At 36.0% G+C, this 123,273-nt stretch overlaps 11 protein-coding genes, 1 long non-coding RNA gene and 1 pseudogene across 24 annotated transcripts; 7 read left to right on the top strand and 6 right to left on the bottom strand.

Annotated features, from left to right (window-relative positions):
* Window positions 1-14,513: 14,513 nt before the first annotated feature.
* On the bottom strand, window positions 14,514-15,280 carry LOC137733542 (basic leucine zipper 19-like). The gene has a single exon (XM_068472684.1). It carries the CDS (start codon window positions 15,278-15,280, stop codon window positions 14,540-14,542), a length of 741 nt encoding a protein of 246 aa, XP_068328785.1. The 3' UTR covers window positions 14,514-14,539.
* Window positions 15,281-22,941: 7,661 nt separating this feature from the next.
* Window positions 22,942-29,028, bottom strand: LOC137733197 (putative disease resistance RPP13-like protein 1). Of its 3 annotated transcripts, none has more exons than XM_068472354.1 (4): window positions 28,782-29,028; window positions 28,626-28,694; window positions 23,375-27,761; window positions 22,942-23,238 (listed from the first exon to the last, which is right to left on the bottom strand). In XM_068472354.1, exon 3 carries the CDS (start codon window positions 27,742-27,744, stop codon window positions 23,413-23,415), a length of 4,332 nt encoding a protein of 1,443 aa, XP_068328455.1. In that variant the 5' UTR covers window positions 27,745-27,761; window positions 28,626-28,694; window positions 28,782-29,028; the 3' UTR covers window positions 22,942-23,238; window positions 23,375-23,412. The 3 variants fall into 3 exon arrangements, with proteins under 3 accessions (XP_068328455.1, XP_068328457.1, XP_068328456.1); XM_068472356.1 differs by having other exon boundaries at window positions 22,942-23,235; XM_068472355.1 differs by lacking the exon at window positions 28,626-28,694.
* A 3,559-nt stretch (window positions 29,029-32,587) lies between these two features.
* Window positions 32,588-35,421, top strand: LOC137735355 (pheophytinase, chloroplastic-like). 2 transcript variants are annotated; one of them, XM_068474775.1, is made up of 6 exons: window positions 32,588-32,740; window positions 32,877-33,645; window positions 33,913-34,139; window positions 34,236-34,427; window positions 34,530-34,686; window positions 35,113-35,421. In XM_068474775.1, exons 2-6 carry the CDS (start codon window positions 32,893-32,895, stop codon window positions 35,341-35,343), a joined length of 1,560 nt encoding a protein of 519 aa, XP_068330876.1. In that variant the 5' UTR covers window positions 32,588-32,740; window positions 32,877-32,892; the 3' UTR covers window positions 35,344-35,421. The 2 variants fall into 2 exon arrangements, with proteins under 2 accessions (XP_068330876.1, XP_068330877.1); XM_068474776.1 differs by having other exon boundaries at window positions 32,858-33,645.
* Window positions 35,422-36,842: 1,421 nt separating this feature from the next.
* Window positions 36,843-38,652, top strand: LOC137735118 (serine/threonine-protein kinase-like protein At3g51990). The gene has a single exon (XM_068474494.1). The coding sequence runs from the start codon at window positions 37,008-37,010 to the stop codon at window positions 38,502-38,504; it is 1,497 nt and encodes a 498-aa protein (XP_068330595.1). The 5' UTR covers window positions 36,843-37,007; the 3' UTR covers window positions 38,505-38,652.
* A 3,487-nt stretch (window positions 38,653-42,139) lies between these two features.
* Window positions 42,140-52,961, bottom strand: LOC137733650 (protein transport protein SEC31 homolog B-like). Its single transcript, XM_068472789.1, has 22 exons — window positions 52,355-52,961; window positions 51,552-51,606; window positions 51,304-51,426; window positions 50,610-50,706; window positions 50,490-50,526; window positions 50,282-50,387; window positions 50,157-50,214; window positions 49,112-49,209; window positions 48,806-48,925; window positions 48,620-48,662; window positions 47,635-47,735; window positions 47,431-47,558; window positions 46,767-47,325; window positions 46,518-46,610; window positions 46,090-46,275; window positions 45,766-45,979; window positions 45,424-45,530; window positions 45,139-45,312; window positions 44,549-44,674; window positions 44,179-44,446; window positions 42,860-43,098; window positions 42,140-42,736 (listed from the first exon to the last, which is right to left on the bottom strand). The coding sequence occupies exons 1-22, from the start codon at window positions 52,672-52,674 to the stop codon at window positions 42,644-42,646; spliced, it is 3,345 nt and encodes a 1,114-aa protein (XP_068328890.1). The 5' UTR covers window positions 52,675-52,961; the 3' UTR covers window positions 42,140-42,643.
* A 1,145-nt stretch (window positions 52,962-54,106) lies between these two features.
* LOC137733522 (glyoxylase I 4) lies at window positions 54,107-55,107 on the bottom strand. Its single transcript, XM_068472667.1, has 2 exons — window positions 54,748-55,107; window positions 54,107-54,416 (listed from the first exon to the last, which is right to left on the bottom strand). The coding sequence occupies exons 1-2, from the start codon at window positions 55,105-55,107 to the stop codon at window positions 54,141-54,143; spliced, it is 636 nt and encodes a 211-aa protein (XP_068328768.1). The 3' UTR covers window positions 54,107-54,140.
* Window positions 55,108-62,309: 7,202 nt separating this feature from the next.
* Window positions 62,310-64,443, top strand: LOC137735057 (uncharacterized). The gene is made up of 2 exons (XR_011068610.1): window positions 62,310-62,449; window positions 64,064-64,443. It is a non-coding gene; the product is annotated as an uncharacterized lncRNA (long non-coding RNA).
* Window positions 64,444-70,264: 5,821 nt separating this feature from the next.
* Window positions 70,265-74,024, top strand: LOC137735157 (protein PNS1-like). 2 transcript variants are annotated; one of them, XM_068474551.1, is made up of 5 exons: window positions 70,265-70,545; window positions 70,695-71,126; window positions 71,795-72,709; window positions 72,969-73,206; window positions 73,353-73,526. In XM_068474551.1, exons 1-5 carry the CDS (start codon window positions 70,528-70,530, stop codon window positions 73,391-73,393), a joined length of 1,644 nt encoding a protein of 547 aa, XP_068330652.1. In that variant the 5' UTR covers window positions 70,265-70,527; the 3' UTR covers window positions 73,394-73,526. The 2 variants fall into 2 exon arrangements, with proteins under 2 accessions (XP_068330652.1, XP_068330651.1); XM_068474550.1 differs by having other exon boundaries at window positions 70,267-70,545; window positions 72,969-73,202; window positions 73,353-74,024.
* Window positions 74,025-79,368: 5,344 nt separating this feature from the next.
* LOC137733583 (disease resistance protein RGA2-like) lies at window positions 79,369-83,190 on the top strand. Its single transcript, XM_068472720.1, has 3 exons — window positions 79,369-79,540; window positions 80,293-82,844; window positions 83,075-83,190. The coding sequence occupies exons 1-2, from the start codon at window positions 79,434-79,436 to the stop codon at window positions 82,841-82,843; spliced, it is 2,658 nt and encodes an 885-aa protein (XP_068328821.1). The 5' UTR covers window positions 79,369-79,433; the 3' UTR covers window position 82,844; window positions 83,075-83,190.
* A 59-nt stretch (window positions 83,191-83,249) lies between these two features.
* LOC137733580 (protein SET DOMAIN GROUP 40-like) lies at window positions 83,250-85,376 on the bottom strand. 9 transcript variants are annotated; one of them, XM_068472716.1, is made up of 6 exons: window positions 85,221-85,376; window positions 84,566-84,675; window positions 84,206-84,404; window positions 84,060-84,119; window positions 83,649-83,674; window positions 83,250-83,610 (listed from the first exon to the last, which is right to left on the bottom strand). In XM_068472716.1, the coding sequence occupies exons 3-6, from the start codon at window positions 84,311-84,313 to the stop codon at window positions 83,463-83,465; spliced, it is 342 nt and encodes a 113-aa protein (XP_068328817.1). In that variant the 5' UTR covers window positions 84,314-84,404; window positions 84,566-84,675; window positions 85,221-85,376; the 3' UTR covers window positions 83,250-83,462. The 9 variants fall into 9 exon arrangements, 4 of the variants coding, with proteins under 4 accessions (XP_068328817.1, XP_068328819.1, XP_068328816.1 ...); XR_011068500.1 differs by lacking the exon at window positions 85,221-85,376 and adding an exon at window positions 83,764-83,860 and having other exon boundaries at window positions 83,250-83,674; window positions 84,026-84,119; window positions 84,566-85,212; XR_011068503.1 differs by lacking the exon at window positions 85,221-85,376 and adding an exon at window positions 83,764-83,843 and having other exon boundaries at window positions 83,250-83,674; window positions 84,026-84,119; window positions 84,566-85,212.
* A 6,729-nt stretch (window positions 85,377-92,105) lies between these two features.
* On the bottom strand, window positions 92,106-92,756 carry LOC137733520 (uncharacterized). The gene has a single exon (XM_068472666.1). The coding sequence runs from the start codon at window positions 92,754-92,756 to the stop codon at window positions 92,106-92,108; it is 651 nt and encodes a 216-aa protein (XP_068328767.1).
* A 1,683-nt stretch (window positions 92,757-94,439) lies between these two features.
* LOC137733519 (uncharacterized) lies at window positions 94,440-98,082 on the top strand. Its single transcript, XM_068472665.1, has 3 exons — window positions 94,440-95,160; window positions 95,682-96,728; window positions 98,021-98,082. The coding sequence occupies exons 1-3, from the start codon at window positions 94,440-94,442 to the stop codon at window positions 98,080-98,082; spliced, it is 1,830 nt and encodes a 609-aa protein (XP_068328766.1).
* Window positions 98,083-111,564: 13,482 nt separating this feature from the next.
* Window positions 111,565-115,242, top strand: LOC137733518 (disease resistance protein RGA2-like; annotated as a pseudogene).
* The last annotated feature ends 8,031 nt before the right edge of the window (window positions 115,243-123,273 follow it).

Here is a 123,273-nt window from a genome sequence, read left to right as displayed (position 1 = left end):
ATCAGATTAAAGAGAGGAACTTTAATATATGTATTGAGACTATATATATATATATATATATATATTTTATATATTTATATAAGGATATGCGAATGTGATGCACATGTGCTACTTGATGAGGAAAAAAAAAAGGACAAGGTTTACATGGGCGGAACCATGAAGATATCAAAATGGTCCCGAGACTATTGTACTATTTTTTTTCACACAGAAAAAATTAGAGTTATTCCTCTAATTTCCAAAGACTTATCAAGGATTTAGAGTCTCAACCAGAATCTTGTCCTTATTTTCATCATTGAGTTCCATTTGAGACTAGTGGCCCTTATGCAGTTAATCAGTGACGAATTTTGAGAGACTGTTAAGTGATCAGAAGAGGAAAAGACAGGATTTGGGCGAGGGCCGTGAGAGAGTTGGTTTTTATTTTTTATTTTTGCTTGATTTTTTTATTTTTTTCTTTGAAGTCTCTTGATACAATTACTTTTACTTTTCTTTTCTTTTTTCTTATTTTATTTTGAATCTGAGTTATGATACTGGGTATGGGGTTGAGTTGAGAAAGAGTGACATTATACTAAACTCAAATGTTGGTGGTCGGTAATTAGAACACGACATATATTTATTTTTCTTAAATCAGAATAACGTTTTAAGGTGAGACTTTTGATCTCTCCTAAGCCAAAATCCTGGCTCCGCATAACAGTTGGACAATAACTAAGAAACGAAATGTGATCGAATTTGCTGCAAACTAGTTAGGGATATATTCAACGTTTATACGTATATCCTAATGTTATAAACATTCAAAAGCTGCAGGAGCAGTTCTCTTAGGCTATATATACGTCAATTTTGTAAGCAGAAGCTACATGCCTTAAACAAGGCCTTAAGTTTATGGGCATTGACACTCATGTTCAGGTAGAAGGAGATTCACGGGTTCTCGTCGAAAAGAGATTTTTCAATGTGTTCAGAATACAGAGAGGTATGCCATAAGTTATTATATAAGCAGAGGGAAAGTTTATTTATTTATTTATTTATTTTTCATTTTTAAGTGTCCCTCTACTTGTATAATAACATATGCGTATGTACCCGTGCTTTGTACACATTGAAAAGTCTCTTCTCATCAACATCATCCAAAATTCTAAAAGATGTTAAGCGCTAGGTGGGCGAGAGGCTAGGGCCTAGCACCTATGCGGCTAGGCGGATTTAAGTAAATTTATTATATGTCATGTAAATAAGTGTCTGCTTATATTTAAAAAATACATAATTTCACTAGGATACATAAATTGCAAAATAGAATGATATATGAATTATAAAGTATTAAAACATAATGAAAACATGGGAAAAAAGCATATAATGCGTGATCATCTAAATATTCAACAAGTCTCATGAAATTTATTGAAAAATAAATAAAGTGTGAAATGAAAGTTATTTATTTTCAATCTAAGTAAAAGTCGCAACTAGACGGGTGTTTAGGCGGGTCTGGATGGTCTAGGCGGACGCATAGGCGATCGAGGCAGGCACCTAAGCAGGTTTAAGCGTCCTTTCTTATTTTCAAATGCCTAAGGGTTAATCGGTGTAGTGGCCAACCGTCTAGTGCCTAGAAAAAACCTAGGTGGCGCTACATGAGATTTTTAGAACAGCGACATCATCGGTGACAAGGCGCAACTTCCTTAGAGAATAAAGTCAACTATTGAAGACATCATTCAACTCAGAGAACTAATTTTCAAAAACATAATTCATGCATATTTTCCGCAAAGCAAACATGACAATCAGTTGGTCACTGAATTTGGACATCAGTATAATCATAAGTGTATATTTGGTTTTCATAATTTTTTCATTCCATTACAAGGTATATGTATTGTGATTGTATGTCTGTAAAGATTCGTAAAGGATCATCGCTGTAATTCAAGCTTTGTTCAGAAAAGGAAATAAAAAATAGATTGATTGAATTTTTGTTAGAATGATATTTGGCTGAAGATTTAGAAGTAAAAAGCATGATTCGAAGTTTTAAACTGCAATGCAAAGGAGGCTTTCACAAGCTATCTCAATTTCTTCCACCCCTTGAAATCCGAGTTTACTCATTTGTTTACTACGCTTAAAAATTAGAACGGTGGATGCACTATTGGATTTTTATGCGCTTCAAATTGTTAAATTTATTAAGTTTTTTTTTTCTTTTTTTTCTCACTCAAAAGGGAACTAGTTGGTGGCTTCGCCACGATAGTCTACTTTTTTTGAGGGGTTGGAAGATTCATAGAAGCATTTTAATATTTTCTGACCACCATCGAACTCTGGACGTGCTGTATGGAATACATACTTGTAATTCATTCCCAACTACTGAGCCACCCGTGATGATTGTTTATTAGGTTAAAAATATTCGCCTTTGTAAAACCATAAAAAGTAAGAAATATTTTATGTGTGTTGTTTCAACTAAAATTGCTCATTTTCATCACAAGACTATTAGATTTATCGAATAAAAGACACTTTTTAACTCTAAATTACTTTAAAAAGAAGGGACATGTTTGAACTAGAAACATGGTGAATTGAAAAAGAAAACCTAATCATCATGGCAACACATGCGCAAGACTATTGGATTTGAAAACTGTACTGTGAAAAAAGAAGAAAAAGATATAACTTTGCATATAAATGTGCTTAATCCAGAAAAAAATTGGGTGCATTTTTCTTACTACTATCAAGTTTGGTAATGTATACCATCTTATTTATCATCGTTAGTTGAAATTTTCAAGATTTGAATGCCGAATATTTGTTAAGCCCAAACCAAACAAAATTGTACGAACAAAACCGAACCAAAACCAAATTGTTTGGTTTCATTTCGGTTCACACTATAAAATCGAAGACAAGTAAATTTCGGTTTTGATTTTAGCCCAAAACCATACCTACCCTTGTTTTTGTGGTGCTAAATTGGTGGTGGCGGTTGTTGGTCGCCTTTGCTTTCCGGGCAGCTGTAAACCTGCGACAGGTCATCCATCCCCTAGTCTTTTATGTTTTCTCTACTAGCCACTATTGGGCCTCTATTTGTTGGGCCTATGAGGAGTATTTTTCTTTTTGGGTTGAAACCCTTTTATGTTTTTATCACAAATGGTTCATGAAATTGGCTTATACTATCAAAATGGTCTTTAAAATTGAAAATAAATCAATGATATCTTTAAAAATGAGTGTTGCAAATCAATGTGTTCATTCTGTGACAATACCATTAAAATTTTTGTTACGTGCTAATGTGGCACATAACTGGGTCCCATAAACTAATTAAATATTGTCTATGTGGATTTAAAATATTTAAAAATTAAAAACATATTTGTTATAATTAAAAACTTAAAAAAAGAAAAAAGAAAAAAGAAAAATAACTTAAAAACTATGTACTTTATCTGCTAAGCTTCTTCCCCTCCCACCGTAGCCAAACACACTAGCCGCTTTGCAAACCCTCCATCTCCGTTTTTCTCAACAACGAGTTTCCGGTCATCACCTTCATCAACATCGTCACCGTGATTTCAGCGTCGTTGTATAACCAAAATTTTCATTTCTCGAAAAAAAAGATAAAATTTGACATCTGAACCCAGAAAAATTCAAAGATTAAAACGATCCAAAAACACAAAGGGTAAATTCTAAAATCCAAAGTTGTTATGACGACTCCAGACCAGAGAGGCAAAGCCCCATTACTCAAAATCTTAATGCAAAAGCACTCCCAATCACCTCCTGCATATCCGCCCCAATCAGCACCGCTAGCTCCACCATCACCCACAATACATCCTCACCCTCGGGTACTCTTCCCTACACAGCTCTGCCAAGTGTTGCCCAGTCCCCACCCCCGGTTGAGCCGACAGTAGTTGCACCAACAGCCATATCACCGTCACCCACATCAGTAGCCACAACAAGTTCCAAGTCGTCGCCCACTTTATCATTTTTTTTTTTTCTGAGTTTTTATTTTACAATATAAAAATCATTTTTTATTATTTAAATATTTTAAATTCACATGGACAATATTTAATTAGATTGTTGGACCTAGTTATATGTTACATAAGCACATAACATAATTTTTTACAAAATTGAGATGGAATGATCACATTAATTTGAGACACCCATTTTCAGGGATTATATTAATCAATTTTCAATTTCAGGGACCATCTTGATGGTATAGTCGATTTTAAGGATCATTTGTGATAAAAAAAATCCTTTCTTTTATGTTTTGTTTTGATGTAGGATGAAATAATTATTTATGCTTTGTTTGATAAGTGGCGCTCTTTTTGTTGCCAATTCTTTCTAGCGATATGTAAGTTGTACATGGGAGTCTTCGTAGACTTCCCGTCATCTCATGTTTTTAGCATAATATTTTTGTAATATTGGTACGAGAATTAACATTAAACTGTAAGGTGACAAATAATGTATGGTGTTGATAGATTTGTCAGTGTACCGAGGAACACCAAGTGTTATAATACAAGTGGTTGGATACTTAGAAGAAAAAAATTCAACCACTTATATTATGACACTTGATATGGTATACAAGATTGTGTTTCCAATACATTGAAAAATTCTTTACAAAGGATCCCACTTCGAAGGAGTTTCTTAGCATTTCTCCAAAAAAAAAAAAAAAAAATTGTCATTTCGGGTTGGATTGAATGATTATTCATTGAGCATTGAGCATTGATCGAGCAACACTAGCTTAATCAAATATCTTAATGCATTTTGTGCCATAAATTTTAACAATATTAAAGAATAAAATAGTAATTTTAACAAGGAAAATAAAATCAATCAAAGTAGGACTATTTGTAACATTTATAATATTATGCATATATGGATAATGGTCCCCTTGTTGTGTTACCACAAGCTTTTTTTTTTTTGGTTTTGGTCTGTTTGGAGTGGTAAAAGTTTAAAAATAAATGAACAAATAATAGGAAACTTGGGTTTGGACTAAATTTATTTTAACCAAAAATCATGTTATAACTTTATTTAATTGAAAAGACTTAAATTTTAATGAAAAACCCTTAAACTTTCATAAAAATGACAAATTTTTTTTTTAATGAAAAAGACATAATTTTCATATTAAAAAAAAAAAAAAAAAAACTGATGCGTGAGGCCTGCGCATCATTACACATACTGTTTATGAAACTTAACGGTACTACACTGTTTATGAAACTTACTACATTGTTTATCAAATTAACAGTACTACATTGTTTATGAAACTTAACAGTACTACACTGTTTATGAAATTTACTACACTATTTATGAAACTTACTACATTGTTTATGAAACTTAACGGTACTACATTATTTATGAAACTCAACGGTACTACACTATTTATGAAACTTAATGACACACCCCGATCAAGATCAGGGCATACTGGCCGTCACGTGGAAGTGACGTAACTATGTGCACAGTGCGGAAGCTAATAAAATAATAATAAAATAATAGTGCAAACGTAAGTGTGAACACAAGGTTCAGAGCACGAAAACCTAATGCAGTCCGGAAGAAAACGACACTACAAAAGTACACCCGAAGGTGGTCCCACACTGGTATCAGTATGTCAGGTATGCTAGGGAATTCATCAGGGAAGCCACCAAACGTGCTAGCCAACTAGAACCTGGAGGGGTGCAAAACAAAAGTGTGAGTGGGTAAAAACAAAGCTTTTCAAAAACCATTTCATAAACAAGTTCTAACCCCTCGCTGTAAAACCTGTATACTTCCCAGAAAATATAATATACATATATAAATCATGCTCGGAAAATATGATATGCCAAACCTCAAAGTAAAATGCAAGTGCTCAGGTAATATCACATCAATGTCATATAATCTGTCAGCCGGAGTCACCTAACGTGACCTGTACGGCTGAATCTAGAGCTCAAATCTCCATCTCACTAACTAGACCTGCACACGAGTCGGAACCACCTAAAGTGGTCTGTACGACAAGCCTGGGTGTAATATAAGTACGCTCAAGTGCTACGGTCACGTGAAGGCTGGGCGAATAATCGCGGGTCACCTACGAGTCGGAACCACCTAAAGTAGTCTGTACGACAGGACTGTGCACCTAACTTGGATCTAAGATGAGCGTGTGGTGCGGGAGGTGAACATCACGTGAAGGACTGTGCCCAACTCTGGGCGGGAGCACTAGCACCAGGGGTGCAGGTTATGATCTCTCTATAAGCATCTCAAACACTACTGAACATAACATAAATCATACTCACCTGGCACTTACCTGTGTGTCCGCAGCACCAACATACATACATACATATATATATATATATGCAACTAACAATGTATAAACAAACGGCAATATAATGCATGGCCATATAAACGAATAAACGTTTCAAATCAATTTCTGGGAAAAGTATAATTATATAGGTATATACGGAAAACCAAAAGCCCACTCACTGGTAAGTAGAAGGGTCGTAACCCCCTTGCCTCGAGTGACCACGCTCGTCCTCGGGATAGGTCTCACCTATATGCGAAGCAACTATAAAAACGTTAATTTTAAAGCACATAACCAACATTAAGAAATAACTTCTCATACAATGCTCAAATGGGGTGTATGAATACACCAACGTGATCTACTCAACCTCAGGAACATCCTCATATTTTTAGAAAAAATTTTCACCGTCGCACGCGCCCCCACGCGCCGGCCACGCACAGGCACGTGCCTGGCACGCTGATGACGTCAGTTGACGCCGTCAGGAATATTCTGTTAACTTTAACGGTTTCCGTCAACGGCGTTAGGAATATTCCGTCCAAACTAATTGAATATTCCGTCGTCTTCTCCGGCGAGGCTCTGGCGCCGGAAAATCGTGAAATTTTCAAATCGTCCTATCTTCTTCGTTTTTCAACCAAATTTCACAAAATTGGTATCAAAATGAAGCTTACAACGAGAGGAACAAGTTCATACCACTTTCAAGTGCTAAAATCCACGAAATCTCGCTGGGAAAACACCACCAACTCCGGCCAACCTCGAAACTCACGATCCCGACGTCCAAAACCTTCAAACGAACCACCCCGACCCTCCTAAGGACCTCACCAAGCTTCCTACAAGCTTGAAATTCCCAAAAACATAAGAATTTACGTGTTTATGAACAGTGACAAAATCGGGGTATCCCGAGTTCGACGTGAAAATGAAGGTATCCTTACCTGAAATGGGTATGGTTGAACTTCTACGGACCTCACGAGCATGAATATGTACTTTGTTTCTTCGATCTGTGAAGATTTGGGTGGTTTCTAGGTAGGTCCGTACAAATGGAGGGGAAAATGGGAAGGGAAATGGCACGGGACAGGTGCAGGGACAGGGAAAGGGTGAGGGAAAATATGGGAGAGTGTGTGTGTGGTCCACAATCAGCCACACCAAGCTCAAAAACAACCACACAACGAAATTTCACACTAGGGGCAAAATCGTCTTTTCACATATACGTTTTAAAAATTTTCGGAACGGGCTGTCACACTTAACGCGCACTGGGCACACATGTTTATATTTTTTGTTTTTTTCTTTTCTTTTTATCCTTATCATTAAATAAATTTATTCGATGATTTTTTTATTAAAATGTAAAGTTTTGAATCCGTATTTTCCTTAAATAATATATTGAAAGGATGAAAATAAAAAGGTAAATTAACCTTTTTAACCCCGAATTCATAATCTATAATTAACTTGTTTATAAGTGAGATGTCTTAGAATTGAATCTCATAGATTATGAGTTTGAAATTAATTTATTTCATCCACCTCTTAGTATATCGTGATATTAGAACATCTAAGAAATGGTAATTGAAATGTTAATGGAAAAAAATAAGATGAAAAGGAAAGGTCGGAAGATGAAGTTAAATTACAGAAAGGGGACAAAGTTAGAAAGCAAGAGAAATGGGACAATGTTAATGTCCCCTTCCGTTGTCCATGAAATGTCTCACTCGAGGTTTATGAGGCAAATAGTTGTTATCGCTAAGCTACAATATTATGTATGATATTATGGAGCAAATAGTTGCATGAATGATTCATATGGGTCCTTCGCATATCAACGAGATCTAGGAAGATAGTGAGATGTAGCACTTTCGTGGATGTACCTGAGTGACTAGGTGGTACTTTACTTTATACTAATTTTTATATAAATTGTTTGATAATCCTTTAGTTTATATTTTTTATTGAAAATTAAGTGCAATTATTAAATAAGATTTTAATTATCAAAAAAGTGAAAAGTGAAAACCAAGTAAAACAAGAAAAGCACCTTTGCGGCTTTGCCTCTTAACCAAGTAATGAGAATGAAAGGCTCCTCTTTTTTTTTCTTTTTTTTTGGTCAAAAACATGAAAACTCATTGAATAAGAAATGCTCAATACAAGAAATGCCCAATACAATTACATCAAACCAATTCAATAAAGTGGCGATGGCCAAAGCCTATTCAGCAAAAAGACAGAAAATAAAAAAGGAATCCTAATCCTTAACCCGCAAAAGCCGACATGTGCTGCCGCTATCATCTCGCCATCGGTCACAATGGTAGCCGTCCTAAGAAAACCAACTTTACGTTGAAGAAAGTATCGCGGTGCAAAGCAATTCAACCCGCAATAAAGAAAAATTCCAAACCAAATTTTACCACAAAAACTGCTACACGGAAAAGAGTCAACAAATCGAAAACGCCGGGAAACGGCAAAGATCGCTAAAAAAAATTACAAAAAAAAAAGCTGAGAAATAAAGATGTGACTTCTCAAACGGATAACTAGGGACGTCGGAAGAGCAATACAAAGACATAACTAGAAAGAACAGGAAAAAGGAGAGAAATCATTAAAAAAGGAAGTTGCCGCGATCTCAACCAAAGGAACGAGTCCTGCGACGCTGAAATGGGGCTTCAGATTTGGTGCTGTAAATGAAAGGCTCCTCCTAAGACCATCTCCAATAGTTGGGCTAAAAGTCAAATTTTTTAGCCCGAAAAATTTAGCTTTTAGCCCAAAAACAGTTTTTCTACTCCAACCGTTCTATCCTAAAATTTTAGCCCGGGATTATTAAAGAATGAACTTAGCCTATTTTTTTTGTTAAATTAATTTTTTTTAAAAAAATAAATATGTAGATTATCGTAAATTAATTTTATGAACATTTTAATCTAAAAAAATTTAAATTCCGATAAATATTGGGTAGAGTCCACCCCGATTTCTGGGCTAAATTTCGGAGGGAATTTGGCATTGGTTTAGCATTTAGCATTTAGCTTAAAATTTCCCCTTGGGTTGGAGTGGGTTTGGGGGGAAATTTTAGGAGGTAATTTGGCTTTTAGCCCACCATTGGAGTTGGTCTAAGAGTGGGCCACAATGATGGGGGCAACCCTACAATATTGAGTAAGATCATTTTTAGCAAGATTTATTTTTAAGAATCATCTCTTTAAAAAAAAAAAAGCAAAAAGGAAAATGATTAGATCATTTTAGGTTTATCGTCTCAATATGATCACATAATGTTCACCGGAATATTATTTTTTATTTTATTTTAAATTTAGTACTATTATTGTCACTTAGTATTACGGTCTGGTGGTTGAAAGTGAGATGTTTTAGGTTCGAATATCATGGATGGCAAATTTGATATCAAATTAGGCTGCCCATTATGTGGCTTAGCCGAACTCCCTCTCATTTTCGTGAAAAAATGTCGATGTACTAAAAAAAACTACTATTATTAGGGGAGAGAGTTCGAAATTATAATAATTTAGAAAAAAAATTGAGTTTTGAATCCGTGATGTATGGGTAAAAACTCAACTCACTACGATATTAGACTACATGCAAAATACCAGAAACATTATGTTCATCAACTTTTTTGTTTAAAATTATATGATAAAATGTTTTCCTATTTGGTGGTTGTTTTCAAAAGATATACGTTCTTTTCATCAAATTGCATTGATGATTGAGGTTACACGAATACTTTTGAGTTTAGTTTAAATATCAAATCTAAATTAAAGGCTATATTTTTTAGTTTAATACTAGTTGAACTAATTTGTTTGTTAAGACAGAAATATCCAACTCAACCATCAAAACCATATTAAGTCATTACATTCCGAATGGTAACATGCATACGTAACACAATACTTGTTCACCGAAAAAACAAAACATAATACATTAAAAAAACAAAAGAAATCACTACGTTTATCTAGGGCACATGCTTTAGTTCACGAATTTTAGGCTCTGCCCAAAACTCGAGATCTCCGTCCAAAGCTCTTCCAGGACAATTCCTAAACTCTAAAATAATAAACCTCAGACCTTGACACGCTTACTAAACTATAAAGGTGCGTTTGTTATATCGGACTCTTGAACTAAACTAATTTTAGAGACTAAATTAGATTGACTTGAACTAGATTAAGTTGAACTAACTTAGTAACGTTTGGTGGATTGTAGGACTAACAAACTGAATAATAAATTTTTTTTTTCCATTTTCATTTTCAACAAAGGTTAGTGTTTCAGAACTCTCTCTCTCTCTAGGATTTGCAATTAGCAATTCGAATATGGATTTCATGATTCGAAGATTGGTTTTGCACTTCCACCGAATATGGATTTTTTTTATTCCAACGAATTTGTGCAGATGTGCAGAAGACTAAGATGAAGCTGTGGTTGCAGATGGAAGTGGGCATCGGCCATGGTTGTCCACCTGCCAAGTTCTTTATCTTTGTCTATTGGCGAGGACCCAGGCGAGCTCGAAGGTGAACAGACGACGGCGAGAGTAGAGAGAGCAGAGAGCAGAGAGCAGAGAGAGCGCGACTTGATCCTGGGTTCTTTGAGATTCAAAACGAGAAGACGAAGAGTTGGAGATTCTGGGTTCTCTACAATTCGAAATCAACGGACGAATAGTTGGTGATTCTGGATTCTGGGTTCTGGGTTTTGGGTTCTTCGCGATTCGAAACGAGCAGATGAAGAGTTGGCAATTCCTGGTTCTCCACGATTCGAAACGAGTTGACTTATGGATTCTAGGTTCTCCGCGGTTCTGGGTTGGCGGGTGTAGGCGATGTTGGCGAAGCGAGCAGACAAGGTCTTAGCAATCATGGTATTCGGGGGTCTCGCTAAGACCTCCTAGTGAAGGAGATAGTCCACTCAAGTCCCGATTTATCCCATTAAATTTAGTCCCTGTAAGTAACAAACACGGGATTATGTTAATGTATAATCTAGTCCAGTCCAGTAAGGATTAATGAACTCAAACAAACGCATCTTAAAAGTCAACCCATGAACCCAACAAATTTTTTAAAATCTTAAAAGAATTAAGCTTGCGTTCGAGAAAATATTCTCATTTAGTAATAGCTTGTCATGCAATAAAGCTTCTATCTACCCTAAATATTTTGTTGAACTTACTATACTTTTCCTTAAACTATGTGTTTATTCTTGAAAAATACAATTAAGTTGGTATTGATCTGAATTCTCTAAAGAAAAAGTCCCTCCTTTTAAGTTTTCATGTAGTTAATAATTAATCAATACATAATGTAGAAAGCATTCACAATGTACTATTCAATCAGATAAAATGTTGAACCCTAATTTTGTGTGTTAAAGGTAAGTGGGATCGACACTCTGATAAAGAGTGGAGTCCTTGCATCTTTCCCTCTCCAATCAAAGTGGAAATCTGACAAAAATGGGCCCTTGTTAAAGATGTCCCTTTCTCTCCATCATTATTTGACAAGAAAAATTTGAATACCTGTTGTATGCAAGTGATCGAACAGTCGATGCACGTCCATAAACACAACTGTTAATTTTCTGCACTACTGTTGAGCAGTTGCAGAGCTGATTTGGCTTCACGGGAAGAGAGGCCAGGTCCCATGCACAAAGGGGTAATTACACACTCAGGTTTGTGGTCACTTTCAAAAGGATTGTGTGGTTGAAAATTTTTGTCCAAGCGAATTGACCAGAAAATATATATAAAAAAAAAAGAGAACACCAAAAATCAACTAATTAACACCGGTGCTATGTTTGCTAAAGAGTCTTCGATGCTTAAGACGACAAGAGGTTTAGGCAAAACTGAAAAGTTCATAGAGTTCTCAATTACCAGATTTAGTGAGTGACTATTTATATAGCAGAAGTTCAACAATGTATGCTATGCTCGCCGACGTGTGGATGCGGTGTCCTCTGCCCGTGGAGAAATATTTTCTTTGGTGGATGCCTAGGAGACATCCAAAGGTCTTTTACTTTATCCTGAACTATACATGTAGTAGGTAGTCTTTAAGATGGAGTTGTGTAGGGAAGAGAGACCATATGGACACTATAAGGAGCCTTGCACTGGTTGTTTGGGTGCCCTACGGGTTGAACTGAGATATGTAGTTGCCCACTCCCCTCGGGAGAGGAGTGGTGTCTTGCTTGTGAGCCATGTGTTGATGGAGTTCTTGGCAAGTGATGTCTTGGGGCCTGTTTATTGTTGTGGGCTTTCGACGTCTTCATTGCGCTGATCTGCTTAGCCCATTAAGGTTGATATTGTGGTATGCTCATGTTGTAGAGGGTCACTCTGTAATCTGAGACTTTTATGCAAGGAGACACATTTTGAGTAGATGTCGTTAATTTATGTTAATTTTCATATACCCAACCTTTAATGTTTTTATCGAATAAAAAAACCTTCAATATTTTTCATTTAGTACCTTAAGTTTTATATTGTTAACAATTGAAGCCACACTGGTTTTGATAGTTTGGGCATTTCACTAACTGCCTATAAAGTAGTGTAAAATGATCTTATTTATTAACTAAGGAATTGTCATTAGCACTCTAAAAATCTTATTTGGCACTCCAAATTTTCTATAATTAGAAAGAAACATAAACTTGTAAGAAGTGTAGAATGAAATTTTTCGAGTGTTAATAACAATTCTCATTAACCATAATATACTTAAGATAATGTCCTCGAATTAGAACCCCTAGACAACTACTTGGAAACAATTAGCCAAATTAGAAACTATTGAAAGTCTGAAAGTCTCGGGACTGACTAGGGTACATTAAGTTAAGTATTTAATAAGATCACGTATCGATGGCCATATATAATTGTTTTTTTAGTACAAAGATATATTTTACACTAAAGGAATGTGAAGTTTGGCTAAGTCACATAATAGACAACCTAATTTGGTATCGAATTCGTTATATACGAGATTCGAACCTAAGATCTCTCACTTACAAATGAAAATGAATACAACCAGATTGTAGTACTGAGTGGCTTATTGATGGCCAGATATAATTGTTAGATGTCATTATTTTATATTTGGGTAATTGTACTCAGTACTCAGTTATATTATAACCAAGTCCCAAAGACAGAGTGAACTTCACAATTTAGCCTTTTTGATCCCCCCCCCCCCCCCCCCCGGTTCTTTGAAATTCCTCAAACCTTCTCCTCACATATATTTGAAGTTCATTAAAAAAATTGAAAACAGGAACAAAATAATAAACAGAGGAAGAATCATGTGCAAAGGTTGACTAACAAAAATATCAACTCAACAAATGGTAGATAGCCTTGGTGGTTATGGTCTTTTTGTTCAATCCACTGTATTTCAGATTCAAACTTCACATTTTTCCTTACTGTAGATTAGTGTGAAATATCATTTATGCTAAAAAAAAGAATATTAACTGAGCAAATCAATACTATATATAACAGGGTTGTGATTAACCTTAACAAAAAAGAGAGTCTCTCATGTAACCAAAGATATCATGCAACAAATATCTATTTGACTGATACTGTACTTTTTAAATACATGGTAAACATTTATTAAATGATTGATTTCATTAAACTATGTCTTAATTGCAAGAAAATATTTATACGGAATGGGCACTATAAGATCAATTTTGATAACATCTTTCTTTTTTGGATTAAATCAATGAAAATGGGCTTTATACGCTACACACTGTAATAGTGTGCACCCTCAACGCCCTTTATTTGTGAAAACCTGGCTTTCCAAGATGAGGTCTGCTCATAGCTCAAAGGTTTAACAAAATCCAGGGAAGCAAAATGAAATATTCAGACGACCAGAGACCGAAACGATGAAAACGCAGTCGGGAAAAGTTGACAGAGAAAGGAAGCTAGGAAAAGAAAACTTAGTATCTTCATCTTGTTGTCGAACATCATATAGATTGGTGGCAGAACAACAATCAAGTCCCAATATACGGTCTGAGAAAGGACTTCTCATTTCTAATTAAACTCCATCCACAAAATTTTTTATAAGGATGCATCAAGAAACAAAGAGAAGTCATGATTTGAGTTTTTCAGAGATACCAAAGCAACAAATATTATGAACATATACTTACACATCTTCTACACAATGTATTACATCCTAAAATATGATAGGACACGTTTACTTACATTTTCGGGAAATTGTTCTAGCATAGGAAAAAACCCTTGTTACGAGTCCCTTGCTAATGATATCTTGTTGAAATTGGGAATCAAACACATATTTACAACATGACACCCACTATATTTTCATTCCTAATCTTTTAGATAACGAAGGATGGTATGTTAGGAATGAGAATGACATCTATACGGGCCATCCTTGTATTCTATACCTAATAAGCAAACATGCTTTTATCGTCATATGTAGTTTACGGATATTTACTCTGGTATACAAGGATGAACTTACATGCTATAGTTGCTTCAGTAAATTACTCAGCTTGTGTTGACTCCTTATTTGTATTTGCTCGGCAATCAATTACTGCAGGCTGACGATTTCCTCCTGATGGCACCATCGTTTTTTCCCTTGCACCGATACTAACCTGGACGGATGACCCAACAGGTGGACAGGAGCATGGTAAATCGGTTTGACAATGAAGTCCCATTGCCCCAGCACTAGACTGCAGATTACACTGACTTTCCTTGAAATAAGTATTACTGTTACATTGTTTTTGGAAGGGGAAACCACCCAACTCATTATCAATCTTTCCTCCAAGTTCCAGCACAAGGCCTTTCAGCCTTAAAAACTCAGCTTCAAGAGTTGCCTGTGCCTGTATTTTCCCAACAAGTTGCTGGTTCAACACCTGCAATTTCCTGATTTCCTCTTCTAAATAAGCTGTGTGCGCCTTCTTTTTGTCCCTGTACTTTCGAACGGCTTCTCTATTGCCCAGAGGCCTTCTTCTTTGTGGTTTCGGGATGGAACGCTCTTTATTCTTGCTATCATCATCATCATCATCTTCGGACGAAAGAACTTGGGTGTGTGTGTGGTAGCAAGTATGTGTATGTGCAGCATCAGGGCCAGGAGGGTTGCAAGTGTGAGTGTGAGTGCATGTCTGCGTGTTCAGAATTTCATCAAAAAATGTATCTACAGAAGTTGAACCTGGAAAATTGCTAGAGCAATTGGGATTTGGAAGCAAAGCGTGGTCTGAAGCAACCAACTCCCCATCATCCATGTTTTCTTTGATTACTTGAAATAAGAACTACTTCAAGCTAAACAACACAAGAAATATGTATCTGCAAAATACAGAATTGGGCCAATTCCCATTTTATTGGTATACAAATTATAATAACTTGAAGCACAATTAAACCAAACTTAGTTCTTACACAAAAGTATGAGGCTTTGACTGCAGGTACGGATCCGGAATTCAAAATTGAAGTGAGATGAACTTTGAAGATAAATTTCATTAGCGAAAGGAACTTATGAAAATTTCGTCGGAGTCTCCTTTTAGCTGCATCCAAATCAAATACAATTCAAGAATATATACAAGCAGCTGATCCCTCTGAAAAATATTCAGTTAACTTATTTGAACATATAAGCATAAAATCAACCATGAGCTGAACTCAGAAGTAGAAAGTAATTGATAAATTCGATTCCACAGGTGGTGAGGAGAACAACTTCAAGTGGGGCAATAATATATGATGGAGCAGAACACAATATAAAAAGCAGATTTTTGTTGCAGAATATATGAACAGAGGCAGAAAACTGTGGAATTCTTTGTGAAAGCAGTATGACTTGTTACCTGATTTTTGCCTCAGATTCTGTGAACATGATTGTTTAGAAGTCAAACACTCCAGCACTTTTGTTGGAGGATAAAATGTCAAACACTCTACAGTACTAACTGGTGCAGTTTTATTCCCGGTCTTCAGATAATACACATGACATTTTATATTTTCATTTGTGCCAGTGTCACAGTGTCTATTACGTTTTTTTTCAGCTCGGGAGCTATTTTTCACTCTCATTTTAACTTCTCACACACCTATCTTTATTTAGGTTAAAACAGCATTTCCCTTTCAGTTTCTTCCTTTAAATTGGGTTTCTTCTCATACTTTGTGGCCATAAAATGGCCTGTTTTAAACTTCTTTGGTAACAGTTTTTAATTTACAAATAAAAAGAAAACTGAAAGTTGTTTGGCAACTGATATAGATTTCCTTTATTTGTGGAACTTGTAAATGAAATTCTTTTTGCTGTCGACTTTTGAATTTGAGGTCATAAAATGAAAGGAAAATTAATAAAAAAGGCTTGAAAATTTTGAGTTTTAACGAAAATGACAAAAAAATGTTGTAAATGAATAGTACCAAAATTGACTTTTTAGTGTAAAAATATGGTTTTTCGTTAAAGTGAACAGTACCGGAAGCTTTTCGTTAAAGTTCCCTAAAATGAAAGGGAATGTGACGAAACGGTCGTCGTATTTTTTGGAGGAGAAGAATTTTGGGTTGGTAGGATGGTCCAAAGGTTCCAAGGCTCAGACGAGATCTGCAGCCGAGATTGAGGATCCTCCTGACCAAGCTCATCGGGCTGTTGAAATTTTATCCAACTGTTACAATTATTATAACTTTTAGAGGGGCCCTCTGTTTGTAGCCGTTAGATAAAATTTCAACGGCCCGATGGGCTTGATCAAGAAAATCCTCACCCTTTGCTCAAGAGAGAATCTTGATCCGCATGTTTTGATATGGATCTAATGTATTGCACAATCATACGTAGGGTCTAATAAGTAGAGCAATTAAAGTGTCCATAATTTGAAAACAAAATTGCACCGACTGTCATTGAATGTTTTATCATGACTATTCCAGAATTAACACGAAACTTTAAGTTACACATCAAATCTCATCATTTCATAAAAAAACTCTCATCTTTTTTAGTGTAAAATATATCGTTGTATTAAAATAAAAAAAAAGTTACTCATCAAATCTCATCGTTTCATCAAAACATAAGTCGGATAAAACATGACTCATGTTTTGAATTTTCCTCGCGATTCCTGCAGATTAGTATCCAAATTTGAATTTGAATTCGCATGAAACTATGAGAACTACAAGTAATTTTACATGTTTTCGTTGAGTCGTTAACAAGAGTAAGCTTCATTTTTTCTGGTATTTGTTACATGATTCGTGAACATTATACATTGGTTGTCTTATATAAGTAATTGCTCAAGAGGCTTTTGACATTGATTGTGTTAGCTTCGGAGGATTTTAACATTACCAAGATGGAAGGCTACATCTTACTATTAGAATCATGTAAAATTACTTATTCCACCATGATAGGTAGTTACAATACGATAGGTAGTTTAGCTTGTACAAATACTTATATGGCAGGTAGTTCAAACTGTAAAAGTACTTATATAATAGGTAGTTTAGATTATAAAGATCAATTGAAATCTAAGTTTATGCCGACTAATATTATAATATGATAGGTAGTTTAGCTTGTACAAGTACTTATATGACATGTAGTTTAGACTGTAAAAGTACTTATATGATAGGTAGTTTAGATTGTAAAAGATTAACTGAAATCTAGGTTTATGCCGACTAATAGGGTACCTGAGTTGAAAAAAAGAAAAATAAAAAAAATAATATAACTAATAGCAAGGCCCCTCCCCAAGAGATTTATAGGTGTCCAAAATTTTGGAAATGTCCTAAATTAATTTTAGGAAATATGTGGTGCGAATAAAATGACTCTAACTTTGGCTTATAGCACACAGTTTTTTGTAAAAAAAAAAATTGAAATTTTTAGCTTTAAAAAATATCTTGCGCTGGAGTTAAGGAAAATATTGCAAAACCTTTAGATGTGATCCTACCGATTATTAGGTTCTGAAACTATTTTTTATTGATTCTTAAAGTGAGAAAATAGAAAAATGTGACATCCCACATTGCCCAAGGGAGTGATCTTTATATGTATATTCCCATCACTATCTAGCACGAGGCCTTTTGAGAGCTCACTGGCTTCGGGTTCCATGGGAGCTCCGAAGTTTAGCGAGTAGCGCACGAGAGCACTCCCATGATGGGTGACCCACTGGGAAGTTGCTCGTGAGTTCCCAAAAACAAAACCGTGAGGGAATGGTAAGTCCAAAGCGGACAATATCGTGCTACGGTGGAGTCGGGCCGGGATATGATAATTTGGTATCAGAGCCTAACCCTGGTCGCGTGTGTGCCAATAAGGACGTCGGGCCCCTGAGGATGTGGGATTGTAACATCCCACATCGCCCAGGGGAGTGATCCTTAAATATATATTCCCATCCCTACCGAGCACAAGTCTTTTGGGAGCTCACTGGCTTCGTGTTCCATGGGAACTCCGAAGTTTAGTGAGTAGCGCGCGAGAGCATTCCTAGGAAGGGTGACCCATCGGGAAGTTTTCGTGTGAGTTCCCAGAAACAAAACCGTGAGGGCGTGGTCGGGGCCCAAAGCGGACAATATCGTGTTACGGTGGTGGAGCGGGCCCGGGAAGTGGTCCGCCCCGGGTCAGGATGTGACAATTTGGTATCAGAGCCTAACCCTGGCCGCGTGTGTGCCGACAAGGACGTTGGGCCCCTAAGAGGGGTGGATTATGACATTCCACATCGCCTAGGGGAGTGATCCTTATATGTATATTCCCATCCCTACCTAGCACGAGACCTTTTGGGAGCTCACTAACTTCGGGTTCTATAGGAACTCCGAAGTTAAGCGAGTAGCGCACAAGAGCACTCCCAGGATAGGTGACCCATTGGGAAGTTCTCGTGTGAGTTTCCAGAAACAAAACTATGAGGGCATGGTCGAGGCCCAAAGCAGAAATATCGTGCTACGGTAGAGTCGGGCCTGGGAAGTAGTCCTGCCCGGGCCAGGATGTGACAAAAATATCTTTAAATTTAGGTTTTAAATATGAATTATAATATACTTTGCACAAAAAAAAATATATTTTGAAAAATATGAATATGATAGCTTGTTGTTATGGTAAAAGAAATAAAAGAAACATTAACAAAATAAAAACTAAAAATAAAAAATTGAAAAGGGATGGATCGGTATGAAGAGAGCGACTTTTTCTTAGTTGAGTCGCTATATTTTTAGCGATTTTACTCAAGGATGATCGCTATAAAAGTACCGATCGTATCATTTTCTATTTTTTTTTGTTTTACTATTTCCATTGAATAGCTATAGTAGAGTAAAATAGTAATTACAACGCAAAGTATTAACCTAACAACAAAAAGTACAGACACATGGAGTCCTATTCATGGACCTAAATAAAAAAATAACTAAAAATTGGACTAATCTAATTGTTAGGCCATAAAATTGGGAAATGGATCATTTCCGGATCTCTTCCACCAAATCCACCCAATCATCTAATTCGGACACTTGAAATTTAGTCCAACGGCTAAAGTTATTATAACTTTTAAAGGGTGCCCCTGTTTGTAGCTGTTGGATCAAATTTCAAGAGCCTGGATTGATTGATTGGGTGGATTTAGGGGAAGGGATCCAGAGAAGATCTCTTTCCATAAAATTGGACCTATTTCAAGTTAGTTTATTTATACATAACATATTTGTAAGGAAGAAGTTAATTTAAACCACATATTAATGAAACTCTTTTTGTCAACTATAAGAGGGTGGAAAAACATTTTTGTCTTCTATCACAAAATAAAATTATGGACAATAAAGTAATTTGCACAAACTAAATTTTGCAGTTGTTTTTAAAAGCATCATCTACATGTAATCCTAACAAATCACCTACAAGAACTCAGGATTTTTACGGGTGTATTGTTTTATGAAATTTCGAATTTTTATGGCACTTATTTTCAAAACTTCAAGTTCGAGTTTAAGTACGAATTCTAGGTTCATGATACCTGCAAACAAACACAATATACATATGTAGTGAACGGGAATAGCTTCGGGATTTATGTGTGAAAAGAATGAGTGACGACCCAAAATATGGGGCTGTCGTGACTTGCAGGCCCAAAAGAGTAGTTATTGGATTGCTGGGCAACAAATGAGAAATAAATGGGTTAACAAATTATATACCCAATTATTGGGCTAAAAAGGAAAAATGAAAAACAAGGCCTAACCCATGGGCTTGTTATTTCATGCGAGCCAAAAATAAAACAAGGGCCAAAAGAAACAAAAAACAAGTGGGACGGTTTGGTGCATATGCCCAATTGGGTTGCGGGTCGACTGCAGGCAGGTCAGGTTCGTAAGAAAGGTAATGCAAAACGGCTTTTTTTTTTACCTTAGAGTTTTGGAGCAGGAACGACTTGGTGGGTTGGGTAGCGCGACTTCAGGCTGCGGCTCCCATGCGTGTAGGGTTTGAAAAATCCCATTTTTTTCTTCTCTTATTCACGCATATTCAATTCACCACAATTATAAGAATAATAAATTTAAGCTGAATCTATAATTTGAAAAAAAAAAAATAAACGTAAAATTAGAGTTCATGCTTCATGGTGAATGTTTCATGCAATCATTGCTGAAAAAATATCAAAATTGAAACCATGTTTTATAGATTACTTGGATTGCTTGATGAATATTGTGAACGGCTTTGTAGTAAACAAGCATTCAGTTCCTTAGCTTAGTTTTAGGAGCGTGTTTAACAATGCGTTGTGGCCTAAGTTTAACTGAAGGAGAGAGAGATGGGTGCAATTGCATAAAGAGAAAAGATAGGCTTGGGAATTACTGTGATGATATTTCTCCATACCTTGTGCCTTTTTTAAGAAAAATAATGGGGTTACTTGCCCTACATGTAATACAAAGTTGTGCCTTTTTGTTTTTTGTAATTAATTCTTGAATTATTTCTCGTTAATATTAATCGTTGTTGAGACTATAAATACTCAAGTAATGATTTCTGTTGTGAAATTTATGTGAATGCCCACATAAAGAAAACAACCACATATGGCTAAGGGTGGAAAGTGGAAGAATAGAATTCAAAATTATATTTCTTAAATAGTAGAAGTTTGGTTTTTATTGTTTTAGTGTGTAAGCCTTTTACATGCATTAAAAGAGACGTATGCTTGTATTATATGGGTAGTACAAAAAGATGAAAAACAGAAAGTAATAATCATGTTTTCCTCATTTGTCTCTCTCTACGTTCATTTCTCTTATCTGATACTAGTGAAGAAAATAAACATAATAATACATGGCTCCCGTTTCACTTCAATCTCTAACAACTCTGATAATATATATAGGTACGCATCATCTGATAATAACATGTTTCCAAATGCTAAAGGTAATCATTATCTTGAATTAGTCAAAGCTCCAAAAGACTCCAAAACAAAACTGTCGAACACTCTAATGCTTTAGCACATTCAATCACATATATTAAATATTAGCCCGTTCTATCAACTATATTTTTCTCTCAAGTGAGGCTAAATATATATATATATATATATACACACACACACAGAGATTGCTTAAGGGAAGAGATCCCCATTTTTTCAAAAAAATGGGGACACGCTCCCCACCGTTGGATTTAACTTTAATGAAATTATATGGTTGAGATTGTGTGCCTTAAGCAATCTGTATATATATATTTATTTATTTATTATATGGGTTTTTATAACCAAATATATCTCGGAATACTAAACTTAGTTAGAAACTTTTTTTTTTTTTTTAGTTTTACATATATTAAAATAAACGGTTAAATGAGTATCCGTTTATAACCGCATGTAATACCCATAACCGTCCATTTAATTTTACGGATAAACGGTTATACCCATAACCGTTTATTTATCTAAACGGTAATCTATAACCGTAACCGTCAAATTTAAATGAGCGGATAACCGCGATTACTCATAACCAATGTGTATTTGCCCATCCCTAGCCGAGAGTAAGAGTAGAGTCGTCGAGTCCAAGTCGGGAGATTCAAACTGAATTTTAAGACTGGATTATGGCATTCCGATATTTCCAGAGTTTCAAGAGAGCAGAGGTGTGCCAACTCTTGCCTCGGATGGTCCAAAGACTCGGCAGATTGGAGATGGACAGATAAGTAAGCTTGTTGGGCAGCCGCAGACGCTTGTCAGGTAATTGAGTAAAATACAGTTCTCCTATATTGTTGTTGGAGTCGTCAAATTCATGATGGTATCAAACCACATCATATGAGTTTTCCATAAAGAAAATTGATGCTAATTACCGATGTCAATTTCAATCAATGTTTTAAAAGGCGAAGGCATAGCCGAAGTGTTTCATGGACAACCACACCTAGGCGAAAGTCTTGAGACTTGAGGCGTGAAAGATAATAGAACAAAGTTTCTAATCTCAACTCAATAACGAGCCAGGCACTGATCATTAATATTCTTAGGAAGAATACATAAGCAATCTGTGTGGAAGAACAGAAAACATAATATACAATCAGAACTAGAGTCAAACTTGGTTTATCAAGGCTTTGCCTTACGGGATCTAAATAATTAGGGACTGCTGTGGGTTCACAAAAAAAGGGAACTGCTATGGTTACAAAAAAAGGGGGACTGTTGTGGGTAATGAAAATAGAGACTTGGCCTAAAAGATGTTTTGGGCCAAGCCTTTTGAAAAAAAAAATACATCTTCGCAGTTGTCTTCTTCGTGAAGACGCTGCTGCTGCAACTGAAAAAAAAAAAAAGAGTGCAAGGATTTCAGCCACCTCAGAACGCCCTAAGGAGCGCCCCAACCACATCTAGGCGAGTTTTCGCCTACTCCCACTATGCATAAGTGATTTGACCCCCGCCCCACCTCCAAAGCCACCTAGGTGTGCCTCATGGCGCGTTTTTTAAAACACTGATTTCAATGCAAATGAGAATACTGATTTCATCGCCAACACCCATGTTAATTCCACTCCGGAGTATCAGATACTCCTGAATACCATAACAAATTCTGTGATGACAAATGAGTCTTCCCTTCTAGTAGGAAAATTATGTTTTGAAACGGGTGTAGAAGTTTTTCTTTTTGTAGTCGTAGTGAGGATTTTTACAAGTCTGTCAAATAGTGATCGACAGTAAAGAAGAACGACTTCTCACATTTAATGAGTCTAAGTAGAGTTCGTATTTAAAAAATTGGAGCCAAATAACAAACAGTACTTGACCTGAATTCAATGAATGTGAGACGGGAGGTGCTTTGAGCAAGAAGATGCTTTGTATTTACATCTTGGCTGTAACAAGGTCACAACTACGGGCAGCGAATGTAAGCTGCTCATCCTTTGTCAGTCGTAGTGCTGCTGCAATTTTTTACAAAGCGGCGTGGTTAGACGAACTTGTAACTTCATGGAGAATAAAGGGTTTTGATTCAAAACAAAAGACGTGCAAATAGTGCTAAAATATGAACGTAAATTTGTAGGGAAATGAGAAGCATACCTGAGAAAACTCCTCTGTTTCTCATTATCTTCATGCCATTAACTCATATGCACATAGGGGATGTTTTCAATCTTGGACCAATCCTCTCCTTTGTCTCGTTCACACCGATGCAGCAGAAGAGGGCAGCGATGAATTGATAGGTGACAAAGCGTTGCTGGCAGCCCCTTCGTTGGCAAATATTGGAGCTTATCACACTCCCTGATGACCAATTTGTGAAGAGATGAGAGATTTTCAAGCACCTCCGATATGGATCCAAGATCTGGGAGTCTTTGGATGATGAGGGATGTTATAGTGTGGGGAAGAAGGAACTCGCTTGAGAAGGACACGAGGCCAGGAAATCCACCGACAGTGAGATCATGAAGAGAGTGGAGTTTGTGAAGCCTCCATTCATCTACGGGATTGAGCTTTTCACAATCGGTAACTGTAAGTAATCTTATGCTGGTGGGCAGACCTTGCTTTGGCAAGGAGATGAGATTAGAGCAACCAGATATCTCAAGTTTTTGCAAACGTTTAAGTTTGTAAATGAACTCCGGTAGGGACTTGAGCTCCTCGCATTCAGAAATTATAACTGATTTTATGTTTGTTGGCAACCCGCCTTTCGGAAAACTCTCAAGAAAGGGGCATCCAGTTACTTGCAAGATTTCCAGATTCAGGAGGTTGAGAAGGCTGGATGGCAAGGTCCGGAGTTTAGAGCAATCGCTGATCTCAAGGCGCTCAAGTGTTGTGGGTAGCTCACCGCTTGGGAATGACATGAGAGAGGGGCAGTTGTCTATCTCCAAAAACTGAAGCATCATGTTGTCTTTGCACATCAAACCCTCCGGCAATGATTGCAGACTTTTGCAATAGCAAATTTTTACGTGTTTGAGGGTGGGAGGCAAGTTTCCTTCCTCAAGAAATGATGTCAAAGAAGAACATTTACGTATCTCCAAGTACTCAAGGCTATTGTTGTTGCTCATCACCTCCTTCTGAAGGCTCTTAAAACCACCACAATCACTGATTACAAGACGCTTAAGCATGGATGGCAACCCTGTATGTGGAAATGATTCGAGCTTTGGACACCATTCAATTCTCAACTCTGTAAGACACTTCAGTTTGTAGAGCTCATGTGGAAACTTCGCCAGGCTTGGAGAATGTTTCAAACTCAAATATTTAAGCACAGGTGGGAGCTTATTCGCTTCATCTGGTAAGGCAATGAAATTAGGACAATTGGAGATGGTCAAGCGTCCAAGGGATGCAAGACCTGCCAGTCCCAATCTCTTATTTGACAAGAATTCAAGTTCGAGAAAGCTATCAATACTCAACTCTTCAAGTTTTGCGATATGTTGCACCAAGCCCTCAGGCAGAGACTTGACATGTGAAACATTATTCAAGTGCAGAGAGGTTAGTGAGCTTAGTTCCATCATGCATCCAAGTAGTTCAACACTAGAATCTAACACGGACAAAGTAAAAAGGCCCATTAGCCTTGGAAGTGCAGCCAAATTTTTACAACCATCTATCTCTAGATATTCCAATGAAGGGATAGTAACAGGAAGTTCATCAAGCTCACCACAATCTACGAGAACAAGCTGTTGAAGGCTTGGGAATTCTGCAGGTTCCAAGTTTCCAAGTTCAGAAAGACGAGAAAAAGTAGTTAAAGCTGCACAGTTCTTGACGTGCAACTTTTTCAGGGAGGAAAATCCATGGGAGAACTTTCTTAACTTCGGACATCTGAATATGGAAAGCTCACAAAGGCCAGGAAATCCATCGAGCCTTCCATCCTCTATAGATGACCATTCCTCCCACTCTTTCATGTTCTTAAATCTCAAAGTCTCCAACGACGGAAATGGAATTCGAGAATCATCACCATCCCCAAAAAATTCAAGTCCAACATGATTTATTCCATCCATTCCTTCAATTACAAGGTCTTTAAGAGAAGGTAGTTGGCCAAGGGATGGTAAGGATGTGCACTTTGTGCAACCGTAAAGATGCAGATATACCATGTTACTGAACATAGGATCACTCATCCAACTTGGAAATTCGGTACCACCATAGTACTTGATGGTGAGTTTCTTCAGGTTTTCATGAGGCTGTAATGCATCGAGTACATCCGTCTCAATTTTTTCAGTTCGTGAACTATTACCATTGCTGCTCCAATCCAGAACTAGCTCATCAAGATAATTTTTTGCCTCCAATTTGGCCTGAATTGCATCTCGAACACTGCCCACCTCATGCAAACCAGAAATGGAAAGGGAACCTCGAAGATGTGACAAATCCTTGAACGCAGCTATCCCTGATCCGGTGGCTTTCCCCACAACAAAATCTGACAGCATTTGAAGGTTAGTCAATCTTCCCATTCCCAGAGGCATACTTTTCAGGTTAGTTCCAATAAGGTTGAGATGCCGTAAATTCTTAAGGTTTCCCATATCTGTAGGCAGTGTGGTGAGGGATACACATCTGAACAATATCAACGTCTGCAGATTGTATAGGCTGCTTGTTGACTCAGGTAGCTCTTCTAATTCACAATGAGACAGATTAAGGTAACGAAGACTTTTCAAATTGCCAATTGAATCTGGCAACTTAGTTATGAGATAACCACTAAAGGACAACACCCGCAAGAATCTCATTTTTGGCATCATATCACGAGGAACCTTGTCGGTTATGCTGCTGAGACTGAACCCATGCATCGGATGTAATGGTAGAAATGTTCGCAAACACTCAACTTCGCTGAATGGCTCAAATTTCTGAAAAACATCTTCAGGTTTGCGAATGTATGACAAGTGACGAGTTTTTGTGGGCAGCTCACTATTAGTCTCTGCATTTTCCTCCAACCTGAAAAATGTTTTTCCAGAAACAGATTGCGCTAGATCATGGATGAGGTCATGCATCACAAATCGTTTCGCGTCATTGAGGTAATGTTGGATGAAGGACCTTGATAGTAATTCCGAAACATATCTCCCAGCTACATCTTCTATTCTTTTATTTCCATCTGGCTCCACAAAACCCTCGGCCATCCATAGCATGACTAACATCTCTATCTCATATTCATAGTCCTTAGGAAACATTGAGCAATAAGCAAAGCATCGCTTCAAATTCCCTGGGAGGTGATGGTAGCTTAACCTTAGAGCTGGTAGAATGTTGTTGTCTGGAAGTTCCCACATCTTGCTTTTCAAGATATCATTCCAGAAATTCTCATCCATTTCAGGTTCAGCGCGCAGAAGACCCCCAAGTGCCTTCACAGCCAAAGGCAACCCTTTACACTTCTCTACGATTTTCTTGCCAATCACTTTGAAGTTTCCCCAGGCATCTAAACTTCTGTTATCAAACACAATTTGTTCAAATAATGACTGGCAATCATTTTCCGACAATGCCTTCAAATTGTAAGGTACAACAGTGCCCACAGTTGATGCAACTTTTTTAGAGCGTGTTGTTATTATAATTCTACTCCCGGGAGCGCCAACCATGAAAGGTATTCTTAATTCATCCCAACTTTGATAATTATCATTCCAGACATCATCCAAAACGACCAAAAATTTCTTCTTGTCCAACAATCTTTTGAGATTTTCTTGAAGTAATTCCAGATTGTTTGTGCTTGAAGTACTCTTGGTCACCGACTCAACAAGTGTTTTTATTATCCTGCAGACATCAAATACATCAGACACACAGGTCCAAGCTTTCAAGTTAAAATGCCGACCCACGACCTCATCATTATACACAATTTGAGCTAGTGTTGTCTTTCCCATGCCTCCCATGCCTACAATTGGAACTATGGAAATCCCATCATCATTTTCCTTGCCCAAATCCAGCAACTTGACTATTTCCTCCTTATCAAACTCTCTGCCATAAACATGAGATTCATTAACCATTGGAGTTGTCGGCAATCTATCAATCCCAGACGACATCCCTCCAGCATCTTCTCTCAAACGAAGAATATCTTTTTGCTTTGCAATTTCATCTAATCTTTCTATGATCTTTTTCAGCTTTGGCTCTACACGTTCCTTAAACGGATTCAGAGCATTACCAACGTCTTTCATCTTAAAGTCCAGGCTTTCCTTGACTGTTTCATTTGCATTCAAAGAGTCACAGACATAGTTCAATGCCTTATTATTGTATTGCGATTCAAGTGAATCGTTAGCAAGCTCATCCACAATGTCCTCAGCATCATAGGCCGCAACCCTGACTTCTTCAATCCAAGCTTTGACATCTAAGTCTTTGACTTGCTTCTCCTCAGCATGATTGAGAACTGCACGAATTATGTGCAGGTTTGTCTTGAGCTTTGTTAAGAGCGAGCCGTCCAGTTTCCACTTGAGGAAAAAATCAATTACATCTTGATTGGCCAACTTGTTAAGCAGCAGGCTTACAGAAGCAGATTCAAAGGCTCTTCTCAAAGGCATGGTTGCAGTTTATGTTTCTGAGGAAATGAGAGATAGAAAGAGGGAAGGGGAGTAAGTCAAACGAGATATAGAAAGACATTTATGTATAGAGAAAGAAAGCTGTCAACTTGTTGCTTTGTAGAATTGTAGTATATGCAATATATTGTTTAACCTAACTAGCAATTTAACCTTTAATTCCGACAATTTCGTCAACCAAGCCCGAGATTTTTCATTTTTATTTTGAAAAAAGGCATAATATGTACTTGATTAATCTGCCAGAAAGGAGAAAAAATTATTGCACTTCAATATTTCAGAAGAAAAATGTTGGTTGAAGACAAGTGGTGGTGTATTCATTACTGGGGTAAACTTTCTTGAGCTATTTGGACAACATTAGAATAACCAAGGATGTGGCAAAGTAAATAACAGAGAAGAGAGCAATGCTCGTCATCACGCCCCAAAAGCCCGGCATGTGACAGATTCACATGCCTCGACGATCCCAAAAATACAACGCTCAATCGCCGTAACATTGTATTCCCAATTTCCCAGGTACCCTCGAGTAAGCATGTTCATGGTCTCTTGCTGTATAGCAAGCATGTTGCCCAATAACTACAGTTGGACCCCTCTATTTTTAGAAAATCATCAAACTGCCGAAAAAGTACATTCAAATTTACAAAATGCCTCTCTGCACTGCAGAAAACAGTACAGCAGCAGCAGCAGGGACATTTTTTTTCCAGATTTTTTACTTGTTCTTCATGCAAAAAACTACCCATTACATAAATTCCAAATCCACTATCAAGTAACTAACAAAAAATTAATTTCGAATTTTTATCTCAATTGGTAAAAATCTCCAACTATAAGAACAATTCCTCATTGGAATTGTACATAACGGATTTGAAACTTACCCAAAAGTATCAATCGAGTCCCCATTTCGTCAAATTAGCTTCCCGAGCTCATAAGCAACTCAATCAACACTTCAAGTTACAAAATTTAATCTCAATTACATTAAAACTCTGAATTGGGAATATTTCGAAACCGGACTAAAAAAAAAAAATGAGTACCTTCATATGTAGAGCTCGTTTCGTGGATCTCGTGGTTGAAAACGGCATCAAATTTGGGCTTGTATTTTGAGAATTACAAAGAAAATAAGATATTGGAGGAGGAGAGGAGAACAGAGACTTCGTCTCTTTCCTGCTTATGGTCTTCACGAAGAAGAAGAATGGGTCTCTTCTCTCCCTAACTCACCAGGTCAGCTTTTCATTTTTCAAAATTTTCGGGAAAAATTAATTAAAAACTCATCATGCAGAAACAGTCTGAATACTTCAAGAAGAAATAGTGACAATCATGGAAGAAAAATAAAGTTTTAACGAAATGCTATACTATTTATTTATAACATATTTTTGTTCTTTTTTGTTAAAATTTAAAGTTTTTAAATTTTTTTCGTTAATTTTTTTTTGAAAAAAAAAATCTCTGTAAATAATTGTACTCTTGTAACTATTTGAAAAGTTATTTGTAATCTTGCAGTCTCGTATCTGTATAAACGAAGGCTTTCCTTCATTCACACTGAGCAAGTATTCAAAGCTTTCTTCAATACTTTGTAAACTTTCATCTCTGTAACCTTCCATATTTTTGTAATCCATATTATATTAATAAAAAGCAAGTGTACATATTCAAGTAAGCAATTCTCCAAGCTTAAGTAAGCTCTCTCTCTCTTCGTATAGAGTGTGTGTTTAATTAGAATTCCAATTCAAAATAGGAAAACATTATTATAGTTTAGTGTTGACTTGCTAACTTACGATTATACTTTGTTCGAGCAGTCTATTACAGTTGAATGATTGTCATATAAATAACTAAACATTAACTATGAATACCTTTGAGTTATCAATACCTCTGATTTAGCCTTGTGGCCTTGTACCTGCATTATGAATGGTTTTCATGCCAAAACATGTCGAAATCCATATGCAATATTTTATGTCTAACTATTATAATGGTCATCCGACTAGACATTAAACCTTGCACATGGATTTACCTAGCCATTATCAAACATGATGAACTACCAAGCACATGAATCGAGTCCCCAATACCAAGTGATGTCGCGATTGAAGATAAGCCATTATCAAACACGAGGAACTACCAAGCATGTGAACCCGGACAACAAGATGAGTCAACTACATATTCAAATGTTATTTATGGAATCGAATACATGGTTATACCATCCATGTTTGAAGAAATTTTAGCTCCTCATGTTAAAGATTATATGTGCTTATCTAGCTTCGTGATTTCTAGTGTCAGAGTCAATTTAAAGATAAATTCGAGGTTGAGTTTCTTTCAAGTAGAGGAGTCTAATGTAGAACAAGATATAAGTCAATTCCAACAAAGGAAGATAGAGAAATAAAATGTTTCAAATTTTAAAAAAGAAGAAATAAAGCTGGGAAATATTGGATTCAATTGATGACTACAGAAAATGCAATAAGAAATCTTCTGGAATCAAAATTGGGCATGTAATACGTTGTTTTAAAGAGAATTGCAAGAAGAACAAGACTCATGGTTACCATGACCTCAACATGTTTAACGCAAAAAATGATGGTTTTCAGCCTCCGAAACAACGTTTAATGTTTGTAATAAGATCAAACTTCTGGTTCTCCGTTTGATTTATGTCATTTCACTTCCTCAAATACCCATGAACTTTCCAGGGTGGAGCCTTTTGGCATTTATTGTAATGTGGATTCAAGAATTAGTCAAATAAACCTTTTGGTTTTCTCCTAATTCTGGTGGATTCGAGAATATTGTTTTTTTAGGGTTTACGTTTGTGTCTTCGTTAGCTTGTGTTAAAAGATAATGCACAGCAGCAATTGCAGGAAATATAGCAAAGGTAAGAGAAGCTAAACTGGCTCAATCCCTCGATAATCCAGAAGGTGAATTATCATTGAATTATATAGAGTACATTGCTTCATTTAGAAGTATAATTATGATACAATGAATACATAAAAGGAATGTTTTAATGATATAGGAAATATTGATGAAACAGAAAACAATCCCAAGAAATCAGGAGATATCATGTGTCATGTGTTGCGTCAAAGGAGGTTGTTGTTGTCACATCTTGGTCCGAGCCAGTCATGTCCTGATTTAGATCAGGGTGTGTCAGTTGTGGCAAGTTGAGTTGAGTTAGTCAAAGTAAATGAATGGAGATAATAGCTAATTTGCGTATAAAATGACGTTTTTGTGCTTATAATTTTTTTACATGAATATCATAAGATCAAAATGAATAAAATATTATATAAAAATGAAAAAAATCTAACTGCATGAATGATTTTGACTAATTATGAAAATCTAGAGGTAATGGACTAAAATTAATTTAGAAGGAAATTATCACACTTCACAAGTTCGATTCGAGTGAGAAATCAACAAATCGGTCTTTTTCAAACTTAGCGGTGCGTTTAACGTGTCAAGCAATACAAAGAAGTGGAAATAATACATCCATTTGCGTAAAGAAATAGCTCGCTTAGGCGCACTCTGCTGCGACCCACAATACGTGCTAGCTCTGTACCCGAACCGGCAGCCTATGATATATTGCCCTTGGATTGTGCAAAGCGATTGGACCCACTGAAACGTGATTGATTGGCGCTTGGAATCCGATTGTAGGTATTGGAATCTATTTCAGTTGCAGAGGAACATAGCTTTTGAAGAATCTGGTTGAACCAATGATATTGATGTTACTGTCTTCTCTACACTTGTCCTTTTCACAGTTTTTTTTTATTGAGTAAATTGTAGCAATGATTTCTCAATTTTAATCAAATTTGAACAATGGTCCCTCAACTCATCAAAATGTGTAACTGTGGTCCCTTTCATCAACTTCGTCAAAATTTTGTCAAAATAAGTTATGTTGAAAGGACTATTGCTACAACTGAGGTCGAGATCCCTCAACTCATCAAAACGTGCAGCTATGGTCATTTTCATCAACTTCATCAGAATTTTGTTGAAACGAGTTATGTTAGAAAGATCATTGCTACAATTGGGTTAAAATTGAGAGACCATTGCTTGAATTGGGTTAAAGTTGAGGGACCATTACTCGAATTGAGTTATAGTTAAGGGACTATTTTTCCAATTGGATTAAAGTTGAGGAACCAATTGTAATGAGATTTTAGTTGAGGGACCATAGCTGCACATTTTGATGAGTTAAGAGACCAATAGCAATAGATTTTTAGTTGAAGGACCATTACTCCAATTAAGTTAAAGTTAAGTAACCATTGCTACAATTTACTCTTTCTTATTCTTTTCTTTGTATTTTTCTTTCTACTTTTTTCTACCCAAACCATTTTTGTAAAATCCAATCTCGTTTTTCTTTGTTGAACCGCTAACTAGTTTACTAAGAAGATAAAAACACTCAAACGTTAATCAGTTAACAATTTAATATAAAGTTAATTATGCGTTTGTGAGCAGTCTATAATATTTATTTCCATAATTTGACCGTTCTTTGTTTTAGATCTTCATTCAAAATCACTTAAGAAAAATAGTCTTAATCATAAATCATTGAGCTATTCGATTATTGTTGTCAACATTTCATTGTGTATTTGACAACACTTGGTTTGTCAATTATTTTTTCACAATTAGATATTGAAACATTTTTTGATTTGAAACATGGAAAAATGTTATGGAACAAGCACAAATACATGATTAGCTTCACATTAAGTTACTAACTAGTTGAACGCTTCGTGTTTAGGAGAAGGTTATAAAACAAATGTACAAGTAATTTCATCGCAAGGTACTAAACTTCCCTCTGTGTTTTTTGGTCGGTAGAGGGGTGTGGGGTTTTGTTGTTTAACGGACAATTATTCAACACAAAATTTTAAAAGTTGGTTTCTTTTTCCTTGTCTTCGGAAGGAAGAAGAAGCGTTTAAGCAACTCCCTCTCTCTCTCTCTCTAGATTTTGGCAGAATCTCCTAAATACTTGGAGAAGACTGACTGAGCATTCCACGAAAACCATCGCAACTGTTATGACACTTCTCTGCTGAATTCAAAGGTAACCCAACTGAGAAAAAGAAGGAGAATTTCTATTAAGTTATTTATCTTATACTGTTTTTAGGTGTTAATTTAAGTTAATGATTGAAAAATTGATCAGAAATTCTGCTCATATCAGATTTGGTTCATGTTTGTAGAATATATTTTGTGGATATGGAAATACTCTCATACAGTTCTGCACCATGCTGTGATGCTGTAAATTTGAGGGGAAAATTAGTAGAGAAAAGCTCAAATTTACGTCGATTCGGGCTCCCAGATGTTAGTAAAAAAGGAGTTTGTGGTGTTCAATTTGATCCCAGAAGCGAGCTTTTGAGGTGTTACAGTTTAGATCGGTCTTTCTTGAAGCAACTAAGATACCGGGGAGGTTTTAGGCCATTGAGCACAAGAGAAAACTTCAAGCATGTTGGTCCGATTTTATCAAGTGGAAGCTCGGATGGCTATGTAATTGGCGCGGATGCGGATGCAAATGTTTCAGAAACGGGGGAATCCGTGACTAAGGTTTCGATTCCTGGTCTACCGGACGAATCCAAAGGCGAATTTGGTGCTCCAATAAGTAGTTGTTTTTGGGAATGGAAGCCCAAATTCAATGTGCATTATGAGAAAGCCGGATGTGAAAACTTGGGATCCCCTCCGGTGCTGTTTCTTCCTGGTTTTGGGGTTGGCTCTTTTCACTATGAGAAGCAACTGAAAGATTTGGGGCGTGATTTTAGAGTATGGGCAATTGATTTCCTCGGCCAGGGTAGGTCATTGCCTTTTGAAGACCCTGCCCCTCGTATTAACGAAGAAGGTACGTCAGACGGGCAAGATTTAGCGTGGGGATTTGGAGAAAAACCCGAACCATGGGCAAGCGAGCTTGTCTACTCTATTGACTTATGGCAGGATCAAGTTCGTTACTTCATAGAAGAGGTACACTATAGCTCATGGAACCTCTGTTTGTTATAGTTTTGGAAGCATTTTTGATAACTTGGTCTATTTCGTTTCTTCTCTTTCCATTGTTGTTTATGCTAATTTGAGCATCTTACATGGCTCCTTTGCTTGAGTTTGTATGACTTCTACTCTTTTGCAGCGAAATAACATCTAATTTTAGTTTTTACTATATGAGAAATAGCCTTCTTCATCACTTCCTGGACTATTACTCATGAGCAATATAAACACAACCATTTTTCTTTGCAGGTTATCGGTGAACCTGTCTATATTGTGGGGAACTCGCTTGGAGGATTTGTTGCTTTGTATTTTGCCGCATGTAACCCTCATTTGGTGAAAGGTGTTACCTTGCTGAATGCTACTCCTTTCTGGGGATTTTTACCTAATCCTGTAAGATCTCCAAGACTAGCAAAAATATTCCCATCGGCAGGATCATTTCCTTTACCTGCCAGTGTGAGAAAGCTCACACAAATACTGTAAGTTTTTATAGCTGGCATAATTTTTTAGGATATGTTTTATGATTTAGGTTGTAAAGTACATAAAACTGTTTTGATTTGCTTCATTGGTTTCAGTTGGCAAAAAATAAGTGATCCTCAGAGTATTGCGGAGGTACTCAAACAAGTTTATGCAGATCATTCAACAAACGTTGAGAAAGTATTTTCCCGTATACTTGAGACGTCAGAGCATCCAGCCGCTGCTGCATCATTGGCCTCGATTATGCTTGCTCCTCAAGGAAAATTATCCTTTAAGGAGGCTTTGGCCAGGTAGACAATACAAGGGTTATAACTTATATGCATGAAGACAATTTTGTATGTGCTTTCGTTTTTCTGGTGCAAGGAAATCACCAGTACATTTTTTTTCCGTAGATGTCAAATGAACAACATACCAATTTGTCTTATGTATGGAAAAGAAGATCCATGGGTGAAACCTATTTGGGGCCTTCAGGTGAAGCAACAGGTGCCTGAAGCTCCATATTACGAGATCAGTCCCGCTGGTCACTGCCCTCATGATGAAGTTCCGGAGGTAAGCAGTTAACTAATTAGCACCGAAATATCCTATTTCGTGCATTGAATACTTGCTATTGCAGGTTTAGTTGGCATATATTATCGCTGTTATATATGTTTTAATTTGGATACACATTAAAAGTTTGTGTATTTAGATCAGTAAAATAGGAAAGTAAATCTTGTATATTATTTGTGATTTTGTTAGTAAGTTTCTTGCTCAGCAAGAGTAACTCTTGTTAGATAAGTAGATATGTCATTCATCAAAGTTCTGAGAGATTCAGCAAAAGTCGATTGGTTGGATTTTTCTACGAAGAAAAATGTACATAAACCATATTCACTATCAGCTTTTCGTTGGAGCACTTTCGATTGGATTTTTCGATTTCCTGTTTGATGATTTCCTTTCTTGTTTTGTGTTCTTAGAAGACTAATTGTCATTGTCCTGCAGGTTGTGAATTACTTGTTACGCGGGTGGATCAAAAACCTAGAGACTCAGGGTTCAGTTTCATTACCTTTGCTTGATGCCCCTGAAGGTATGCCGAACAACCTTGCCAAGGACTTGGAATTTCTCAGAGATGGATCGAAAAAGTCAGTAAACGTGCGGTTCTTCGCATCCAGGTTCTCACTTTGGGACATGATAAGTTCTTATATCAGATTCATGAACCTGCAACGAAGATAATGTAGATATAGAAATCTGACAAATATATTCTTTTGTTAATATACATATTCCACGTCTATAAAGCTGTCATATGTTTTACTCGTCTCTTCCAATCTACTCACTCCATCCAACGACCTTTCATAGCTTCTTAAAACTGATTTGTAAAGAACAAAAATTCTCTCCAGGGCACGCGGGTTGTGGGTGTGGGCTGCAACCCGTATTGATAGTGTATTGACAACGTATCTTTATGTGGATATTGTATCGTCATTAATTGTACTATCATTAGACTGCCAATATGATGGGGATCGGTTATGTGCAACTCATGCGGACAATCATGTGCGTTGGAGAGCATTTCTCTTGTAAACAAATGGTGCTCAGAATTGGGTCATAACATTTCACCGCGCTTTTGCACCCTTTGGTGACTAACTTGGCAGTGCCACAGCAGTGGCATAGCAGATTAGCAGTGACATAGACACAGGTAGACTTTGAGCCATACCTTCCAGAAATTGATCATCTCTCCCTCCATTTGCTATCTCTCTCGTCTTTTTTTGTTTGTAGCCTTTTGGATATTTATAGGCAATATTTATAATTTTTTTTCTATTTTCTGTTTTTTTCCTTTCATTTTAATATTATTTTCGAACCAAATTAAATTTTAACATTATTTTTAAAAATATATATCAATTTTGTCACATCATGTATCATTATCCCAAATTACATTAAAATTGTTGTCTTGTACTTTTTCTCAATTTTTTTTAACCAAGTTAATATGGATTGTTATATTCATTTAATTTTCAAGAAAGTGTACCAGATTGTGCCATGTGGACAAAATGGTCACTTTCCTTTTTTTTTTCTTTTCTTTTTTTGGTTTAAACAAAAAGACGGCTGAAGTAATGAGGATTGTTGGAAATCCAACAACCCAGATTCTACCACGTTTTAGACAGCCTACAATGTAGGCCTCACGATGCTTTTTTGTCTCATGACGGGCCACCCACGAACGTTGTATTGCACGCGTCTGACGTAGAATTTTTTTGCACATGACCGAAGTCATGTTGGCATCAGATCAAACTCGGGCAAAGAGTTCGGCTAAAATCGCCAGCTGGGCTGGTCAGGCAATTCTGAGCCCATGAACTGCCTGACTTTTTTGACTGGGGTGGATATGGTAGCAATTGAGTAAGAGTAGACTTGCTCGAGAGCAACTCCACCCCATTTTGGCAAGAATTGACCCATCAATTGGAGAAATTTTTTATTGTGACCGAAACACAAGTGATACATATTTATATAAATGGTGTAAAATTTTAACTTTTAACTTTTTAACACATATCCCACCATTTATACAGTAACATATGATGTACCATCTCATGTTCCGGTCACACTGTAAAATCTCTCCATCAATTGAACAAAGACAATTATTCCCTTAATAAATAGTAATTTGCCTAGGGCATGAACAAAACTCAAATTTCAACCAACTTTTATTTGGGTCAATATAATATGCTTATATACAATAACGACACCGCGCAAACAGTTGCAGAACACGACGCCAGCAAAACCCAATTTTCAACCAACTTGGGTGCTGGAAATTTCATATAATCGAAGTCACGTACGTTTCATCACACCAAACTCTCGTCTCTCCAATTCAATCCATCCAGAAAACCAAAACACAGAGTCGAAATCTCGATTTTACATTTATGGGGTACCTTTCCTGCAGAGCTCAATCAGCCATCTCCGTCGCCAATTCCCAAACATCATCCTCCAAAACCACCGCCACCGCCACCCCGGAAAACCCCATCAAGATCCAACACTTCGACTACAGTGATCTCGTCGCCGCCACCAATGGCTTCTCCGACCAGAAGCTTTTAGGCAAAGGCAGCCATGGCTACGTCTACAAAGCTGTGCTCCGCGGCCGTCTTGTTGCCGTCAAAAGACCCTCGAGAGCTCACAGCCAGAGACTCCGACCCACCTCGTCTTCTGGGCCGGAGACCGCCAACGAGGTCGACAACGAGCTCGAGATCTTGTCCAAGATTCAGAGTCCGAGGCTGGTCAATCTTTTGGGGTTTTCGAATGATTCGAAAGAAAGGCTTTTGGTGGTGGAGTTCATGAGCAACGGTACGCTGTACGATGTTTTACATTCGAGTACAAATCGGCCTCCGAATTGGGGTCGTAGGATTAGATTAGCTTTGCAAACTGCCAAGGCAATTGACATTTTACATTCATCGAACCCACCTGTAATTCATAGAGATATTAAGTCTGCTAATGTTTTGATTGATCGTAGTTACAATGCCCGGTTGGGGGATTTTGGATTGGCTCTGAGATACTGCCAGTTCGACGAGTATAGGCTCCGGTCCACCCCGCCGGCGGGGACGATGGGGTACTTGGACCCTTGCTATGTGACCCCTGACAATTTGAGTACTAAAACTGATGTTTTTAGTTTTGGGATTTTGTTGTTGGAGATTATAAGTGGTAGGAAGGCTATTGATGTTGGGCATTCTCCGCCTTCGATTGTTGATTGGGCTATCCCGCTTATAAAGCGAGGGAAGCTGATAACGGTTTATGATCCGCGAATTGTACCTCCTAAAGACCCTGTTGTGAGGAAGCAATTAGCTGTCATTGCAGCCAAGTGTGTGAGATCTTGTAGGGAGCGTAGGCCATCGATGAAGGAGGTCGTGGTTTGGCTTTCTGGGTTGAGTAAACTGGTTCCCCTGCATTCGTGGAATGGTTTTAATAATCCATGTACAATGGTAGAGACCATGGGGCGCCCGGTTGAGTCAAGGAACGCACATTTGATTTCGAAGCTAGAGGGTGTTGGAGAAGAGAATTTGGAAGCCCTAGAAGCTAAATTGACTAGGCAAGCGTTGAGGAATTCGCGTCCAGTTTATTCGGATTTGGGGTTTAGCAGCAATCTGATGGAGCTTATGGCAGGTACTGATGGGGAGTCAGAGTTCCATGGTAACGCAGATGGAGATGACTCCAGTTCAAAATCGGCGAATCTGGTTTCTAGATTTGGTAGTGCAAGATATATTGGTAGGAGTAATCAATCAACTCCTGGTAATGGGAAAGGAGTCCCTGATTTGATGCAAAATCATTCTTTTGGGAAAAAGTCATTTACATGTTCAAGGAGAGATGATGCAATGCCTCATGTAAGGGGCAATTCTCGTGCAGCTGCTGGTATACAGCTTGCTGCATAAATTTGATTTATGTGAATAGAACGAAGGCATGTAAGCTTTCTTGCTTGCAAATTTTACATTGATGCAGATTTGTTGCTCTCTTATTTGTTCTTGGTTTTGCTTCGTCACGTCTTGCGATTCGTTAATTTGTTAATGTGTTGTTAATTGATCTCCCCATTTGTAAGTTGTTTGATCATTTTTGTTTTTTGTCTTTTAAGTTGTTTAATGTTGACGAATGATATGAAGACTTTTGTAGTCTGAAAGTTCACATATGTCAAATGCCAAGTGATACCGCTTTTGATCTTTTTAGTCAGCATCTTTGTTACCGCATTGTTCAAATTTCAGGGATCCTTAGGATTTGCCGAGTCAAGAGCAATGTTTTGAAGAACTGTGGCTCATTGCGCTGCATATGCCTTCAAATTTTGTTATGTCTTGTTTATATTCAGATGAACGGAAGAACACGCAATCTGTTTTTGGTTCAAGTGTGTGTGCATCCCACGAGATTTGTGTTTAGTTGTGAGCCTCATAGATGTCTACGCGACTTTGTTTTTTGTTAGGCTTTGATTGGTGTCCACATATTCGATAATTCACTGGATTCAATGCGTGTCAAAGGAAGCAATGGATACTTTTGAGGAAGCTAAATTTTTGTTCAAGTTAGAAAGTTGAAGATGAACAAGTCATGAAGAAAACTTTTTTCTTCTAATCCACACGAAATTGTAGGACGGTACCAATCTACAAGTTTTATTTTTATTTTTACTTTGACCAAAATTTCCCATGCTTCGAAAATTACTCTCAATTTTTTCCATATTTTAGTACGTATTCTTGCAACAGAAGCCTTGAAAGTATATAGTGCATCATGATGAAAAGCTTTATGTTATTTTGGCAGAAACGTGCCCTTTTGCTCATCTTTATTGTATTGATTGTTTCCCCGCATCATTGCAATCTCAAACTAATTAAATTATAAACATTTTTACTTATCACTAACCATCATCAATCGAAGTCCTCGTTTGAAAGTACTTTTAAAACCGCTGAAAGTGGTTTGAAATGAAAATGTTTTTGGAACCAATCATTAATAAACTGAAAGTGAACCTTAGAAAAAACAGTTAAAGTGCTTCATGGAAGAAGCACATAATTGATGCTTCTTGCTCAAAGCACTTCAAATGTTTGTGGAACTCAAATCATTTTAAAACACCTTCAAACGAGCCTTAACTATTTTTGTTTGAGTTTCTCCAATCTCTCAATTTTTCTTAATCTTTGATCTGAAGTAAGTACCTATTTGAAAGCACGATTTAAGTTGGATTTTTCCACAATACAAATTCATGTTGCGTAAAAAAACGCAGAAGTAGCTGTTAGATCCACGACTTCATTCTTCTCTTTAAAGGTATAGATTAATCATGCCTTATTGACTCGTACTTCGATTAAATGAGAAATCGCAAGCACCCGATGATGATACCGTGTACATGTAACATGGTAGACAATTTGTTGCTTCTAGATGGGTTTGGCATTAGGTCGACAAGGCAGAATTTTTTTCAACCAAGAATATATCGAAAGGCTCAACTTAGATCATATCACTTTGAATTCTTGTTTGACTCTCTTACAGTATCACACTGTTGCTTTCTTTACCCATCATGAAAATGGCTAGTCTTGTCAGTTAATTTAATCTGAAGAGCCTCTTTACTTTTACTGTTTAATTTCCTAATTTCTACCCCTTTATTGATACCGACCTCATGTACTAAATAGCTGATTTACTTATACGTAATCGAAAAATTGAATTATTGAGGAGTTGAAATACAGATAGAGTAAGAATTTGACTTCCTTATCTGAGTAATCCAATTCTAAAAGATTTAGAAATTCCATTACTGGTATTAGGTGGACTCTTCTGATGCCCTAAATGCTGATAAATGCTCGAATGCGTTGCGAAGAGTGCGATTTTGTTTCTTCTCACTCTAATCTCGTGTGGTAAATATGCCATAAATGCTAATAAATCAAATGATTATTGACTCTTCATAGATAAGTCTCATGTAAATAAATCAAACGCATATTGTATGATTTGTGAATAATGCTAGCTATACTACATATGTGAGCCACGTTAGTTTACTATATTATGTAGCAACCGAAGAACGCTTTTTACATTAATTATTATGGTTGTTATTCTTCTTATTACTTTACAACATTTTGAGTTTGAACACGCCCTTTTCCTGTGTATAACATAAAATAAAATAAAAAATATCGCTAGTAATAAAGAAGAAACGGTTAAAAGAAGCTTTTCATTTTGTTGTGAGAACCTTGTTTTATGACGCATTTTCCGGGAACACTAGTGCTCTGCGGGTCCAGGAAAAGGAGTGGACAGGTGCACAAACACCGAGTTTAACAGCACTCGCATGGATTTGTAGCAGCAGCCAAACATTCTCTTTACGTTGTAGGCTTGTAGCTGTGGCTATATCTACTGTTTGTTTACCTTTGGACTGGATAAAACAATCAAGTACAAGACAAACTGAATTTTGAAAGATATCAAAAGATTCCAGAGCACTCCTAGCCTGCTCTCCAAACATGGTTTCAAACTGAAAAGGTAAACCGGAAGAAGAATTGTGTTTTTAGCTGTTTGGCAGCAAGCAGAAACAAGCATATTAGGTATCCCTTTGTCAAGGCTTTACAGCGACTTCTTGGCCTCTACTTTTTTGAAATTCTGAAACTCGATAGGCCTTATATCACTGTAGCCTAGCGTGTGGCGCGGTTTTATTTTTTGGCTCAAATTCATTGTTCGGTGATGCTATTCACACATCAATTTTTATTTCTCACACATCTTTTGTCAATTTCTGTTCTTTGATATTCTTCAATTATTTTGATTCGGCGGCTGAAAATTGAGAGATGTGTGTAGAAAGTAACAAAGAGTTTCGATGGCAAGCCATTTGTTTACAAAGAACTAGGTTCATGTTGTAGTTACTAGTGTAATAATCCATGATCGAAATAAAAGTAAGGAGGTGGGTTTCGATTACAAATTGCTAAAGTGTTTAATTATTTGAAAAAGAAAACACAAGTGGAGTCCACAAGATACCAAGAAATATAATTTGCCGCGAATGACAGCAAAGGTAAATATAATTCTTGACATATCATATGCGTTTATTAACACCCAAGTAATGTCAAAGTAAATATCACGTTGAAAATATAGATTTTATTCTCAATTTCAACCAAGAATCATCACCAAAAGGGGACAAATGAAAACACAACTTGATTAATTCGAAGTGGTGGATGATTTGGGGACTAAATTGTAAGTGGTGGATAAGTTCGAGGACTAACTTGTAGGTGCACCTGAACTTAAGCCATTTACAATTTAGTCCTCCAACTTAGTTTTTTGTTCTTGGGGTGCTTCAACTCGACCTCATCTGGTCCTGCCAGTTTGGTATGGAAATGTGAATGCCACATCGACAATGTCTAATACCAATGTACCATACATATCTATCCATACAAATTTGCAGAATACACATTTACAACTTATCTTCCTCCTCGTAGTAAACTCGAAAATAGCATTTACTTAATACATTCAACATCTAACAATCCGATATGCAACCAAAAAGAGAATTTCATATATGACCGTTACACAGCGGAACACTGACATGAATAATAAGAGGCCCCTTCAAATTCATGTGCCCAAACCATACCGAAATCTCAGATTGCAAAAACAGTAACACATAAATGATACACAACCAGTCATTTTCAACAAAATTGAAGTCGGAATTCTAATTGTGTTCATATAACAAAAACACAAAGGTGGTACAATTTCATGCCTATGACAAAATGGTACCCAGATCACTAGGAAAAGCTCAAAGCAGCTGAGTAAACGTTCTATGAATTTATGTAAAATGTCGAAAGTGAAAAAAAAAAAAAAAAAAATCAATGCTATTTCTAAGCACTACAAAAGTAAAACCGAAAGAGTCACCAAGAAGTCTTTTAATGTGCAGAGATACTATCTTCACTATTTGCGTTCAAACCCACTATTTGCCTTCCAAGGTAGAATTAATCGAAAGCTAATCAAATCCCGAAGCCAAAATCTAGATATGCACTTCTTGAATGCATGAAAACAAACCGTCCCGCACTCTTGCAGATTAGGCCATGAAAGATTTCTGGGAACCAAACAATCCGAAACTTGCGTGATAACAGGCTTATAGTCTCACATTTTGCCTTGTCTTGATCATCCTCTTTAGAGTTGCAAGCCAAAAGTTGCACTCATCCCATTCACTAGTGGTAAGAAGCACCTGATATAAAGCAGAAACCAAAGGAGCCCCTATTAAAGCCCATCCATTTATGCAATGCAGTGCAAAAAATAAAAAATAAAAAATAAAAAATAACCGTAAGTTTGAAGTTTTGAGAAAATGTACCTGGATTTGCAGGGCAGTACCAAAATCACCATTATCCAATGCCTGGCAAAGCTGAACAAGCTTATCAGCAGCATTTCTAGATATGTCCCCACTGTTGAGTTTGGCAAACAACGCACCTATCTTCCTTGAATTGTCTTCTATTTCACGCTTCTTACCGGGATTTGCACGTGCACCTCCCAACGCCTCTGATGTCTCGTTGAAAAGTCTTGTTAATGTTGCGATTACCAATTTTTGATGGGCTGTACCACATTATACACAAAAAAGCAAAGATTGTCACACAACCACAGGTTGGAAATTCTATGTGATAAATAGGGAACCACAGATGAAGGAGAATATTTTACAGACCACACGCACATAAGGAAATAGAATTAGCAGTCTCCCAACTGTTGTACTTGTTTAAATACACAAGTAACACTAACGTCTAGATGTCAAAATGTCTCGTAGACCATATATCCCAGTTCAAGATTCGGCCATTCCATGATACTAACTGCAATACAAAAACTCAACTAACTGCGGTCTCCACAAATATTTCATTCCCTCTACTTCTTTGGGCCAACAATTGCATGCCAGACAAGAGGACAGCTCAAATAATGTAGAGAGTCCATCATTCAGGTCAGGTCGATTTTGAATGTTAAAGTAGGGAAACAGCCTACACTATAATACCTAACAAACATAGAACCTAGGTAGAACTCAATTTTGGACCCTCTATTACATGGTGTTCAGGAACTATAACAAAAACAGAGGCTTCTCTCATCTATAATTGGAGTCAACTGTACAAAACCTCTTCCTTTACCAATCTGAAGTTGGACGATATTTTCGTTCCTAGTCATACTTTTGTCAAGTATCTCCTAATTACCTCCACTCATAATACTTGTTATCTTCATCGTCCAAATGAATATCAATGCAATTTGTCCATAACCACTCTTGCTTGCAGTGATCACAGTGGTCCAAAATTCTCATGTCCTTTTTTTCAGTTTTTCAAATTTCCAATCATGAGAACTGATGATATCTTCGAGACCTCAATAACTTAAAGTTTGAATCTGCATCTTATTATTTAACAAATACTGCAAATCAAAATATTGACAATCCTACCAGCGTATTACTGTTTAATTGCATTTATATCTTTGATAGTCCACCAATTCAATCTAAATTCCTCTGATTTTAAGTTTGAAATTGAGGGAGCTATGACAAGGAGAAAATTACGACATGAAGCTAGCTTCATATTTCAAAATCGGAAAAGTTAAACAGATATAAAGAGCAAGGCAATTCAGGAGAGAAGTTAGCAAATTTCCACAAGATAGAAGGAAATCTCAAATTACCAGGAACATTGGATGTATCAACTGTCTGTATGGTGGGTGGTGGAGCTGCTGCTGCCACGGGGGTTCGAGCTGGAGCTTGGTGAGTAGGACTAGGTGGCTGCAGTGAACCCACATGAGGCCCCTGAACAACTCCTGGATTAGTAACGGGCATAAATCCTCTTGGAGGAACAGAAGCAGCTACAACATGTGGTTGATTTACAGGAACTGGAGGGACATGCGATTGAAGAGGAGCAGTTGAACCAGGCCGTGGTTGCATAGGTTGGAAAGTCTGAAACACCAACCAAAAAAAAAAAAAAAAAAAAAACGTTAGAAAAACAATCATGGTCATGGTTTCTGATATTTAATTTGACATCAAACAAGATATACGAACAGGATACAACTGAGAACCCAATGTTGGCTGCTGATATTGATCCACATTTTTCAGCACAGGAGGAGTTGAAGGAATGAAAGGCCTTACTGCAGGCTGAGAGGAAACAGGAGGTGCAGAAAATTTCTCCTACAAGTACACCATGAAAAGTCCAATGAACCAGACCCTTGAACATTGAAAAATGTGAGAAGTGACCAGTAACTTCTTAATAACAAAAAGTTCATTACAACTAGGATTTCACAGCCAAGTGCCATTAACAGCTAAATTTCAGATAATCATTAAATAACACGCACATTTTCAAAGACTAACGAACAATTTTATAATTTTGTAGCATCCTGCAATTTACCAAAAGAAAAAATCCTAATAACCCTTAACCATAGCCCCCCACTTGGTGGGAAAAGGCTTTGTTGTTGTTGTTGTTGTTGTAACCCTTAACCAGCAAGAATACACATTGGCGGCTCTACTTCAAAGAAAGGAATTTCAGTGCACTGATTCCAAGAATATTTTTCCGTAGTATTAGTATGTTATAGCATATTCAGAAAGTAAACAAACTAATTACTCTTTACTAAAGAGCCTAATAAACAACAAATTACCTGTGGAACCTGAGGTGGTTGGTTAGGAAGAAACATATGGGGCTGGGATGCAGGCTGATACGAGGCAGGAGGGACGTATCCTCCTCTTCCATACGAAGGATTCACAGTTTCTTGGTAGCTCTCACCATAAGGACTTACAGGAACACCTGATTGCAAATGTGATGGCACTGTTTCCTAACCATTTAAAGAGAGAAAATAAAAGTCAATCCACATCAAGAGAACAGATTTGGCAACAAACAACAGGAAAAAAAAAAAACAAACGGCAACGAAAAACTTCATGAACACCTGATAATATGGTGAAGAGGACCCGACAAAACTAGATTGGTCAGCCGTGTATACAGGCCCACTTGTTGCAGGTTGGTTTCCAAATGTTTCATTCTTGGTAACTTTCTCTGGTGCAATAACACAACAAATAACATGGGAAGAAAATAAATAATGTAGGTAACAAGAAAGAAGCTTTTGTAATTTTAAGAGCTCTAACCATCGAATTTTGTGTATTGAACTAATTAAAATATTGACCACTCAGTAATCACTTTGATCAGATTAATTGCCATTGATCGAAATCTCCAGCATACAAAAATGCATATATTAAAACGTTATTTCAGTAACTTTTCAAGAAGCACATACCAGGTTCGGTTGAAAGAGAAATACGATCTCTTAAGATAACAAGCTCAGGTGACAACTCATCAGAACCTAAGAGTTTTAGGTACTCCAATGCTGTTGTTAGAAGGCCTTGACTAGCTAAAATTTCAGCATATTTCTCAACAAGTTTGCACAAGGATGCACTATACCGCTTCTGCCCAGATGCCAAGGCAAGGACAATTGTCTTTTCCATTAATTCCTAAACCAAATAACATAACATATTTAACCTCGTTCTCTCTGAAAAAAAAAAGTATATTTAACCTCATGGCCAAGAAGAACATGACTGGCCTGGTCTAAATGAAAATTTACCTGGAGAAGGTCAACATAGGATCTCCCCTCAATCTCAGTTGTCAGACTTCTTGACCAAATCTCTACGGTTTTATCAATATTCCCCGCACATATATAACAAATAGTTGCCGCCAGAGTATTACCAGCAGCTACAAGTTTGGAAGCAAGTGTATCACAAAGCTCGGTCCACTCATCTCTGGATGCAAACTGTCCATTCATGACGCATTGAAAAACATAAATCAATTAGTAATTATACAAATTTCAAAGTTGACTTGCTCATGATTTGCTCTTATGATACAGCTATTAAGAGCGCAGTTTAGGGTAAGTCAGAAACACTAATGAGTCAAGTAACCAAAAACACTTCATTTACAACGCATTACTTGTCAAAAAATGTAAACAATGACACAATGTATCATGGCATTAACATTTTGAGGAGCTGGGAAACTTACACTACACAGAAGAGCAAGTGTTTCTTTCCAGAATTTTAGGGGTCTGGTGTTGACAAGACTCAAGAGATCATTGCTCACCATTGCAGAAACAATCTGATTGTAGGAATTAGCCATGTTAAACACAATTATGACACAACTTAAAGACACAGTATAATCAATCTTTCACATCTTTACATCTACATTCATATATTATCAAAATATGAAACAGAAAGTGTTTCGAAGCCTCTTAAGAAAGTGGATTGTAAATACCTTAAGGTAAGGCGAATGGCTCATCTTAAGATACTGATCCCGCGTGCTCTCCCACAACGAAGCACCACCAGCATGAGCAATAACTAAAGCATCAGCCATTTTATTTACTGAAATGCATTTTGCAACAGCACCCTTATAATCTCCTACAACTAAAGCATGTTGAACAGATTCATCAAACGATGGATCAGCACTCTCCTCCTGTCCATCAGGCTCTTGTTCCATTTTTTCTGTAATAGGAACTGCATCCCCCTCAGACAATTTGCCACCAGAGGTTGACACAGGAGTATCAGCTTTGGGACTAGGAAGATTATTAAAGAAATCTTCTCCATTATCAGATGGAAAGATGGTGGCTTCCTTATCATTCCCAAGACCCACTTTATCAGTTATTGTATCCTCAAGCCCAAGTGCATTGACTTCCTGTGATGGATCTTCTGGAACATCTTCTTTTGTTTCCTCGGGCATACTGAAACCAAGATGAGTGATCAACTTCGTCCTTGCAGTCCCATCATCTTCAAACATAACCCTTAATAAGCCCCATGTTTCCTGGTCATCCTCAGATCTGCCGAACAGAATCATGCAAACAGAAGCAGAAGAGAATTAATTTTCAAGAGATATTAACTCTCTCGACGCTCATAAAAAAAGTTATTTCTAGTAAGTGGCATACTCAGCCTCCTGCGATTTCTTCTCACATAAGGCTCGAAGTAAAGGCCTTTCCCCATTTTGTATAGCAGCTTCAAATTCAGAGGAGCGATTCACCAAACTGTGTTCAGTCACCAAGCTGTGTATATAAACCTGGACACAAGGGAGGAAAATGAACTCTAAAATGCATCAGAGCAGAAGACACAGGGAGCATGCCAATAAAGCGTACCTCTGAACCAGCAGAACCATGCTGAAAGGACACAATCTTGCCTCCAAAGCCAAAAGATGCTCCAACTGGGCGCTTATACCATTTCGGAGCTCTCAGAGGTCCTGAAAAGAAAGAATAACAAATGAAAATTTGTAACACCCCAGATCTACTGTTCTGTACAAATTAAACCTATTCTAACCTAAATCCTGCCAAACTTTATTGCTTGCTGTAAGAGATAATCTTTGTAGAAAAAGAAACAAGAAAAAAAAATAGCCAATGAAGTGCTGTTGTTAACAGAGTTCAGCCAACCCAAAAAGAAAATTTAAAATTGTCAATGCAATGATTAGGAAAGTTTGGTATCCAAAATTTTACACTCAAAAACACTTTTTGAGTCCCAAGCTCATAAATCTTGTTACCCATTTTCAAAAACAGTTAAGTCTTGACAACAAACTAACTAAAAAATGCCCACTTTTTAAAAACTCAAAAAGTTAGGCTCTAGAGTTTTCAATCCAGCCACTCTCCCTCTCGAATCCTCTCTCCTCTCAGTCCCTTCTCCATCTCTTTCTGCTCTTTGATTATCATTGGATCTGCAAACAAAGTTTCATACTCTTGCAGTCAGGGTTTCTAGTTGCTTTTTCCATTTTCTTGTTCCACCTCTTTCATCGAAATAATCTTTTTATTATTTTCCCCTTCTTTCTCCTTTTTTCCTTCTTTTCGGTGAACTGTGGTCAGTTTCACTCTCTTTGCCTGTCAGACCCGGTTGCTTTTTTTTTCTCAATATTTAAGATTTAAAATAGGTTTTTAAGCTAAAGATTTACAAACAAAAGGTTTCAAGTTCCATACCAAACGACCTTTTTTTAATTAACAAAATCTAGTATTTGAAAACTTTTGTTTTTAAAGAAGGATCATAGTTTTTTCAAGTTTTTTAAATAAGACACCAAAAGGGCCCTTAATTTTTTTTTTTTTAAATAAGTTACCATGCAATGGCTAATTAATTGTGCATTACCTGCACCAAAAGCACTTTCCCCAACTCCATATCTGCTGCAACCCTGTGAGAAAAATAAAAATATAAGAATAGAAGAGATTTAGAACATGGTAAGTTCATGAAGGAACATAGACCCAAGCACGCGCATATATTTACGCAGTTCATAAAATAACAGTAAATTCCAATATGATAAGAACCTCACTATACCTCAATATTGTAAATTCCAATTTTTCCATCAAATGAAGATGCCGAAATCACTCCAGGTACTTTTGGATACCAATGCACATCAAAATTCCAATTGGTGCCTGCCGGCAATTCACATACAATCTGAACCAATATATAAGAAAAAACAACCCTACAGTCAGACAAATGATAGTGCACTTCAACTGAAACCAAAAATACAGAGGAGGATAGTGCACCTCACTGAAACCAAAAGTACAGAAGAGATTAAAAGTGTAGGAAAGGTGCAGAACAAAAATATTGGCCTCCTTAAAGAGCGGGTAAAAACCATACCTCTGCAGAAACTGTGTCCCAGCAAATAGTTCGATTATCCTTGGCACATGTAAGCAGATAAGAGCTGTCATTCGGACACCAAGACATTGCAATTACACCTGGGATAAGATGGGTATGTAACAGAATAGTAAGCATATCCGAGTTCAAACGCATGGATCACGAGTTGACACAACAATTCCTAAAAGCAGAAATAGAAACATAATGGGGAAACTTGTGTACTATTTAAGAAAGCCTCAAAGCCTTAACCTAAAAAAGCCACTAATCAAGTACAATCATGCACATAAGGCATGATATCCGAGTGGCCATTGAAAATCTTGGCGCTCTCTCGCACCCCCTCTTTCACAATTAGTGACCGTGAATGGATCTTGTTTACTAAAGTAAACGAAAACCCAAGTAGACTAGCAGTTTGAGGCTCTAATTAAATGAACAACATGTGGCAAGCCCTTAATTTCATAAATCCTTCCAGGTTCATAAGACTTATTATCCACTTCATATTTGAATGCAATTTGATTTCAAACCACATTGGGAAGGGCTATACAAAAATCTCATAGCATATCATGTTGTAGAGAAGGATATTTTAACAGCTCTTCTCTGACCTGTTCCTATACCCAGTAATTTTTTTATTTTTTGGAGAAGAAATGATAACAATTTATTAAAACAATAACATGAATTACAAAATAGTGGATAAGAAATCCACCATCTAGCAAAACTAGCTAAGACCTCTCAAGTAGATCTATTTATAAGTAACAGAACCTCATCCAAAATCATTTCACGGCTGCTAACATATCCCACACTATATGAGAAAGAGAATAATCCCTGAACTCATTTGAAACTGATGCCCAGTATCTTACTCTACCCCATAGTTCTACTACCCCACTCCATTATAATGGAAATTAGCACTAGAGTAAAAATAGCTTTATGAAACCCAAAGCAAAAACTGCTCCCAAACAAAAAGAAAGGAAGCAAAGAATCATTAACAGGCGTTCTAGGATTCATACAGCCGACCCCACTTAGTGGGAAAAGGCTTTGTTGTTGTCGTTGTTACCTTTTGTGTGCCCGACAAACTCTTTAACTGGTGACATTATATTACGCATATCCCACAGCTGCATGAACATAAATGTTAAAATGTTTGACCACTAAACAAATAGAATATTACTTCAATATCATTACCCTCAGAGACGGTGAACCATCTTCATCTGAAGCAACAACTAGCTGAGTGGCAATATCAGGATTCCACTGCAAAACGGAGCACCGTCTTTTAACTGAATCTGTAAAACTGCCGGTCAAGCAATGTCAAGTTAGGTAATGGAAATGACCAATCCCAATAATCGTTGAGATTTAAATATAATAGATTCACAGTAGAATATAATCAAATCACCTTATCACTGGCTTTTGCTTTTTCAGGTCCCATATCACTGAAAAATTCAAAATATTAAATTCTAACAATAAATAAAACTACTAGACAACAAGTACCTAAAGAGAAAAATATATTTCTCACCAGTTGTCCCATTTAATGAAGTGGATGCTAATATATGTTGGACCTTGCTATTCCAAGATAAAAATGAAACCTCACCCTGGGCAGCAGAACCACTACCCTGCATAAAGACATCACACTTTGGATCAGATGATGTCCAGATTGCTTTTAATATATTCATGACTATAACAAAATCAAGAGAGAAAAATCATTTCACGCAAAGACAGAGACAGAAAGCAATCTAATTATAGACTCTCTCGTAAAATAAGGAATACGGTCAAAATCAACATAGGCGTCCACAGGTGACGAGAATAATTTGAAGAAAGGGACCTCTCATCCTTTCCAATTGTCCACCTCCTTATGTTTATCATGATTGTATATTGATTACTACATCTACAATTGATTACTAAATCCAACTTGCTTCTCACTCATTGTGATGCATACTGTAAAAACTAGTAGTCCTATTTCTTTTGCTACCCTTGGGTAACAAAAAGTAAACATCTTTAATGATGTCTAACTATTGTACTCTACAAGTGCATTTCAGGTAGACTGTAAGGTGAAGTATGACAACCAAATCAAAGGCTCTAAGGCCAGAATAAACTAAAAATCTGTGTGGCCAAATAGAACCACACCAAAAATTGAGGATAAAGAATATAATACCGACTACAGAGAAAGAGTTTGCAATACTTCAGAAAACTGACAACTAATTGGCACAAACCTTGAGAGGTGGAAAGTGAGATGGTTCTGCAGGATTGGTCAAGTCCCATATACAAATTTCACCATCATCAGCCCCAGATGCAAGCAAATTGGGTGCAATTGCATTAAATTCAAGACCACGAACCTGGAATAAAATAACAAGAATAAAGGTTTAGAGTTTGAAAAAAAAATACCCTACGTAGTGATCAGATGTCCTAGCATTGTAAGAATCACCAAAAAGACATGCATCTGAAAATGAAGAATACTTACAGGGCCTTTATGTCTTGTGAGATGTCCAACTGAAGCACTTACACCTGCCTCGGGACTAAGGATATGAAAGAATAAAAAATAAGGCCCTTCCAAAGCACACCAAAAAATGCTTTCTGAAATACAAAAATAATTCCACAAAACCAGAGGGCATGTAGTTCCACGCATAATTTTGTAAGGGAAAGATCAAATCTAACTAAAACCAGCAGGAGGCTCAGATTATTGCACTACTAACAAATACACTGAAAATATAAGCCAAATGCAAAATTTTCAAGTAAACATACACATTACCAAAGAACCTAAACCATAAAATAACATAATGAACTGAAAATGTTCAAACGCGTTCTGTCAGAGAATACGCCCAAGATTACATCTTCACAATAGAATTCATGAAAATCCCAATTCACATTATCTACATATTCAGACTTCCAGCAACCAAGAAAATTCCAACATATCATTTCACTCCCAAAAAATGAAAATTAAAAAAAAAGGAACTGGGCATTTAATCACAGCTTAAGATAAGATCTAATCACTCACACTACAAAAATAAACCGCAATATCAGCTACCTTTAACCCCATTTCCCTTCACCCCAAACAGACCACTCACTCAGATCAAAGTCAAGCACCAAGAAACTACAGAATTAGCAAAACTTTCCACTTTCCCACATTGTTCCAACACCCAAACGAAAACCCACATTCCAAATCCATACAGATAATCCGAACTTTACAAGCAAAACTCAATTCATTTCGATTCAATTCAATCCCAATCGAAACGAAAAGCAAACGGCAAATTCAAATCCAATTACCGGATCAGAGTCTGTGGGTTCCAGATATCAATAGTGCCATCAACGAGTCCACCAGCGATGAGCCCAAGGCCGAATTCTTGAGACCCCGATCCAGTGGGCTTGGCCCACGACAACCTGTTGAATCTCTCAGAGCTCGTCGACTCGCCCACTACCGGTAGGTCACGATCTTCTGACTGTAAATCAAGCTTGAAGATCTCAATGTTGGCGGAGGAGCTGAACGACAGATCCACTGCTCCGGCCATCGTCCCTGCCGCCATGTACGGCGCGTCCGGAGCAAGCGCCACGCAGGCCGATCGATTCACCCCCTTTACGCACGCCATGGCTCGAAAACTGAGCGAACCCCAACCCCAACTCAATCTTTATTGGAATCGGAAGAATTGGGGGAACGGATCTGAGAGAAGAATTGGGGCAATTTTGTATCTCCGTATGCGAATATTTCGAATTTTTAGGGTTTGGCTTTGAATGTGATCTCTGTGTGTGCACTTAGCTTCTGAGTTGAGGCCTCTCTCTCTCTCCTCTGTCCGTCTTTGATATTTGGCAATCGTTGGCGTTACGCGATGGTCAGCGAGTGTTGTTGTAGCGGGTTTGGGATACTTGATCCTCTGCGGTCGGGCGCACTGTGGGTGTTTCGGTGTTTGCGCTGTGGATGGTTGTTCGTTGGGATCTGCTGCGTTTTGTAGGGGAATGATTTGGGAGGAATGTGTCGATGTAGAGGATGATTTTGGAGGAATGACTCTGGATTTTGTAAGCACGTCCACCTAGATGATGACAAGTGTAATGCTGGGCATTCTCCTATTTTGTGCTCCTTTGCGGGACCAAGGGTGATTTTGGGCCTATATTTTGCGGGTGATGAACAATAGCCGGCCCAAAACTATTGGCGCTTTTTATTTGAGTGGAATGACCTCAACAATTTAAAGTCATTTGTACTCCGATGTCTTTAGTTTGTAAGGATATATACAAAGATTCGAACATAAAACATCTTGTAAGTTAAGAAGAATAAAAGATTTAGAAATCTTTGCTAATCTTTTTACCAACGGATGATTAGACGAAAATGAAATGAAATTGACTATTTTGCTTAATGCATCGTGTCTGTCACCTATATCACTTTTAACAAATGTGAAGCATCGTGCTTATCACGTATCACTTTTAACAAATGTGAAGCATCGTGCCTATCACGTATCACTTTTAACAAATATGAAATGTACGTATACACTATTTTGCTTAATGGTGTTTTTTTTCTCTAAAAAGAAGAATAACCAGTGGTGCATCATGATTATCCACTTTTTTTGGGTTCGAAAAAGGCTAGTTAAGATGACCATGATCAAACAGATTCACAGCTTAAGAAATATCAAACTCAAATTCAATGGTGTATTTTTAACTCTACATTATATTGCCATACCTCTTTTTACAAGATAAGAAGAAGAACCGACTTTTAGGTTTAGCATCATCTCATGAATGAAATTTGATGACAAGAAACATATCTTACAATATATCATCCTTCAAAGTTTATACCGTTGAATTTTTCGAAATTTGTATAATACATTATATTTGAAAGCTATTGTGTTCTACTAAAAAAAAGAGAATTGTCAAAACAAATGAATAAAAATACACGCATAAAAGAAATATATGGCTTGTTCATAATTGCTTTTAAAAACACATTCAAACAAGCCAGGCCCAAAAGAAGAAAAAAAAATCTCCATGAAAATTGCCAACTAACCAAGCTACCCTTAACAGTTAACATTAGCATGCATATGTTGATAATTTAAAAGAAGCATCAACAACTTAATTATTTAGTATCGTTGTCATTGCCTCTGCCACTGTCGTTTTGGTTCAGTTCAACAGGCGGAGTATGCCTATCAACTGGGAGCTTTATTCTGCCCAAGGAACCTCCGGGAACAAGCTTGAGATTCTCACAGTTGCACATCTCAACCATGAATCCATCTGGATCGTTGAAGAAGAGTTGGTCGATTGTGGTTCCGTTTTCGTCATCCTCTACTGCTCTTTTTATGTAGTGTATATCCAGGTCCTTCAACTTCCGCTCTATGGCTTCCATGTCTTCACACTGCAAGTAATTCAAACTAATTGACGAAAGTACTCCAAACTAAATTCATCTAAATTTGTCTTCTCAAATAAAAAGCTCAACAAATCGTCAAGTACATCAGTTAGTACAACAATATGGTGGCATTTCCATTCACAAGTGAAATCTCTTAGATTCGACTTACGTGAACGAAAAATTCAAACCAAATTACTATGACTGCCTGACTGCGTGGTTTGACGACACTCCCTACGCTTAACAGTAAATTTAAGGTTGTGTTTAAAAAAAAAAAAAAAAAAAATTAAAAAATCGACCTGTACATGTAGAAATTAATTTTTCCAATAAGAAGAACTGGAACCTGGAAAGAGATATGGTTGTCCATGGGATCCAAGTGATCTTGATTAGGTGGAAGCCTCTCCTCATCCTCAGACTGCACCAAATGAATCCCAATTCCATAATTAAACAACCAAGCCCCATCAAAATCAAAAGCTGGTGGCCTCTCAATCTTGACAAACCCCAACACTTTGGTGTAGAAATCCACCGACTGCTCCACATTTCTGCACAGCCTCGATACGTGGTTCAACGCCATTAGAGGAAGTGAGTCGCCTTCCTCCTTCTGCTCATCTTTTTCCTTGCTGTGTTTCTGTTGTTCCTCATGGTCGGTTTTGCTTTCCTGATCATTCTTTATCTCACTGGGTGTTTCCAGCTTCCTCTCCATCTGTGGCATTTATCTTAATTTTCCCTCTCTCTCTCTCTTTTTTTTTTTTTTTTTTTTTTTTTTTTTTTTTTTGGGGCTTTATAGCTACCGGCCGGTGTTTAGGGTTTAGGTTTAGCGGTGTTATCTATTTTCTGAATTGGAGGAGTGAAATCTGTGTATTTCTATAGAGGAAGAACCGATACATGACATGTAACGTAAGCTTCCACGAGAGAAATCCGTGTATTTGTATAGAGGATGGACCAATATTGACACGTAGCGTAAGCTGCATGGGAAGGGAATTACGTGTGCCTTGTCTGTAGGAGACGGCTGGCTTTTGAGTATGTCGCACAAAGCCCTGTCGACTCTTGTGGATATCCGTGCATTGAGGAGGTGGCTATATATTAAAATATTGAATGAGGATCCTCCCATCCTTTCTGTGAGAATCTTACGAATCTTTGAATCGTGTTCATTTATTATATATCATTGTCAGTTTTCGTCAGGTACTATTCATGTTTAATTTTAAGTAAAATATTTAAAATAATTTGTAACGCATAATATACAATAAACGGACATAATTTGAAAGTTCACAGGATTCTCATTAAAAATAATTTATAAAGTGAGTTGTGTTATAAAATGTGTGTTGAAAAATGGGTGGCTGATCCTAACCCAATATTGAATCCATAAACTTCCCTGGATAAGCTTCTGAAATGCCAGCATTTCACGTATTTTTTTTCAGACAAGTTTGTATTTGCAGATTTTCTTTCTCTCATTTTCGTAAGTGTTGTTTATTTCTGTTAAGAATTTGGAAGTATTGCTGCCACAATATGGATTACGAAGTACGAACGGTGAAATAAGCTTATCAACTAGGAAGAAATCTTACCGAGCTCGCGGCAGGGTTTTTTATGGTAAATTGATCGAAAGTGTGATGCGCCTCTGAAAATCTCTTTTTGGACAACGGACAAGCAAATTCATTGAATGAGAATGGCTCGATACAAATACAACAAACTAGCCCAATAAAGTGGGGAGAGCCAAAACCCATTCAACAAAAAAATAGACATGACAAAAACCCAGAGCCGCAGGCAGCAAAGACCGACCGCTGTCGATGCCATTACCTCGCCAACGACCACAAAGGTAATTGCACGAAGAAAATCCACTCCACGTGGAATTCGATGAAGTAGTCGCACCACAAAATAACTAGTAGTAAGGAAAAACCCCCAACCCAAAACTGACATATCGGAGAAGAGCCAACAAATCTGAACCACCAAAACAAGCCCCTGCAGGTAGAACCAAAACCAAAACAAAAGGGATGGGGATGGGGCTAAGGCGGCATGTAAAACATCCTCACTTTGGGCAAAGTCGCAACACGCTTGGCCCCGGATTTTCGACATCCTGGTCAGGTACAAAGATGTGAACTGAAGGCTAAGATATGCGAAAGTGGTTGTGAGAGGGATGTCAAGTGGGAAGAAGGAGGAAATGAACAAGATGGAAGATGATGAATGTTTTGGGTTACGAAGCAAGGGTTGTAGGATGGGGGTTGGGTTTGTCAAGACATAAAAGACTGTAATAAACACCGAAATATAGCAAAGAATGCTATAAAATGGGGATGAATGCGGGGAAAACTAGAAAATACACAAGCATAAATAAAAGAAAAGAAAAAGATAATAGGGGGAAGAGGTTGCCAACCGGCCCCAACCCAAGGAAGGAGTCAACGATGTTGAGAACTAGTTTGTGACTTACTCTATGCGAGAGAGAAAATGGAGAGAGCGGCTGGGGTTGTTGTATTCAAGGCCGCCTTTGAAAATATAAGTATCCCTAAAAGAGAGAGTTTAAATAAAGGTAAGAAACTTTGTACAAGATTACATATTTTGTATAATCGATGATTCTGTTGAAAATGAATCTTACGTTGATGAAAAAATGAACATTGTATAAGCTTATAAGTAATTTGTGTTACTCTTTATATTGCCATTTAATTTTATAGTGGAACTACGACTTTCTTTATAGTTCTGTGATTCTACACAACAACAATCTCTATGCTTCCTTGATTCACTCATAACCAACAACAATCACTATACAGAAACAAAACAACTACTCGTTTTGCGCATAACCAGCAACAATCATATTCCAATAAACGATTTTACCATCACATTAATTTCTATACCACCGCAAGCTATGCAAAAATGGACAAAACCCAATCATCTAAATAAGTAGAAGCATAATCATCTTCAAGCTATATGTCGTCTTGACCTTTGAAATTAACTTCAAGTTAACACTTCAAAAAAAAAGAAACAACACCTATAACTACATAATTTAAAAATTGAACGTTTAAGAATATGAAAAATAAGCACCAACCTACCAAAGGGAGGAGAAAAAAATACGAACAACCCATATCTTGTTTTCGAGGATGATTACAAAGCAGATTTAATCGGAAGCAAAACCATATAACTCCAGAAAGAAATTACTTCCCAATTTTTGAAAACAACATATGACCATAAAGATTGAGGGAAAAGAGATACAGAAAGAGAGAATTGCAAACAAAACCTTAAGGGAGAAAAATGGGTGTAGACGAGGCAGCCGAGGGATAGCTTTGTGACTTTGTCTCATAGTTGAAGGGGAACTCAGTGAGGAATGAGACATTAGGTTCTGTCTTTATTGAAATCATAGAAATACCCTCAATTAATGGGCGATAACGGGTAAATCCAAAATGACCAGTTATTTAACGACTGAGAACTACTTTGGTTATGGTTTTATGCAATTCAACAGAAAAAATTTGGTGTTTCAAGTCTCTACTTTGAAACTTTGAATTGTTCAACCATTTTTTTGACCCCTTTCATCTTGGATACTTATTCTTTGAAGATTTAGGAGATTTTGAGCTTCACTAGTAGAAAAAATAGCTTACACGATGATATTTTGCGCGACGAACAAAATTTCATCGCACAAGACGTACTTGCGCGATGAAAAAAATCGTTTTGTTGCACAAACAAGATGTACTTGCATGATGAATATTAGTCGTCCCACGTTTGTATCATGGTATTTTGTGTGACGAACGCATTTGTTCCTAAAAATTTTGTGCGATGAAGGTTAAACCGTCGCTCTATGTTCTTGCGACCAATCATGTTTTTCGTCGCGCAAAGTCTTTCTTCACGTTCTTTGCAAGATGGATTCTGCGCGTAGAAGTTCGTGTGACACAAATACACTTTGCACGACCAACTTTTGTTCATCGCGTAAATAGTAAAACATAGTAGTGCTTGTGAACATGCTGGATAAGGTATTTAGGTTTCAACCAAACCTTTTTTGTATCATGCAGTTAGGTTTCAAACCAAAACTGTTTCAAAATAGTAAAAACCGAACCATCTGGTGCGACTCGGTTTGATCCGTGCTTTGATTTCAATTTTCAGTTCTGAGTGCGCACCTAGATATTGTAAATGACGGAAGTCTCCATAGATACAACCACGCTCGAAAACTTGCTTGCACTCAAAGACTCAAAATCTAGATATATTATCCAATACGATAATTGATCACCGAAACTCTAAAGTTACCTTGTGTAAACAAATATGAATGAGTAGTGAGTTGTGAAGTCAGTGAGCTTCCTAGTCACATAATCCAAAAGGGGCACTTTCTCGGTGTACATATATAGCAGAGCCAACACGGTAAGCATAATCATTTCTCTTAATTAGTTGAATTGCTCCAAAGGAAGGTGATGCGTCTCCCTCATAGACTATATGTTGTCTGCATTCGGTTCAAGTCGGTGTATTTGGAAATAAACTGAACCAACATAAGGAAAAAGGACATAAAAGAAAGTCAAAGACATTGCCAGAAATAGGGAGATCATTTGATTGCTTCTTTGTTTTTTTGCGAAATATATATAAAGAGTAACGCTCTTGCTGGACTTGTAATACTAGACAAACGTTGCTAGATTGTAAAAATAAACCAGATAGATGGTCTAGATTCATAATCTGGCAATATAAGCGTCGAAGGTACAAGTTAAGCTAAAAATATAGTAATTATCACCTGAATGAGTAAGATTAAAATATGTTCCTGTCATATCCCTATCCATACATATACACAATGCAATCAAACTATTCAGGGTCGCCTTTGAAAATATAAGTATCCCTAAAAGAGAGAGTTTAAATAAAGGTAAGAAACTTTGTACAAGATTACATGTTTTGTATAATCAATAATTCCATTGAAAATGAATCTTACGTTGATGAAAAGAGCGACATTGTATAAGCTTATAAGTAATTTGTGTTACTCTTTATATTGCCACTTTATTTTATAGTGAAACTTCGACTTTCTTTATAGTTCTGTGATTTTGCACAACAACAATCTTATGCTTCCTTGATTCACTAATAACCAACAACAATCACTATACAGAAACAAAACAACTACTCATTTTGCGCATAACCAGCAACAATCATATTCCAATAAACGATTTTACCATCACATTAATTTCTATACCACCGCAAGCTATGCAAAAATGGACAAAACCCAATAATCTAAATAAGTAGAAGCATCATCATCTTTAAGCTATATGTCATCTTAATCTTAGAAATTAACTTCAAGTTAATACTTCAAAAAAGAGAAACAACATCTATAACTACAGAATTTAAAAATTGAACGTTTAAGAATATGAAAAATAAAGCACCGACCTACCAAAGGGAGGAGAAAAAAATACGAACAACCCATATCTTGTTTTCGAGGATGATTAACAAAAACAGATTCAATCAGAAGCAAAACCATATAACTCCAGAAAGAAATTACTTCCCAATTTCTGAAAAATGGGTGTGGACGAGGCAGACGAGGGATGGCTTTGTGACTTTGTCTCATAGTTGAAGGGGAACTCAGTCAGGAGTGACACATTAGGTTTTGTCTTTACTGAAATCATGGAAATATCCTCAATTAATGGGCGGTAACGGGTAATCCAAAATGACCAATTATTTAACGACTAAGCACTACTTTGGTTATGGTTTTATGCAATTCAACAAAAAAAATTTGGTGTTTCAATTCACTACTTTGAAACTTTGAATCGTTCAACCATTTTTTGACCCCTTTCCTCTTGGATACTTATTCTTTGACGATTTAGGAGGTTTTGAGATTCACTAGTAGAAAAAACAACTTCCACGACGATATTTTGCGCGACGAACAAAATTTCATTGCACAAGACGTACTTGCTCGACGATAAAAATCGTTTCGTCGTGCAAACAAGATGTACTTACATGACGAATATTAGTCATCCCACATTTTTATCCTGGTATTTTGTATGATGAACGCATTTGTTCCCAAAAATTTTGTGCGATGAAGGTTAAATTGTCGTGCTGTGTTCTTGCGACCAATGATGTTTTTGGTCGTGCAAAGTCTTTCTTCACGATTTTTGTGAGATGGATTCTGCGCGCAAAAGTTCGTGTGATGCAAAATAGTAAAACATAATAGTGCTTGTGAACATGCTGGATAAGGCATTTAGGTTTCAACCAAACCCTTTTTGTATCTTGCAGTTAGGTTTCAAACCAAAATTGTTCCAAAATAGTAAAAATTGAACCGTCTAGTGCGACTTGGCTTGATCTGTGTTTTGATTTAAGTTTTCAGTTCCAAGTGCACACCTATATATTGTAAACGATGGAAGTCTCTATAGATACAACCACGCTCGAAAACTTGCGTGCACTCAAAGTACTCAAAAGTCTCAAAATCTAGATATATTATCCAATACGATAATTGATCACCGAAACTCTAAAGTTACCTTGTGTAAACAAATATGAATGAGTAGTGAGTTGTGAAGTCAGTGAGCTTCCTAGTCACATAATCCAAAAGGGGCACTTTCTCGGCGTACATATATAGTGGATCCAACACGACAAGCATAATCATTTCTCTTAATTAGTTGAATTGCTCCAAAGGAAGGTGATGCGTCTCCCTCATAGATTATATGTTGTCTGCATTCGACTCAAGTCGGTGTATTTGGAAATAAACTGAACCAACATAAGGAAAAAGGACATAAAAGAAAGTCGAAGACATTGCTAGAAATAGGGAGATCATTTGATTGCTTCTTTATTTTCTGTTGAATATATATAAAGAGTAATGCTCTTGCTGGACTTGTAATACCAGACAAATGTTGCTAGATCGTAAAAATAAACCAGATAGATGGTTTATAATCTGGCAATATAAGCGTCGGAGGTACAAGTTAAGCTAAAAATATAGTAATTATCACCTGAATGAGTAAGATTAAAATATGTTCCTGTCATATCCATACACATACACAATGCAATCAAACTATAGAAACACTAGAAGAATGAGCAGTTCTTCCAGGTTCACATTGACTTAATTCTAACATCTGATGCAGCGCAGATTGATGGTTTGTAATATCAGTCGAGGTGCAGTTAAAAATAATAATAAACACACACTGTTCCCATTCATTTATACACAGTGCGACGACCAAGTCGAAAGGAACCGTGATACTGTTTTTCGACTCCCAGGTGTTCTTAACTATTTATAGTGATTGGGTGATGGGGAAGGGGAGGGAGGTGTATGTGTAGGATTTATATGGGTGGTTTGGGATGGAATCGAACCTAAAACTTCCATTTTACAAAGGAAGAAGAATATCATTGAACGGTAATATTAAGATACACTTATCAATAGGAATGAAAATTTGCAATCCAAAAATTAGATTAATAATTGTTTAATTATTAAGGTGAAGAGAAATAATAAATCGTAATACTAAATGATCATTTTGTCCTCCTAATTAGTGGTTACCTTAGACGTTTTAAGTTTGAATAATGTGGCAACGAGTTCTATACCAATAGATTCTCCCACCCGTAGATAAAAATATTTCGTTATATCATAAAACAAAAATTAAGAGGATAAAATTGAAATTAGCATTAATATAGAGGATGGAAAATGTAATTTAGATTATTCAATCACAGGGGTAAATCTGGGAATTGTCCGAATCTTATTTATGAAAATTGGAAAATCAATTAATTGTGTTCGTACATTATACATCGTACGATCAATTTTTGTTAAATATTATTTATACTAATTTTAAATAAAAAATTTAAAATAATTTTTAACGATATAATGTATAATAAACGGACACTATTAATTAATCTTTCGGATCCCAAAAAAGGATTTAGGGAAGGATCTTATTCCCGAACAAAACCCTAGTCGAGTCCGACTAGAAAAGGAAAAAAGCAGCAGAGGCGCTGAAGAGGGAGAAGTGAGAAATAGGAAGAGAGAGATGACGCAGAAAGGGAAGCTGTTCAAAGGGCAGCAGAAGAGGAAAACGATTCCTCCCAACCGCCATGGAAAAATGACTCAAATTCGCAAAGGCAAGCGAGTAATCAAGCCGTCGAAGGTCACCGGTGAGATGGATTCCGATCGGGTATGTTTTTTCCCTTCTCTCTCATGATTTTGTTTTATTTGATTTGATTGTTGATTAATTTTAGCCCAGAATTATCAATTTTTGTGCTGCTTCCGGTGAACCCTAATTGTATGTAACCATGGAAAATTGAAAATTGACAGTTTTATTTTATTTCATTTTATTTTTTACAAACATAGCGTTAGTGGGTTAAATTCTTAAATGGTAAGCGGGAGGGAGACCGGTAGGGATCGAACCTGCATTATTGCTTTCCGCTACACGTTTTATTTCATTTGTTGTTTGATTAATTTCAGTCTCATTTAGTGATTCTTCATTATTAGTTAGAATTAGTAATAATGGAGTTAAATAGATTGATTTGAGAGTATTTGTTTGGGGCACATTTGATTAAGGAATTGCTCTAAAGTTCAGTTTTTTCTCTGAGGATAGCAGGTTATGTCTTTCTTTCGGTTCATTTATCAGGAAAAATCAAATCCTCTTGCACTGATGTTTCCGTAGGATTTTGTTTGGGATTGCTTCTAGAGGCCCGAAAGCGCTTTTGGACAGCCAAAAACACTTTTGATTGCGTTTGGCGGAAAAAATATTAGTGCTTTGGGCTCATAGAAAGCGCTTCTAGCAGAAGTGCTTTCCATATAAGGAATCGTAAACGGGCCCTAACTCTGTTCTGATTCATTTCCTTTCTTACCTCTTTTATTGGGAGTAGGATTCTATCCCCTCTAAATTTCCCTCCCCTTCCCTCCTATTTGAACGGTCATGATTAAGCAATATCAACATCTTGTGTTGACTTATTTATAGAGAGCGAAAGACAAAAGAAAAAGTGTGAGGGGAGGGGAGGGGTGAAGTTTATGTTTCACCAGTGTATGGAATAACTTGAAAAAACAACTGTATGCTACAACTTCTACTATGGATTTCTGGTCATGCGTCGGAAGTAAATAGCAACAGGCGTTCTGTGTTTCCATTTTTTCAACTACAGTACTATGTTGCTTGCTACATCAAATGTTAATAAGCTGACATTGTTCCCCCAAATCTTAAATGATATTGAGTGTAGCTAGTCTATTTATTTCCTAGGAACCGTGGTGCTATTTTGGCATTTGTTCCAATGCATAACATATTTTCTTAAGTTAGTAAATTGTGGATTATATTTTCTGTCGTCCATCTATTGTCATAATTACCGAGTACCGGAAATTTGTTGATGTCATATGAGGTTTGTAGAGACGAGAGGACTGTAGTGTGGGAAGTTGGGGGTTCTAGTCACCTTGCTATATCCCTATTAGTACAGAAACCCTTTGAAGTAGGTGCTAGTAACCAGATATATTGTTGAGTCAATCCCTCCCTAAAAATACATTCAAATGCACTAATCTGAATATTTATCTCGTTGTAACGCGTTTGATGTGCTCCTCGATTCCTTCGGCATTTATCTGTTTTTGAATATATAGGATGCAGAACCCTATCATTTTGTGTGCAACTTTTACTCCCGATTCATTTCATATTATGCCGTAGGTCCATTATTTCTTTATACTGATGTCGATTGGTATCTCCTTTATGAAAACTAGCGCTTTGCTTTACATCTCTTCTTGCTTCTAAGTTCTTACTTCTTACTTTCTTATCTGATGGATTTAGGAGATGACAAAGTTCATAAACCACTGCAATGAGATGAAGGCGGCCACCGCTGCAAACAAGGAAGGCGGTCAATTAAGTATTGTCAAAACACCTCAAGAATCCAGTAACACTACAAAGCGATAGTAGTTTCCAAAGCTTGCGGAACTTTGGATGCGGAGAGTGATAGGTTGTCAGGAAACACTTGAAACAAACTGTGGTTGAAAATTTTGTGGTGTTTATGTTGTGGTCGTGTTAGATTTCGTGTGCCGCTCCAACTCGTTATGTAGTTTGTATCATTTGATTAGGCTTCAAAGTTTTGGGATGGTAATTGTGACTTGTTTGTGTCATTTCCAGTACAACATATTGTTTCATCTAATATAATGCCGTGAAACATTTGAGAATGTGACAAATAAACCCATTGGGTTGATAATTGGTAGTCAACATGTTAACTTATCGACTACGATAAATTGGGATAAATTGGATTGGATTTTGCAGTTTTTTCTTTTGCATACTATTAAGGCCCATTTAGTATGATTTCATCATAGCACTACTAATGTCGCTACTATATTATGGTGAAATCAAATAGGTATTATACCCTAGGATTCACCATACGGGTCTTATACCCTAGGACTCTAGGAGGAGGAGGATTGGGCTAAAGCTATATTATGGTGAAATCAAATGGGGTCTTATACCCTAGGACTTTAGAAAGAGGAGGATTCGGCTAAGCCACAAAAAGAGTTGGTCATACTTGGGTATCAAATTTAACAAAAAGATTATAATTTATTGAAATCGTCATTAATTTGAGTCAAACCATGAATCTTTCACTTTTTGATATTTTTTTTAATACAACGATGTTCTACTCTAATGTAGGGATATTTGGCCTAGACCACACAACGGGCTAGTCACAAACTAGATATTAAACATCACAAAAATATAATATGTCATTGTTATTCATGTAAATTGAATCTGAAATCTTTTATTTATGAGTAAAAAAAACGTTTATTCTAATATTGGTGCTCCTTGCTACTTAGAAGTTAGTACTACGATCTAGTGGTATTCTTCTTCACTAGCAAGTGAGAAATTTTAGGTTCGAATCTCGCTAAAGGCGAATTTGAATTACATTATTTCTAGCACATTATGAAATTAGGCATATTCATTTCCTTCAGTGTAGACAATATCGTATATTAAATAATAATTAAAAAAAAAAAAAGTGGTGCTGTCTATCTCTACTGTGTAATACTTGTCATTTTCTGTCCTTCAATACAGACGTTGAGGTGTATCTGAGTCATCCATCTGATGGCCCAGGCCCACTAACCTCAACACGTTTACATCTTCTCACCCGAAGAGGGGGCCCGCCAGATGGTCTGTCACATCCATGTGGAGTTTCTGGTCCAAGTAGTTCTCCAATTTCGCCTTGACTGTTTGCAATATTTACTTTTCAACTTCAACTTTTGCTGCAGGTCAACAGGGTGGCATGTAGAACTTTGGAGATTTTGCTCGACTTGCATCGGAAAATCAGTGATGCGCGCAGTAAAGAACAATAATATTTTTGAGTCTTCACTAATAAGATGAAATATATTAAAGAGTGCACCTTTTCAGTATTTCGTCTTAAATTATTATACGGGGGAATACTCTTAAAAAGATTAAATATAGAGACAAAAATTCTAAATTAAATAATGTGTCATTAATATGAATGAATATATTTATCACGCTTAAGTAATAAACCAATTATCAATTTTTAGTTATTTAATTTTCAAAATTTTGTTTTTAAATTTAATCTCCCAAATATTACCGTTATAATAGTATGGCTATTGCTGATAAACTACACAATCTACACCCCAACATCTTCATTGATCAACAACGTGAACTTTGGTGATGGGTCCGACCATTCATCGTCGTTGTCGCTTTTCTCAACATTTTCCTCTCCTCTCTTTGTTCTTGTGTGTCTCGTTGCTTTTAGATATGAACCGGCGAGCTAACCACATTTTTTTAAGATTAAGGACCAATAAACCATCGCTTGAACTAGAGTGAGGATCTCGGGAATCCTCAAATCACATCCGCTCATCGTACATCGTGTGATAAAAAATTATTGTAAATTCTTTTATTTAAAATTGAATATAAATAGTACTTAATGAAAACTAACTGCATGATGTACGATAAACAGATGTGATTGGAGAATCCTTGAGATTCTCACAAAGAGGATCCGGCGAGGATCCTCACTCCTTGAACTACTCATATTGCTATTAAGAAATCACTAATCAAAGCGATAAGAAGATTGAGACTTTTGGGATATGGGGAATTTGGGCGTGAATGAGGAGGTTATGGCGGTTGTGAGCTTTGAATTGGTAATTTTTTTTCTTTCTATATTTGTAAAATTAAATATTTTTTATTTTTATTTGTTTTTTATGCTAGTTGGGGCCAAAAAATACAATACTACCCTTATTTCTAACAGACTTTTAATAGAAATTACATTTTTGAGTTAAAATTCCTAACCGTCTTTCACTATAAGAGTTTAATCATAATTAATCCAATTTGACCGAAATATAAATAAACCTCGTGTTAACACACTTGAGCCACCAATGAGCGAACACCACTTCAGCGGTTTCATTTTTTTCCTAAATGTTGAACACAACTTTATTGGTAATGGTCATAAATCATGATGACCTAATTTAATTTGAGGACTAAATGTATACTTTGTTTGCTTGTTTGTTCCCAATTGGTAAACGTAAGCAATTCATGAAATTTCATGTAACAAAAACACAAGCATACGATAAGGTAGGTTTTTGTTCCCTTTTTGCATACGTCTCTTTCTCCTTTTCTCACACAAAAGTCAATGCTTTGCTTCTTATGAAACCATTACTCATTTTTATAATTTCATCTCATCTGTCCAATAATTCCGCAACCACAAAATTCAAACTTCCGTTAGTCTAAATTCTTCAACTATTTTAAAAAAAGATGTCAAAATGTCCAACTTAGCACTAAACAAGACAGCAACAATATTTTCTAACTGAAAATCTAAATCTGATGTGGCATGACATGAATTGACATATGTCACCCTTGTTGACAAAATTGACAGCAGCTTCAAATTTTTTTAATTAATTATTTAATGCATTTTATTGATTAATTAATGGGTTTATGAAGTTTCATGTTTGCTTTTATTTAGACTGAATTTATATTAATTTAAATGGCCAATGAGTTTGCAGATGTATCGAATTGCAGCTTCAACACACATTGCAGCTTCTTCGTATTTGATTGACAAGCCGGCAACACGCATCCTGTAGCTTCTTCTTATTTGCAGCTTCAGCACACATATCTTGTTAAGAATTTTTATTATGAGCTATGTATAATTGTAACTTTTAAAACATAAATCAGAAATTTTGAAAAGAAAATAATATAATAAAATAATAATTTAATTTGACATATCGAGTGGAGAATACAACTTTAAAAATGTCAAAGTACCACATAATCTGCAGAATTTGAATTTTATGTTTAAAATTTGACAACTCATTTGAAGATGAGAATGAATTTTCTCATACAACTGATGACACTTATCTATATTATTGGTGGTGTTTCAAGAAAGTTTCTCTATGCATTGAGGGTTGTTTGAAAATAAACAGCATATCTTCACACACCCTCTCTACTGTCTCAAATACTAATTTTTATTTTTAGCCAACAAATTGAATAAATTAAATGAAAATAAAAAACAATATTAAACTTGGGCTTGTAGTGGCCTGATAAGCTCATATCTATATATATTTTACATCAAATTCACTTGTTTTTTCTTAGTTAGTTCCTTATAATTTTTAGCTATTTACTTTGTTTTTGTGTTTTGTAGGATTTGTCAAGTAAAGAAAAGAAAAATAGCACAAGTGGAATTTTAAGTAACAAATTCGTCAAAACTGCATGTGCACGTCAGCTGACTTTGGAAGCAAGTTGCGGACAGCTCAGAATGAATTAGAGAATGAGCCTTATATGCTTGGAAAGCTACAGATGTCTATTTGTTGGAGCATTTCGTGGATTGTTAATATCATTTTTGTAGAAAAAGTTATGGGCGTTTTAACTTTGAAAGGTTCCCAAGAGGTTGAGCAGTTTGTAACTGACAAGAAAGCATTGAAAGCAATAAATCCCATAAAACTAACAGCCAAAACTAATGCAGCCAAGAACAAGCCAGCTAACACCTATTCAAATATTAGAGGAAATGGAAAATTAAGTGAGAGTAATGGACATAAAGGCTGCCCAAAGAGTTACAATTGTTTTAGCATTTCCTCTCACTTATTGTCATCACTAAATAACTGTTAGTGGGGTGAGTTATGGAGAAAAAACTGTGGCAGCAGAAAAGAAGAAAAAGGCTACAGGTTGCAGCAGCAAAGAGGGAAAAAAGGTGGAAAAAAAGATAGAAAAAAAGGAAGGAAAGCAAGGAAAAAAGGCAAGGCTGCTGCGTTGGGGAAGGAAGGAAAGGAAGGAAGAAATCTTGGCATTCTCTTCTTTCGGTTTTATCTTCTCAAACTCATGTCTTTCTTTTGGTTTAATTTGAGAATTATGTGTAACTAATTTTTAGTAGTTAGGGGCTGTTTTGAAGCCCCAAATATGATTGCAAGTTTGTTATGACATTTCGTTTGAATTACTTTTATGAATCGATGAAAATTGGTTCACTACTTGTCTCATTGATGAATTCTTTATGTGTTTTCTACGGATGCATACTTAGTAAGCATATCTAGGATTTTAATGCTATGAATATGTGTGTGCCTGCCCTTGTCAAATGAGGACCTACACATGTTCTAGAGTAGTACTTGTTAATTGTGATTAATATGTGAACCAATTTCTAGGATTAGTAAGACAACGCTAGTACTTACGATGCCTTGTGATGACTCAAACTCTTTTCGTTGTTAATGATTTCTACTTATTAAATCTATGAACACACCATTCGAGATTGCATGATAGGGACTAAGTTAAGTTGAAAACGTCATTCTCTTAACATACTACATAACAAAGAGTAATAGGTTGAGTTCTAACATTGAGCCAACTTGAGCATCTTCATCCAAAAATGAAAGGAATTTGAATGAAACATAACATGTTTGCATGATTATTTGGTGGTGGATAGCAATTCTCCTGACTCGTTTTTTCTTAATTTGTGAATTACTTAAAAATCTGTTTTTGTCCTGTTTTTGTTCGATTTAATTTAAATATCAAATCAACTCCAAAAATCCCAAAAATTTGTGTGAGTGTAGCTCTATGTGTCTAGTATCTGCATATAAAATTTTGTACACTTTAGATAAGTGTAAGTCTGTCTAATAATTATTTTTCGGTGGCTGGTCAGTAGGGACAATAGCCCAGTTTTTGTGACATTTTAAGTAGTTAGATAAAACAATCTTATGCGGGAAAGACCCTTATTTTCATATGCTACAATTGACAAATCTTATTGTTAATAAGGAAAATTAATAGGACATTTGTGTGCTACTTTGTGGTGTGCTTTTAATCCTATCATGGCCGTGTAAGGGGAACAAAAATGTGAGTTTATCATTTACCTTAGAAATGGTAATAAATTTAGGGGGTGTGCTATCTACACACTCCATTTTACTTCTTACACACCCCTTGTTAATTTTTATCCGTTGATTTTCTTCGATTCATCTGATCCGACGACAGAAAATTAGAAAGGTGTGTAAAAAGTAAAATGAGGTGTGTGAATATCACACCCCTAAATTTAATTTAGGTCAATAAATAGTTTTATATTTCAGAATAAGTTAATGTTGATTTCATTTATAAGTATATATGCAATTTGAAACAATTGTGTCTGTACGGCTCGAAATTGTTTTTGCAACTAAAAAAGTTTATAAGGTTAATGCTGCATATCATTTAATGTTACAAGTGTTTTATTATTAAATTATATTTTTTATAACTATTTAAAATTTTCATATTTTTTGTTAGAAATATTTCTTTATTAATGTTTGTACTTTCTTCCCATATGATTCATTGATTGATAAATAGTATTGAAGAAATTTCCGTGTTTGTAACCATCTTTCACATAGAAGTTACCAGTTTTCCATAAGCACTTTTAAAAAAAGCACATATTTCAAACGTTAATGAAAACATTGATCATTTACCAGTAGACGCTGCTTTTATTTCACAATCACTCCCAGACACCAACCGCAGAAAAAACTCTATTTTAAACGTGCTTCAACCTCAATCTGACATGAACCCACCAGGCCCTCTCTCATTGGTCAAAGTCACACACGCGCCACTGGAGCACGTTAGCCATATCTATGCTACGACTGGGCGGGTCCCACACAGTCAGATCCTCTGAGGTAAGCATTTACGTTTGTGAAAAATAGGAGAGAAGAGTCAGCATCCACCGGCACCAGTAACAGCACCACCACAACCATGGATGGATAGATTTCGGAGAGATAAATACACAACTACTTACAAAACACGAAACATTCCAGACAACAACACCGCCGCTGACACCGGTGTCACGTCATACCGCCGGCATGGGTGCCGCAGAGCCTGTAAAGCAACCCATCTTTCTCATTTCTTTTCTGTTGTTTAATTTTTTTTTTATTTTTTTATTTTTTTATTTTTTATTTTTTTGTTTATTATTAGCTCTGTGTACATTTCAATTAATGCCAAAAGGTCCGAACTTTGCTGTGGCATGTAGGTGGAGGAGAGAGAAAGAGAGGAGCTTGAGGAGAGAGAGGACTATGGGAGGAAGGAGGAGGAGGAGGAGGAGGAGGAGGATGTGAGAGATGTTGAGAAAGGGGAGGTGGGTTTTGAAGAACAGGCGGTGGCAGCTGAGAGAAATATTAATATTAATATTAATCATGGAAATAATAATATTAATCAGGACGAGAAAGAAGGAGATGTTCATGTGTCAATGCTGCAGAGGCTGAATCCAACAAACCCTTTGAGAATTGTAATAAATAGCAAAACCAGAGCTGCAACTCCGCCGCCGCCGCCGTCTCGGTTCTCTAATATCAGAGGCGTTGGTGGTGGTCATGGTGGTGCTACTGCTACTCCTTCCCCTCCTCAGTTATCCTCTCACACCAACACTCCCCAGCATTCTGAGCCTCGTTCGACACCAAACCCACAAGTAAGTTTTCCTTTTTTTTTAATTAATCTTCCTCATTAAAACAAAATTAAAGTTTTTAAACAACTTAGGATACCAACTGATAAGTGATGCTTAAGAAAGATTAAACAAAGATATCTCATTTTTATTCTTGAAAAATTGAGATTTAGATATATGTTCCCTAAATATCCTTGGTTAGTTTGGAAAGGAAATGATACAGATCATTTTTCTGGGACTTGTTTATTGAGATTGAGACTTGAAGCAAAATCGAGCGCAGTAACGTTCTAGGTTCATATAGCTGACCCATTTCGTGGTATAAGACTTTGTCAATTAAGTGATGTTTAAGAAAGATTAAACAAAGATATCTCATTTTTAATCTTGAAATTTTGCCATATATGTTATTTTTATCCTAAATATCTTTGATGAGTTTGGTAAGGAAATGATAAAAGCCATTTTTCTGGGACTTGTTTAATGAGATTGAGACTTGGCACAAAACCGAGCACTGTGGCGTTTTAGGGTTCATGCAGCCGATCCCATTTAGTGACATAAAAAGATTAATTGCAGAACTTGTGGTCCTAAATATTTTTAATCAGTTTGGCAGCCATTTATCTGGTAGAGCATGATTTTTTTGGGGAGAATTTTGAGTTATCAATCTGATATTTTAATGGGTTTTGTCTCAATTTTTTGACCAGCCATCTTTTACAACACTGAATTCAAGAAAATACACCAACAAGATATCTCTGTTTCTGTTTCTTCTGCACATGGTTGCAGCCATTGGGCTAGTCGGTTTCCTTCTGTTCAGGGGAGTTCAAGGGCTGATAGAAGCATCAGACAACAAGGTTAAAAGAGCCGAGAAACGAGTGTTGAAGTTTTTTCTACCACAAGTCGAAGCTGCATCTCTTTTAAGCATTGTTCTTGCATTTGCATGGCAAAAGGCAGTCAGGCTATGGCCTAAGTTTTTTATTCATTTCATACTATGGACCACTTTTGTCATGTCTCTGTCTGCTGGAATTCTGCTAATTTGCTTCCAAAAGGCTCCCACTGATGGCGTTGCATTCTGCTTTATTGCATTTGCGATAGGCAATGGCTTATACGCTTGTTGGATCACACAGCGGATAGGATTTTGTAGCAAGATATTGATCAAATCGCTCGAACCCGTATCAAAGTTCCCCGATTTGAATCAACCCACTTATTGGATGCTTGGGGTCGGATTTCTGTGGATGTCCCTGTGGATTCTAGCTGTGATTGGAGCCTTGAATTTCTACTTTCCTCCACTGATCATAATTTTATTGGTCTTGAGCTTAGCTTGGACAGCTGAAGTAATGAGGAACGTTGTAAATATGACCGTCAGTAGGGTAATTTCTCTTTATTATCTCAGAGGAATGCAATCCAATACTCAATTTTGCTTCCAGAGAGCCTTGAGTAAAAATCTTGGAAGTGCTTGTTTGGGTTCACTCTTTGTACCTGCAATTGAAGCACTGAGAATTGTTGCTCGGGCTTTAAATTTACTCAAGGGAGAAGATGAGTTCATGTTTTCTTGTGCACATTGCTGTCTCAAAGTCATGGAGTGCATCTTCAGATATGGCAACGGCTGGGCCTTCATACAGGTACGTTTATAAGCCATTGTCAAGTGACTTTGTGATTCCGTTTGCATACCAGCCAAGTGCTTCTTGCAGAAAGTACTTCAAGTGCTTTTCCAAGATTCACTTCCATTTTTGCTAAGGATTGGTACCAAAAACCATTACCAAAAACGCTTTCAGCCATTTTGAAAATACTTCCAAACAAGTCCTTATTTTGCCTAGCAAAGTATACTAGTTTTGCCAGCTGATCAATAATTCAGTAACACAATATGGCCAATTGCTGCAGATAGCAGTGTATGGGAAAGGTTTTGTGAGGGCATCACAAGACACCTGGGAGCTCTTTGAACGGCAAGAAATGGAACCAATTGTTGATTCCGACATTACCAGCTCAATCTGCTTCCTAACCGGCGTCTGCAGCGGCTCTATCTGTGTCATAGTTGTGGCGGCTTGGACCGCTAGAGTGCACCAAAGTTTCACAGCCACCATTTCCCTCCTTACATTCTTCATTGGATACCTTATGGTTGGTCACTTTTCTTACTCTATTATTCATTTTATGCATATGAACGATGTGATCAACTTGTTAATTCTTTAATCTTTGTTGCTTATTAGTTATTTAAATACCTAATTAACACCTTAACCTAACCAATTTCTATTAATATGCTTTTTCCAGACGAGGATAGCCATGGCACTACCACATGCTTGTGTAGGTAGTTACTTTGTTTGCTATGCAGAGAATCCAGACAACAGATTGTTTGACAACACAATCAAGGATCGCCTCGCTTTGATGAAATCTCGTCGAGATGTAGTTGTTCCCACACCTCGAGTCCCCAGCCGGTTTGCAAGGTAAAGCATAATCACACTGCCATTAACTCCTCGAGTCCCCTCACTCCTTGCAGAAGTGAACTCCGGCCACCCCCAAAACCATGATTGGAGCCCTTTTTTCTCCAACGGTACGATATTATAAGGGCAGCGGATATTGTTCGGACGAGGTTTTACATGTGTATAACCTTCCTCTCGAAACATGTACGCGAGGTCTATCATGTACGAATGAGGCCTTCCGTACATATGAATAGGGGAACACTGTGTATAACTGGCTCATACATTTTCCGGATACTCTCCTCGGAGACTCGGACTTGAGGAATGAGCCCAAGCTGAAATTTCCTGCAACTACTACAACTCTGCAAGAGTGATATGGTAGTGGTGATGATCAAGGTTGAATGAAAGAGTTGAACCATTATTCGAAGGAACATGGGGAGCCAACGCGTTGAGACTCCATTGAACAAGGGGCTAAAAGAAAAATGCCTCGTGGGACTGTCCAATTTGTATTCTGTCCTTTTGGCATATACCATATGCTGAAAAGTCCCATTTTTTATTTTATTTTATTTTTTCACTGGAACTTTTACCTAAAATTCGAAACCAAACCAAAAAATAATTCAGATCCAATACCGAAAAATTCTCAAATTGATAATACCGAAGTTTTTGGGACTCTATACTGAATCGATCTCGAACCTTTAGGTACTGGAATCGGGATTACGTATTCAATGGTTTGGGAATCCCAAAACGAATATATATTTATTTATTTTAGTTGCATAAGTGTTGAATTTATAGTAGACTATATTAGAAATAGAAGTATGAAATTAAGTAGTTTGGAACTTTGGAACTTTAGATGGTATGAATAAATTGGTATTTCAATTGGTATGAGGTAAAAAGCTTAAATTTCAATCGATATGAAATTGGGTGACAAAAATTTAGTTCAAAAGCCCAAATTTTAGAACAAAGCCCAAAACTCTCAAATTTCAACCCAAAATCCAAAATCCAGTCCCGAAATACTGTGACTCATGTGAACGAGTTGCAGATTATATCAATGTTTGAATTTCATCTTTCAAGCGTTTTTTGAATTGCTTGGGTGCTTCAAATCAAATTGTATCTGAATTGCGGTCCATTAGGGACATTTTCATTCTTCTGCTAATCTTAATTATTTGTATCTCAAAGGAAAAAAAATACCTAAACGCATTTGACAATTTTTAATCTTTTACACTTAAAACATCAGCTAAGGAGATGACAAATCCTAAGTGAAATGTCATGTAATCAAATTTGAAAGTAGAAGTAAACTCCAACCGATATGTCAATCCTATGTGGATTAACATATGAATTTTCATATGTCAAATTTGTTAATTATTTTATTGTGTGAGTCTCATTAATATACCAATTATAGATCTTAAAAATTTATTTTAATTGATTTCTTTTAAAAAATAGGTCCTACGAATTGAAACCTATAGCCATTTCAGCCTTACTCCCTATTACAGTCTTAAATAAAGCTCATTTATAAGAAAAATATATATGGGTTGGAGGAAAAAAAAATCCGACATTTCCACGTCAGCTATCAAATTAACGTGCGACATCTATCTTTGACATCTCCATTGGAGATGCTCTTATTATGCATTTACAATGACTTCCACTATGTAAAATATGTACATGTCTCCTAAATTACCTATGAATTGTCAACTGAAAGGAAATTAATTATATGACATAGGACCATAGTCCCAATCGTGCTTAGTATTGATTTAGGGTTTAGAAGAATTGGTTACTGATTGTTAGAGTAAACTAAATGTTTTTGCTGTGAAGAATCAGATTAACATTTGTGATTCGTTTGAACATTTTTTTTATTTTTTTTTACTTGCGCAGACAATTTGTTTTATGCTGAATTATGACACTAAAGTTGTGAGGAAATGTGAATGTGAATGTGATAACCTATAACCTCATCTATCATTTGTTTTAGACATCACTCAAGTTGTGAGCAAATGTGAATAGACATTTTATGAAAATTACTAGGCACTAAATGTAATTGTATTATTTTTGTGAATAATCTATTCATCGGTTAAATATGCTTTAAAGAATTTAAGAAAATTAAACAATTGTATGCAATCCACTTCAAAATCAATGTACATTATACATCGTTATGACGCAATTTTGCCTTCATTTTTTTTTTCTTCTTTTAGTATATTTTCAGAATTTATAAGAGGGTACATTTTCTTCTTTTGTATATAAAGATATTCTTCAAAATTTACAAATTCAACCTTTATTCATACATGCCTAATATGGTTATACGAATTATAAATGCATAATAAGAGCATTTACATAGGACATTGATTTTACATGTTTTATACGCTTTTAAAATCCGTTGTAACGTGTGAACTCCTATGTTAATGTCTTCTTAAAAGGACATTAAAAACGGAGAGCCCGTTAGAGTACTTGCTTCCATTTGGATGCTGGCCCTCAGGCTAATTTCATAACATCTCATTTGAAAAAAAAACTGAAATTCTAGAAACCAATCTATAATAATAATATCTCAACATCCTTTTTTACTTTTAGTGTTGATTTTGGAAACCATTTTAAATTCATCAATTAATTCTTGGCAGCTCCCCAGTGTAGAATTCATCAACATAAAAGAACATAAATAACATCTAACAAAAATTGAATACACGATATACGATAAAAAAATCTTCGGAGATTTATGGGGTGGCCACGCTGCGTGGGAATACAAAAGTAGTGAGAAAGAAATGGAAAGGGAACCAACGGCTGCAATTTGGTTTGATGAGATGAGAATTTTGACGCGTGGTTTTTTTTCTTCATATTTTCAATTTTTAATGTCGTTGGTTGACCCACCACCATGCAATTGGCTTTTTCTCATTCAATTTTGAATGCAGTTGCTTTCTGCTTATATATAAAATGGTATATTGTCACTTGTACTACTTTTACTGATATTTTTTTTACTTGTAAATGCAAAGTTTTAAGTTTGATTTTTACCGTAGGCGAATGTGAATCACATTATTACTAGTTTATTGTTAGGCTAAACCTACTATTTTTTTCCTAATATATATAATATCGTTTGTTAAAAAAAAAGTATAGTATTGCAGTAGTGCATTTGCTTTATGCCTTTATATAAAAAGGATGGATGAATAAATTTGGTATTGGAGCCCGATAAAATTGCGTCAACGTTATATAGTATTATGCAAAAAATATGAGATGATATAGAGTTATGAGTGTGTCATTTTTAAGGGAATCCTTTTAGCATTTCTCGTCTAGCTATATAAAATCTATATTTACATTAGGGTGGATGAATAAACTAGTATTGGTCATGTTGGAGACTGATGAAATTGCAAGTGTGTTTAAAAAGTAAACTTTCAATCGTACGTGTTCGTTATGTTGTTTATTGTTATTCCAGCATCTCATCTTTATTAATATATTTATTTTATTTATGAAATGATACATGAGTTGATGGATGAAAGCTCAATTAATTCATGATATATTGGTGGTGGCGCGTATTTTAATTTGATCAATTTATATTAATGTTTCATGGACCGATAAAATTACAAATGGATTTTGAAAATACAACATAACGTTAAGAACCAAGCCGGCACTAGTGATATTGTGACAAGTCTTTGTTTTTATTTTATGTATGGAGTGGCGTATGGGTACTTGGATGAAAGTGCAACTAAACGTTAGGGACCAGGCCGGCATTAGTGAATTGGTCACAAGTCTTTGTTTTTAATTTATTCATGGAATGACGTATGAGTGGTTGGATGAGTGGGCATATAAAGATGAGCAAGGACGAGCCATCTTGTACTATGCAAAACCATATTCCCAGTTACAAGTTTCTACCTTAATTCGCTTCACTTGTGTCTTTGCTTGTACTGAATACAAGAAATGGCGGAAGGAGTTCTCTTCAACATTGCAGAAGGGATCATCGGAAGGCTAGGCTCCCTTGCTTTCCAAGGGATTGGATTGATCTGGGGTGTCCAAGATGAGTTCCAGAAGCTTAAGGAGACAGTTGTAGCATTCCAAGCTGTTCTTCTTGACGCTGAGCAAAAGCAAGCCAACAATGAAGTCAAATTGTGGCTCCAAAGCGTAGAAGATGTAGTCTATGAAGCCGATGACGTGCTGGATGAGTTTAATACTAAAGCTCAACAAAGACAAATAAATACAAAGGTGTCAAAAAAGGTACGCCTCTTCTTCTCTAACTTACTCAAATCAACTTGCTTTTGGGCTAAAGATGAATCATAAGATAAAAGATACTAACAAGAAGCTTGGTGAGGATGCATTTCGTAGAACCTTTCTATAGTCACATAAGCCTATTGATATCTACTTATCAGGAATACAATAGGTCTCTCAATAACTTATAATTAATTGTAATAAATCCCCAACATTATTGTTTTGAATGTTTAATATAACTTAGCATTACAAAATTCTATTAACTTAATTAATACAATTCTATCGACCTAATGATGTGTCTACCCAAATTCTTATATTTACGCCTTTTTTTTCTAGCTCAAATGAACTTGTTACTGGGTTAAAGATGGGTTATAAAATAAAAAATGGGGATAATTAAGTCTGATCCCAAGTCACTAATGTTTATTGATGAAACATTTTTAGTTTTAAATTTTTGTTTGAAGGCCTTTGACTTATGTCCATATCAAATTCTTAAAATTAATCAAATTCCATGTCAGATTTTCCTTTTCTTTTTATTAAAAAAAATCATTTATTCATTTCCTTTTATGTCATTTCCGTTTAGGATAATTGATCATTTACATCATTTAAGGGATTTTATTGCAGCTAGATATCCCTAACATCCCTTTAATTTGAAATTAAAATTTGAATTTTTATACGTTCCAATAGTTTCATCTCATTTTTCGTTTGACTGAATTAACAATCTTTTATTAATAATCATGGGTCCATTATATTTGCTAGAACGCTTATGGATGCCCTCCTTTTTTTTTTTTTTTTAATTTATTTATTTATTTTTTTTATTAAAATCTAAATGGGTACATTGTTTTGAAATTTGTATCTAACTATAAGGGTACATTTTTTTTATAAAAAAAAACTTTGGGGTGTACACATATGAAAACAATTTACTTTTGGGAGGATGTAGGAATTGGACCATAATTAATAATTATATATGGCAATTGTATGGGTACTTTCTTTTAACAAGTAACTACAATTATACCTTCCTTAGTCCAAAAAAAAAAAAAAAACTACAATTATACCTTCCGTATATATGTAATAGGTACAATTGCAATTGTTTTGAATGCTGCTAGACTCTCTTTATTGTCATATTTTTTTGGGAAAATTAGAAACTCCTGTACTTTTATAATACTCTTTAGATTAAACATTGGTTCTATTTTGAAATTTGATTATGACGCCTAAACAATAGTCATGTCCGCATTTTTATATTTATTTAGATTACATGTAATTATTGTATTTTTTTACTTTAAAATGTTAATTATTAAATTCCATATATATCCCTTTAGGTTGATATATTTATGTACGTGGCCTTTTTTTTTTGGAAGCCAGTTTCTTCTCCCATGTTTGAGCCGTATGATTTCTTCTCCCACGTTAGAATTCTATGATCCTCATTTTTGAATTTTGAATGGACTTATCCATTTCAATTAGTGGTTGTTTTCACTATTTTATATTGATATCATGTGAGATAATTAGACGTATTCTCTATTTTCTGAGGCTTGAGGCTGGTACGTTCAAATAATATATTTAAACGTACCAAATACGTGCCAAGAAGATATATAAAGTAACATACCAAATACATTTTTTTAAATAAATATAAAAGTACCAAAATAATATATAAATGTGCCAAGAAGAACTTAATTAATTATCATATTAATGATTATGTCTTTTCAAATTCTTACAGGTGGGCCTTTTTTTTTCTAACTCAAATCAACTTGTTTTTGGGCTGAAGATGGGTCATAAGATAAAAGATATTAACAAAAGGCTGAGTGAGGTTGCAAATCGTAGACCCCTTCACTTAGAAGTAAATCGTGAAGATACACGATTTGTAATGAGAGAGAGGGTCACTAGGGGTGGAAAAAATTCCCAAAAATCCCGAACCGAACCGAAAAAATCCCGATCCCAAACCAAAAATTTCCCAAACCGAAATTCCCGAAATTTTCGGGATGCTATCCCGAACCGATCCCAAAATTTCGGCCCAAAATTTCGGTATGGGATTCGGGATTGGCTTCTCAATATTTCGGGAATCCCATACCGAACCGAAAATATATAATGTTAATTATTATATATATTTATACATATATATATATTATTCTTTTATAATTGATGCTAGTAGTTTCTAATTCATGCTCTGCAACCTGGAATGCCCTACACCTTGCATATTTTTCATGTTCTATTTGATATTCATGTGGATTTTATTATTGCTGCTGCCATGGCTAATGATTTCAGAAGACTTGATTCTTTTGTCTCTCAACAGATTGCAAAAAGGGTTTAATTAATTTGAATTTTGACTATGATAAAAACAGTCAGGCATATGCCAGTGTTCAATTAAATGGTAGTGTGAATAAAATGAAATTCCTAGTTCATGAATGTGTTCTTGAATTATATATTTGAAGAACAATTCATAATTTTATATTTCAATTTGGGATTCCCGATTTGTCCCAAAATCCCGAAAATATTTCGAGATTCCCGAAATTTGGGATTCCCGAAAATTTGGTTTGGGATTGGTCTTCAAATTCCCGTCCCAAAAAATTTTGGTTTGGGATTCGGGATACTAGTTTCGGTATGGTATCTCATACCGAACCACCCCTAAGGGTCACTCACTCATTTGTCCCCAAGGAAAATATTATAGGGAGAGATGAAGATAAAAAAGCAATTATCCAACTTTTGTTGGATCCCATCTCAACTGAGAATGTGTCAACCATTTCCATAGTTGGATTTGGAGGATTGGGGAAAACTGCACTTGTCCAACTCATATTCAACGATGAGGTGATTCAAAATCATTTTGAGTTGAAAATATGGACATGTGTCTCTAACGTATTCGAGTTGGATATACTTGTTAAGAAAATCCTTCAATCCAAAAATCATGATGAGATTGAGCAGTTGCAAAATGATCTTAGAAAAAAAGTAGATGGGAAGAAGTACCTACTTGTGTTGGATGACGTGTGGAATGAGGATCGAGAGAAGTGGCTTAGCTTGAAGAACTTGTTAATGGGTGGTGGAGAAGGTAGTAGAATAATAATAACCACTCGTAGTAAAACCGTTGCGACAATATCAGATGCAGCTAAATCATACACCTTAAGGGGTTTGAATGAAGAGCAAAGTTGGTCTTTATTTAAGAAAATGGCTTATAAAGATGGAAATGAGCCAGAGAATTCAACAATTAAGGCAGTTGGGGAGGAGGTTGCAAGAAAATGTCAAGGAGTGCCACTCGCTATAAGGACGATAGGTGGGATGTTGTTCACCAAAGATGATGAAACTGATTGGTTGAATTTCAAAGAAAAGGAACTTTCAAAAATAAGTCAAGAAGAAAATGATATTTTTCCAACACTTAAATTGAGTTATGATGTGCTCCCATCACATTTGAAGCATTGTTTTGCTTATTGTAGCTTGTTCCCGCTTGATTATAAGATCTCTATACAGAGATTGATTAGACTTTGGGTGGCACAAGGGTTCATTAAGTCAACTGATGAAAACAAGGGTTTGGAGGATGTTGCATATGAATATTACAAGGAGTTGTTGCAGAGATCGTTTTTTCAAGAAGAAAAAACAAATGAGTTTGGTATGATAGTAAGTTGTAAAATGCACGATCTCATGAATGAACTTGCAATCTCAGTGTCAAGGGTCAGAAGCGTCGTAGTTGATATGAACCAAGAGAATTTTCATGAAAAGATTCATCACGTATCTTTCAATTTTGATATTGATTTGTCGCAATGGGAAGTGCCAACATCCTTGCTAAAAGCAAACAAGATACGAACTTTTCTTTTTACTTGCCAAAAGCCTTACGGAAAAAGAGATGGGTCATTCTGTGATTCATTTTGTGCTAAAATTGTTTCAAATTTTAAGTCATTGCGTATGTTGAGTCTCAATAAATTGAAAATTAAAAGAGTACCTAAATGTCTTAAAAAAATGAAACATTTGAGATATCTTGATCTTAGTGGGAATCCCATGGAGAGACTTCCAGATTGGATAGTTGAACTTTCAAATTTGGAAACACTAGATCTCTCATACTGTAGGGATCTTGTGGAATTGCCTAGAGACATTAAAAAAATGATCAACTTAAGGCATCTCATGTTGGAAGGCTGTGGGGAATTGAGTGGAATGCCACGTGGAATTGGTGAATTGAATGGTGTTCGTACATTGAATAGATTTGTTTTGAGCGAAAGCAATTGTTTGGGGAGGGGCGGTAGTGCTGGTCTTGCTGAGCTGGGGACCCTTAACGAATTAAGGGGACATTTAGAAATTGATAAGTTGAGGCATGTGGTGTCAGAATCAAATGTTGGTACACCTCTCAAGGACAAACAGCATCTTTGTTCGTTGCAATTGTGGTGGAAACGTCGAGAAGATGCAACCGCAGTTGATGAGGAGGATATTATAAAGTCAATGGAAGTATTGCAACCCCATTCTAAACTAAAGCAGTTGTTGGTGTTTGGCTACAGTGGTGTGAGGTTTGCGAGTTGGTTTTCTTCTCTCATAAATATTGTTAATCTCGAATTGGTTGGATGTAACGGATGCCAACGTCTTCCGCCCTTGGATCATTTGCCTTCCCTTAAGTCTCTTAAAATGGTTGGGTTGGAGTACATATCAGAGAAAGAGAGCAGTAATAGTACGAGTGATGAGATGATGAGGATCTCATTCTTTCCCTCCCTGGAGACACTTAAGATACAATTTTGCCCTGTTCTGAAGGGATGGTGGAGGGCCCACACTCATAACAGTGCTTCTTCTTCTTCATCAACAGAAAATCTGTCGTTGCTTTCTTTTCCTCGTCTTTCTACATTGTATATCTATAATTGTCCTAATCTAACTTCCATGCCTCTGTATCCAAATGTGGTTAAAATAGAACTTGACAATACCAGCTGGAAGGTTGTTGATTCCTTGTTTGTTAGAGGAGCATCTGATATTACACATGATGTTGATGTTGATGTTTCTGCCTCTTCTTCTTCCCCTCATCTCTCCAAATTAACACATCTGAGACTCGATGGAATTGAGGATTTGGCATCAATGCCAGAAGGGATTCGTGGACTTCCCTGTTTAAATACATTGAAAATTCGGAATTGCCCCATGTTAAGCGAAAGATGCAAGAAAGAAAAAGGTGAGGACTGGCCTAAGATTGCTCACATCCCACACATTAACATTAATTAAGGTGCGTTTTCTAACTTGTTTCAATTCACACTAGCCTAATTTAATATAAACTACAAAATATTCAAATGCCAATCTCATTTCTTAATTTTATTCTTCATTCATCATCACCAGCATTTTACTTTTTCTTTTCAAATGACATTACCATGTGGATCAAAGTTTCCGTCGTCCATACTTTTTAACTTCAATTTTTTTTTTTTAATCTCTCTTTAATTTCCTTCTTTTCAATTATAGTCTTATATGCAGCGAATGGGGCATCAACCTTTTGGATTCAATATGTGATGGCCATGTTGACTGCTTGGAGTGGTTGTTTATTTTTTATTTTTTTATTTTTATTTTTTTTTTATCATCGGGGTTTAGGTACTATGTCCCCTCTGTTGTAATGTTTTTTCTTCAGTAATATAATATGGGCGTGAGGGCCTAGCCCCCCAGCTTTGATTGGGTTCCAGCCCTCTTTAAATATTTCTTTTTAATATAACTCCAACAACAGCGACCATCAAAAGAGCTTCCCAGAGCGACATGATCTCGTCGCCATAATAATCCTTTGTACAAGCAATTCTAAAACCATAAGATACCTAAAACAAACCTACTGATATTACAGAATGGTTTAACCCAAAGTTATTTAATTCAAACACCGAACGCAAACCCTAAGCACCTTGATAGTCCTTAAACCGGGTAAAGAGTGTATACTCACAGTTGCAGAATCCCAAAGCCACGCCTGAAACGTCTGAAGCTGAGGGTTGAGCTTAAGTTGTTCCATGAGTGCATTAGCTTCTTTCCACTCATCTCAGCTTTCAATGTGGCATTTTCAGCAGCCCAGATCGCATCATCCACCTAAAAATATTGCAAAAGAAAAATGTTTTAGCTCCTAAATCCAAACAGCAAAAGAAAAAACACAGAAAATTAAGTAAACAGAACGCAACTGAACTTGCACAGCTGCTTCTCAAATTCACGAAATGTTGATAGAATGTTGCAGCTGCGCGGCAAATTCATCAGGTAATTTCTGTTGCCAATGATTTTCTATCAAATGAATTCATTTTGTGTTCAAATTCTAAGTAATTAATAATAAGAATGATTTTCTATCAAATGAATTCATTTTGTGTTCAAATTCTAAGTAATTAATAATAAGAAGGATACCATGAATTTTATTTACCCAAATCTTGTAATTAATAATAAGAAAAATACCATGAATTTCATTTTGGGAAGCTGTGCAACATACCTTCCTCTGGTGAAAACTTTTCTGACAGTTCAACATACCCTCCCCTGGTGAAAACACATCCTACAATGCAGCAAGAAATAGGGTAAAAGGAATTATAGTTGGTTTCCATTTAGAACCTCAAAACCCCACTTTAGTCTTTCTCTTACAGGAGGAAATAGCATCTCCGGTGAAAATGCATTTGAACTTGGCATCCGTTCCTCCATCATACATAGAAGCAACCACAAAGGAAGTTCCATGACAAACTTCCCATCCATCCACTGACTCCGAAGTCTTGAACTTTACAATTGTAAGTTTGCTCTTGCTACTCTTTCCAGCTCGTAATTGCGCCATTTTGTTGTTGTAGTCCTGCAATGCAAACAGTAAAAAGCTTCACATAAGCAACTCTCGAACGGTAAAATTTAAATCCAACATTGAACCAACCCATGAACTTAAACGACATCAAAACCAAAACAGATTACTAAATGTCAAAAAAGAGTATTTCAAGGCTATGGCAATAAGGATCACACCTGAAATGCTTTAGTAAGATTGAAGACCCCTCTTTGATCAACGCTGTAGAGGTCTCCGCTGATAGTAGAAAGTGCAGTAGCACAATAGATAATCTTGTTACAGCCCTGTACTGCGGCGTACAGGGTAGCAGTATCACCCACATCCCCAGTCAATGGCAAGACAGATATGAAAAAAGAGAGAAAATGATAACACCCACCATTTAAAGAGAACAACAAAAAAATATCTTGCAAACCCTTGATTTATCGGTAAAGCACATCAGAACCAAACAGTTAAGAAAATAATTTAAAACCAATTCTATATTTCTAATCAGAAAGAGCATTTCACAAAATTCCAGATCTGCTACACCATCAAAGGACAGACCGAATAGGAAAACGACATCATTCGTTATCCAGATTGATACAACAATCCCACTAAAATTGACTTCTCATAAGAATCTCATTCCACAAAACTTCTTCAGTCCAGGCCTAAACAACTGCAAGCAAAAAAAAAATCCTCAAGATACATACTTTCATCCAAATCATCCACCGCCATTAACAAAAGCACAACCTATATCTTCCTTCGGCTAACATTACAGAACAAATTGAAACCCTACTCATTCCCAAACATGCTTTTGGAATCAGAATAGAAAGGAAACTCGAAATTAGAGGATCATACAAAACTGGGCGGCGGATTGGACTCGTGCTCGGAATCGACCTCTTCCTCTTCCTCTTCAGATAGATCACCGAATAAGTTCTACATCACCGATATGTCATTTTGACAAATTAAGCAAATAGTTTGAAATTCAAAATTTTAACAGTTTGGGCTGATGGAAGTGGCATGGTTTGAAAAAACAAAAATTGTTTTACACGCTAGACTTTCTTCCAGTTTGTGGGCCGTTTATTTAAGCTTGTTTTCTCTTAAGCTTTTGTTCTTTTATTAATTTTCATGTCCTTTTTATTTATTTATTTATTTTTTTGAACGCCTTTTCATGTTCTTTTTATTTGAATAAAGTTGTTATATGATTTTTGGTTATATTAAAATTAGGGGTAAAGTATAAAAAACTACCTCAACTGTTGGGGTCACGACAATTTCATATTTCATCTTTTAAAATTGACAATATCATACCACATCTTACGAATTTGTGACAATGTCATACCTCCGTCAATTTTTCTGTTAGTTTTTCTGTTAAGTGCTAACGTGGCTTGATTCGGGACTTACTTTCTATTAAAAATTATTAAAAACTAAAAAAATTTATTTAATATTTTTTAAATATTAAAATAATAATAAAAACAGAAAAAAAAAAAAACCTCATTTCGTCCCTCCCCTCCCCCCTCCTCCCTTCTCTCTACTCTCCCCATCTTCATCTTCTTCCCTCACCTACAAATCCCAAAAAAAAAAAAACAAAAAAAAAAAAAATCCAATTTGTCTTCTCCTCACACCCACACTCAATTTCCCCAGACCCATACCCATACCCACACTCTTCTCCCTCTTGCAACCCAGAAAAAAAAAATGAAAAAAAAAAAAACCCCGCAAATCCCATTGGCGGCAAGATGGGTGAGCAGAGAAGGTGGAGGATGGGTGCGGAAGAGAATGTGGAGAATGGTTGAAAGTGGTGGATTTGGGGTTTGATGGGTTTTCAAATTTTTTTTTTCCTTCTTTTTTTCCTCTTCTTCTTCTTCTTCCGCAGGAGAGTTGATGGTTTTAAAAATTAAAAAAAAAAAAAAATTTCCTTCCTCCTTTTTTTCCTCTTCTTCTTCTTCCTCCTTCTCCTTCTCCTTCTTCTTCTTCCGCAGGGGGTGTTGATGGGTTTTCAATTTTTATTTTTATTTTTTCTTCCTCCTCCTTTTCTTCCTCTTCTTCTTCTTCCTCCTTCTCCTTCTCCCTTCTTCTTCTTCCGCGTCGACAGGGGGGAATTTTTTTTTTTCCTCTCTCCTTTTTTTCCTCTTCTTCTTCTTCCTCCTCCTCCTCCTTCTCCTTCTTGTTCTTCCGCAGGGGGGTTGTTGGGTTTTCAAAATTTTTTTATTTTTTTTATTTTTTTGGGTTTGCAGGTCGGGGGAAGAAAATGAAGATAGGGAGAAGAGAGAGGAGGGGGGAGGGGGAGAGGGAGGGACGAACTGATGGTTTTTTTTTTTCTCTTCTTTTTATTATTATTTTAATATTTAAAAAATATTAAAAAATTGTTTTTTAGTTTTTAATAATTTTTTAATAGAAAGTATGTCCCGAATCAAGCCACGTGAGCACTTAACAGAAAAACTAACAGAAAAATTGATGGAGGTATAACATTGTCACAAATTCGTAAGATGCGGTATGACATTGTCAATTTTAAAAGATGAGGTATGAAACTGTTGTGATCCCAATAGTTGAGGTAGTTTTTTGTAATTTACCTTTTTTTTTTTAATTTTACTTTTATTTATTATTTTAATATTTTAAAAATATTAAATATTTTTTTTTAGTTTTTAATAATATTTTAATAATTTTTTAATAGAAAGTGGTCCCCGTCTCTTGCCACGTCAGCATTTAACAGAAAAACTAATAGAAAAATTGACGGAGGTATGACAATATCACAAATTCGTAAGATGCGGTATGACATTGTCAATTTTAAAAGATGAGGTATGAAACTGTCGTGACCCCAATAGTTGAGGTAGTTTTTTGTACTTTACCCTAAAATTAGTTCAAGCGGTTTGACATTGTACCACTAACATATATTTAATATTGACGATTGATGACGATCCTATGATCATGATTTAATCTAGACTTTTCCTTACCAAGCAATTAAGACGTATTTACTTATACACTAGGTTTTGCTACATATGTTGGAAAACTGAATACTTACAACACATCCAAATTCCTCTTACATGCTTTTGTAATGGTCTAATCTCTCCAATCCCACATTTTGCAATCCATCTTTTACTAATTTGGCGTCAATCTCTTGAGACATAGAAACCTCTTGCTCAAACTAACTCATATGTAAGGGGATGTTTGGTATTATATTTTTATCCAATTTTTTTGTTTTGAAACTAATGTGTATTAAGTAATTTAACTACATTTATTATTTATTTAAACAAAAAATTAGATGCAATAAAGATTCCAAATAGGCCCTAAGTAACCTCAGCTGAGTGGTGCACAAATCAGTGCCCATCTTTTTCTAGTGGGCTACGATAAACTCAATTGGATACACTATAGTAAGAACGTTTGCCAGTTGATGCTTAGACTTTACAAAAGTCAAATAAATTAAAATGTTGATCAACTTCAACATGTTTACGTTGATCAACTTCAACATGTTTACGTTGATCATGTTGAACGGGAGTGTGAGTGGGATTGTAGAAAGCCTAGTGAAGTTAACCCAAGTTTGCATCGGTGCCAAGGCCGAACTTGACATTTTACCATGGCTACAAAAACTCCTACAGAAACCCAACTGGTGCAAGAAATTGAATAAAAACTTATTATTTGCTGCTCATTTCGGAAGGCCAGTTCGAAAAACCTCCTTTTTTAGATTGCAAATTTTGTGATGACAAAAGATAAAGTAGAAACATGGAAAAGAAATGAAAGCAAATACATTAGCGCCTCGATCACTATATGCCAAACCAACATCCTAGCGAAGTTTACTTCAGTTTACATCAGTGCCAAGGCTGACTTTGCAGACTACAACATAATAAGTTTTCTGCACTCTTCTCTATTCCCAGAAATAGAACTTGATACAGTCACAGCCACGAAAACTTCATCGGAACCCTACCTGGTGCAAGCGACGGACTAGGAACTTTAATTGGGTGTTCATTTCTGAATGTCGGTTGGAAAACATTCTATTTTCTATTCAATCTCTTTGCCCACTGCATTACAACATATCAGAGTGTTTTCTTCAGTGCGTAGATAAAAAATGTTCGGTGCTCTCAGTGATTTTCTATCAATACTAGATTCTGTAAAGCAACTGATTATGTTGCAGAAATGTATTAATGCATAAGGAAAGAGATGTAGAGAGAAAGAGAAATGAATTGTTGTAATAATTTTCTATATGTTGCAATTACATTCATTACATTTGTTATATATTCACACCACAAGCTTGTTCACTAAGACTCATTATAACTGCCTTAACCTCCTTATAACAAACCTACTAATCCATTGACACATGGCACACTATCTAACCATTCATTATATACTGTTAACATCCTCCCTCAAGCTCAGAAGGAGGATCACGAAGGCTGAGATTGCAACAATGAGCACGAAACAATGGTGCAGAAAGCCCCTTAGTCAGGATATCAGCGAATTGCTTAGTAGAAGAAACAAACTGCATATGAAGTAATTGTTTAGCAACCCTTTCCCGAACAAAATGTATGTCAATCTCAATATGTTTGGTTCTTTGATGCATCACTGGATTGCAGGTAAGAGCAATTGCGGACAAATTATCACAAAACATTGTTGAAGGAGTTGATATGTCAATCTGCAGAAATGCAAGAATCTGTTTTATCCAATCGATCTCAGTAGCTGTTGTAGCAATGGCTCTATATTCTGCTTCCGTAGATGAGCGAGATATTGTATGTTGCTTCTTGGATGACCACGATATTGGATTATTCCCTAAGAAAGCAACAAATCCAGTTGTGGATCGTCTGTCATTGGGATCCCCTGCCCAATTAGCATCACTAAATGTATTCAACTCCAACTCACCTTTGACATATTGAATACCATAATGTTGAGTCCCTTTAAGATATCGTAATATCCATTTGACAGCCAAGTAATGGGACTCCATAGGACAATGCATGAACTGACAGACCTGATGCACAGAAAATGCAATGTCAGGTCGTGTGATGGTGAGATATTGTAATGCTCCCACGATGCTTCTGTACAACGCAGGATTATCAAATGGTATTCCATCATCCTTAAGAAGTCGATGATGAGGCAAGCAAGGAGTGGCACAAGGCTTTGACTGATGCATTTCTGTCCTTGTCAACTGATCATTAACATACTTATGCTGGGAAAGAAATAACCCGTCTGCAGTTTGTGTAATTTGAATTCCAAGAAAGTAGTGAAGTGATCCCAGATCCTTTATATCAAATTTTGTTGCCAATGCAGCAATGACTTCTGGAATGATAATTGTTGCACTCCCTGTGATGATTATATCATCCACATAAAGAAGGAGGATGACAACCCCAGATTCAGTGTGTTTGACAAACAAGGAAGTATCTGCATAAGTTGTTTGAAACCCCAGAGAAGGCAGAAAATTAGTAAACGTCTCATTCCATGCCCTTGGGGCTTGTTTGAGACCATATAGAGACTTGTGAAGTTTGCATACTGATGATGAATAGATATAATCCACAAAGCCAGGAGGTTATGCCATGTATACCTCTTCTTGCAAGATTCCATGCAAAAATGCATTTTTGACATCAAGCTGTCTTAAATCCCAACCAAACTGTGCAGCTAAAGCAAGAACAAGTCTTACTGTAGTAGGCTTAACTACAGGGCTGAATGTTTCACCATAATCTATCCCTGCCTCTTGATTGAACCCCTTGGCCATAAGCCTGGCCTTGTATCTTGAGATAGTTCCATTGGCATGCCTCTTTATCTTGAAAACCCACTTACACCCCACAAGATTTCTATTTGATGGTAAGGGAACCAAGGATCAAGTGTGCTGAGAATGTAAGGCTTGGATTTCCTCCTCCATAGCTTTAAACCATATTGGAGATTTCAGAGCAGATTTGTAAGAAACTGGTTCAATCTGTGATAAATCCACTTTTGTAGGCTCGGAGGCCATGACAAGAAATGTTTTCTTCTTGACAATGGCACTCTTTGATCGTGTTTGCATAGGATGTAAGTTTAATGGAGGAATAGGAAGAATGACTTGTAAAGTTTATGGTTGAAACTCAGGAGCCACAGGGATGGCAGAGGAAATACACTGGGGGTGAAGTGCCAGTAATGGAGTGTCTTGTGTCTTCTGTTGATGGGGACTGAGATGGATCCAATGGATTTGGAGACTGGAGAAATTTGGCATTGGCAGAGTTAGGGGTAACACTAGGACTAGACACAAAAAGGGTTGATGATGCTCCAACAATTGTACTGTTATTAGTAACAGACATTGAACTCACTGGATTTTGAGAACTAGACCTCTGTGAATGGATATATGACTTTGAGACAAAAGAGGAATATGGGAAATCACACTCATCAAATATCACATGCCTAGAGATGTAAGATCGCTTTGAGCTAACATCAAAACAAATATAGCCCTTGTACTTAGATGCATATCCCAGAAAAATGCATAAGTTGGTTTTAAGTTGCAGTTTGTTCCTAGTATAAGGCTTTAAGAATGGGAAACATGCACAAAAAAATTTTTAAGTGTTGAACATCTGGAACAGATTGAAAAAGAACCTCAAATGGGGATTGGTTATTTATAGTTGAGGAAGGCATCCTGTTTATAAGGTAGACTGCAATTTGACAAGAAAATGACCAGAAAAATGCAGGTAGGGATGCAGTCTGTAGCAATGTGATTGAGGTTTCAACAATATGTCTATGTTTTCTTTCTGCCAGGCCATTTTGCTCTGGAGTATAAGGACATGAAATTTGATGAGTGATTCCCTTGTCTATCAAAAAAGATTGAAAAAAAGTACTTGTATACTCCCCACCCCCATCACTCTGTAAGGTTTTAATACTGACTGCAAAGTGATTAAAGATGAATTGATATAATCGAATAAACACAGAACATACTTCACTTTTATTATGCAAAGGAAACAGCCAACAATATCTAGTGCATTCATCAATGAATGTCACATAGTATTTGTATCCATCAATAGAGGTACAGGGAGCAGGGCCCCATACATCACTATGCACTATTTCAAAGGGAATTACAGATTTTGACACAGATGGGGAAAAAGGTAACTTGCTGAATTTGCCTTGTAAGCAAGAATGACACAAAGAAGGTAATACATCAGAAGAAACTGGAATATTAGATTTTCTAAGTATAGTGGAGACAATAGAATTGGAAGGGTGACCTAGTCTGCTATGCCAGAAACTGGAATGCACTTGCTGTCCAAGAAATGCAGCTTTAAATCCTTGATGCTTAAGCACAGTTGGTCTGGATATTGGTATTGGATATAACCCATTACTACACTTCCCCTTGTACAGAATCCTCCCTGTGGCTTTGTCCTGAATCCAGAAATAAAAAGCATAAAGAATTAGCCAACAATTGTTATCGAGACAGATTCTGTGCACAGATAACAGATTTTGAGTAATTCTCGGAACATATAACACTGAATTAAGCTTCAACTTTTGAGTAGGTGTATGAATGACAGATGAACCAGTATGTGAAATTGATAAACCTGCACCATTGGCAGTTTGAATGGTCTCTGTGGATGGGAAAGGCGTAGCCAAGGAAAGATTTTGCAAGTCTGCAGTGAGATGATTTGTTGCTCTTGAATATGTAAGCCAAAACTGCTGAGAAGAAGCATTTGATGTTGGAGTGGATAGTGAGGAGTTGACATGCATTGCAGACATTTGAGGGGTGGTGCCAGGCATATTTTCATTTCGAAAATGGCAAAACTGGGCAGTGTGATTCTTCTTGCCACAAATCTGGCACCCTTAAACTATAACAGCCTCAGTATTTCTGAATCGACATGTATCAGCAAGATGACCAAGTTTTCCACATATTTGGCAGGCTGATTGTGAGGGAGATGCACCAAGAATACCAGAAGCAGAAGTAGTGTAGACATTTCTAAAGTTCCCAGATCGAGAATTAGTATTATAGTTGAATTTACCTCTGCCCTTGTGCTTGTTGTAATTGTTCTTGAAGTAGATAAGTGGAGTAGTTGTACCAGAAAACCCAGAAGACTGAGTGCTCAAATACCCTTGACTCGAGTTTGCAGGACTCCCTTGATGAGGACCACCAGTATACCCGTTGGATGAAAAAGACGAGTTCTTGGAAGCAGATTCAGAATTCTTGGCCATCATTGCAGAAAGAAATGGTGTAACAGCAATATTCTCAACCATTGCTTCTTCATCAAGCAATTGAGATCTTAAGTCTTTGAGAAAGATTACACTTTCTCGACCTCGAATGATGGATCTGATAGTATTATATTCCCCTGATAATCCATTGAGAGTTAAGATGACAATATCATCATCTTCGAAATGCACTCCTGCAGCAGTCAAATAATCACAAGCTTCCTTAATTCGCTGCAAGTACTGGGATATGGAATCAGGGCCTTTCTTGATATTTTGTAACTCAGACTTCATTTGGAATATGGTTGCACGAGAAACAATGGAGAATTGTTCCTTGAGTCGAATCCACTAGGGGTGGGCATAAAAACCGCCAAACCGCAAAACCGCATCGAACCGTAAGAAAAAAAATCGAAAAAAACCGTGTTGACCGGAAAAGTCAACTTTGAGTGAAAAACCGAACCGAACCGTTCAATCCGGTTCTGGTTCCGGTTTCGAATGACCAAGAACCGATCGAACCGAACCGAACCGAACCGTTTTATTAATAATAAATAAATAAATTATATATACACACACACATGTCGTGGTATAATAAGTTGAAAAAATTGGTTTCACTAAATTGCAAAGCAGAGGATCCTATCCCAATTAGGGTTCATTTTCACTTACACACACGGAGACACCTTCACGCACGCCGCTCATTTCAGATTTCCCCCATTCCTATTCCTAAATTCTGATTCCCCCATTTCAGATTTCACACAGATACTGTCATACTGAGACCGAGTCTGCCAAAGCCCCCCGTGGTGTCCGTGCCAGTGCCGGTGTCGTTGCCGCAGCAGCAGCATACACTGAAGCCTGGGCAAGTTTGTAGCTTTTCAAAGGGATAGGCATATAAGTTTAATTTGTTTGGAATTGGAAAATTCTGCTGCTTGTTAATTTTATGGTTGTGTGGTGGATTCGTAGTTCAATTTTGGTTGAGAAGTTTGGATTTTGGATTGTGAGGTAATGTGGGAATTGTTCTCAAATTTTGAGGTGATCTGATTGCTGTCGACCCCGGCGACCCCCACTCACGACCTCTCATCCTCAACTGCGACGGCCCTGATCATCCCCCCTCCGCGACAGCTCACGGCACTGACACTTCGTCCTCCGTTCTCCCTCCTTGGTATTTTCTCTATCTATATCTAACTGTACTCTGTACATGCTTAAAATACTTGGTGAAATTGCAAAGATCATGTGCGTTTCTGGGTCATATGTGCATATGTTGGTTTATGGTTAATCGAGTTTGCGATTTGCAGCCCATTATAGAGATTTTTTTTTCTCTTACATTACATGCCCACATGTGAATGTGTAACCTGTCGTATCCTATGAGTTAATGGTTGTTGACGATGTTACATTTGCATTTGGAAGAGAGTGTTGTGATGCCATTCTGGTTGACATGCAATATGATTACCAACTAGAAAACCTTACATTAGTTCAAATCATTACACTAACCGTACAAGAGAAGTTAAACTGTAAATCATATTGAATCATGACTTATGAGGAGAAATAACCCTGCAGAAAATTTTCATGCGCATAATAGTATTGCTTTGAATCAACATGATCATTTAAATTTTAAATATTGACTGGTCCATGAATTTTTCTTAAGGAAATCAGATATTAGACTACACTATGTGTAAATTAAATTCATGGAAACACAATTGTGTACTTGCATCCATGCCTATTACCTGCGATATGTTTAACACAATCTAATAACATATGCTACTGCTAGACATATGGATTTGTTGGTTAGGTTTCGATCAGGTGTATTCATAATTCAACAACTCCATATGTCTAGCATGTTGTATCAGTCTTCATTTCTTTTGTCAAGGTTGAGGTTAGGTGCTGCATATTGGAAATTTAAACAATTTCCAAGTCCAACAGTAGCATCTGCATTGCTTAAGTTTAAGTTTAACAGTAGCATTTTTATTTTTGTCTATTTTAGGGATGACGAACCAATCAACATCACATGGTTTTTGTTCTTCTGTTGCATCTGTTTCTTCATCATCGCCTTCGTCATTACCGGGTCCAACACCATCACCACCAACTGAAACCCAATCCCAACCACCAACTCCACCACAATCACCAACTCAAGCACAATCACCAACTCAACTGAGTACTATTCCTCCATTGCCTCCTCTTGGCTACAGTAGGCGTAGGTCAACAGTGTGGGAGCATTTTGTGGAATACGATGACATAGAAAACATTGTGAAGCCGGATGGGACCAAAGAAACAATAATTAAAAGGAGAGCTAGGTGTAAGTACTGTTCTACTACCTTTGCAGCTAACCTTTCTGGAAATGATACTTCAACCATTAGAAAACATATTGAGGGAGGAAGATGTAAAAGTTACCCGGGAAAAAATCTAGATAAAAGGCAAAAGACTTTGTCTTTTGATGATGGTGTTGGTACTCTTATGGCTAGGGGGAATACGAAAGAGGATTGCATAAAGGCGTTGGTACAAATGGTTGTTTTAGATGAGTTGCCGTTTATACATGTTGAAGGGAGAGGGTTTAGGTTTTTCTGTAGTGTTGTTTGCCCTCATTTTTATCCACCATCTCGTAGGACACTTGCGAGACACTTTGTCCTCATGTTTGATGAAATGAAAGCAAAATTGAAAACAGAGTTAGCCTTACATAGAGTTAGCCTCACGACCGACACCTGGACAAGTATTCAAAAGGTAAACTACATGGTAATAACGGCACATTTCATAGATAGTAATTGGAAGTTGCACAAAGAATACTAAACTTTTGTGTCATAGCTAATCACAAAGGGAACTCCATTGGAAAACTTCTTGAGGTTTGTTTGCTAGAATGGGGTTTGGAGAATGTTCTAACCATCACGGTCAATAATGCTTCTTCAAACAAGGTGGCAGTAGAGTATTTGAAGACAAAGATGTGTCATTGGCAAAATTCTTGAATGATACTCAAGGGAAAGCACATGCATGTTAGGTGTTGTGCTCATATTGTTAACTTGATAGTTCAAGATGGTTTGAGGACGTTAGATAAATCCATCTTAGCTATTAGGAATGCGTTGGTGTATGTAACGTCTTCTCCATAAAGGGTGGAAGCTTTTAGGAGTTGTGTTAAGAAGGAAAAAATTGAATGCAAGGGTCTTGTTTTTTTAGATGTGCTAACTAGGTGGAATTCCACCTATTTGATGTTAACGAATGCTTTGAAATTTGAAAAAGCTTTTGTGAGAATGGGAGATGATGAGATTGCATACTTGTCATGGTTTGGTGAAGATTTGCCGGAAGAAGAAGAACGGGTGGGTGAACCTTCCAATGGTAAAAAGAGGTATGGGCCACCAAATATGGAAGATTGGAGTAATGCTGCTATTTTTGTCAATTTTTTGAAAGTGTTATATCAAATGACATTGAAGATGAGTGTTACTTTGCATCTAGCTTGTCATAGTGTTTTTTCTGATTTGCTTGCAATTGATGAAGAGATAGTTGATTTGTTCATCGAAGAAGATATGTTATTGACTCAAACCTACACAAGCTTGATATTGCATAAAATGGCACGAAGCATGAAGGTAAAATTTGATAAGTATTGGGGTGATCTTGTTAAAGTGAATCCTTTTCTATTTGTCGGACTTGTGCTTGATCCAAGATATAAACTGGGTTATGTGCCACATATTTTGAAGCGTCGTGGGTGTAGTATTGATGAAGCCATGGCTAAAACGGATGAGATAAAAAGCCTAATCTTCAAACTATATGATGAATATGTTCCTTCTTCCAACCAACCAAGTGGTTCTAGTGCTAGTAGTTGTTCTAATACTACTAGTACTATAGCTACTATTGGTGGGGCTAATCCAACTCAACATGGAAGGGGGAAAAAACGAGCTGAAATGGATGAAAGTTGGATAAAAGAAGTTGAAGCAAGTAATGCCGTGCTCTCGAACCATGAGTTTGATAGGTACTTGTTAGATCGCAATGAAAAAGTGGAAGTAGGTCAAGATTTTGATATTTTAAATTGGTGGAAATTGAATGGTGTTAAATACCCAGTGTTGGCACTAATTGCAAAGGAAGTTCTTGCAATTCCGGTCTCAACGGTAGCTTCAGAATCTGCCTTTAGCACGGGAGGAAGGATTGTGAACTCATATCGTTCTTCATTGACTCCTCTAATGGTAGAGAGGTTAATTTGTACTCAAAATTGGTTGATGTCAGATAACATCTCAATTTTAGACAATGAGACAATCTTGGAAGATATAGAGTTTTATGAAGCACTTGAAACAGGTATGAATATTTATTTTTCATTACTTTGTTTTTGTTTTTTCTCTTGTTTTATTGCATGCTTACTTTCTTATTTGCTAATGAGTTCTTAATTTTTATATGTTCTAGAAAAAATGAATGGTGGCACATCTAGCAATAGCATTGCGGATTCATAAACTATTCAATCCTAACTTATCACCTTTTACTAGTGATGGTATGTATGTAACTTTAATTTTTTTAGCACCTTCCTTATCACCTTTTCTCCTTAATCTTTCACTTTTATATTTTCCCTTTTGTTAGTATTGAATCTATTGATAGTTAGTGGAATTAATAATTTACTCTTTCAATCAGTGGCAGTCAAAATGCATATTTTAAACCTGTAGATGGCAGTCAAAATGCATAAGATTTTGTTTAAATTTGTGTGTGGCAGCAAGTTGAAATTTGTGTGTGGCAGCAAGTTGCAATCTCTGTTTCTACTCTGATTCTATCTTTCGTAAACTATACTGGTTTAACTATTGTTGGATATGCTGTTGTTCTTCTCGATGTCGCTTCCCTTTCGCCTTTTATTTTGATGTGTTTGATTGCCATTCCAAAGATTCATCCTCACCGTTGGTTGAGTCTCGGGCGGAAGGGTGTGGAGAAAGATTGGAACTTGTTCTTCAACACCCTCTTTTGGAATTTAAATTTTTGGGACAATGTGAGTACTTTAGCTGGGGAAGTAGATAACCCCCAAAAAACTTTTCCGGTGGCTCTTTTCGTGGCGGTGATCTTTACTTGCTTGGCGTACTTGTTCCTGCTTTTTGCTGTTATTGGTTCGGTTAATGTGGATCAAACTAGATGGGGTTCTGGATTTCATGCAGAGGCAGTCAAAATGCATAAGATTTTGTTTAAATTTGTGTGTGGCAGCAAGTTGAAATTTGTCAGCATATTCTGTTTAAATATGTGGCAGCAAGTTGAAATTTGGAGCATAATGGCAGTCAAAATGTGTTTAAATGCTTTAAAATTTGGGATTGAGTAAGTATAACATCTGTGGGTATGACTAGAAAGGAACACTGCAAATGCATAAGATGTGTAGGAAAGGTGGGTTATGACTCTAATTTTTGGATTTATTTGGAGCTTGTAAGAATGTACACCTTTTATATTGAAGTTTCGGCAAGAATGAGATGAGCATGAGATGGTTTTTATTTTTCTTGATGCTTCTTCAAACTTGGGAAGCCCATGCTTCCTCTCTGAAATAAGTTGTTTGATTTTGCTTGCTCTCTGGAATAAGTTGTGTGATTCGATTATATGTTGTTTGATTAATTGATTGTGTACAGGAGCTGTTGATTGTGTACAGGAGCTGCTGCTTCCTGCTTGCTCTCTGAAGTCTGAAGTCTGAAAACCTGCAATTTGCTTCATCATTTTTTTGTTTGTTGACTGCGACTGATTGACCAGTGCATATGTATTTTAGTTGTCTCTTTTTGTTGATTTGGTGTCACTACCAAAGACATTTGCATTAAAAAAGATGTGTTGTATGCAACTTTATGTAATCAGTTTTAGAAGATGTATTTGAATGCATAATGATTTGGTGTTCAAATAATTTATTATTAGGAACCGTAAACCGGCAACAACTGGATCGGAACCGGTGTAGACCGAACCGTAATGTTCTAATAATAAATTTAAGTGGAACCGCACCGAATCGAACCGTTAATATATTTCGGTTCCGGTTTCAGTTTAGGGGTGGAACCCCACCAAACTGCACCGTGCCCACCCCTAGAATCCACAGTTCTCGAGCACTTGTGCTGCCAATGACACAAGATACAGCCGATAGGGAAAGTGTGACAGTGATGAGCTGCATCAAAGCGCGATCATGCATTTTCCATACCTTATATTCATCTGTGTCAGTTCTGGATGATGAATCCCCAGAATCAACATCAGACTCCCCAGAACCCGAAGATATAAACTGTGCAGGACAGGGAAGAGAACCATCCAAGAACCCCATAATTCCATGACCTTCAAGGAGCAATTCCATCTGAAAATGCCAGGTGAGATAGTTGGACTCATCAAGTTTGATAGTAACCGACGTAGGAACAATAGATATAAGAGAGGTGATTGGCGATTGCACAATTTGTAGTTGAGTGGCAGTCACCATTGCAGCTTGTGAAGGAAAAAAATTCACACAGGAAATATATCGAACACTTGGCGGACACGATTGTAAAGAGGAACAATCGCAAGATAGGGAAACTTGTAAAGGCCCGAAACCAAGAAAAAACCACAATAACAGAGAAGAAGAAGAAGATCTGGAGCAGCGGAAGGAAGAGATCCAAGATCGAGATAACCGTTCAAGCAAGAATAGCTCGATCGGCGAATGATACCATGTAAAGCAACTGATTATGTTGCAGAAATGTATTAATGCAGAAATGACTATGAAGGTTTTAAAGAGATGAGGAAAGAAATGTAGAGAGAGAGAAATGAATTGTTGTAATATTTTTCTATATGTTGCAATTACATTCATTACATTTGTTATATATTCACACCACAAGCTTGTTCACTAAGACTCCTTATAACTGCCTTAACCTCCTTATAACAAACCTACTAATCCATTGACACATGGCACACTATCTAACCATTCATTATATACTGTTAACAGATTCTATATTTGGTCATTTCTTAAATCTATACTTTACTGCACCTGTTTTGTCATTCGACACCTCACAACTTCCCAAGAAATTCGCCATCGTGTCAACATGCTTGGCTGATTAACTAGTGAACATAAAGAGAGCCTCGATTTAGAACATTTCTGAAGAGAAACTCATGTTCAAAACAACTTAACACTCCAAGCATTAACCAAACACACTGATTAGGAGGATGAAAGAGAAAACCTGTAACAAAGAAAAATTCCAAAAACAGAAAAACACTTCTGATTCTCCCCAGTTCTGAAAAGCCAGAGAAGGCGAGATAGCTAATCATCAAACAATTTAACTTCAGATACAATCTCACACTTCAAAAAGCGACGGTTCTTCATTTTCAATACCAAAATGCTACTCTTGTATGTATGTGAGTGCATGCAGTGTGTCACTTGGGCCGTTGGCTTTTTGAGGTATGTTCATTTATAGGGATTTTGTAACTGTGTTGTTGAATTTTTAATGTATGCTTGGATTTTAAAGGGGCACTGTATTTATGGGTTGTTGTACGATTCTAGGGAGATATAGGGGATTGAGAGGTCATGCTAAGGAGAGTATATTACTTGCCACTGAGGAATATACTTCATATAATAGCAATGTGATGATGTGTGGCATGCTTTAACTAAGGGATATTTTTGAGTAGTAAGAAAGCCAAACAGAGTCACATTTTTGTTTTTTTGTTTTTTTATGGATTTGGTAACTAAAATTTTGGGTGAACTAATGTTTCTTATGTTTCTCAAGGAAATAGAACTTTTTTGGAAACCATCTCTTTCTAATCAAAGACGTTCAGTTTCTTCCCACTCATTGTACAATGTGTTTATATGTCAGCTCACTTGAATGTACATAAAAAAAAAACTATTTGTTCATAATTGTGTTGGATTTATTCAACTTAAATGTGTTTTATTCATCCGATTACACATGAAATAACAGGTTGCCGTAGCAACGCGAGGACATATTTTCTCGTACCAACTAAGAGAGTGTATTCAATTGGGAATTTGAGATATTTTAATGGATTTATAAATTCATGGATTTTTATGGAGTTTAACTGCTTTGTAGAGATTCTATGTAAAATTTTGATTCAATTCCCTCGAAGTCTCATGGGAAGAGGTGAGATTTGTGAATGTTTAAAATACACTACAAAATATCTCTAATTCCCTCTAATTCCTCAACTTTTCCAAATTCTCTAAATTCTAATTATAATTGAATACATCTGAAATATTATAAATTTCTTTAAAATTCTAATTGAATACATCCGGATTTCTAAATATTTTAATAAATTATCTTAAAATTCTAATTAAATATATTTGAACTTCAGAGAATCACTTGAAATCCTAATTAAATACCCCTAAATTTATTAAAACAATTAAAATCTCTCAAAATCCTAAGCAAGAACACATACAAATGTGGAACTCATTTTCTGATTACCCCACCATTTAGACAACCCATTTTCTGATTATTACATTTTTTTTGTTGTTAATTTTAAATGATTGTCTCATTCCATAACTTCAAGACTGTTCTTCAAATCAACATAACACATCAATCAGGATCCTCATATATATATAAATAGTTGATTTTTCAAACTTGTTGAAATTTGATTAGTTCAACTTTATCATCTTTTGAAATTTCTATGGAAGAATAATCCTCCGGATGCCAAAAAATCTTTTGGTATAGCCAACTGATACGACAGTCTTCATTCCTAACTTATATTGTATGCGTGTTGACTGTTGGGTATCCTAGATCCATGAAGTTTCTTGTACCACCAAGCACCCACGCTCGTCCAACTACATCCCAAACTATTGTGTTTGGTTTATGATTCACTAGCCTTCATGCACGCGCCTGCATTTTTTAATCACACTATTATCCGCGTATGAAAGACATTTTTTTATAACCGGCATTACAGCCTCTTAAGATGAAAATTGCAATATTTCCAACTTGGAACCTGCCACTCTTGTTCCTTAAAGACTTAAAAAGTAAACTGTATGATTTTTACTCTATTTTAGGTCATGTGTCAATGAGTACCCCACCATTTAGACAACCCATTTCTGATTATTACATTTTTTTTTTTTTTGTTAATTTTAAATGATTGTCTCATTCCATAACTTCAAGACCGTTCTTCAAATCAACATAACACATCAATCAGGATCCTCATATATATAAATAGTTGATTTTTCAAACTTTTTTGAAATTTGATTGGTTTAATTTTATCATCTTTTGAAATTTCTATGAAAGAATAATCCTCCAGATGCCAAAAAATCTTTTGGTATGGCCAATTGATACGACATTCTTCATTCCTAACTTATATTGTATGCGTGTTGACTGTTGGGCATCCTAGATCCATGAAGTTTCTTGATTCACCAAGCACCCACGCTCGTCCAACTACATCCCAAACTATTGTGTTTGGTTTATGATTTACTAGGCTTCATGCACGCGCCTGCATTTTTTAATCACATTATTATCCGCGTATGAAATACCTTTTTTATAACCGGCATTACAGCTTCTTAAGATGAAAGTTGCATTATTTCCAACTTGGAACCTGCCACTCTTGTTCCTTAAAGACTTAAAAAGTAAATTATATGATTTTTCCTCTATTTTAGGCCATGTGTCAATGAGGACCCCACCATTTAGACAACCCATTTCTGATTATTACATTGTTTTTTTTGTTAATTTTAAATGATTGTCTCATTCCATAACTTCAAGACCGTTCTTCAAATCAACATAACACATCAATCAGGATCCTCATATATATAAATAGTTGATTTTTCAAACTTTTTTGAAATTTGATTGGTTTAATTTTATCATCTTTTGAAATTTCTATGAAAGAATAATCCTCCAGATGCCAAAAAATCTTTTGGTATGGCCAATTGATACGACATTCTTCATTCCTAACTTATATTGTATGCGTGTTGACTGTTGGGCATCCTAGATCCATGAAGTTTCTTGATTCACCAAGCACCCACGCTCGTCCAACTACATCCCAAACTATTGTGTTTGGTTTATGATTTACTAGGCTTCATGCACGCGCCTGCATTTTTTAATCACATTATTATCCGCATACAAAAGACCTTTTTTATAACTGGCATTGCAACCTCTTAAGATGAAAATTGCATTATTTCCAACTTGGAACCTGCCACTATTGTTCCTTAAAGACTTAAAAAGTAAATTGTATGATTTTTCCTCTATTTTAGGTCATGTGTCAATGAATACTCCACCATTTAGACAACCCATTTCTGATTATTACATTTTTTTTTTTTGTTAATTTTAAATGATTGTCTCATTCGATAACTTCAAGACCGTTCTTCAAATCAACATAAACACATCAATCAGGATCTTCATATATATATATATATATATATATATATATAAATAGTTGATTTTTCAAACTTGTTGAAATTTGATTAGTTCAACATTATCATCTTTTGAAATTTCTATGGAAGAATAATCCTCCGGATGCCAAAAAATCTTTTGGTATAACCAACTGATACGACAATCTTCATTCCTAACTTATATTGTATGCGTGTTGACTGTTGGGTATCCTAGATCCATGAAATTTCTTGATTCACCAAGCACCCACGCTCATTCAACTACATCCCAAACTATTATGTTTGGTTTATGATTCATTAGCCTTCATGCACATGCCTGCATTTTTTAAATCACGGTATGCTACGCGAGGAGAGAAGAATCTAATTGGGCAGTGAGGAGAGAAACCGGGAAAAGGAATTATGGGGAGTGATTTGTGGCAAGTGATTGGCTGTTTGCGTGAGGGAGAGGGAACACGGATCCCCTTTTTGTGGGATTGTTTGACCTTCAAAGTTTGTACTACCTTTAATGTACAAATCAGATTGCTAACAGTGTTTTACACACTGTAAATTCGTATGTGCGTGTACAAAAATACTCGTGGTTAACGTACTTTAACAGGGCGTAATTTTTTCGTTACAGATCCGATTCAAGTATGACACGCGTTCATAGCGACGAGTACAATTTAAGTACGAAACCAAGAAAAGAAACAACAGTCGAAAACAACATCCACGTCAAATTACACTTTTCCCCAAAAAGGTAAAAATGTCAAATTACACAAACAAAAAGGAAATTACAGTGAAAATTTGGAACGGGTCGTCACAAAAAGCAAGATTATGTTTGGTCTTATCAATAGAAGTAGAATTGATTCATACGAAATACATCCATGGGTGTACAACCACAATTTTTCAAGATCAATGGACTACATAGTCTACAACTTTCAGGTCCATATACCACATCTTCTTCAACCATAGTCATAAAACAAGAACATTGAATGATTTAATGAATTCAAGTTATACTCTTACACGAACTTCAGAGCCAAGATTAACCAAAGTCCTAAGACTGGTCACACTATTTTCTCCAAAATTCTATATGTTCTTCCAAAAATCCGAGCATTAATTTAAATAAAAGTCAAGAAAACACCTTCAACAACCAAACATCACCAAATGGGATTGCATTTCCCAATTGTCGAATTAAAATAAAAAAAAAAAAAAAATCGCATGCGGGTAAAATTTAATTAGTCATAACGAAAGAGGGAAAATAGAAAAGGATACAAAAATTTGTGTTGCTCGAACACCTTGTCTCTGCAAAACAAGAATCACTCCACAAAAAAAAAAAAAAAAAAAAAAAAAGAAACATAATACAATTTAATTTGATGAGCAACTAAATTTGCTGCAATTGGAGCTTGGTAATGTCGGCAAAGAAAACCACAGAAAATGGCTTCAATAAAGTAGTTGGGAGAGGGTCTATGAAACGGTGCCATTGTGCAATGGCACAAACGAGGTCTGGTTTGAGGTGTTTGTCGACGAATTCTTCGAGTTTTTGAATTTTGTGGTGGAAGATGTCCACGAGCCCTAGATTAGACTCAATTAAAATTCAACAGCACAACCTTCTCCAACTCTAATGTCCTTTGAATATCGACTTTCATTGGCTCAACAGTCAATATTGATCACTCTGTATTGCCTCGCCACAGAGATAGTGATGGCTCAAAATGAAGTTTGGGGATCTAATCTGTGGATTTTGCATGGGGACAGAGATGGAGCTGCGATGTGAAATTAAAAAGAAAAAAAATGAAAGGTTTCGAATGTCAGGAAGAAATGTGGGAAGGAGACAAAATAAATATACTAAACAGACAAAAGTTTGCGGTCATAGGTAAAATTGGAAACTCAATATTTGGGCTATTTAAATTGAACTGATTTATTGTTGGGCTTTATCTTAATCATTAAACAAAGTTATTACATAACTTTTGATTAAAATTTAAAGTTGTGAAATCCTTGTTATTAGTTTTTCTTATAATATATAGTAACGTGTGGGCCCAGGGAGTGGGAGAGAGAACATTTGTTGAAATCTCCTCATTCCAAATGGACCCCAATTTATGACTTTCTTTGTCCCCATAATAAATGGTTTTAGCCTTAAATTTCCTCATTCCTCATTGTCTGATTGTAACCGTTCAAAACTTGTGAAAAAGTCAGTTATAATTTTGTTTAATTAATTGTAGAACCAAAATTTAAATTTGAGATTTCTTCGGAATGGTATATTTATATGTTTACTAAAGTGGAATGGGAGTGGAAAAAAAAAAAGGGAATTGGATTCTTTCTAAATTGATTCTGCAGTTTGATCATTTAATAATTTTTAAAGAATGAAAAAATAGACGGAGTCCACTCAAAATCCGTAATTATACTCATTAAAATCAAGAATTCCAATACTTAAAAAGGGCATGAGATTTTGACTCCAAGAGAAAGTTGCGAGATGGAGAAAAAAAATATTCGAATTGTGTGAGATTATTAGAGTTTTTTGAAATTTGTCCTAAAACTTTTATTTTTAGCCTCTGTCCTCTGAGAAGGACATTAAAAATGGAGAGCCTTCAGAGTACTTGCTTCCATTTGGATGATGGCCCTCAGGCTAATTTCATAGCATCTAAAATTCTAGAAACCAATCTATAATAATAATAATACTACTAATATCTCATTATCCCTTCTACTTTTAGTGTAGATTCTGGAAACCAATTTAAATTCATTCATTAATTCTTGGCAACTCCTAATGTAGATTATATTATCAACATAAATGAACATTACGATATCTCATCATCTCTTTATTTTTAGTGTACAATGTTGTTTCACTGGTAGTCTTCTAATAGTTACATAGTTTTGGCAGTATTCAAGCTTACATCAAAGCAATCTTAGCATTTCATCTTACACCTTATGAGATGAAGACACTTGGCAAAAGAGTAGCATTATTATTATTTATTTTTTGTCCTCATGTTGAAACTAGAAATTAGAGTAGATCTAATTTACTCAGCTAAAAGAAAGCTTTAGAAGTTGGGGTAGATTAATTTTCTCAACTGCTCAAAAATAAACAACAATACAATATATAATTATTAGTTATTAATTACGCAATAAATGTGAGGATCGATGAATAAATTAGTAGTGAAGATACCATTAAAATTGGACTGATTGCTTCTATTTGGAAGTGTTGGGTGTAGAAACGTGCAGCGTTGGGTGTACAAATGCCCAAATGGCGGGGTAATATAGTAGCATGTGGGTCCAGCAAATGGAAGAGAGAACGTGTGCTGGAAATCAAATCCCGTCATTAGTGGAAGACACAAACAAATCCGTGATTGTTGTAATTGCGTTTTCTTACGGGTCCACACAACACAAGCTTTACTAGAACACTAGCTAATACTTTACTAGACTAAAGTTGAATGATTGTATTTTCCAATTTGGACGTTTTGATATAGGCACCTTATTTTTAAATGTAATAGACTAAACATCTATTCCTTTTACAAATTTGATTAAACACTTTCCCTACAATTTTGGTACTTTAATTTTATTTAATTAGAAGTTTATTCACGTTAGCATTCCCTTTTTTTCTCCTATTTTTATGCCTCTCTTATTATGATGATTTAAGATTTTTTTATTTTTTTATTAAAATATTTATTTTAGTAAATTAAGGGGTGTGCTATCCACACACCTCATTTTATTTCTCACACATCTTTGATAATTTCTGTCCGTTGATCTTCTTCAATTCATCCGATCCGACGGCCGAAAATTCAAAAGGTGTTTGAGAAGTAAAATGGGATGTGTGGATATCACACCTCTAAATTAAATAGAATGTAACAAAATTCGTTGTTAGGTGCGTTTGGTTATATCGGTACGTTTGATTATAATAGTACATTTGAATTTTTGGTCCATTTGGCTTATTGGTACATTTGAATTTTTGGTACATTTAGTTTTTGGTACATTTGAATTTCTGATACGTTTGTTTTCAAAACATAAGTTTTATTACTTTTTGTCCTAATAATGAGGAATTACTTTAATTAATTTTTTTTATATAGAAAGAGTCATTAATCAAAAAACAATAGCCTTTTTATTAATTCAAAATTATATGATTTATCGTTATTATTTAGCATTATCTACAATAATAAGGATTTATCTCTGATCAACTAAAAGTTGTTCCAGAGACTTATCTACCAAAAAATAAGACTATCTAGCGCACTGTGTATGAATCAAACATATTTTTAAACATTCCAAATAGATGAATATTCATTTTAATATAGTTTATAATCGGGTACGTTTTAATTCGGGGTTGGTACGTTTTCATTTGACGTTGGTATGTTTTCATTTAATGTTGGCACGTTTCCATTTGGCATGGGTGTACATTTAGATTCGAAAAGTTTAAATTTTTAGACTTAAATATAGTTGAAATTATTTAAAATATATAGAAGATATTTAAATGTAAATTAATTTCAATTAATCTGAAGTAGTTTAAGTCTGAGTATTTTAATTAAATGTTTCAAAAGCTTAATAAAAAACTTAAAAAGCATAAATGTTTAATCTACAAAAGTCTAAAAGGAAGCATCTAATTCTAAAACATAGATGTTCAAAAGTCTTTACTTTTACACAACTTAGACTTTTACACACATTTAAACTTTTATATACACCTTTATACTCTTTTTTTTTTTACACACTTTTAGACTATTCTGTCACATCCCGGCCCGGGTGGGATCGCTTTCCGGGCCCGCTCCACCACCGTAGCACGATATTGTCCGCTTTGGGCTTACCATTCCCTCACGATTTTGTTTTTGGGAACTCACGAGCAACTTCCCAGTGGGTCACCCATCATGGGATTGCTCTAGCCCCCTTCTCGCTTAACTTCAGAGTTCCTACGGAACCCGAAGCCAGTGAGCTCCCAAAAGGCCTCGTGCTAGGTAGGGATTGAAATATACATTTAAGGATCACTCCCCTGGGCGATGTGGGATGTCACAATCCACCCCCCTTAGGGGCCCGACGTCCTTGTCGGCACATCACGACCAGGGTTAGGCTCTGATACCAAATTTGTCACATCCCGGCCCGGGTGGGACCGCTTCCCGGGCCCGCTCCACCACCGTAGCACGATATTGTCCGCTTTGGGCTTACCATTCCCTCACGGTTTTGTTTTTGGGAACTCACGAGCAACTTCTCAGTGGATCACCCATCATGGGAGTGCTCTAGCCCCCCTTCTCGCTTAACTTCGGAGTTCCTACGGAACCCGAAGCCAATGAGCTCCCAAAAGGCCTCGTGCTAGGTAGGGATTGAAATATACATTTAAGGATCACTCCCCTAGACGATGTGGGATGTCACATTTTCCACATAATTTTATATTTTTGTTCACACTTTTAAACTTTTGTACACACCTTAGACGTAAACTAAGGGGCACTTGCTTTTGTAGTTTTTCGTAACTATTTTTATAATTTATGGGCCATGGTCTGTGACTGTGATGCACTCAATTTTTTTTTAGGGAAAATTGCTCATCAAAGTGAGCAACTTTGTTATGTGTCGGTGTGTCCGAGATTGCATGCATTTTTAAGGCAATGCAACCAAGGATGCCTGCATAATTAAAGTAATCCCAGAGAAGAAAATACGAAGTATGACTGCATCATTAAAGTAATCCCAAAGAAGAAAATTAAAGTAGCTTTATTATGTGCTATTAATTCAAAATCATTGTAGGTGTCAAAAGTTAATCATGTAGTGGGAACCGGTGACTTTGTTTTTATGCAGACAAAACTTAAAAAAAAAAAAAAAAAAAAACCTTAATTAAGACTTGGGCTAAAAGTTAACGATATAGTAGGAGCTGATGTAAAAACATTGTTTAACTTTCAGTTTTATCACTTCCTGGAACCAAATAGTGTAGATGCACTGTGAAAGCATGCTGGTTTATTTGTTAATTATTGAGAGGTTCAAGGTAACCCATCAACCTAAAACACGTTTGGATGATTTGTTAATTATTTGAGGGGCTCAGGTAACCCACCAACGTGGAAAATGAAGCAAAGGTGTAGCTAGCTGTCATTCTGTATTTTTCTGGGTTAGTGGGATGTCTAGGATTTGAACAAAAGTTGCACTTTATGTCTTGTTATAAATCTCTTTCGGACTACTTAGCCTTTTTAACCACTGGTCTTTTTCCTTGCTTTGTTTATGGCCTTTTCCTGGGGCCAGACTGCCTTTTAGCCTCCTTTGTTGTACATCCCATGGTAATTCAACTTAAATCGTATAGAGAGAGGATTGGTAAAAAGAAAAAAGAAAGAAACCAAACCTTTAACCATGACATATAACAAATAGATTATCTCATGCACAAAAAGTCAATAAATTCAGTAAAAACTGAAGGTAAAGAGTAAATTCAAACAATTGAGAAACATACATGAAGCAACACATGGAGAAAAAGTAAAAAAATTGAGTAAAAATAAATGCAAACAATTGAATAATACACACACACACACACACACACACACAACAGCTAGAAGCATGCAGAGAGAAACGGTAAAAATCCCAAACTCATCTGATTATCTTGAAACCAACCAGATCCTTCTCACAATCCAAAATCCAAATAACCACTTATAATCCATAAAATTACAATGAAATCAATACCAGAATGCACCAAACAACAGTATAAAAAAAATGCAGTAAAAGCAAGGACCAATTCAACAGCCCAAATAAGCAAAAAGATTCATACCTCAATTGAATTTTGAACTTGATTCTCCCTTAAAAATCTTGATCTACAAAACCAAATTAGTATTATTAATAATAAAGTAACACGATAATGTAGCAAACAACATTGAAAATTAAAATCTAGTAAAGGTAAAGATCAATTCAACAATCTAAATAAGCGGAAGCATTCAGACCAGAACTGAATTTGCAGATTGATTTTGTCGCTTAAAAATTCTAATTTGCAAAACAAAATCAATTTTATTAACACCGATAATTTAAGATTTGATATGAAAAACAAATCTATAATATAGACCTTTCACTGTTAATGAACAATGGTTTTTGTGTTGGGTTTTAGTATATGTATAATGTTGCTTCACTAGAACTCTTTTAACGGTTATATAGTTTTGACAATATTTAGGCTTACATCAAAGTAATCTTAACCTCTCATCTTACGTCTTATAAGATGAAGACACTTGGCAAAAGGGTAGTATTATCATTATTTTTTTATCTCAACCATCGTTTTGAAATTAGAAATTGGAGTCGATCTAATTTTCTCAGCTGCTCAAACATAAACACAATGCAATATATAGTTGCGTGTGGGCCCAAGGAGCGGGAGAGAGAACATTTGTTTATTATGCGACGAGAGAATGATCATGATTTAATCAAAGAAATTTCATAGTGTACTAAATTTAATAATATAATTTGTGAGGATCGATGGGTAAATTTAAAACTGAAGATACCAATAAAATTGCAAACGGGTTGAAAAAGTACGGATGAGGATCCCCTCCGATCCTCATTGTCTAATTGTAATCAATATTGGATTGAGCTTTGAAATTTCCTCATTCCCAAATGGACCCCAATTTATGACTTCCTTTGTCCCCATAATTGAGGGGTTTTGGCCTTATATTGTGGCAAAAGGGATACAATATGAATACCATTCAGAACTTTTGAAAATGTTATAATTTTGTTTAATTAATTGGAGAATCAAAATATAAATTTGAGATTTCTTCGGAAGGGTATATTTATATGTTTATTAAAGTGGAATGGGAATGAAAAAAAGGGAATTGGATTCTTTCTAAATTGATTCTATAGTTTAATCGTTTAATAAGTTTTTAGGAATGAAAAAAATAGACGAAGTCCACTAAAAATCAGTAATTATACTCATGAAAATCAAGAATTTCAATACTTAGGGGGCATGAGAATTTTTTTTTTATTTAAAAAAAAAGAAATTATCTACACTAAAGTAGAGATGAGTGAGCTTAGCCTCACAATAAATTAACAATAATTTGATTCAAATTCTCATTTGGCGAGACTCGAACCTAAAATCTCTCACTTAAAAATGAAGAGCCCTTTAGTACTTGCTTCCATTTGGATATTGGCCCTCAGGCTAATTTCATAGCATCTAATAAATAAACTAAAATTCTAGAAACCAATCGCAACATTCCTTTTACTTTTAGAGTAAATTCAGGAAACCAATTTAAATTAATCCATTAATTCTTGTCAGCTCCTAGTGTAGATTATATTATCAACATAAATGAACACTATGATATGTCATCATCCCTTCTAATTTTCTCAGCTGAAAAAAAAAAAAAAAAAAGTTAAAAGAAAGCGTAAGAAATTGGAGACATAAACAAATGTCCTTTTTTCTCAACTGAAAGAAAGCGTTAGAAATTGGAGTAGATCAAATTTTCACAACGGCTCAAACATAAACAAAATACAATGTATAATTATTTGTTATTAATTACAAAATAAATGTGAGCATCGGTGAACAAATAAGTAGTGAAGATACCAATAAAATTGAAATGATTGCTTCTAGTTGGAAGTGCTGGGTGTAGAACCGGCCAGCGCTGGGTGTACAAATGCGCAAATAGTGGGAACAGAGTAGCGTGTGAGCCTCGTGATTTGTTGTAATTGGCATTTTTTATTGGGATAGGATTCTCTTCTCTCTCTTTTTTTTCTTTTCTTTCTTTTTCTTATATTTGAACGGTAACAGTTAAATCACATCAATATCTTACATTAATTTTTTATAACAAGAAAAGAAAAAAGACAAAATAAAAGAATGTAAAATAAGAAATTAAAAGGAGATGAGAAGAAGATAGGAGAGAATTCTGCTTCTTCTTGCGGATGAAAAGCACTAGCTAATACTTTACTAAAGTAGAATGATTGATGCTCTCCACAAAAAAAAAAGTAGATTGATTGATTGTGTTTTCTAATTTGTCTGATTGTAATCATTCAATACTTTATCAAGCCACTAGACTAAAGTAGAAGACAATTATGAAGACCAGCAGTAACATATTGACCGGTCTCGTTTTCATTTTATGCATGGAATTATATGTGAGTGGCTGCATATAAAGACAAGCAGGAGGAGCCATCTTTCGCTACGCAAAACCATTTTCTCACTTACAAGTTTCTACTTCATTTCACTTGTCTTTTTTCTTGTCCTGAATCTAAGAAATGGCGGAAAGAGTTCTCTTCAACGTTGCAGGAGGGATCATTGAGAGGCTAGGCTCCCTAGCTTTCCAAGAGATTGGATTGATTTGGGGTGTCCAAGACGAGTTCCAGAAGCTCAAAGAGAGTGGCCAGATTCCAAGCTGTTCTTCTTGACGCTGAGCAAAAGCAAGCCAACAATGAAGTCAGACTGTGGCTCCAAAGCGTAGAAGACGCAGTTTATGAAGCCGATGACGTGTTGGATGAGTTTAATACTAAAAATCAACGGAGAAAAATGGTGCTTGAAAATACAAAGCTGTCAAAAAAGGTACGCCTCTTCTTCCTCTAGCTCAAATCAACTTGCTTTTGGGCTAAAAGATGGGACATAAGATAAAAGATGTTAACAAGAGGTTTGGTGAGGTTGCATCTCATAGAACCTTTTCATAGTCACATTAGCCTATAGATATCCACCTATTAGGAATACAATAGGTCTCTCAATAACTCAATTAACTGCAATAAGTTCTCTACGTTATTATTTTGAATGTTTCATATAACTTAACGTTACAAAATTCTATTAACTTAACGTTACAAAATTCTATTAACTTAATTAATATAGTTCTTTCATATTAGTGATTATGTCTATTCAAATTCTTACAGGTGGGCCTTTTTTTTTCTGGCTCAAATCAACTTGTTTATAGGCTGAAGATGGGTCATATGATAAAAGATATTAACAAAAGGCTGAGTGAGGTTGCAAATCGTAGAACCTTTCACTTAGAAGTAAATTGTGAAGATACACGATTTGTAAAGAGAGAGAAGGTCACTCACTCATTTGTCCGTAAGGAAAATATTATAGGGAGAGATAAAGATAAAATGGAAATTATCCAACTTTTGTTGGATTCCATCCCAACTGAGAATGTGTCAACCATTTCCATAGTTGGAATTGGAGGATTGGGAAAAACTGCACTTGCCCAACTCATATTCAACGAGGAGGTGATTCAAAAGCATTTTGAGTTGAAAATATGGACATGTGTCTCTAATGTATTTGAGTTGGATATAGTTGTTAAGAAAATCCTTCAATCCAAAAATCATGACGAGATTGAGCAGTTGCAAAATGATCTTAGGGAAAAAGTAGATGTGAAGAAGTACCTACTTGTGTTGGATGACGTGTGGAATGAGGATCGAGAGAAGTGGCTTAGCTTGAAGAACTTGTTAATGGGTGGTGGAGAAGGTAGTAGAATACTAATAACCACTCGTAGTAAAACCGTTGCGACGATATCAGACACAGCTAAACCATACACCTTAAAGGGTTTGAATGAAGAGCAAAGTTGGTCTTTATTTAAGAAAATGGCTTATAAAGATGGAAAGGAGCCAGAGAATTCAACAATTAAGGCAGTTGGGGAGGAGGTTGCAAGAAAATGTCAAGGAGTGCCACTCGCTATAAGGACGATAGGTGGGATGTTGTTCACCAAAGATGACGAAACTGATTGGTTGAATTTCAAACAAAAGACACTTTCAAAAATAAATCAAGAACAAAATGATATTTTACCAACACTTAAATTGAGTTATGATGTGCTCCTATCACATTTGAAGCATTGTTTTGCTTATTGTAGTTTGTTCCCACCTGATTATGAGATCTCTGTTCAGAGATTGATTAGACTTTGGGTGGCGCAAGGGTTCATTAAGTCATTTGATGAAAACAAGGGTTTGGAGGATGTTGCATATGAATATTACAAGGAGTTGTTGTGGAGATCGTTTTTTCAAGAAGAAGAAAAAGATGAGTTTGGTATAATTAGAAGTTGTAAAATGCACGATCTCATGAATGAACTTGCAATCTTAGTGTCGGGGGTTGGAAGTGTCGTAGTTGAACCAAACCAAAAGAATTTTCATGAAAAGCTTCGTCATGTATCTTTCAATTTTCAAATTGATCCGTTGGAAAGGGAAGTGCCAACTTTGTTGCCAAAAGCAAAAGAAATACGAACTTTTCTTTTTCTTTGCCAAAAGGAGTTGAGTGGTAGAGATGGGTCATTATGTGATTCATTTTGTGCTAAAATTGTTTCAAATTTGAAGTCATTGCGTATGTTGAGTCTCAATGAAATGGGAATTAAAAGAGTACCTAAATGTCTTAAAAAAATGAAACATTTGAGATATCTTGATCTTAGTGGGAATCCCATGGAGAGACTTCCAGATTGGATGGTTGGACTGTCGAATTTGGAAACACTAGATCTCACTTGGTGTCGGAGTCTTGTGGAATTGCCTAGAGACATTAAAAAAATGATCAACTTAAGGCATCTCATCTTGGAAGGCTGTTGGAAAGTGACTGGAATGCCACGTGGAATTGGTGAATTGAATGGTGTTCGTACATTGAATATGTTTGTTTTGAGCGAAAGCAATTGTTTGGGGAGGGGCGGTAGTGCTGGTCTTGCTGAGCTGGGGACCCTTAAGGAATTAAGGGGACGCTTAGAGATAAGGAATTTGAGGCATGTGGTGTCAGAATCAAATGTTGGTACACCTCTCAAGGACAAACACCTTGATGAGTTGCAATTAAGGTGGAAATATGGAGAAGATGTAAGGGGAGTTGATGAGGAGGATATTATAAAGTCAATGGAAGTATTGCAACCCCATTCTAATCTAAAGCACTTGTCCGTGCTGTATTATGGTGGTGTGAGGTTTGCGAGTTGGTTTTCTTCTCTCATAAATATTGTTAATCTGGAATTGTATTTATGTGAGAGATGCCAACATCTTCCACCCTTGGATCTTTTGCCTTCCCTTAAGTCTCTTATGCTTTGGAATTTGGAGAAGTTGGAGTACATATCAGAGAAAGAGAGCAGTAATAGTATGAGTGATGAGATGATGAGGATCTCATTCTTTCCCTCCCTGGAGACACTAAGGTTATACAAATGCCCTGTTCTGAAGGGATGGTGGAGGGCGCACACTCATAACAGCGATGATTCTTCTTCATCAACGGAAAATCTGTCGTTGCCTTCTTTTTCCTGTCTTTCTACATTGAGGATCTGGAATTGTCCTAATCTAACTTCCATGCCTCTGTATCCAAATGTGGAGAGAATAGATCTTGAGAAGAGCAGCTGGAAGGTTGTTGATTCCTTGTTTGTTAGAGGAGCATCTGATATTACACATGATGTTGGTGTTGATGTTGATGTTTCTGCCTCTTCTTCTTCCCCTCATCTCTCCAAATTAACACATCTGACACTCGGTGGAATTGAGGATTTGGCATCACTGCCAGAAGAAATAAGCAATCTCACGTCACTGCAGCACCTTGAATTTAGTAATTGCTCTAATTTGACATCACTGCCAGAAGAAATAAGCAATCTCACGTCACTGCAGCACCTTGAATTTAGTAATTGCTCTAATTTGGCATCACTGCCAGAAGGGATTCGTGGACTCCCCTGTTTAAATAGATTGAAAATTCAGAATTGCCCCTTGTTAAACGAAGAAGGTGAGGACTGGCCTAATTAAGGTGCGTTTTCTAACTTGTTTCAATTCACACTAGCCTAATTCAATATATGCCAATCTCATTTCTTAATTTTATTCTTCATTCATCATCACCAGCATTTTTTTACGTTTTCTTTTCAAATGACATTACCATGTGGATCAAAGTTTCCGTCGTCCATACTTTTTAACTTCAATTTTTTTTTTAATCTCTCTCTAATTCCCTTCTTTTCAATTATAGTCTTATATGCAGCGAATGAGGCGTCAACCTTTTGGATTCAATATGTGATGGCCACGTTGACTGCTTGGAGTGGTTGTTTATGTTTTTTATTTTATTTTATTTTTTTTTTATCATCGGGGTTTAGGTACTATATCCCCCCTGTTGTAATGTTTTTTCTTCAGTAATATAATATGGGCGTGAGGACCTAGCCCACAGCTTTGACTGGGTTCCAGCCCTCTTTAAATATTTCTTTTTAATATAACTCCAACAACAGCGACCATCAAAAGAGCTTCCCAGAGCGACATGGTCTCGTTGCCATAAGAATCCTTTGTACACAGGCAATTCTAAAACCATAAGATACCTAAAACAAACCTACTGATATTACAGAATGGTTTAACCCAAAGTTATTTAATTCAAACGCCGAACTCAAACCCTAAGCACCTTGATACTCCTTAAACCCGGGAAAGAGTGTATACTCCCAGTTGCAGAATCCCAAAGCCACGCTTGAAACGTCTGAAGCTGAGGGTTGAGCTTAAGTTGTTCCATGAGTGCATTAGCTTCTTTCCAGCCCAGATCGCATCATCCACCTAAAAATATTGCAAAAGAAAAATGTTTTAGCTCCTAAATCCAAACAGCAAAAGAAAAAACACAGAAAATTAAGTAAACAGAACGCAACTGAACTTGCACAGCTGCTTCTCAAATTCACGAAATGTTGATAGAATGTTGCAGCTGCGCGGCAAATTCATCAGGTAATTTCTGTTGCCAATGATTTTCTATCAAATGAATTCATTTTGTGTTCAAATTCTAAGTAATTAATAATAAGAAGGATACCATGAATTTTATTTTGGGAAGCTGTGCAACATACCCTCCTCTGGTGAAAACATATCCTACAATGCAGCAAATTAATAATAAGAAGGATACCATGAATTAAACTTCTTATTTGCTGCTCATTTCGGAAGGCCAGTTCGAAAAAAGCTCCTATTTTAGATTGCAAATTTTGTGATGACAAAGGATAGAGTAGAACATAATAAGTTTTCTGCACTCTTCTCTATTTCCAGAAATAAAACTTGATCCTGCACGGCCACGAAAACTTCATCGGAACCCTACCTGATGCAAGCGACGGACTAGGAACCTTAATTGGGTGCTTATTTCAGAATGTCAGTTGGAAAACATCCTATTTTCTATTCAATCTCTATGACCACCGCATTACTGGATTCTTAGTGATTTTCTATCAATACTGGATTCTATATTTGGTCATTTCTTAAATATATACTTTACTGGACCTGTTTAGTCATTCGACACCTCACAAATTCCAAAAAAATTCACCATCATGCCAACATGCTTGGGTGATTAACTAGTGAACATACAGACAGCCCCGATTCAAAACATTTCTCAAGAGAAACTCAAGTTCAAAACAACTTAAAACTCCAAGCATTAACCAAACAAAATGATTAGGAGGATGAACGAGAGAAATTTGTAACAGAGAACAATTGCCCAAAATAGAAAACACTTTATTCCTCCCCAATTTCTGAAAAACTAGAGAAAGCAGGATAGGGCTGGTTTGGTATTGTTGTGCTTTGAAAAAATGCTGCTTTTACTGTACTGTGAGAATAAGCAGCTATAAAATAAAACAGCAGAGTGTTTGGTAAACTCTTTTGTAAAAGTGCTTTTGAAAAAAAAAAAGCAGTATTATAGTATTTGCATTGGTAGATTAATAATAAGAAAATGAGGTCACTTGGTATTACGATTTAGTGATATTTCTCTTTACTTGTAAGTGATAAGTGTTAGGTTTGATTCTCGCAAAGGCGAAGTTGAACAATATTATTACTAGTTCATTGTGAGACTAATTCTACTAATTCCCCTTAATGTATATAATATCAATTATTAAAAAAATGATAATATTGATTGTTCAAATAATAATAATAATAATAATAATAATAATAAAATAGGAAAAGTGGGAAAGTGAGAAGGTAGTTGTACATATACAAGATCATATAAACCAATTATATTTTATCAACAACCTCAATTGCAAAGAAAAATGATCACCGTACCCATTCAAAAAGCAAACAAACAGATAAATTCTTTCAAAACTTTCCTCCATAACCAATGAAATATCATCTCTAATTGAACCAAGCATATGCTCCTTGAAAAAGCCCTAGGCCTAATTTCAAACTTGACAACAAAGTTTCACAAAAGAAACATCATGGGCATACATTCGTAAAGTGTAAAGGGATTCCGTTTTTTCGAACCCCCAAAACCAAAACTGAATCAATAAAGTTCGGTTCGGTTTTTTCTTTTTCGGTTTGGTTTTTTTTGTTTGTGGTTTTTCAATTTTGGTTCGGTGTTTGGTCCCATTTGTTTTGGTTTTCGGTTTTCGGTTTTTTGAACCCACCCCTAAAAAGATTTATTCGTTTTTAAAAGAATGACAGAATTGATACAACGTCAAAAGACTCAAAAGTATCACTAGGGGCCAAACAAGAGATTGAAAACACAAAGCAGCACAACCAACCTAATTCTTATACGACATGACGTTTGTAGTTTCTAAACATATATTATACAATGAAAGTGATTTCTGTCCTTCTTATAGACATTTAATTGAACCGATCAAAAGAAAATTAACGAAGAAAAAGTATTTCATATTACAACAAATACTAAACATTTTATGGTAATTGTTACTCATATGTTTTAACTTGCTGCTGTATGCAATATATACAGAAATCATGACTTCTACAATTGACACAAGGGAAGATGCAAGAGGGCGGCCTATTCAAAAGGCAATGGTACATACAAATCTTGTATCAGCCTTGAAACTTTCTGGTATCTGCATTGGTATTTTGTTAACCCAAGTTGGCAGAATGGGGACGTAATGTGCACCAAAAAATTATATTTGAATTATTTTACGGTTTTGCTTTGAGAAATTCTCTGCTTGTTTTGCGAATCAATTCTTGGTTTCTTTTGCAAATGTGTCATTTTGACAAATTAAGCAAATGGTTTGAAATTCAAAATTTTAACGGTTTGGCTGATGGGAGTGGCGTTCCCTTAGGTATCGTTTGGTATGCAGACGGGACGGGACGGAACAGAATAGGACGGGACGGGACGGGACAGGACGGAATGGAACGGAGCGGGAGCAAAGATGCCCTCGGATGGAAACAAGGAGGAAGAAGAAGGAGACGGAGAGGTTATAATTTTGTGTTCCACAGATGTGGAACGAGTCGTTCCAGGGGGTGAGGTGGAACAAAAATTCACTCAAAACTCGTCCCGTGGAACAGCTCGTTCCACCCATTTTAGGCGCACCAAACGTGGGACGGAACGCTTTGTCCCACTCTGTTCCGTCCCGTCCCACGTACCAAACGGTACCTTAGTGGCATGGATTGAAAAAATAAAAATTGTTTGCACGCTGGATTAACTTCCAGCTTGTGGGCCCTTTATTTAAGCTTGTTTTCTTTTAGTTTTTGTCATTTTCATTAAAATTCATGTCATTTTCATAAAATAAAGTTGCTTTGTGATTTTTTGTTAAATTAAAGTTAGCTCAAACCGTCTGACATTGTACCGTTAACTACATTTTATATTGACGATTGATGACGATCCTATGATCATGATTTAATCCAGATTTTTCCTTACCAATCAATTAAGATGTATTTACTTATACATTCAGTTTTGCTAACAATATGTTGGAAAACTGAATACTTACACCGCGTCCAAATCCCTCTTACATGCTTTTGTAATGGTTTAATCTCTCCAATCTCACATTCTGCACTCCATTTTTTACTAATTTGGTGTCAATCTCTTGAGACTTGGAAATCTCTCACTCAAACATAATCATACATAAGGGGATGTTTGGTATTACTTTTGATCCAATTTATTGTTTTGAAACTAACGCATATTAATTAATTTAGCCACATTTTTCATTTATTTAAACAAAAAAATCAGAATTAACGTTTTTTATTTCAGGAAACGTTGCTGATCGAATTTTAGGGTTTTGTATAGAATCTTGCAAGCCCTTTCTGATTAAGGTATATAATTTATGTTTTTCCTCAAAAAAAATTTCCTGAACTTTGTTTACTTCAATTAATTTTTTGTGGTTCCTCTCTCTCTCTCTCACTTTTTTTATTCAATTCATGATCGAATTTCATTTGTATGAATGTTGGATCTATTGTTTTGGCAAATTGTGTACTTTGTTTACTTCAATTAATTTTTTGTGGTTTGATTTGGTGAATTTTTGGGAAAATCCAAGTTCACTCCCGTTCTGTTTGCAGCATGCCAGCGATGATTTAAAACATTTTACGGTGGACAATCAATTGGAAACAACTTCAAATGGGAAGTTTTCGCAAGGGACGCATGTAAGTGGGGTTATGCCTAATGCTGATGGAGAATGCTTTTTGGAATTCCATTAAGGGAAATTTTGGGTTTTATTGGAGAAATTTTAAACCCAAAAAGCTTGGGTTTCCTGGTGAGTTCTCTGACATTTTTGGTTAGGGTTTAGTTCTTGGGTTCTCTTTTCGTTGTTCAAATTTTTGTGATTTTAATTTTAAAAATCTGGGTTAAAGAAATTTTTCTGAGTTAATTCATGATATTGTATGAAGTATGGCTTATTCTGTTCTCTTTTTATTGAGGTATGAATTTACTTGGAAATGTTTATATGCCATTTGAGAAACTATGGTATTCATATGATTATTTTCATTTTATTTTGGATTTGTTCAAGTTCCAGTTTGCACGATTGTAAGATGTTTATCTAATTCCAAGTATCTAATTGGTTTTGTACCAATATACAGTACTCAAACGCTCTCATCGAATACCCGCTTTCTCCCTCTCTCTCTCATGATAATTGATGCGGAGTACCAGACCCAGAGAAGGTAAGAATCTAGACTTCCCAAACTTGGCCTCCCTTCTCGGCCGTGGAGTATCAACCGGTACACTTGAGCTTCCCAAACTATGTTGAAATATTTGAGGAATGCAGAGTAAACAAAAGAGAAAAGGAATTTTAGAGAGAGCGATATAATAGTTGCTCTGTAATTGTATGAATGAATTAACTATTCAACAGAGAGATAGTTAACAATTTATACAACAACTAATCACCTAGCTTAGCTCTCATGGCACATACTTAACAGACTAACAAACATTAACAATCTCTAAACTGATCTGCTGAGCTGGACCATTAACCTCTGTTTATATCCCAGCCACTCATCTTTCGGCACTTATCACTATTTGCAAAATCTAGAGTTGCAGAAACCCCATTCTTAATGAATATTATTTTTCGTTGATAATTAATTGATGATTAATCTATTCCATTATTATTATTTTATCGCCAAATACTTTGAATATTCATTAGCAAAAGATATAGGGTTAACTATTTAATATTCATTAGCAAATACTTTGAATATTCAAATACTTTGAATATTCATTAGCAATTTATACAACAACTAATCACCTAGCTTAGCTCTCATGGCACATACTTAACAGACTAACAAACATTAACAATCTCTAAACTGATCTGCTGAGCTGGACCATTAACCTCTGTTTAGCTCTCATGGCAAATACTATGAATATTCATTAGCAAAATATATAGGGTTAACTATTTAATGAATACAATTTTGATGGTTGATTGCATTTCGTCAGTTATAAATATGGTGAATCCATTATTCAATACTAGCTGAATAATTGATGAAGTTGCATGTTTCTTAAATGGAAACCTCTGTTCTTTGAATTTGGCTTTTACAATTGAAGTCAAATTGACTCTGGCTTGAGCGACGTTTGTAAATCCCATTTTCTGAAAAATTACTTTACACACCGTGACCTGTATTTCAAACTGTTTACTGGTCTATACTTAGAGATAGTGTACATCATTTTACTTTTTGTTGTGCATGTGACTGTGATCTTGAATATTTGATATTCTTTAGATTTTTAGCATTCAGGTTTTGAAAATTCTGAACTTTATTCTTTTGTTTTTCTTCCTGTTTTATCAAGAATTGAGCCAGGGTCCCTTAAACAACATTTGGGGCAAGCTGTTTTTATACCTGCTGGATGCCCTCTTCAAGTCAGGAATCTTCAGGTAGTTTACTTCGTAGCTAAATTAATATTTTTGAAGTACCAACTCCGGGTTGTTTAATGAAAATGTGAACGGTTTAGATTGACTAGACAAGTAATTTATTTAAAGCATCTAATTGTACTTGCATCTGTATTAGTTTTATTTCTTGGTTGTTCAAGGACGTCACATAGCAAAAGTTAAGTCATCTAATACTACAACGTACATACAATACAGAAAGAAGCTATCTTAATATTGTATGACTTAACATTCTCTGTTATTTATTTTTGAGTTTTCATTAACCCTGTATGTTAAAAAATAGCTATTTTTGAGTTTTGTAGGCTGTCATTTTTATCAATTGTCAAATGTGACTCAAAAACTAATCCAAAAGCTTTTAAAAAATTTACTGTTTGATAATTTCCTTTCCGAAATTCTAATTATGTTTATACTTTTGTCAGTTATTACATTTTTTGTAAGTACTCCAAATTCACATTGTATTTCAATAAATTTTAAACGCTTTGTCTACGCTCTTAAATTTTTTTACTACAATGTGTTAAACTATTTTTAATTACTAAATTAAATTATCGGTATTCCATTTAGTAGAAAAAAAAAAATTCCAGCATTATTCTTATCATTCACAGATGTGTGCTTCTCAAGCTCTGTTCTATACTAATTTTAATGCACTTAACGCTTACTTCAGGATCATTGACATTGATCAAATAAGGTGACCAAATTCTTATTATTGATCATTCAATACCTTCTTTCTTTGCTAAGTTTTTTTCACCCCTCTTAAAACTTATTAACTTTGATATGCTTCAAGTTATTCCTTGGTATAGATATGAGGAAAGTGATTTCCGTCCTTATAGACATTTAATTGAACTGATCAAAAAGGAATTAACGAATAAAAAGTATTTCATATCACAGCAAATACTAAACATTTTATGGTAATTGTTACTCATATATGTTTTAACTTGCTGTTGTATGCAATATATACAGAAATCATGACTTCTACAATTGACACGAGGGAAGATGCAAGAGGGCGGCCAATTCAAAAGGCAATGGTAACCTAAGTTGGCAGAATGGGGACGTAATGTGCACCAAAAATTATAGTTGAACTATTTTACGGTTTTGCTTTGAGAAATTCTCTTCTTGTTTTGCGAATCAATTCTCGGTTTCTTTTGCAAATGTGTCATTCTGACAAATTAAGCAAATAGTTTGAAATTCAAAATTTTAACGGTTTGTGCTGATGGAAGGTAGCGTTCCGTCAGTTGCATCGATTGAAAACAAAAAATATGTTTGGGAAAACTAACGAAAAGTCCTAAACAACTTTAGTTTTTAATCAAGAGGATAAAATAAATTTGTAAGTGAATAGTACCAGGAGTAACTTTTCAAGGTAAAAATGTCCTTAACGTTAAAAGTCAACAGTACCGGAACTGTTTCATTAAGATTCCCAAAATGTTTTGCGCGTTAAACTTACTTTCAGCTTGTGGGCCCTTTATTCAAGCTTGTTTTCAAAAACTCCTACAGAAGCCCAACTGGTGCAAGAAATTGAATAGAAACTTCTTTATTTGCTGCTCATTTCGGAAGGCCAGTTCGAAAAACCTCCTATTTTAGATTGCAAATTTTGTGATGACAAAAGATAAAAGTGGCACATAATAAGTTTTTCTGCACTCTTTCTGAATGTCAGTTGGATAACATCCTATTTTTCTATTCAATCCCTATGACCACTGCATTACAACATATCAGTGTGTTTTCTTCTGTGCATAGATAAAAAATCTTCGGCGCTCTTAGTAAAAAACTAGGTTCTATATATGGT

Source organism: Pyrus communis, chromosome 5, assembly GCF_963583255.1.
Source record: "Pyrus communis chromosome 5, drPyrComm1.1, whole genome shotgun sequence".
NCBI classification, from domain to species: Eukaryota; Viridiplantae; Streptophyta; class Magnoliopsida; order Rosales; family Rosaceae; genus Pyrus; species Pyrus communis.
The sequence above is the reverse complement of the archived record's forward strand: the minus strand, read 5'-3'. Positions and strand labels throughout refer to the sequence as shown.

Excerpts from the sequence above, each read along its gene's own strand:
- LOC137733542 (XM_068472684.1), bottom strand. The coding sequence starts at position 15,280 with ATGGATGATGGGGAGTTGGTTGCTTCAGACCACGCTTTGCTTCCAAAT.
- LOC137733197 (XM_068472354.1), bottom strand. The coding sequence starts at position 27,744 with ATGCCTTTGAGAAGAGCCTTTGAATCTGCTTCTGTAAGCCTGCTGCTT.
- LOC137735355 (XM_068474775.1), top strand. The coding sequence starts at position 32,893 with ATGGAAATACTCTCATACAGTTCTGCACCATGCTGTGATGCTGTAAAT. Across the intron at positions 33,646-33,912 it reads TTCGTTACTTCATAGAAGAG|GTTATCGGTGAACCTGTCTA; the intron begins GTACACTATAGC and ends TTTTCTTTGCAG. Across the intron at positions 34,140-34,235 it reads AGAAAGCTCACACAAATACT|TTGGCAAAAAATAAGTGATC; the intron begins GTAAGTTTTTAT and ends CATTGGTTTCAG.
- LOC137735118 (XM_068474494.1), top strand. The coding sequence starts at position 37,008 with ATGGGGTACCTTTCCTGCAGAGCTCAATCAGCCATCTCCGTCGCCAAT.
- LOC137733650 (XM_068472789.1), bottom strand. The coding sequence starts at position 52,674 with ATGGCGTGCGTAAAGGGGGTGAATCGATCGGCCTGCGTGGCGCTTGCT. Across the intron at positions 50,215-50,281 it reads ATGGTTCACCGTCTCTGAGG|CTGTGGGATATGCGTAATAT; the intron begins GTAATGATATTG and ends ATGTTCATGCAG. Across the intron at positions 48,663-48,805 it reads TTGGAATTTACAATATTGAG|GGTTGCAGCAGATATGGAGT; the intron begins GTATAGTGAGGT and ends TTTTTCTCACAG.
- LOC137733522 (XM_068472667.1), bottom strand. The coding sequence starts at position 55,107 with ATGGAGAGGAAGCTGGAAACACCCAGTGAGATAAAGAATGATCAGGAA. Across the intron at positions 54,417-54,747 it reads ACAACCATATCTCTTTCCAG|TGTGAAGACATGGAAGCCAT; the intron begins GTTCCAGTTCTT and ends AATTACTTGCAG.
- LOC137735157 (XM_068474550.1), top strand. Across the intron at positions 72,710-72,968 it reads ACGGCTGGGCCTTCATACAG|ATAGCAGTGTATGGGAAAGG; the intron begins GTACGTTTATAA and ends CAATTGCTGCAG. Across the intron at positions 73,203-73,352 it reads TCTTCATTGGATACCTTATG|ACGAGGATAGCCATGGCACT; the intron begins GTTGGTCACTTT and ends TGCTTTTTCCAG.
- LOC137733583 (XM_068472720.1), top strand. The coding sequence starts at position 79,434 with ATGGGTCATAAGATAAAAGATATTAACAAAAGGCTGAGTGAGGTTGCA. Across the intron at positions 79,541-80,292 it reads ACACGATTTGTAATGAGAGA|AAGGGTCACTCACTCATTTG; the intron begins GAGGGTCACTAG and ends CGAACCACCCCT.
- LOC137733580 (XM_068472716.1), bottom strand. The coding sequence starts at position 84,313 with ATGGATGGGAAGTTTGTCATGGAACTTCCTTTGTGGTTGCTTCTATGT. Across the intron at positions 84,120-84,205 it reads CGGAGATGCTATTTCCTCCT|GATGTGTTTTCACCAGGGGA; the intron begins GTAAGAGAAAGA and ends GCTGCATTGTAG. Across the intron at positions 83,675-84,059 it reads AAAGTTTTCACCAGAGGAAG|GTGGATGATGCGATCTGGGC; the intron begins GTATGTTGCACA and ends CAATATTTTTAG.
- LOC137733520 (XM_068472666.1), bottom strand. The coding sequence starts at position 92,756 with ATGAAGTCTGAGTTACAAAATATCAAGAAAGGCCCTGATTCCATATCC.
- LOC137733519 (XM_068472665.1), top strand. The coding sequence starts at position 94,440 with ATGACGAACCAATCAACATCACATGGTTTTTGTTCTTCTGTTGCATCT. Across the intron at positions 95,161-95,681 it reads CACGACCGACACCTGGACAA|CTTTTGTGAGAATGGGAGAT; the intron begins GTATTCAAAAGG and ends AATTTGAAAAAG. Across the intron at positions 96,729-98,020 it reads TTATGAAGCACTTGAAACAG|GAGCTGTTGATTGTGTACAG; the intron begins GTATGAATATTT and ends GATTGTGTACAG.